At 46.3% G+C, this 144,179-nt stretch overlaps 1 protein-coding gene across 7 annotated transcripts; it reads right to left on the bottom strand.

Moving 5' to 3' along the window:
- Positions 1 to 33,301: 33,301 nt before the first annotated feature.
- Positions 33,302 to 132,348, bottom strand: atp2b3b (ATPase plasma membrane Ca2+ transporting 3b). Of its 7 annotated transcripts, none has more exons than XM_056273309.1 (27): positions 132,099 to 132,330; positions 109,558 to 109,755; positions 105,780 to 106,037; positions 104,733 to 104,858; positions 102,457 to 102,582; positions 97,548 to 97,559; positions 90,920 to 90,961; positions 90,538 to 90,702; positions 90,346 to 90,417; positions 89,495 to 89,637; positions 88,900 to 89,032; positions 87,812 to 87,921; positions 87,396 to 87,530; positions 87,050 to 87,156; positions 76,378 to 76,453; positions 76,003 to 76,161; positions 75,282 to 75,461; positions 73,497 to 73,584; positions 73,255 to 73,361; positions 72,582 to 72,773; positions 71,241 to 71,454; positions 68,749 to 68,960; positions 45,501 to 45,608; positions 45,013 to 45,195; positions 33,645 to 33,802; positions 33,426 to 33,548; positions 33,302 to 33,335 (listed from the first exon to the last, which is right to left on the bottom strand). In XM_056273309.1, the coding sequence occupies exons 1-27, from the start codon at positions 132,328 to 132,330 to the stop codon at positions 33,302 to 33,304; spliced, it is 3,693 nt and encodes a 1,230-aa protein (XP_056129284.1). The 7 variants fall into 7 exon arrangements, with proteins under 7 accessions (XP_056129284.1, XP_056129282.1, XP_056129283.1 ...); XM_056273307.1 differs by lacking the exon at positions 97,548 to 97,559 and adding an exon at positions 42,642 to 42,755 and having other exon boundaries at positions 33,426 to 33,557; XM_056273308.1 differs by lacking the exon at positions 97,548 to 97,559.
- Positions 132,349 to 144,179: the final 11,831 nt, after the last annotated feature.

The raw sequence follows: 144,179 nt of genomic DNA, 5'->3' as shown, positions 1-144,179 counted from the left end.
AAGGGGCCGTCATAAGGGGGTTGCAGAGGGGGGCGGTGTGCGTCGTGACGGATGAACACGTAGTCCGCTGACTGCAGACCTGGGGGCACCTGGGACACCGGAGCGCCATGTTGGGCGGTAGGGACGGGTGTGAAAGCTCTGACCCCGTCCAGCAAGGAGGCTCGTTGGTCCACAGCTGACCAGGGACGCGTTGCATTGGGCATGAAATCGCCTGGGACTCGCAGCGGCGTGCCGTACACCAGCTCCGCAGAGGAGGCTTGTAGGTCTTCCTTCGGGGCGGTCCGCAGGCCCAGCATGACCCATGGGAGCTTGTCGACCCAGTTGCAGTCCTTGAGAGTAGCCCGAAGCGCAGCCTTCATGGACCGGTGGAAGCGCTCACATAGGCCGTTCGCCCGAGGGTGGTAGGCGGTAGTGCGATGAAGCTTGACGCCCAGAGCCTCACCCACAGCATTCCATAGCTCTGAGGTAAACTGTGGCCCGCGGTCAGATGAAAGGTCGGAAGGCGTACCGAAACGTGAGACCCACGAACCAATAAAAGCCCGGGCCACATCAGCAGACGTCGTGGATGCCAGGGGAACAGCTTCAGGCCAGCGCGTAGTCCTGTCCACCACAGTGAAGAGGTAGGTGAACCCATGGGAGGGGGGTAGGGGACCAACCAGGTCGCCGTGGACATGGTCAAATCGTCTCTCCGGCACTGCGAAGCGTTCCAGGGGAGCCTTAATATGGCGGTGTATCTTAGCCCGCTGACAGGCAAAACACCAGTCGGCCCACGCTTTCACGTCTCTCTTAAGTCCCTCCCACACAAACTTAGCAGAGGTCAGGCGCACAGATGGCTTACCGCCTGGATGAGAGAGGCCGTGCACAGCTTCAAATACGGGGCGTCTCCAGCTGTGCGGGACGATGGGCCTGGGCTGTCCTGTGGAGACGTCACACAGGAGGGTGACACCTGTGTCGCTGAAAGGAACGTCCTACAGGCGGAGCCCCGTGTCGGAGGCCCGGAGACGGAGGATGCTCGGGTCCGTGGCCTGGTCAGCAGCCATCTGTGCATAGTCAAGGCCTAGGTGGACCGCTCCAATCACTGCCCTAGAGAGGCAGTCAGCTACCTGGTTAGACTTACCAGCGACTTGCTGGATGTCGGTAGTGAATTCCGAAATGTAGGAGAGTTGTCGCTGCTGGCGAGCGGACCATGGATCGGCCGTCTTGGACATGGCAAACGTGAGGGGCTTGTGGTCCACGTACGCAGTAAACTCGCGGCCCTCTAGCAGGAAACGGAAATGCCGGACGGCGAGCCAGAGACCGAGGAGTTCCCTGTCAAAAGTACTATACTTGCGCTCTCAGGGTGTAAGCTGGCGACTGAAAAAGGCCAAAGGCTGCCAAGCCCCCCCCACCCACTGTTCGTGAACCGCACCAACAGCATAGTCCGATGCATCCGTGGTTATGGAAATAGGCGCTGTAGGTGAAGGATGCGCTAGCAGGGTAGCCTGGGAGAGCGCAGCTTTAGTCTCGGTGAACGCACGGTCCCGCTCTGCTGTCCAGTCGACCGCCTGGTTGGGGGACATGCCTTTCAGCGCCTCGTACAGTGGCCGGATGATAAAGGCGGCTCGAGGAATGAAGCGGTGGTAGAATGTCACCATCCCGATGAACTCCCTGAGCGCATGAGCTGTTTGGGGGCGCGGAAAGGCCGCCACCGCTTCCACCTTTGAGGGCAGGGGGACTGCCCCGTCCCCAGTGATGCGGTGCCCGAGGAAATCAATGGCTGTCAGCCCGAACCGGCACTTCGCCGGGTTGACGATCAGCCCATGCTGGCTGAGGCGTGTGAAGAGAGCATGAAGATGGGACAGGTGTTCTTCCTCGGAGGCGCTGGCGATGAGTATGTCGTCCAAATAGACGAAGATGAAAGGAAGGCCACGGAGCACTGAATCCATCAGCCGCTGAAAGGACTGGACCGCGTTTTTGAGTCCAAATGGCATTCATAGGAATTCAAATAGGCCGAATGGGGTAGTCACCGCTGTCTTGGGGATGTCTGAGGGGTGCACGGGAACTTGATGATAACCACGGACCAGGTCGACTTTTGAGAAGACGCATTTGCCAGACAGGTTTGCAGAAAAGTCCTGGATATGCGGGACAGGATAGCGGTCGGGCGTGGTGGCGTCATTTAGTCGGCGGTAGTCCCCGCATGGGCGCCAACCTCCATCAGGCTTAGTGACGATGTGGAGTGGGGACGCCCACGGGCTGTCAGAGCGGCGGATGATCCCCATGCGTTCCAGGTGCTCGAACTCAGACTTGGCAATGGCGAGTTTGGCGGGGTCGAGACGCCTGGCTCTGGCGTAGACCGGGGGCCCCTTCGTAGCAATGTGATGCTCCAGCCCATGCTTAGCAGTGGGTGCAGAGAAGGTAGGCTGGGTGAGGTCAGGGAACTCAGCGAGGAGGCGGTTGAACTTGTCTGCCTCTGAGAGAGAGTTGGCTAGACCTGCATAGGCCGCTTCCCTCCGCGTACATGCGAAGGAGGAGAAGGTTAAGGCATCGACCAGACGGCTGTTCTGAATGTCCACTAACAAACCGTAAGCGCACAAAAAATCAGCTCCGAGGAGGGGAAGCGTTACATTGGCCATGACGAACTCCCACGTGAAACGTTGTCCACCAAAACACAGTTCTACAGACCGCACGCCGTAGGTGTGGATAGGGCTGCCGTCAGCCGTCGCCAACTGGGGGCCCCGCTCCCCGCCCATGATGTCGACGTCAGTAGCAGGGAGCACGCTTCTCTGTGCGCCCGTGTCACAAAGAAATCGCCGACCGGAGATGGTGTCGAGGATGAAGAGTAGCCTGCTCGTATCGCCAACACTCATGGCCACTACTGAGTGTTGGCCCTCTCGTTTCCCGTCGGCCTGTAGTTGCAGGGGGAACGGCACCGTTTAGCTTTCGCACCAAATCGAGCGTGGTACATACAGAGTCCAGAGGGCTTGTAGCGGTCTGATGCTGTGGCGCCACCGTCGGGCCACGCCCGCGATGTCGGCGGGGGGCCAGTGAAGGTAGGAGCCAGCACCCCGGCATGGGAGAAACGTTGTGTAGCGACGAAGAATCGGTCAGCCTCCTTTGCCAGCTCACGGGGATCAGTGATGGTGGAGTTAGCGAGCGCAGTCTGGACGTGGGGCGGCATGTTGCGCAGAAACAGCTCCATAAACAGGAAACATGGCTATTCTTGACCCAGTAGGTTTAACATCCTGCTCATTAGCTCCGATGGTTTGCCATCTCCCAAGCCCTGAATTGCGAAGAGGCGACGTGCTCTCTCCGTTGTTGACAGTTCAAAAGTTTCAAGGAGGAGATGTTTAAGTGCGGCGTATTTACCATCGGCCGGTGGGTTGGTTATGAAACCGCTTATCCTGGAAGCCGTAGCGCCCCCCAGCGCTGCCACTACGTAGTAGTACCTGGTCTCGTCTGAGCGCGAACTGTGCCTCAGCCTGCGCGAACCATGTAGCCGCGGAAGCCTCCCAAAACTCCGGCAGTTTAATTGCAACGGCGTTCGTAGCCATAATGTGTGTGGTTTCAGAAAACTTATCCGAAAACCGACGTCGGGGTCACCAGTGTAGAGCCGAAGGAACGGAGAAGACCGTAGGTTCACACTTTAGCCGTGTAGGCAACTTTCTTTAATCCACGGTAAATCAGAGAGACAACCAAACCACAGCTCGACTGAGCGGAGGTGGCAAGAATAACCAGAAAACTGGCTGGACAACCATAACTTAACCCTGCGTTAACCTGCCAGGGCAACCATGACTTAACCCTTAGTTCCTGGGTTGAATTCTGTCCCCAATACGTGTCCACCACACGTGGATAATAATCTGTCATCATTCAAGCAAGAGTGCGCAGGAGCTGAGCTAGCCGCAAAGCTAACTAGCTAGCTAGCAACAGGAGACGTCATGGCATCGCATCTACCGACGATGAATTGGTCAGACCCGGACCTGGGTGAGGCAATTTCACTGTAGAAACAGAAAATGACTCTGTATTTAGAAGATGAAGAAATAAATGGCGCAGCTAAACAAGGTAGGAAAATATGTCGTGGAATCGGAGATGAAGGATTAAAAAGACTGAACGCCAGTGGTCTCACCGATGATGAAAAGAAAAAGCCCGCCAAACTATGGGACTTCTTTGAAAAACAGCTAAATCTATACAGCAAACCAAAAGGATATTCCTTAGCAGAGGTTCTGGCCGAGGGACGAAAATATGAAGCCCTGACAGCAGGCAATGAACAGTTAGGCAAACTTGGCCTGTCACACAATGAGAGAATCCACGCTGTGGACAGGGACCGCATATGTCGTAACTGTGGGAGAAGCCACAAACCACGTCAATGTCCTGCATATGATGATGAATGCAATGCGTGTGGTGCAAAAGCTCACTGGGAGCGGTGCTGCAGGAAGGCCAAACGAGAGCGCCAGGAACACTCCAGCCAGAGCAGGAGCGGGGGAAGTAAGTCCCACACACCACATGACAAACAGCACAAGCGCAAACCCTATAAAGACAAAACGCAACAGAGCAGGACTCGCATACATGCTGTAGAGAGTAGCAGTGAAACGGACAGTGAGAACGAAAGTACTTACCAGACACAGTTCCACTCCATAACCATCAGTGAAAAGTGCATGCATAGCATAGACAGCAAGCCGGCCAGAGAGGAGGTGTACACAGTCCTGAAGGTGACACCACCTGACCTACCTGGTCGTGGACACGCACTACGTCTGAATATAGACACAGGTGTGTCAGGCAACACACTCCCATTACGTACCTTCAAGCAGATGTACGGTGAAAATGCATGCACCCAGAAACGACTGAAAAAAACCAACAGGAGGCTATCTGCATACAGTGGTCACGCCATCCCCTGCCTAGGCACCATTGACATTCCATGCCAGTACAAAGGATCCAAATGGATCAATGCAAAGTTCTACGTTGTAGACGTACCAGAGCCAGCCATAGTTGGGCTGTCAACATTTTAACTGTTAAACCTAGTGACTGTCAATGTAGATGCAGTGACCGAGAAAGGAAATGCAAACCAGGAAAAAATCAACACAAGACAGACAAAACCCAAAATGACCATATCTAACAGTGCAGACCTAAAGAGAGCATACCCAGACCAGTTTGACAAAATTGGCAACTTCAGTGGAAAGGCCAAGCTCTTCCTGAAAAAGAATGCTGAACCATTCATAGACCCACCACGTAAGTGCAGCATTCACATCAAAGACAAACTGAAAGATGAACTGAATAACCTAGTCGAACAAGATGTGTTAAGAAAAGTAGAACAGCACACAGACTGGTGCTCGAGTCTAGCATACAGCGCAAAGAAAGACGGTTCCCTTCGTATATGCTTAGACCCCCAAAAGCTTAATGCCAGCCTTAGGAGATGCCCACACAAGATTCCTACTGTGGAGGAACTGAACCCGAAGTTTGCAAATGAAAAAATATTCAGCAAACTTGACGCAAAAGCTGGATATTGGTCAATACACCTAGAGGAAGAGTCACAACGGCTAACCACATTCTGAACTCCATTTGGTAGATACTGCTGGAAACGTTTGCCATTTGGTCTCAGTGTCTCTCAAGATCTCTTCCAGGCAAAGATGGACCAAGTCCTGGAGGGGCTCGACGGTGTCGTCAGCATAGCCGATGATATCGCAGTCTACGGAGCGAGCAAAGAGGAGCATGACAGGAACCTGACCAACCTGATGGAGAGAGCAGCCAAGACAGGTATTGTGTTCAACAGTGACAAGTGCACAATCAAACAGACAAGCATCTCATTCTTTGGCAACCTGTACACAGACAAAGGTATCAAACCTGACCCAGCCAAAATCAGGGACATCCAGAAAATGCAGACACCCCAGAACAAAGATGAACTGAGCAGATTCTTGGGCATGCTGACCTACCTGTCGCCCTACATCCCAAAGTTCGCAGACAAAGCACACACACTGAGGGTGCTGCTGAAAAGTGACGTGCCTTGGACATGGGACACTGACCACCAAAAGAGCTTTGAGGATCTGAAATCAGTTATCACCAAACATGACTGCCTGAAGTACTATGATCCAAGCACACCTCTGACACTTGAGGTCGATGCATCACAGAAAGGACTGGGCGTAGCATTAGTGCAGAACAAAAGACCCATAGCTTTTGGCTCAAAGACACTGGACGACTGCCAATCCAGGCACAGCAACATAGAGCGAGAAATGCTGGCCATAGTCTATGGAATGCAGCGATACCATACCTACCTGTATGGGAAGTCATTCATTGTAGTTACAGACCACAAACCCCTCGTTACTATATGCACAAAGCCACTGCATGACGCCCTGCCACGGCTTCAGCGAATGCTGATAAAAACACAAGGATACAACTACGAGGTCACGTATCGACCAGGAAACCAGATGGTCCTGGCAGACACTCTCAGCCGACTACCCAACCCGAGAACAACAGCAACATCGAGCTGGACGAGCACATTGACGGAATAGAGGCAGAAGTCGAGGATCCAGAGATGCTCACTGTTGCTATGATAAACTTCTCTCCCGAGAAATAGGACGCACTCCGCACGGAAACCACCAGCGACCCCAGACTCAATGCACTGAAAGAGCTGATCCATCAGGGATGGCCAGACAACATCAAAGCTCTACCAAGACAACTAAGTGAGTACTGGTCATTCAGAGATGAGCTCGCAGTTGAAGCAGGAGTCATATTCAAAGGCAGACAGGTGCTCATCCCAGACTCGATGACTGATTCTATACTCGAACAGCTGCATGTAGGACACCGGGGCATCGAAAAGACATCAGTATTTACTGATTGTGGTCAGATATTCTAAGTTCCCTCTTGTGGATGAAATGCCCATGCCTGTGTCCAGCTGGGCAGTTGCACAAAAAATGGAAATGTACATGTCTCTTTTTGGAAGGCCTGACGAGATACTTACAGATAATGGACCCCAGTACACAGGGCACGCGTTCCAGAAATTCACGGCTGACTGGGGAATCAGGCACGTGACAAGCTCACCCCACTATCCAAAAAGCAATGGATTCATTAAGAGGCATGTGCGACACATCAAATCCATTGTGAAGAAACCCATGAGACAAGGAGGTAACATACAAGTGGCCTTACTACAGGTCAGAGCAACACCCATCGACAGTAAACTACCATCACCAGCAGAACTGATCTTCGGAAGGCCAGTCACCACCCTGCTGCCGAGTCGAGGGGACCCAGGTCAGGAGGAAAACCGACTCCTCCTCGAGCAGAGAACAGCAGACATGAAGGAACATCATGACCGCAGCAGCGGCAGAGAACTACCTCCACTCGGTCCCGGACAGCACGTATCTGTCCTAAACAAGGAAAAAGGGACTTGGTATCCAGCCACCGTCGTACAAAAGTGCGATGAGCCAAGGAGTTACATTGTGCAAACATCAAATGGGAAGAAACTCAAACGTGGCAGGAGCCACCTGCGGGAAATTCACCACCCCCATGCACTGAGGAGCGCAAGAACCCGCTTCACAGAACCTCAACGGGACACTCATGCAGCTGGAACTTCTTCCAGCCAAACCTGTGAAACACACAAGACAGTACGCACAAGATATGGAAGAGCTGTTTCCAAACCAGCTCACTACAAGGACTATGAGTAGAGACAATCACACACAAAAGGAGGGCTCTGAATATGTTTATTGTTTTGTGAGATGGACAATTCTGAGTTGTGTTGTCTAAAAAAAAAAAGAAAAAAGAGAGAAGGCAACCTCTGTAATGACTGTACAATGCTGATCAATCATTGTACCACATTGGAATTGTGCGATATGTTGGGTTATATAACCGAATGTTCTTCAGTATTTTGATACTGGAAAAATTGAGAAGTGTTGTTAAATGCACTAGTTGACAGCTACATAGTGATGTTTACACTGATTGATCAGACATTGCATTCTGCACAATTCTGAAAAGTGTTATTCGAATGTATGTTATTGCATGCAGTTCTATCAAGGATGTTTTATTTACATTGTTTGAAGCCAGCAGGACATTCCAGCTAAACAGGGGGGATGTAGTGATATAATGTTATGTATATCCACTGGAACTACACTAGGTGTTATGTACTACCCGGACTGTTATTATGGTTACGCCACGACCGTGTATCATTATTACGTCTGCCTACTGACCCACGATTAAACCTGAGTTCTATAACCTGGTGTAGTCATTGATCCTCTACCAATACTACCCCAAGTATTACTTCAGGCATTGTCTTGCTGAAATAAGCAGGGACGTGTTGTGGTTACACCGCCCCGAGCTGCCTCCCCGGCACGTTCAAGCCACTCCCCCAGCTCGGACGTGCCGGAAACATCCGAGCGCTCGGCTCGTGCTCTGAGGAGACGAGCGCTGCGCTGCACCAGGTGTTTGCCATCATCCATCAGGCACACCTGCGGCAATCAGGCAGCCCTCTACAAGAAGCCTGCCAGAACGTCTCTCCATGCTTCGACGTACTGAACCTTACGGTAAAGCTCTGATAAGCCCTCCAGCGTTCCTTGCCCTCTTGTTACTCCGGTTATTCCCAGTGTCTATATTCCAGTCTCTCTTTTTACCCCTCCCAGGACTCTCCCTTCGCGACTTCCACGGCTCCCCGCGTCTCCCTCGCTCCTCGCCCCCAGCGACCTTCACGCCCCCCCCCCCGGACCTCTCCAGCGATCTCCCTCCGTGTCTCTCTCCCTGGACCCCTCCTATTCGGACTTGACTTCCTGGATCTCGGACCCGGACTTCCTCGGACACCCCCTTGCTCTACGGACTCGGACTTTGGTAGCCAGGCGCACATCGTCTCAACAACGCCCACCTGAGACTCACCTGTCATTATCCCCTGTGGCAGTTTTGATTGTTTTCCTTCCCTGCATTAAATCGCCCTTCGGGTTATCCCGGTGCTCTGTTGTCTCTCTGTCCTTTTGGGTTTCACTACACTGGCCTCTGGTCTTCATTCGTGAAACGTAACAGGACGTCCCTGAAAAAGACGTCGCTTGGATGGCAGCACATGTTGCTCCAAAACCTGTATGTACCTTTCAGCATTAATGGTGACTTCACAGATGTGCAAGTTACCCATGATGCCATGGGCACTAACACACCCCCATACCATCACACATGCTGGCTTTTGGACTTTGCACTGATAATAATCTGGATGGTCCTTTTCCTCTTTAGCCTGGAGGACACGGCGTCCATGATTTCCAAAAACAATGTGAAATGTGGACTCGTCAGACCAGAGCACACTTTTCCACTTTGCGCCAGTCCATCTCAGATGAGCTCGGGCCCAGAGAAGCCGGCGGTGTTTCTGGGTGGTGTTGATATATGGCTTTGGCTTTGCATGGTAGAGTTTTAACTTGCACTTGTAGATGTAGCGACCAACTGTGTTAACTGACTGGTTTTCCCAAGTGTTCCTGAGCCCACGTGGTAATATCCTTTACAGAATGATGTCGGTTTTTAATGCAGTGCCACCTGAGGGGTCGAAGGTCACGGGCGTTCAATATTGGTTTCCGGCCTTGCCGCTTACGTGCAGAGATTTCTCCAGATTCTCTGAATCTTTTGATGATATTATGGACTGTAGATGATGACATCCCTAAATTCCTTGCAACTGTACGTTGAGAAATGTTGTTCTTAAACTGTTGGACTATTTGCTGACGCAGTTGTTCACAAAGTGGTGAACCTCGCCCCATCCTTGCTTGTGAACGACTGAGCCTTTCAGGGATGCTCCTTTTATACCCAATCAGGACACTCACCTGTTTCCAGTTAACCTGTTCACCTGTGGAATGTTCCAAACAGGTGTTTTTTGAGCATTCCTCAACTTTCCCAGTCTTTTGTTGCCCCTGTCCCAGCTTCTTTGGAACATGTTGCAGGCATTAAATTCAAAATGAGTGAATATTTGCAAAAAACAATAAAGTTTATCAGTTTGAACATTAAATATCTTGTCTTCGTAGTGTATTCTATTGAATATAGGTCAAAAAGGATTTGCAAATCATTGTATTCTGTTTTTATTCACGTTTTACACAACATCTCAACTTCATTGGAATTGAGGTTTGTAAATGCAAACGCCCTTGGGAGCTGTGGGAGAAGGGAGAAGCTCCGCTAACCAATGATCCCACATTCATGGGTGAGCTTGTTCCTTTTGGGCGAACGGGACATACAATGTGGGTATGGCCTGGCTGGTCACAGTAGAAACACAAATGTTCATTAGTACGGCGGATGTGTTTGTCAGCGGTTAGTTGTGCTCTGCCCAGTTGCATGGGTTCATCCGCGAGAGGTGTGACGGGTAGCCAACAAGCATGGTGGGGCTTGGTGGGGGGGTGGTCATGAGCTGGCTGGGGCTGGAGCTGGTCAGGTTGGTTTTGGCTAGTTAGTCGGCTAGAGGGGCCTGGGGCGCACAACCCCATCTCTTTTCTGCGCTCTCTGGAACAGTCATCGAGTCGAATAGCCAGAGCGATGAGTTGGTCAAGGAAGTGGTGTCATCTCTGACTAGTTCATCTTTTAGTGTCTCGGATAACCCCGTGTGGAAAGTGGTTTGCAAGGATATATCGTTCCAGCCACTTTCAGCCACCAATATTCTGAACTCGATGGAGTAGTCGGCTACACTCCAGCTGCCTTGCTGAATATGCATGAGGCGAGTGGCAGAGTTATGACCAAGGATGAGGTTAAAGAACACTTTCCTGAAATCCACACAGAACAGCTCATAAGACCCAAAACAGGCTGCTTTAGCCCTCCACGTGGCCTTGAACCGCTGAAGCGGAGGACCAGAGAGAAGATTGGAGATGAAGGCTATCCTTTCGTTGTCGTCAAAATACATACTTTGGTTGGTGAGTGAAAATGAAATCACACTGCATGAGAAAAGTTCCACAAGTAGCCAGGTCTCCATCATAGGGTTTGGGGTTGGGGATGCTAGGTTCTCGCCTGGGCTGTACAGGGGCGTGACTAAGTTCTGGGGCTCGGACTGGGGCCTGGGCAGGGGGCTGTGCTGGGTTTTGGGGTAGTAGCTGAGGTTAGCTGAGCCATGAAACTGCTGAATTGATGGGTTAAAGCCTGTAGGACTTGGTCTGTTAGGGCCACTTGAGTGGTGAAGGTTTCCACACCGGCAGAGAGGGCTTGCATAGAGGTGGCAGTGTCCTGGAGGGCAGTGTCGTGTCTCTCGACCAGGGTTCCTTGGCCGGCTATGGCAGCATGTGATGCCTCAACGTCCGCTGGGTCCATGTTGGCCAGATCGTTCTGTCAGTGCTACCAGGTGTAGGACGCAAAAGCAGAACGTAAGACAGAATGGGGGGGAAAGACAAAGGGGCACATTTATTGTCTTGCTGGGTTAGGCAGGGACAGCGCTCTCGGACAGGCGGTGGGCTTGACAGGTTCTCGTACAGGCGGTGGTCTTGGAAGGGTCGTGGTACTTGTACAGGCGGTGGGCTTGGCAGGTTCATGGTTCTTGTACAGGCAATAGTCTTAGCAGGGTCGCGGTACTCGTACAGGTGGTGGGCTTTGCGGGTTCGTGGCTCTCGTACAGGCAGTAGTCTTGGCAGGGTCGTTGTACTCATACAGGCGTGGTCCAGGCAATGGCAGGGAGGTCAAACTAGAGGCAGAGGGAACAGGGGTCAAGCTTGATCACAAAGGGTCAAAGCTAGAGCTAGAGTCGTCTTACGCACTTGTAGTGGTTAAATGATCTGACATCGTCTGAAGAGCAGACCAGCTTCTTATCCTGGCCGAGATGGGATGATTGGCCTGATTGGAGATGCCGGGCAGGTGTGAGCTCTGGAGAGCTCCAGGTGAGATCGATGAACCAGATGAGCTGGGTAAGGCAGTGGGAGCGACCTGACGAGGGCGGGGCTGACGAGGCAGGGACGTGATATCCAAACCCCTTATCGTTACTCAGGGTAGCGGGGATGCTGGAGCCTATCCCAGCAGTCATTGGGCGGCAGGCGGGGAGACACCCTTGTTGTGACTTATTTGGTCACATGATTGAGTTGAATAGTTGTTCAATAATTACTTAATGAAAACAAGTGAATTGTATTGTTTATTTGATTGATTATTCTATTGAATACATGATTAGAGATATGATTGATTACTATATGTGATACATGATTACAGAAATATTATTTGTGATGTTAAAAAGAATAGATTGAATGTTCAGATCGCACAGTTCATATTAGAAAAGCCTACTGTATTTCGTAATGTAGAACTCAAACTCCCAGCAGGCTTAGCGACAAGGAAACAGGAAGTTGATTCGGTTGACAGTCGAGACTCGTGCGAGAGCAGTGCGCTCAGAGATTAGCAAGAAAAACGTTACCATTAGCTTTGTCGAATGTATGTCTGTAACCATTTTCATGTAAAGAAGCTTCGTTTTATAATCCGGTTTTTGTGGTCTTTGCTGTTCGAGAAGGGAATATAATTCCTACATTTTTTGGTGCCGAAACCCGGGAGATATGGACATTGAGAACCCCGACGAGAACGCAGCTCAGGCTGCTGAAGTGGCGGACCAAGAACTCCGGAGCGATATGGAAAGAATGAAACGAAAGCGCGCTCCCATACGAGGTGGTGCTACAAAAATTCTGAACCAGATTGACATGGAAATGGTAAAAGAAGACCCAGACATTGATCACTTGACAACTTTATTGGATGTTATGGGCGTTAAAGAAGACAGTTTGTTCGAACTGGACAGAGGAATAGAACAGCTAACAGAGATGGACGATTTGGAGGCTGAGATTGAAACTGCGGAGCAGTACAGGGAGCGCGTGGTTATGACAAGAAGCCGCGCGCAACGAATGATAAAAAAAAATGAAGAACAGAACCAAGCAGCAAGACCACAGCGGGTGAGTAATGCTAACTCAAATGACTCAGCCAGATACTCGCAGAGACAATCAGTAAAACTACCGAGGCTGGTCATTGAAAGATACAATGGAGATGTTAGCATGTGGCAAGAGTTTTGGAGCCAGTATGAGACTGCTATTCACAACAATGATGCACTTTGCAAACAAGAGAAGTTTACCTACCTGAAAACTTACCTCACAGTACCGGCTGCAAAGGCAATAGCAGGACTGACTTTAACAAATGACAATTATGATGCTGCAGTCACCTTGCTACAAAGCAGATTTGGAAGAAGAGATCTAGTGATCAGCGCTCACATGTCAAAGCTCCTGAATCTAACTCCTGTGAAGAAATCCTCCGACGTGAATGCACTGAGGGAGCTATATGATGAATGTAACATTCAAATAAGGAGCTTGGAGTCACTGGGTGTAGTGTCAGAAACCTACGGAAGCCTGCTATGCCCAATCCTGCTACAGATGATTCCAGATGACGTAGCTCTTGAATATAGCCGTCAGAGGGGAGTGGACGATGAATGGAAGGTCTCTGAAATAGTGACATTCCTACAGAAGGAGGTTCAGAGCAGAGAACGAGCACTACAGATGACAAAGTCAACGACGCCCAGCCCACAGAAATCAAGAGAGCAAGCCATGGAAGCAAGCATGCTCATCCAGCGAGGCCAAAGTGAAGAGACCCAGCATGCAGTCCGCCGCTGCTCTGCACACAGCCAGTCAGAAGACACACAACTGTATATTCTGTGACAGTGCAGAACATAGATCAGAACAGTGCCCAAACCACAACGTTGTGGAAAGAAAAGAAAAGATCAAGAAAATGGGAAGATGCTTTGTATGCTTGGGTCAGAAACACATCGCTAAGAACTGTAAGGAGAAGGATGTGTCATGTGCAACGTGTGGGAGAAGACATCACATTGCTGCATGCCTGGGCAAGAAAGAAGATGTGGGGGCAGCGGTGCAGCCCACCGCTACCTCTGGAGGCACTCTAGCCTCTGCCTGCTCAGTCATTCCTCAGTCAGTGAAGATGAAACCAGATGGACAGAACACTGTGCTTCTGCAAACAGCTAAAGCATGGGTGGAAGGCCCAGGGGGCAAGAAGATAGCTCGTTGCTTACTAGACGGGGGCAGTCAGAGAAGCTTCATACATGAGACACTGGTGAAGAGCCTGAAGTTACCAGTAATCAGACAAGAGACACTAACCCTTCACACGTTTGGCTCCTCTGCCCCAACCGTGTCACAACGCAACGCAGTGAAAGTCATCTTGAGGAACGTCTGGGACAGCCAGCAGAAAATTGAAATTGAGGCCATTGAAACACCCCAGGTGTGTTCAGCAGTGATGAAGGTTCCGGGAGATCATATCCAACAGGAACTGGAGAGAAAGGGACTGAAACTAGCAGACTTCCCAGAAAATGAAGATGGTCCTGAGCTCTCCATCCTCATAGGAGCAGATTACTACTGGCAAATAGTATCGGGACGAGTGGAGAGACTGACGGAGACTTTGGTTGCTCTGGAGAGCACCTTTGGATGGTCTGTCCAGGGATCAGTGTCGATGTCGAGCATCTCCGAGGCAACATCCATGTTCATCCACACAGGTGAAGACACACTTGTCTCCACGCAGCTGAAGGCATTCTGGGAAATGGAGTATCTGGGTATCACAAGCGAGAAACAACAGAACCCAGAAGAAGAAGAGGCTCTACAGATGTTCGAGAGAACAACAACCTTCAAACAGGGGCGATACCAGGTGGAGTTGCCATGGAAACAAGAAAGCACAGAACTCCAGGACAACTACAGAATCGCCAAGAAAAGGTTTGAAGGCCTGAAGAAAAGACTAAAGAAGGACGTGACATTGTACAGCAGGTACAACGAAGTAGTGGAGGACTACTTACAACAGGACATGGCGGAGGACGTGCCAAAGGACGACACAACACACAATGTGAAATACTACTTACCTCACCATGCAGTACTCCGAGAGGACAAGGCGACGACGAAACTGCGAGTAGTGTTTGACGCTTCCGCCCATGAAGATGGCAGTCCGTCTCTAAATGACTGTCTACTCACCGGACCCAATCTGAACCCAGACATCCTCGACGTCCTGATTAAGTTCAGACAACATGGGATTGCCTACATGGCTGACATAAAGAAGGCTTTCCTACAGATCTCCATAGCAGAGAAGGACAGTAAAATCAAAGAACTCAAACCATTCCTGGATGATCACAAACTACTCAGCGTGGGAGGAAGGCTGCAGCAGTCCGAATTCACCTACAGAGAGCAGCACCCATGGATCCTGCCCAACAAACACAGATACTCAGAAATGTTGATACGTGACAGCCATGAGAAGGTAATGCATTCAGGAGTGAGGGATACTACAGTACAAGTGAGAGAGAGGTACTGGATCTTGCGCGCCCGACAGCTCGTCAAGAGAGTTGTGGCAAGATGCACAGTATGCAAGAGATGCAAGGCACAGGCCGGAAAGCAAGTCACAGCGCCTCTCCCAAGGGACCGAATAACCGAGTCCCCACCATTCGAAGTCACAGGTGTGGATTTTGCAGGACCGCTCTGTGTGAAAGTGGATGGTTCTGTGAAGAAATCATACATCGCTCTGTTTACCTGTGCTGTAACAAGAGCAGGGCACCTGGAACTGGTCTCAGATCAGTCAACAGAGACATTCCTGTTAGCTCTGAAGAGATTCATCTCAAGAAGAGGATTGTGTAAGGTGATCTACTCAGACAACGCGAAAACTTTCAAGAGAGCTAACCAGGATTTGAAGGAGCTGTGGAAGGCCATCAAGGACCCACAGCTGCTGGACTTCTTCTCAGAACGAGGTATCACCCGGAGGTTCATCGCCGAGCGAGCAGCTTGGTGGGGTGGATTCTGGGAGAGGCTCGTCAGATCAGTAAAAACATGTCTGAAGAAAGTTCTCGGGAGAGCTTCACTCAACTACGAGGAAATGTGCACCGCCCTGACAGAGGTTGAGGCTATCCTGAACTCTCTACCTTTGACCTTTGTGCACAACGAAGTGGATGAACCACAACCGCTGACCCCCGCCCACTTCCTGGTGGGTAAACGACTGACATCTCTACCCCCCAAACCATTCACCGCCGACACACAGCATCCTTATGCGAAGAGGGAGGAGATCACTCAAAGATGGAAGTACCGACAAAGACTCACTACCAGCTTCTGGAACAGCTGGCGAAGGGACTACCTACTAGATCTGAAGTCCGCACACCGCTGTGACACACCGCCGCCCACCCCTCTGACAGTGGGTGACGTTGTGCTGATTGGAGAAGACAACACCCCCAGACAAACCTGGAAACTGGGGAGAATCGAGGAACTTTTTCCAGGCCGTGATGGTCTGGTCAGGTCGTGCATGGTGTGCACTACTTCAGGGACTTTGTTGAGGAGACCTATCCAGTTACTGTATAGTCTGGAGATTTAGATGAACTTAGTAGTTCATCGGGGGGGAGAATGTTGTGACTTATTTGGTCACATGATTGAGTTGAATAGTAGTTCAATAATTAGTTCATGAAAACAAGTGAATTATATTGTTTATTTGATTGATTATTCTATTGAATACATGATTAGAGATATGATTGATTACTATATGTGATACATGATAACAGAAATATTATTTGTGATGTTAAAAAGAATAGATCGAATGTTCAGATCGCACAGTTCATATTAGAAAAGCCTACTGTATTTCGTAATGTAAAACTCAAACTCCCAGCAGGCTTAGCGACAAGGAAACAGGAAGTTGATTCGGTTGACAGTCGAGACTCGTGCGAGAGCAGTGCGCTCAGAGATTAGCAAGAAAAACGTTACCATTAGCTTTGTCGAATGTATGTCTGCAACCATTTTCATATAAAGAAGCTTCGTTTTATAATCCGGTTTTTGTGGTCTTTGCTGTTCGAGAAGGGAATATAATTCCTACAACCCTGGACAGGCCGCCAGGCCATCACAGGGCACACACACACACACACACACACACACACACACACACACACACACACACACACACACACACACACACACACACACACACACACACACACACATTTATCTATATAGGGACAATTTAGTATGGCCGATTCACCTGACCTACATGTGTTTGAACTGTGGGAGGAAACCAGTGAGATGCTAAAGTCGAATTTAAAGTATCTTTACAGTATTTCCTTTAACCTTACATGAGTTCGTAAACACTGTTTTGAATACGCTAATATACTTTTGAAGAAATCTTGTGTTCAGAACAATCTTTAGTGATGGCAACACTAAACACACTAGTCCAGAGACTAATAACAGTGATTTGGTGATCACCAGGTCTTTGTAATGCAAGGTAAACGAAAACGTATTCAGGGCTGACCATGTCATAATGATGCTGATACTTTGCATAGTCTGTCTTTGTTCATGTAATGATGAAGACACATTTCCATGTGGTGATATTGTTATACTCTATTGACAAATTTATTCAATTTTGAAACGTTATCATTTTGACGGTAATGGTGACTTTTGCAGGTGAAGTTTAGTGTTGTACTAAACAATTCCACTGTTCTAGGGACTGCACTTCACAGTTTTGAGAATGTTGACAGTTTCAGGAATTGGATTTAAGCAGCTGAGAAAAACTAATTGTATTTTCTCGTGTATTAATTGTGCTGTGTGTGCTCATCCTAGTCTAAATAAGAATATGGGGAGGGGAGGGGGGGGGGATAATGCCTGACAATTGCGACGCACTCACATATCTTGTTTTTCCTTCCCTCATTCTTCTACATCCCCAAACAATGACAAAAAGACAGAGTCAGTATTTGAAGGCATGATTTGGTTGACCAAAATTCGCACACTGTGGCACACAACAGTGCTCAGTGGAGCCTGATTCACAGCGTTGATACTTGAACGCCCCTTTTAATTAAATTTAATGAACATTTTTCTGGCACAAGATACAAATCCTCTACACCAGGCTCGACAAATCAAAACAAACAACCGTACAAAAAGAACCACAATATAGTTATTGAAATCACAACAATCTCAGAAATAATCACAAATCACATAAATATACAATAGTCATTCAAATACATTAGTCTCACTAATAATCATAGTCACACAATACTCACAATGATCGCGATTCAGCTTTATAATTGTATAAAAAGTCATTTGTTGACCAAAATTTATCTAATCTATTTTTAAAAGAGTTACGTGAAGGAGCTGCACCACATCCAGTGGAAGTTCGTTCCATGCTCTTACAACACGAACTGTACAGAAGATTTTTCTCTTTTCAGAGTGACACTTTAACGGGATAGTTTTAAGGAGTTCCCTCTTAACTCGTGCCTATTATTCCACAAAGAGACAACAGGCTCAGCTGTGAAATCATATATTTTGTGTACAAGCTTATAGACTTCCATCATGTCTTCTCTATGTGTCCTGTATACTAGAGTTGGTAGTTGTAAATTTCTTAACCTCTCTTCATATGACATCTCTTTCAGAGTTAATTATTTTTTTCTGTGTTACTGCCATTGTATGATATACAGAAGCCTGTTAAGGTATTTTATTAAGTCTTATTTGAAACAATGTAGCCACATGTTGTATGTGCACAGAGGGACAAGCGTTGTGTGGGTCCTAGTGCAGTGGTGCCCAACCCTGCTCCTGGAGAGCTACCATCCTGCCGTTTTTCACTCCAACCCTAATTTAACACACCTGATTCTGCTAATACCTACTGACCAAGACCTTGATTAATTGAATCAGATGCGCTAAATCAGGGTTGGAGTGAAAACCGGCAAGAGGGTAGCTCTCCAGGAGCAGGGTTGGACAACACTGGTGATCTGTGGAAGAAATGCTCTTCCTCAAACCAAAGAACGCAAAGAATGGACCTGTGTCCTAGGGGAGAACGTTCTTGCTAGTTGTTCTTGGAAGAAGGAAGTCGCAAGTTCACAAGCAGACAGAACGCTTCCTGGTATTGCGCAATACCCCAGCAAAGAGGCCACCAGAAATGCTCCAAATTATCAGCTGGGCTTTATGACCCAAAACAATTGATGTTGTACAACACACTAAGCTCAGCTGATTACTCCACAGCTGTACAATAACAATGCAATGTCTATTTATAATAATAAAGCAACGTCAGCCCCCTTTCATACTACTTCTGTTGTTTATTTTTTCCCAAAGTTTTTTAAAGTGAATTTTCTGTAGATCACGAGCCAATATTACTGTGAATAACACACAAATTGACAGACTGTTGATTATGATGTAGTTATTGTATGACAATGCAGAAATTGAGTAGGCGGTATTGCACTTTGGTGTGCATGGCAGTACATGCATGCAGGGAAGAGTTGAGTGACAGTTCTACAAATTAAAATGGTGTTGATAACTACGTCATAATTGTCACTTGTCCTTTCTTTTGCCTGTCACTAGTACTTAGCGCTGTTTGAAATCGCACTACAGCCCACTTTTAAGTCATGTCAGCTCACCAGATGGGCTGCTGAAGCCTCATGTGATGTAGGCCTAAAGGTACATTCCTGCATGCATGACAAACCCCGGTGGGCCCCTCCTCGCCGTATTGACCGGACTTCACCTATGGAGTTGCCGTAACCTGGGCAGCACTCAGCTGGCTAAAGCCTAATGGGACCGCAGACTGGCGGTTATAGAAATCCCACACATCCCTGGATCGGAAGTGCCTAACAAGTGGGCAGTCCAGACTCCCAATCCGACCATCACTTGGGTGCAACGTGTGGCGGATCCCATCGTCTTCACTCTTGTGTTGCCATGGAACTAGATCCTCCCAGGCCAAGCAGTGTGGACCAGTGTCGTGACCTGATCACCACTTTAATCAAGGCTTTAGTGAATGGCTCCAAGTTTTTAGGCACACACCTTGATCTCTTGGAAAGGATCCTCGGACACGAGAGACGCCAACAACGACGATTCACCAGATTACAATTTACACAACGTCTTTGATTCCTATCTTAATATTTGCTTTCTGGACTTCATAGTATATTTTTGTTTCTTTTTTGTTTGATTCATCAAACTTTTCTGAGAGACTGGCAAGTGAGAAACAACTAAACACACCAGTCGACCACCACCCCTGGCTAACAAACACAATAGGTATTCTCACTCCCATCCATTTTGGGGGGGCCTTCCTCCAACCGCTTGAAGGCCGAAAGGAACGCTGGGACGCGTGTTGACAAGTTCATACAAGTTACCAACCGATGTATCCTGGTAGAGGCTAGTTCCCATCGATGCAGAGAACGGAAATGGAGTAGAGAACGGTCAAGTGAGCATGCGCGAAATGCCTCTACCATGCCTCCACGCGCCCCGCGTAGCATCCAGGCGCTAGGATTCTAGGAAGACCCGCCCCTACTCTGCGTCTGATTAGCTAACTTTAACCCTAACCCCGCCCTAACCCTAACCTACTGTAAACTACTAATAAGACACGTTAGCCCCTAGCTAACGGGTCTGACCCTTTAGCCGAGCGGTTGGTGACGTCGCCTTGTGGCGCAGTACACGCCGTATCGAATCCCGCACCGGGCAAGAAAATAACCGCTTACATTGGTGGCAGCGGTGGGATCCGGAAGTGTGCAGATCCTCAGAAGTCTCTTCGGAGCGCGGGAATGACAACGCGCGAGGGCGCGCTTCCGGGGAGGGTGACGACTGTAAACTACTAATAAGACACGTTAGCCCCTAGTTAACGGGTCTAACCCTTTAGCCGAGCGGTTAGTGATGTCGCCTTGTGGTGCAGTACACCCCGTATCGAATCCCGCACCGGGCAAGAAAATAACCGGTTACACTACCTACCCAAACAACGGAGGCAACGAGTACTTGCGCATGCTCAGTTTACCGTTCTCTGCATCGATGGGAAAGGCCTCTACCGATGTATCCTCGGTAAAATGGGCGTGTCAAGAACACTTCCGGGAATTTTAACCGTTCTTGGCGTAATGCGAATTTGTGTAGGGTTGATGCTAGAGCCAACGGGGTGTAGGCAGGGATTAGACGTGATTGGTTGTTGGTTATGGTTAGGGTTTAAACTCTTTTTGAATTTCCATTGTTAGCGAGCGTTAACGTTAGCCATCGTTACGGTACGATCTGGCAATGTTAATGTCAGCTGTAAGCTAGCTAGCTAAGTGTTTCAATCGTTACAGTACGATCTGGCAATGTTAATGTCAGCTGTAAGCTAGCTAGCTAAGTGTTTCAATCGTTACAGTACGATCTGGCAATGTTAATGTCAGCTGTAAGCTAGCTAGCTAAATGTTTCAATCGTTACAGTACGATCTGGCAGTGTTGTAGTCAAGACCGTCTCAATCGAGACCAAGACAAGACAAAGACTCCTCCTAGCCGAGACCGAGTCAAGATCAAGACCAACGGTGGTCGAGACCAAGTTCAAGACCGGAACAAGTCGAGTCTTTTCCGAGACCGAGAATAGAATAGTTTGTATACCCTTTACAATAGCTATATTATTGTATTATAATGGCATTTATACATTTTCTACTCAGAATGAAGCCTTTGTACAAAACACTTACACAGTCAGAAGAGAAAATTATTTCATTGATCCTCATGCATAGTCTTTTAAAAAATACCAGTCAGTATAACATAGGATGGCTGATAACATAACTTTCTGAATAAACCAACTTTAAAAAAGGAATGATTCCCTCTGGTTAAAGGCAAGCAAAGATTTCACATTAATTTGGCCAGTGCAGCAACGCATTCAACAATACAGTACAACTAAACATCAGGTTATTTGTTAAAATGTAATGGAATTAGATACAGTTCATGCTTTCACTTAAACAATGAAAATACAGTAATCAGAAGAGAAGCGGATACATTTGCAAAAAAATAATATTTAATGTTTACAACATGTTTTATGTCTACAGACAGTCTGTTGGTCTACTCAGTATAAACCATTTTATATACCAGCCAACATGGGCATGGGCACCTTAGACTACTTAGACAGTAGTGCATGGTTACACTTAAGAAACATTAGATATGACAACATTTTTGTCCCCAATCGTGAATGGTGAGGCCTCATGATAAGGCCCCCCTCTGCCGAATACACGCTCAATAGGAGCTGAAGATGCAGGCACAGACAAGACTTTAAGTGCCAGGGAATGTAGGTTGGGGAACTTCTCTTCGTTCCTAGCCCAAAAACTGAGTGTGTCTTCATCATGGAAGTCTTTAATGGTCTCAAAGTACTTCCGTACTTGTGATGCTATGCTTGAGTCTCGGTCACCACTGTGACTTTTTCTATGTCATTGGTACCTTGCCAATAGTCTTGGACACTTGAGTGGAGGTAACTCCTCTTGAGATTTTTGTGCACTATGGGGATCCTTCGGAGGGGACCCTGTTCCTATGGCCCTTGCTTCTGTAATCAAGGTGTCTGAAAAAAATAAACAAAGAAAAAGATCATTAAGTCTTTTCTGAACAAAGACTTAAATTATACCATTTTGTCATTTATTATATTTACTACTGTTCCTAAACTACCATTGTATGTACACAGAGCCATCAGGCAGTGAAAGCAGTGTGTGTGTGTGTGTGTGTGTACTGACCTTTGAGTGACCTCTTGAGTTCATCTCTGACCTGAGGGGACATGACATTTTCAGTAGACTGAACATCCATATCCACCCAGCTGAGTCCAAAACGTGGGTCAAGCATGGCAGCTATGAAGTACACATCCTCATCAAACGGTTCATGGTGCTGCTTGCTTTCATCCATTTTTGTTCTAACAAATATGCCAAAAAACCTCCTGTGTAAGGATTCTTTAAGTGCTGACTAAAGGCCGGCAGAGACACCTCGTCTCTTCCATCCTCATGAGGTGGGTGTTAATGTCCAAAACTGTGGGGACAACTAGGCTGCTTGTCACCAGTTGCTCACCTTGTGTGAGGTCGGTAGCCTCTGCAAAAGGCTCAAGAATGGTGCAGAGTTCTTTGAGCTGAGCCCACTTGCATGGAGAGAAAACAACATTAGGAAAGTCAGAGCACATGTCTGTGAGAATGCTGTGATCCAATGCTTTGATAGCTTTCAATTGCTTAAAAGTGGAGTTCCAGCGGGTGTCATTTGCTGCTGGGATAGAGCGTCCATAGCCAAAAGTGACTTCAAACTTATCTTTAAATGAAGTGCTGAAATGTAACAAAGACGACAGTTTTGAAGCTTTGGCAATCACACCGGAAAGACACTTAGTTTCCTTTAAGCCATCTCCTACTACCAGTTGCAGAGAATGAGCAAAGCATGACAAACGCTGTCTGGAGGTACTCCTTGTGATATCTGCACTGCCATCCTCATCCTCCAGATCCTCCCATAAATCATCATCATCAAGGTCTCCCACCTCGTCTCCACTATCATGCGCATCATCTGATTGTTGTGGCATTTTAACTTTAAAAGCACATTTCATGTTGGAAGCGTTGTCTGTTATTATGTAGTCAATCTTTTCACTGATTGCAAATTCTTCCTTGATCTCATAAAATGCAGAGGCAATGTTCTCGCCACAATGTCGTCCAGTAAAACGCCTACAGTCCAAGAGATAAGACTTAAGCTCAAATACATCTTTGGTGCTGCTATACACATGTGCAATTAACCCTAAAAAAAGAACGCAAAGTTCGATCAGACCAAATGTCTGCTGTCACTGAGATGTAAGCCTGACACTGCAGGTCATATTTAATATGTGCCTTAACTACTAGATGAGGGATATGTTTGTCTGTCATGGTTCTCCTTGACATTGGGGGAGATCGATCATCCATAATTTTCAAAAAGTGTCTGAAGATGTCGTTTTCCAAAAGTGACAGAGGCAAACAGCATCCAACAATCAAGTCACATATTACTGCATTGTTGATGCCCTGTTATCTAGTCGAGGTTTGACTGTACACCTGCTGCACCCGGGGCTGTAAAAAGGATGACACACTTGGCTGAGAGGTCTGCTCAAATGAAGTAAATTTTCCAGCTTTATATTCACTGAACCTGTTAGGTGGAGATGGAAAAAAGAAAGAAAAGAAAGATTAAATGAAATTAAAAAAATAGCAAATAGCTATTAGCTAGCTACATACAGAAGTATTAGAATATTTACACATCGGTGTCGGTGACTATTTTAATATTTAAAATAGGTGACTATTTTAAACGTTATTATGCAATAAATGCAGGTTATGTACCGTATAACACCGAAGTCTGTCTGGTAACGATTTGGCTGGCTAGCTGCAAGCTAAGCTAATTTTAAAGGAAGAAAAGGCCAGCTACCTTAGCTCCATAGGAAACCATACATCGATAACGTTAGCTGTATCATACTGTAGCTATTAATACTAGCTCTTATAAGAATTAATGCTGGAAATTGCTTTAATTCACAGCTAACTACCTAATGTTAGCTAATTTAGAAAACTAAAAAATAAATAGCTGGGGCGCATTCCAGTTTCACACTGAATTTAAACATTCCAAGTGCGTGAGCTAGCTATATAACTAGCTATGCTAGCTCTAGTCTAGCATAATCACCGTAGTTGACTCGCCCAAAAGAGCGAACGTTACATGAGAAAAGACCCAAAATGGAACCGTTGGCTTGCTTAGCTAACAATATAAAAGCTATTGCACGAATGACTAACCTGTCTTTATGGCTCCATATGCCTATAGAAGCGTGATGTTGTCCCAACGGTCTCCGTGATCGATTTGTGGCACAACTTGCAGACGGCTTGATGCTTCTTTTTCATATTGGACACAAACTCTTTGTGATTAGTGTACCCGAAGCGAATTATTGACGACAACGCAGCCATTATTAATTAACTTAATTATTATTAGCTACTGTGCGCGTATTCAGCAGCGAGAATCACAACGAACTGAGCCGTGGCTCGCAATAGAAAGGAACAGTAACGTTAACGTACACAGTTGCCCATGGTAATGAGAAAGGAAGGAATGGCATCTTTACAACAGTTAGCTAGTTCCGACCAAGTACTTTGATTTGACGAGAGGCAGCCAATGAGTGCTGATATTCAGTACAACATCACTGGGACTTCACTTTAGTATCACTCCGCTTTCTGCTTTGTGTTGATTACGATCGTAATCTATCTTAACGAATGAGGAAATGGGACTGAGTTACATTTCACGCTAATGGTTAATACAAATATGTGTACATTGTGCTAAAATACACGTAGCCTGTTAGCGTAAATACACGGATTAGTCATAGTTTAGTAAAAAGCTATACTGTTCTGAAAAGTAGGCTACGATGCTTCATATGATCTGTTACAGTCAACTTTAAACATAATGTAGCCTATCTAAGAAAAAGGCCAAAGTAGTGACTCTACTTTTGGAGGTCGGTGATTAATTAGCCCCCCATTCCGATATTAAATAGCCATTTAGAAAACAGTAACGTTCGTTGAATGTAAAATGTGTTCTCGAGTTTGGTCAATTACGCATCTAGCTACAATCTGTGTTCAGTGCGTGGATGACTGTGTGTGTCTGCAGTGCAGCCTACCGGCTGATTCTCGCCAACCTATTATTTTTTAAATTGCCTCCACTTAATTTTCACTCGATACAAATTTGAGAAATTCAAGACCAATATCCGAGACCAAGACAAGACCGAGACAAATTATGTCCGAGACCAAGACCATGGGATCCTGGTCTCGAGACCGGTCTCGAGACCAAGACCGGTCTCGAGAGCTACAACACTGCGATCTGGCAATGTTAATGTCAGCTGTAAGCTAGCTAGCTAAATGTTTCAATCGTTACAGTACGATCTGGCAATGTTAAGGTCAGCTGTAAGCTAGCTAGCTAAATGTTTCAATCGTTACAGTACGATCTGGCAATGTTAAGGTCAGCTGTAAGCTAGCTAGCTAAATGTTTCAATCGTTACAGTACGATCTGGCAATGTTAATGTCAGCTGTAAGCTAGCTAGCTAAATGTTTCAATCGTTACAGTACGATCTGGCAATGTTAAGGTCAGCTGTAAGCTAGCTAGCTAGCTAAATGTTTCAGTGCGCATCGTTTGTTTCAAGTCAGTGCGCTTCGAGGTTCCGCGCTGTCTATTGGCCGACGCAACAGCCAATCACGTCTACTTCCGTGCCTACACCCCGTTGGAACTAGCGTCAACCCTTGTGTATACGGCCATTTCACGCCGCGGCCATCTTGGATTACAAAAAAAACCAAGCGGTGGGAACTTAGCCACGCCCCCTTCTTACTTAATTGAAAACACTGCTGGAAGCAACATGTCGTACTGCTGTGTACCATCCTAAATTCAACTGACACATTAAGATGCCATATGGCTAAATGTTTACTCCTCCTGCTATTATTGCAACAGACATTATGTACATGTAGGCCTACTGTATGCATTGAGCTGCAGAGGTTGTATGTACATTTAATGTTACTGTATGCATTGAGCTGCAGAGGTTGCACCATGCAGAGCCAGTTAAATAATATTGGGGTGACCAGTTTCACTGTGACTAAAACATTAGAAGGGAGACAGAAGTTTGACGTTTAAAAATGTTTGCTCCTGTTTGTAGTCGCATTGGTGACTTAATAGCAGAAGAAGATGAAGAGGAACATGAAGAGGAACATGAGGGAGATAGGTGAGTTGTTACTGTCAGTACAATACAATTTTTCAAACATGTAGATTACTGCATTGTATAATGTATATATATATATATATATATATATATATATATATATATATATATATTCACTAATCTTTCAATAGTGGATAGCTCTGTTCTGACACATCATCTTGATAACAGGAAAATGTGTGGATTTATATTGCTTCCCACATGTATGACATATCCTCATGTGTCCAGTGAGGTTTGGGCGACTCTACCTGATCATGACTACGACGTGAAGCCCCTTTCTGTGGAAGACCAGCTTGACGCAGTAAAGAAACGCATCGCTTACCTGGAGGATGAAAATAAAAGCTGAAAAGTGAGCGTTTTGGTCTAGAACGCTTCCAGTGTGCGCCCAACCTGATCAGGTTTTACACTGGAATTAAGGATTACAACACCCTCAAAGCACTCGTCCTAGCTTTACAGCCTACTGCAGAGTCCAGGTGCGATGTACTCAGATGCAAAGGAACAGCCATAACCTAGAACACATTTCTGTGTCTGGCTTCCATGCAGAGCATTTATCACTGATTGATCAGTTTTTCCTGTTCTTGTGCCATGTGAGGCAGGGCTTTTTTGCTCTGGATTTATCTGTACGATTCAATGTGTCATCGGCCACAGTCAGCAGGAACTGTACGACGTGGGCCAACTATTTGATCTTTATGTTAGGGACCCTCCCAATATGGCCTAGTAGAGCAGCAGTAGACGAGCTAATGCCACCAGTATTCAGGGAATTCTACCCAAACACAAGAGTGATACTAGACTGCACAGAGATCCGCATTGAGACAGCTAGTTCGAAGGTTTTGAACACCATGACATAACTCCCATTATAAAAGTAACACTACACTGAAATCCCTAATTGGGATCACTCCCTCAGGGTCAGTTAGCCTGGTAAGTAATCTATACACAGGATGTATTTCTGATAAGGAGATAACTAAGAGGTCAGGTGTTCTGGACCTCTTAGAGTGAGGTGATGAGGTCATGGCCGATAAGGGCTTCCTTATCAAAGACCTGCTCGATGAAATAGATGTAAAACTTGTCATCCCTGCATTTTTAGGCCCAAGTGGACAGTTTAGCTGTGATGAGCTCACAGACACACAGAGTATTGCTGGCTTGAGAATACACGTCGAACGGTCAATAAGATGCATAAAGGAGTACCACATTTTTGATGGCGTCATACCCCTTTCACTAAGTGGAACAGTCAACCAATTGTGGACTGTGTGCTCCCCTAACAAATTTTCAGGGACCACTGTTTTAAACCTTTGTTAAATTCAGCTGACAAGAAAATAGTGCACACAAACCTTAGATAGATTGAAACATATTTAACTTCATTTCAGTACAGTCCCATTTTTTAGCCCACACCTTGAGATGAGCAATCACTATCTTAGTTTAGTAAACAATTGATGATTTGAGTTGGTAGCGAGTTCCAGTTTATTGCTACAACAGAATGACAGTTGACCGAACATATTTTAGTTTAAAATGAACCAACAGTTTTGTTAAAGTTAAAGGACAAAGAATGAAAATATTGTAGATGGGACAATCTAATGTATAAATATTGAATGTACAGTATAAAAATGAAATGTATCTTATTTTTTATTTTATTGTGATTAAACAGCTTCTTTGAATACAGCCCTGTGTGTGTGTCTCTCCTCACTGGCACAGGAGATGCAGAAAGTACTCGAAAAAGAAAAGATCCAGCTTAGTTTTCATATTGTGGTAAATGACGGTAGGTGCTCGAGGTTGGTAGTCCAAACCATGTTTGCTGCTGGCCCCGGCTGCATTGATTTCCGATTGAGTAAGAAGGGGGCGTGGCTAAATTCCCACCACTTGGTTTTTAAAAATCCAAGATGGCCGGAGCGTGAAATGGGCGTATTGGGACAGTACTTGTGGGACAGTACTTGGGCTGCGACTGATGACGTTTTACAAGGACACAAGCACGCAAGCACAGACAGGAGGCAGATTGAGAAGGGCTGGTAGTTTGCCCCCCTGCCACCCCTCTTTCAGCCCAGGTACCCCAGCCTGCAACACGGCCCGCACAGAACAAACCACACGGAGTCACACCGACTTTGTCAAAGTTATTATTGTAGAATATTCTGATGTATTTTTTTTCTTTCATACAGACAAAAGGTGTTGGATTTATTCCCATTAAATTCTCTTAGATTTCCATACAGTTTTAGTCTACAGTATACAGATGTGTTCTTCCTCATATATAGATATTTATTCGCTTAAATAACAGGCAGGTAACTTTAATATATTCAATGGTCTTTATACTATTTTTTCTTCTTTTCTTGTTGGTCTTTTTTCATTTCAGCACAGTTAAGGCTGCATTGTCTGTCTGCAGAACAGTACTGCAGTGTGCAAGAAGGGGGGACCATTCCACAAAAATATTTACAACGGTATGTATAATGCATAACTTAAAACCGACGTTTCTTTCCGTTACGACGTGGCAGTTGGTACTTACAGCAGATCTAAAAGAGCAGCCTAAACAATGCACGCCAGGGATGCACTGCACTTCTGCAGTCTCCAGCTCTGCAGCACTCTCCAGCCCTCCATTCTCTCTGAGTCCCCTCGTCGTCTGGTCTCGTGGTTCGTGATGAGGTACGTCTGTATCTCCAGGTTGTCTGTGTTTAGAGAGTGGTGTCTCTGGTCTTAGAGACACTCAGCATGTCCATACCTCTGCAGACCACAGGGGCTGTTCAGTGGACAGAAAACGCAGCCCTTAGAATATGCTCAGAAGAATGTGCAACTGTCCTTCTTCCATCAGTGGGAGCACCGGTGGAGAAAATCAATAATGACAATAATAACAATAATAATCATAATCATAATAATACAAGTGCTTCCATTTTGTAATTCCTCTCTTTACAAAATCCAATAGAACTAAAGGAAAAATGAAATATATATATATATATATATATATTTAAAAAAAACAGGTGTAGCAGGTACAGAATACCTTGTTAAATCAAAGATGCATGTGTGCACATTTGGGCGATCTGTACAATAGTGGTGCAGTTGTACAATAATTTATAACTTTGATAGTAAATATTTTATAGTATATTCTTTTTCACATTGTGTTTTCCCCTCCCGTGAAGTCGTCTCACAACATCATGATGTACATGTGGCTAAGATGGGATGGTAGGAGATGGCTGGAGCTGGACATTTGACTTTACACCGTTGTAGATTATCTGTGTGTGTGTGTGTGTGTGTGTTTGTGTGTGCACGTGTGCAAGTATTTTGTAGACTGCAAAAAGCAATATAGAGCTTTGCTAAGAGGTGCTGAAATAGAATAGATTAAGTTAGACCCAGAGAGGATATGGGTTTATGTGTGTGTGTGTGTGTGTGTGTGCGTGAGAGAGAGAAAGAGAGAGAGAGCGGGAGAGAGAGAGGTCATAGCACACAGTAGTGATAGCCTAAATGATTTACCAACACATAAAGAGTGACATTAATGATACCAAAGTCATGCTTCAGAACAGACAGACCAACACAGTGTCACGACCCGCCTGCCCTCTTGCAGGCCAGTTCAGGGTCATGGTGATGATGATGAGCATTCTAGAAGACACAGTTCTATACAGGTAAAGAAGGTGTTCCCAGAGAGCCCTGCACGTGTGTGGACGCAGAGCTGGCAGGACAGACAGGGTGTCTTGCGGTGTTTGCACATGTAGATGTCTGTATTAGTTCTACTGTCTGGTACACCTGTGGAGATGGCAGTCTGTTGCATATCGTCTGCCTCTGCCATCTCTGGTGGTGATAGAACAGTTACACACGGAGGGGTCACTGGGCTCGTGAAGAGATACGGTGGGGGGTGGGGGTGGGGGGGCTCCAGGGGTTGCATTGCAGTCTCGCTCCGAGGCAACGTGACGGTCAGTGGTTCAGCCACGCCTTAAGTGCAACACAGGACACAGGAGGGCACTATCACACTGGAATGTGATGAGGTTGTTTGGAATGTGGTATGTTCCATGGAATGTTAGGGTGGAATAGCTAGCTATGACGATGGAATGTAGTGTTGTGAATGTTCTGGCAAATGTTGTATGGCATACTCCCAACAAATTGCGGTTATCTTGTCAGGTTTTGTTCACATGGCACATCATGCTGCCATATTTTGGCGGGAGCCGAGATAAGCTGGCATCTAAAGGGTCCCAGTGAACTGCCTATACATGGAGGTGACAGGGCATGGATGGGATATAAAATGAAGATATATGACACATGAGCTGTCATCAGTCAGATCAACTGACCTGAGAGGGTTTTGGAGCCAGGCGAACAGAGCAAATGTGGGCCAAAGAGAGGGATCGTAGACATTATCAGATGTGGATCTGATCGCTTAAGTTGTTGGTTGCTTCTCAGAGGAGTCAGTGGTGTACAGGGACTTCTTCTTGTCCTTTGCTCAAAATAGTCAGACTGCTTCTGTCACAGGGAACAGACTGTGTGTTGCCACGTCGCCACAGAGTGCCATTTCATACAAAGATGATCAGAGGACAGTTCTACATGATGGAGACAAGCCGGCGGCGGCGGCGGACACGGAGAAGGTAGACGTTGCAGTGAGTTAATGCTAGTCTTAAAGGGCGTCGCCTGTGCATTCAGTGACCGATGGCGTTTAAAGGGTTAATGCTTCACAAGCACTCAGCTTTAAAACCAAAAACCAATGACAAGAGACCAGGAGAAACACAGGAAAGAGAGAGAGAGAGAGAGAGAGAGAGAGAGAGAGAGAGAGAGAGAGAGAGAGAGAGAGAGAGAGAGAGAGAGAGAGAGAGAGAGAGAGAGAGAGAGAGAGAACTCAGAGAGAAAGATGAGGAATTAAAAGTGGCAAGGGAAAAGAGAAGAGCAGAAGTACTGGGCAGGTTTGACCCAGGTTACAGCCACACACGGTGACGTCACTCAGCTGACGGACAGGATGGGAGGCTGCAGAATAAGCAGGTGTGTAGGGAAGTGGTGCTGGAGTGCAGAAGGCATGTGTGCATCTGTAGACCACAGAAGTGACCCCATGTCAGCTCCTCTGCCTGCATCTCAGGGTTCTGAGTTAGCGGGTCATTTGGACATGTGCGGCTGCGTCTCATAGGGTTCTGAGTCAGCGGGTCGTGTGGACATGTGGAGCTGCGTCTCAGGGTTCTGAGTTAGCGGGTCATGTGGACATGTGCGGCTACATCTCATAGGGTTCTGAGTTAGCGGGTCATGTGGACATGTGCGGCTGCGTCTCAGGGTTCTGAGTTAGCGGGTCATGTGGACATGTGCGGCTGCGTCTCATAGGGTTCTGAGTTAGCGGGTCATGTGGACATGTGGGGCTGCGTCTCGTAGGGTTCTGAGTTAGCGGGTCATGTGGACATGTGGGGCTGCGTCTCATAGGGTTCTGAGTTAGCGGGTCATGTGGACAAGTGGGGCTGCATCTTCATAGGGTTCTGAGTTAGCGGGTCATGTGGACATGTGGGGCTGCGTCTCGTAGGGTTCTGAGTTAGCGGGTCATGTGGACATGTGGGGCTGCGTCTCATGGGGTTCTGAGTTAGTGGGTCACGTGGACAATTGGGGCTGCGTCTCAGGGTTCTGAGTTAGCAGGTCATGTGGACAAGTGGGGCTGCGTCTGCGTCTCATAGGGTTCTGAGTTAGCGGGTCATGTGGGGCTGCTTCTCCTAGGGTTCTGAGTTAGTGGGTCACGTGGACATGTGGGGCTGCGTCTCAGGGTTTTGAGTTAGCGGGTCATGTGGACATGTGGGGCTGCATCTCGTAGGGTTCTGAGTTAGCGGGTCACGTGGACATGTGGGGCTGCGTGTCATAGGGTTCTGAGTTAGCGGGTCATGTGGACATGTGGGGCTGCATCTCGTAGGGTTCTGAGTTAGCGGGTCATGTGGACATGTGGGGCTGCATGTCATAGGGTTCTGAGTTAGCGGGTCATGTGGGGATGCGTCCAGTCATGGTCAGGTTGGAATGAACACTGGACACCGTTAATAGTTCTGCATTTTCGGCGCTGCCCAGGCTTAAAAAAAGATCTTTTCTTCCCTCCTTTTTTTCCTTCCATTGTATAATTTAATTACTATGAGATTTAAATGAACAGTATCCTTATTTGCAATTTCAATTTTTGCAATGTCTTTTTGTCACTTTTTCCCCCCTGAAGAGACAAGACAACACACAAACATACACAGAGAGAAAGAGGGAGGAAGGAAACCTAAAAAAGAAAGTAATTTAAAAAAAAGACCAATTTAGAAATGTGTAATGAGCAGAGAGGAAAAGAAAATTACATGAACGATTGAGATGTGAAAGAAATTAATGAACGAGCACCAATAAATACAGAAATGATCAAAATCGATAAATAAATGGATAAAACTGTGGTCAAAGCTTTAGCAAAGTAACACTACTATCACAAGCAAAGCAGTGTTTTTTAAAATGGCTGCAGGTTGGAAATGATTGCCGTAGTAGTGTCATGGTAGGTAGGTAGGTCAGTAGAGAGCAACGAGATGATGAACACCAATAGAAACAGAGTGAGCGGGCCCCAGAGCCACGTGGCTCTGTTCCGCTGATGCTTGGTGGGAATTGTGTTGTTTTAATCCGACCAATCAGATCAAAACAATCCATTAACCCCCTCTGCTGTCAACTCAGCCAGAGAAACAGTGTATGTGTGTGTGCATGTGTGTGTGTAGTTAGAGGTGGGATGGGATATTGAGGAGGGTGATAGGGGTGGGCAGTTCGTGGAGGAGGAGAAGGAGGAGGGGGAGGTCGGGCAGGCCGAGGTGGGGGGCTTGGGGCAGAGAGCAAAGGGAGGGAAAGTTGCAGTGTTCCCAGGGAGTCGCAAGAAGAAGTCTTCAGCAATTGTCCACTCCCTCCTTTTAGCTCCCTCACTATTCACTCCCACCTTTTTTCCTTGTCACAAGGGGAGGGGGGGGTCCTCCCTCTGTCTCTATCCCTCCCTCCTTCTACTCTTGCCCCACTCCGCATAGACTCTGTTCCCCCTTTTCCCCGCCCCCACCCCCCATCAGTTAAGTCATAAGGAGGTCTCCACGCAGTAGAGGGGGGCAGCCAGGTAATGGGGGGAGGGTGAGGGTTTCCCCAGCCTGTCTCTGCTGTGATGGTAACGGTGGTGTTGGGTGTGATGCGGGTTTCGGTTGCCGGGGCTTCCTGCGTTGGTGTTGTTTTTGTTGCTATGGGCGACCGTTGAACTGCTGCTGCTGCTGTTGTTGTTGTTCCGGTTGCAGGGGGTCACCGGGAGGCTGTATTGTCGGTACGGTCGAGTGGGCCGGGTGCGGGTGGGAGGCTGAGCCTGGGTGGGTGGGGGAGGTGGCTTGCGGAGGGCCGGGTGCAGGTGCTGATATCTGCTGAGCTCTGATTCGTCATCCACGTCGGTGTCGTCGATCAGCGGGATGTTGTGGATGAGGTCGTTGATGAGGAACTCCGGATGGGCCATGAAGTTGTGGATGGAGTTCCTGGATTCTGGCTTCTCCCGGCCCTCGTACAGCGAACTACGGAACGCTTTCACCACTCGCATCTGCCAAAGAACGAGAGACGAGGGGAGAATACAAAAAAAAGAACAAGAAGAGAAAGTGAGACGGAGGAAATGGCAAGAAGAGAGAGAAAGGGAAACCCAGAGAAAGATGCGTCCTCCAGCAGACAAACAGACTGACAGACAGACAGTCGAACACTCAGGACCAGGTGGCTACAGTTAAGAGTTTATTCCAATAACTATTCCTCTCAAGGTATCCATTAATATTCCTGACTCTTTACAGGTCACACTGTCTCTGTTGGTTTCTGGAGTTTGGTGACAGAGAGGAGGACTTAAAGCTGATATGTCTAAAGCCTCCTACAGACCGTGTGGTTTGGGCCGTGTAAGGCGGTGGTCCTACGTCGCACTGTAAGACAGGTTCAAAGATGGCCGTTATTACGGTCTTGCGACCGAAGATAACCTGGGACAAAAGTCTGACGGTGTCAGAAATGTAGGATGACCATCTCACAATGTGACTGCTGCTACGACCTACGTCTACTGACCAACCAACAGAAATGCAGAACGAAGTGACGCACTGATCAATGCCATGCACAACCTTTGCTGTTGCTAAACACAAACACAATGCGATGGATTCAACAAAACGAGCTAAAACGAGCTAACAAACAAGCAACAAAACAAGCTAACAAAACGAGCTAACAAAACGAGCAACAAAACAAGCTAACAAAACCAGCAACAAAACAAACTAACAAAACCAGCAACAAAAAAAGCTAACAAAACCAGCAACAAAACAAGCTAACAAAACCAGCAACAAAACAAGCTAACAAAACCAGCAACACAATGAGCTGCGGCGACTACTGAAGGGACTCCATTCCTGCTTGGCGTCATGTTGCTCTACCAGCAGCGCCGACTGATGACGCGAGCCGGTGCTGATGACGTTTTCATGGACTTGCGTCGTAGCCCGCGAGTCAGTAGTGTTATCATCGTACAGTCTACATACATCACACTTGATGTCGTACCAAGTTCATTAGATCCATATCACAGTGTGGCTCGCAGTGAACTTATAGGACTGCTAGAATCGCAGTCTGTAGGAGGCTTCAGATAGATCACAAACATGAGAGAATACATAATCAAATATAATTTGTTATCTAGCAAGCGAACACGTGATCCTGTGTGTCACCACATGACAAAAGTGACAAATAAATAAATAAAGTTTCCACAATGAGTTGGCTAATGACACGTGTTGTTGTCAGTTCCCACATATCACCCAGATCAGACCAGACCAGACCAGACAAGACAAGACAAGAGCATGTAGGAGCCACCATCACAGAACCACAGAAGCTGCAGACCATCCACATCATACACACGGGGCGGGGCGTGTGTGTGTGTGTGTGTGTATTAGGGGTGAAAGTGACATGAGTGGGAAAAACACTGCTGTGAATAAGTTAGCATACAGGAACACACTCACACACACACACACACACACACACACATGAGGATGGTTCTTAGACAGATGGAGGAGAGAAGAAGCAGGGATGCATATGTTAATTTAACAAATAATGAAAAGTAAATCAACTAGAACTTTATAGCAGTGAACACACACACACACACACACACACACACACACACACACACACACACACACACACACACACACACACACTCACTGGAAAGTAGGAGTAAACTAATGGATCAGCTGGTGACTTGGAAGTTGACATCCATATGCTGTCAGTGTGTCAATCATGGCTGCTGATACATGAGAAAGCTAGTTATGCACACAGATTTTCAGCCAGCCAGGGAGTCACACACGCACGCACGCACGCACACACGCACACACACACACACACACACACACACAACGTAATAAGGCCATGCAGCAGTGAGACAGAGAGTGAAAAGATAGGATTGTAATAATGATGATGAAGTTGCTGCAGGATATAAAAGGAAAAAAAAAACTTTTTTTTTTGCCAAACACAAAAGTGACGTCACAGAGAAAGGGCTAGTTAGAAGTGTGTGTGGTTGGTTGGCTCGTTAGAAACGGAGCAGGTGACTGGCTGAGAGGTTAGGTTGCAGTGCAGGCGTCAGCCCTGTGACGGACAGAAAGGCAGCCGGGTCATGCTGAGTGAAGACCTTCCTCACCACATCCTCACACATCCACACACCAGAGTGAGGTTGAAGAATGCATCTCAGGTATGTTATGCAGTGTACGTTGTATGCATGTACAATAAACACATTCCTCTGTCATGGCAGTCGGTCCATGCACACTTCCCCAAGCCCAAACCAAGGAAAAGAAGCAGCATGAGCTCATATTAAATAAATAAAAAAAATGATCAAAATGCAAATCAACATTCTGACAGACGTTCGCTGGCAGAGCCCTACATAGAGACAGTTCGGCCAGGCACTACGTGGACCATGACTCCAACTGGAACCCAAATTGTGCTTGTGAATGGATGAATGGCACGGTCGGAAAGCAGGATGGAGCCCAATGATGCAGCTGGCCAAACAGGGGGTAAGGTCTCTATATATGACTCCAGAGCACATGATAGACCGAGTTACAGAACGACAGACAGACAGACAGACAGACAGACAAACAGACAGACAGACGGTCAAGCAGTAGGTTCAGTGCTTATCTGTTTTTCCAAAGAGCCTGTGAGACTGTAGAAAAACACCTCATGCAGATTGACAAGGTTTCAGAATGTTATTTGCTCACTTTGTTACTGCTGGATTTTATTTTTTTCCATTTTGTCTCCATGGAAAGAGTAAACTTTCGAGTATATAACGCCCACGGTGTGACCAGAGAGGCCTGTAGGCCAGGGCACTGCTGAGTTACTTAATTCTCTTTCTCGCTCTCTCTCACTCTCCTGCTCTCTCTCGCTCTCTCTCTCCCCCTCTCTCTCTCCCTGCTGGCTCTTTCAGCAGTGCTTGATGGAAAAACGTGATGGTTAAAGAATGAGAAGGAAAAGGGCTTTGGGAGGTAGACGCTGCTGTGTGCAAAACCAAAAGACGGATGAGAAGAAACAGCAACACAAACACACATGGGGGGAAGCTGTGAGGTAAATGACTGGTTAATGACTCCAATTTCCCACGGAGTAGCAGCCACCCCACCCTTCATAACCCTGGGTGAAGCTAGTAAGATGGCTGCAGCTCAATCCAAAGCAGCATCGCTTCAGCCTTTCCTCAATTTCATGCATGTCCTTCTCCCTTCATGCCCCCTCTTCTCATGGCTGACAAGGACTGAACACTGAAGGAAAGCTTAGGCTTCTCTCCAATATGGAAGATTGTGAGCAAAGAACTGAGGATGAATTTATTCAACTCATATAATGTGTTTCTTACTTAGCTCCAATCCCCCTGGCCAAACCAAACTCAATAGCCTTCTCTGTCCTGAATCTCTTTAAAACCTTCTGGAAAACTCCCAAGGAAATCAAGTGGGGTTGCCAATTCTTGAATAAAAGCAAACTGGTTTGTAGATCAAATTCAGTAACTGGGTGCAAATGACCCAGAATTTGCATCACAGTTCACCTAACATGAGGTGGACCAAAGCAAAGTTGCATCATAGTCCACCTAACATCAGGTGGACCAAAGCAACATTGGATGAGACAGAGGAACACAGCTACAGTTTCTAAAGCAACATTTGTATTTAATGCATACGTTATCTCTGGGCTCTTTTCTTACACCACAATGAGCGATTTCACTATGTCTTACCAGGGAGCTGATGGTGGACACATCAGAGTGACGCACACTATTCTGTGATGATGCACAACGCCCAGCCTGAGGACTGCATCTGCCTTGCAATTAACTGTGAGTGGTTAGGTTCTGCAGCGGCCCTGAGGTTCTGTAAGGCCAGGGAGCAGGCGAGAAGGAGACGTCACTCTGAGTTGGCAACACATATGCTCACTTCCTCAACTTACACCAAGGTCACACATCCTTTGCAAATGGTGTTTTAAATGTCCTTTATCTATTTCAAGTGCTGGATTACTGGCGTTTGCCACATGGGACAATATTGTTAGCACTAAAAGTAATCCAGATAATCGCAGGAAAATACTTAGCAGTCCATTCAGAATCCTCTTCTGTGACTGACATCTTTCCTGACACTTTCTGACCTTTCCTGATGCAAGTGAGTGTCACTCATCTGGTACTTGAGGGTTAAAGCCCAGAAACCAACACTTGTAATTATTTCTGAATGCTGTTTGACCCAAGGCTGCTTCTGACCATCATGCACACGTCAGTCTGACAAATGGGCCTGGGTGTATTTTATTCCAAGTTTACGCTTACTCCTTCATGAACCACAGGGAGGTAATTGCGAGCATGACACCCTAAATAACTTGACTTTGACCCAAGTCCTTCAAACTAAAGGGAAGTAATGTAAAAAAAGTGGTCAGTAAACATGAATCCAAAACCCCCCTCCCTTGTCAACTTTTGGTACCTCAGGGCACCCGGGTAGCGCAACAGTCGACTGCGTTGCCTACCACGGGGCTGCCGGTTCAAATCCCTGTGTTACCTCTGGCTTAGTCGGGGGTCCCTACAGACACAATTGGTCATGTCTGCGGGTGGGAAGCCGAATGTGAGTATGTTGCTGCAATAGCACCTCCTCTGGTCGGTCGGGGCGCCTGTTTGGGGGGGGGGGTAACTGGGAGGGAATAGTGTGATCCTTCCATGTGCTACATCCCCCTGGTGAAACTCCTCACTGTAAGGTGAAAAGAAGCGGCTGGGGACTCCACATGTATCGGAGGAGACATGTGGTAGTCTGCAGCCCTCTCCGGATCAGCAGAGGGGGTGGAACAGAGACTGGGACGGCTTGGAAGAGTGGGGCAATTGGCCAGGATACAACTGGGGGGAAAAGGAGAGAAAAATCCACCCCCCCTCAAAAAAAAAACTTTTGGCACCTCAACTCTTGCTTTACTGCGACTATGTTATTTGTCTTCCTCCGTTTCCTAAACCCAGCGGGGGTCATGTCAGAGCTAGCCGCCGCCTGAACAGTGTCTCGGTGTTACATGGTGTAAGGGAAGGAGAGAAGCATGCTTTTGCAAAGTATCTGAAGGAGCTGTCATGTCTACAGAGAATGAAAACAGCCAAAAAGGTGGTGTCAGCAGTGCCCGCGTGACCCTCTGCAGCTGCACCACTGGTGACAAAGCAAAGTGAGGGGTAACGGAGGGTGGAAGGGCAGGAAGGAGGAGAGAAGACAAGGAGATGCAACTGAGGAGGAGCCGTGAGTAGACTAATGAGACGAGCAAATGAAGCGACAGCACAAACATGTTCATGCACGCACGCACACACTCGCATACGCAGACGTACAAGCACCGGTGCCACCATACACCTACACTCACACACTTACAGAGAAGTAAAACACAAGGAAACCAGTGTCTATGTATACACACACACACACACACACACACACTTAAACACATTCACGCACACACAAAAAACAGACGCTCGCAAACAAAACATGATGGATGGATGGACACTACTCTACTGAGGAAATGGAAGGATGAGGATAAAATGAGGGATGAGGAAAAAGACAAAAAAAGGAAAAGAAAATGAAGAGAACGTCACTAAAGAAAGCTTATCAGTATGCCCAGCAGGAGCTGTATTTAGATCAGATAACGTCTAGAGACCTCTGAAACATCTACAGAAGAACAGCTCTTCCTATGAAGAGCATTACAACATATTCCCCACAGCGTGTTCGGCTGACTTCACGCCAACTGGGAACCTGCAATACTTCCCAAATATAGAAGAAAGAAGGGAGAGAGTGACAACTGTGATGGAGAGAAAGAAACGGAGGAGAGAGGGAGAAATCAGGACGTTTGGAGACATCAGGGAAGAGGGAGCCAAAGTTGTGACGTCAGAGCTGGAAATACTGTCACGGAAAAGAAAAAACAGTTGACAACAATGGCAGCACTAAACCAAAATGAGAGGAACAGAAAGAGGAAGAGTGAAGGCCAGAGTGACAGACAAACAAAGGAAACTGATAGATGTCAGTCTCGGAAACAGCAGTGCATCATGGGGCTTGTATACTCGAAGGTTTACAGCTTCACGGAGCATTGCAGAAGCCACGGACAAGCCGTTCAGAAACGTGAAGGCATTCTGTAGCATTGTAGAGATTAACTTTTACTACATTGGAGTTATAAAACTGTTAAAGCTAGACATTTTCCATAATGCCGTGATATGTATAAGTTAATAACGCAACTCTTCAACGGCTGTGAGTTAGTATTTGTAACAGCTGTGAGTTACAGTGTTTGTAACAGCTGTGAGTTAGTGTTTGTAACAGCTGTGAGTTACAGTGTTTGTTACAGCTGTGAGTTATAGTGTTTGTTACAGCTGTGAGTTACAGTGTTTGTTACAGCTGTGAGTTAGTGTTTGTAACAGCTGTGAGTTATAGTGTTTGTTACAGCTGTGAGTTACAGTGTTTGTAACAGCTGTGAGTTACAGTGTTTGTTACAGCTGTGAGTTAGTGTTTGTAACAGCTGTGAGTTATAGTGTTCGTAACAGTTGTGAGTTAGTGTTTGTTACAGCTGTAAGTTACAGTGTTTATTACAGCTGTGTTACAGTGTCTGTAACAGCTGTGATTTAGTGTTTGTTACAGCTGTGAGTTAGTGTTTGTTACAGCTGTGAGTCAGTGTTTGTAACAGCTGTGAGTTACAGTGTTGTTACAGCTGTGAGTTACAGTGTTTGTAACAGCTGTGAGTTACAGTGTTTGTAACAGCTGTGAGTTACAGTGTTTGTTACAGCTGTGAGTTACAGGTTCTGTAACAGCTGTGAGTTACAGTGTTGTAACAGCTGTGAGTTACAGTGTTTGTAACAGCTGTGAGTTACAGTGTTTGTTACAGCTGTGAGTTACAGGTTCTGTAACAGCTGTGAGTTACAGTGTTGTTACAGCTGTGAGTTACAGTGTTTGTAACAGCTGCTGACAAAGTAACCACGCTTGACCTCATCCACAAAGAACACGTCACAGTGCAGGGAGAGACGCTGTTTCCTCTCTCAACTTCAGGCTGTGTCCAGTTTACAACATCTTTCAAACAGAATAAGCTCTTTTTTCAACGCACTTTTACTTTTTACAGTGAAATCATCCATTTTCATTAACTTTGTAAACATAAGAAGTGACAGGATGTATCTGAGTGAAACATCTTCTCATCATGGCCGCTGTACGATGGCTGAGACACCAGCCTCTCACACAGAGAGAGAACACAGTCCCCTTCCCCCACACCTACTAACACACACCTAAACCACACTCTGGCCTGGCATCGGACCGGGACCGAACCAGACCAGAGGCAAACGGACCAGAACAGAGCCAGTGAGGACTGAGAGCTGTCTGGAAGGGAGTGTAGAGAAGAAGGGAGACAATGCACAAATACGAGCGATGAGTGTGCCATAGGGAACATAATCATAGAGAGTAATACTGCAGTCCACGTGCCGTGCAGAAGTGTGTATGTGTGTGTATCTCTGATGTAAGTGATTGTGTGTACCTTATGACTGAGTTAATTACTGCATGTGTATATGTGTGCATGTACACTCACTGGCCACTTTATTGGGTACACCTTGCTAGTACCGGGTTGGACCCCCTTTTGCCTTCAGAACTGCCTTAATACTTCGTGGCATAGATTCAACAAGGTACTGGAAACATTCCTCAGAGAGTTTGGTCCATATTGACATGATAGCATCACGCAGTTGCTGCAGATTTGTCGGCTGCACATCCATAATGCGAATCTCCCGGTCCACCACATCCCAAAGGTGCTCTATTGGATTGAGATCTGGTGACTGTGGAGGCCATTTGAGTACGGTAAACTCATTGTCATGTTCAAGAAACCAGTCTGAGATGATTCGAGCTTTATGACATGGCGCGTTATCCTGCTGGAAGTAGCCATCAGAAGATGGGAACACTGTGGTCATAAAGAGATGGACATGGTCAGCAACAATACTCAGGTAGGCTGTGGCGTTGACACGATGCTCAATTGGTACTAAGGGGCCCAAAGTGTGCCAAGAAAATATCCCCCACACCATTACACCACCACCACCAGCCTGAACCGTTGATACAAGGCAGGATGGATCCATGCTTTCATGTTGTTGACGCCAAATTCTGACCCTACCATCCGAATGTCGCAGCAGAAATCGAGACTCATCAGACCAGGCAACGTTTTTCCAATCTTCTATTGTTCAATTTTGGTGAGCCTGTGCGAATTGTAGCCTCAGTTTCCTGTTCTTAGCTGACAGGAATGGCACCCGGTGTGGTCTTCTGCTGCTGTAGCCCATCTGCCTTAAGGTTCAACGTGTTGTGTGTTCAGAGATGCTCTTCTGCATAACTCAGTTGTAATGAGTGGTTATTTGAGTTACTGTTGCCTTTCTATCAGCTCGAACCAGTCTGGCCATTCTCCTCTGACCTCTGGCATCAACAAGGCATTTTCGCCCACAGAACTGCCGCTCACTGGATATTTTCTCTTTTTCGGACCATTCTTTGTAAACCCTAGAGATGGTTGTGCGTGAAAATCCCAGTAGATCAGCAGTTTCTGAAATACTCAGACCAGCCCGTCTGGCACCAACAACCATGCCACGTTCAAAGTCACTTAAATTACCTTTCTCCCCCATTCTGATACTCGGTTTGAACTGCAGCAGATCGTCTTGACCATGTCTACATGCCTAAATGCATTGAGTTGCTGCCATGTGATTGGCTGATTAGAAATTTTCGTTAACGAGCAGTTGGACAGGTGTGCCTAATAAAGTGGCCGGTGAGTGTATATATGTGTGTGTATACGGCAGATCTGTGTGTGTGTGTGTGTGTGTGTGTGTGTGTGTGTCTGGATTTATGTTTGTATGCATGTATTTATGTGTACGTGCATTCGACAGACTCACTCCCAGGGGCTGGGCTGGTATTGGCTGTTGCGGTGGAGAGAGCTACGTGAGAGGGGGTAGAGATAGTGTTTACGTCGTGGAGCTGACTGAGCACGGAGGAGCGCCGTCTCACAGCTCCCTGAAACGAACCGCTTCGCTTGAATGTGCTCACTACCTCCATCTGTAGAACAGAGACAAAACAGCAACACTCAATGTGGGCAAAGAAGCCGGTCCGGCTGTGCCGGTGTGTATCAATATGTGTATCAATATGTGTTGATCTGTGTATTTGCCCATGTATGTGAATTATGTGCATTATGTGTGTTTGCATGAATTTGTCTTGCTATGGGTAGAACACACACTGGAACAGTGTGTAAATTGTGTGACTAAAAACACAAATACGCATCCACTGAAGTTGTTGTTTATCGTTTCTCCTTGGATATCATAAACCAGCCAAGGAATTGTGTAAATGACCTGATGAAGGAGATGGGTTTTTTTTGCCCCCCCCTTTTTTCTCCCCAATTGTATCTGGCCAATTACCCCACTCTTCCAAGCCGTCCTGGTCACTGCTCCACCCACTCTGCTGATCAGGGAGGGCTGCAGACTACCACATGCCTCCTCCGATACATGTGGAGTCACCACGCTATTCCCCCAAGTTCCCCCCACCCCCCGAACAGGCGCCCCGACAGACCAGAGGAGGAGGCGCTAGTGCAGCGACCAGGACACATACCCACATCCGGCTTCCCACCTGCAGACACGGCCAATTGTGTCTGTAGGGATGCCCAACCAAGCCGGAAGTAACATGGGGATTCAAACCAGTGATCCCCGTGTTGGGAGGCAACGGAATAGACCGCTACGCTACCCAGATGCCCCAAAGTAGATATGTTGTACATGTACAAAGTGCTGAGATGTGAGAGTATATGGAGCTGTATATGTTGTGTGTGTGTGTGTGTGTGTGTGTGTGTGTGTGTGTGTGTGTGTGTGTGTGTGTGTGTGTGTGTGTGTGTGTGTGTGTGTGTGTGTGTGTGTGCGCGTTGGTTTGCATGGTATGTGGGTGTGTACATGTTTGCCCATTCTGATTAGAACCTCCTATTAAAAAAAAAATCATCAATTCGACACAAAAAGAGGCACTTAAGCAGAGAGTCCAACACGCCTCTCACTCTAGCATGTTAGAAGTCGGCTAACATTGTTCATACTGGTGGGGTATTGGTGACTTAATGCCCATGACATAGAATCTTACATGTGTGATAATTGATCAATTAAAACAATTAAGCAAGTCAGAAATCATTCTACAGTACATAGCCTAGCTTATGCAGTGTGTGTGCAAGCACTGAGCAAGCACACATGACATCACACAATACATGTCTTGCTATGTTCATGAACGTCTTCAATACCAACTCAGCAACACGGACCCAAATAGCAGTTTCAACACAGTGAGAAGAACAGAATAATTAGCTGTGGAGAAGAGAAAAAAACTGAATCATTATGTCTGCTACATGTCAGAAAAGCAGGACAGAAAAAGCAGAAAGACTGGGAAGACACAAAATAATTATTCTTATGTAGTATAATCAATTGGTCAGAGAGGAATCACAACGACATGAAAACAGCAGTATTTCATGGTCGGCTTGCTGGACTACGGCATTGCAGCAGACTTCGAGAAGGATTGTACTCAGAACGCTTTCTCTCCAGAAAATGTCTCCCACTACCCCAGGTACTGATCTGAAAGGTCACAATACACTGGTGATTTGTCTGAGCAGTATTGCTTTGCAGTTTAGCTGCAACATGAAGCACTTGGTGACAAACTGAGCAATAAAAAGACTTCTTATTCTTACACTCATCCTTATCACCCCCCCCCCCGCTTTTTCTCCCCAGTTGTACCCGGCCAATTACCCCACTCTTCTGAGCCGTCCCGGTCGCTGCTCCACCCCCTCTGCTGACACGGGGAGGGCTGCAGACTACCACAGGCCTCCTCCGATACATGTGGAGTCGCCAGCTGCTTCTTTTCTCCTGACAGTGAGGAGTTTCACCAGGGGGATGTAGCGCATGGGAGGATCACGCTATTCCCCCTCCCCCCCAAACAAGCGCCTGACCGACCAGAGGAGGCACTAGTGCAGCGACCAGGACACATACCCACATCCGGCTTCCCACCCACAGACACAGCCAATTGTGTCTGTAGGGACGCCCGACCAAGCCGGAGGTAACACGGGGATTCGAACCGCCGAGACTTCTTATTCTTACATTCACCCTTATCCTTTACTTATCATTATTTTTACCCTCCCCTGCCACCGCATTAATCCTCGTCATTATCCATATCTTTACCCCATCCTTATTAGATCCTATTGGTTCTGAACTCCTGGTTAACAAAACTGTTAGATGAGCTGCTCTGGTACACATACACCCCAGAGTGCACCAGCCTAGTGCTGATGGTCCAATAACAGTACCTGGGTCTGAATACGGTTGAGACCCCTGAACCAGAGGATCTGTCCGCGGCGCAGCTCTCTCTCAGCACAGTCGATCTCCTCCTCGTCCTCTGCTAGCTCCTCCCCTTCCTCCTCCCCGGGCTCCAGCCCCAGCCCCGCCTCCTTCAGGCATGGCAACCGCTCAGTCGGCACTGTGGCAATCAGCTGTCCCCCGGGAAACAGATGTGAGATAACAAGAAGACAACATGGAGGGTGCTACACCATCCAAAGCTTTATTCACGCGGATGAAATCTGATAGCATTTTATAATTTTTACTGTTTTCTGATTATAACACAGAATAGAATAGAATAGAATAGAATAGAATAGAACAGAATGCAGTTGCTTTGGAAATAAAAACATATTTTCTTAGCCTCCCCTCTGGAGAAAAAAAATAATGTATGCATAAACTGGACCAGTCAGCCTACGCTAGCTCAGAGTGGTTTGACTCAGCAGCTTGAAGAGCTACTTACCTGCCCCCAGAGCAGCTCTCCAACTCCCACAAACAGACACCAGAGCCACTGCTCCACATTGAGAGGGGCACAGCTGAAGGGCTTCCCTCCCCACTGCACAATCACGATCTACAGCGGGAACGCAGGAAGTCAACAACATTACCATACCTAGAGAACAACGCCATCACAACAAGGCATCTGCACTGCTCTATCAATCCCAACCCATACACTGGTGTGAACATCAACCCCTGCTGTGTCTACCATGTGTGTGAGATGCACACACTTTCTATCTGTGTGTGTGTGTGTGTGTGTGTGTGTGTGTGTGTATATATATATATATTAAGATAGATGTAGGGGAAAAAACTTTAATTCACAGCAGTACAAGCGTGTTTTGTGCGTCACGCACTCATCAGCTGCCAAGTTGGCCATATATATATATATATATGGCACACACCACCATTTTTCAGGTGGTGTGTGTCTTCCTCAAGCTCGGGTCCTCTACCAGAGCCCTGGGAGGTTAAGGGCTCTGTGCAGTATCTTAGCTGTTCCTAGGACCGCACTCTTCTGGACAGAGACCTCAGATGTTGTTCCTGGAATCTGCTGGAGCCACTCCCCCAGTTTGGGGGTCTCAGCCCCTAGTGCTCCTATTACCACTGGGACTACTAGAGATTTCACCTTCCACATCTGATCTAGTTCTTCCTCCAGCCCTTGGTATTTCTCTAGCTTCTCATGCTCTTTCTTCCTGATGTTGCTGTTGCTTGGGATCGCTACATCGATCACTCCTGCAGTCTTCTGTTCCTTGTCGACCGCCACAATGTCTGGTTGGTTAGCCAGCACCTGCTTGTCAGTCTAGAAATTTAAGTCCCACAGGATCTCAACTCTGCTGTTCTCAGTCACCTTTAGCAGTGTCTCTCATTTGAACTTGGGGACTTCCAGTCTGTATTCAGTACAGATATTCCTGTACACTATCCCAGCCACTTGGTTATGTCTTTCAGTGTACGCTTTCCCAGCCAGCATTTTACACTCCGCTACTAAGTGCTCAACATCAGCTATGTCTTCTATATCTGTCAATGGTACATCCCATGATACCTCCTCTTCTTCTTCCTCTGCACTCTCCGTCTTCTGCTGCCTGAGGTACTAACTGAGCAGTTCATCCTAGGGGCACGCTTTCTGATGTAGTCATGTATGTTTCTTGTTTCATCCTGCATAGTGGCCCTGATACTCACTAACCCTCAGTCCCCATGTTTTTGCTTATTGTACAGTCTCAGGCTGCTGGACTTCAGTTGGAGCCCTCCATGCATTATGAGGAGTTTCTGTGTCCTTATATCTGTGGCCTTTATCTCCTCCTTTGGCCAGCTTATTATTCCAGCTGGGTATCTGATGACTGGTAGGGCATATGTGGTGATGGCTTAGATCTTATTCTCCCCATTGAGCTGGCTCTTCAGGACCTGCCTCACTATCTGGAGGTATTTGTCTGTAGCTGATGACCTTGCTGCCTCCTTTTGGTTTCCACTTGCCTGTGGGATACCCAGGTACTTGTAATTGTCCTGTATGTCTGTTATCTTGCCATCTGGTAATTCAACCCCTTCAGTCTCCACCACCTTTCCTGTTGTTGCCACCATTCAACCGCACTTGTCTAGTCCGAATGACACCCCAATGTCGTCGCTGTAGATCCTGGTGAGGTGGATCAGTGAGTCAATGTCTCACTCATTCCTGGCATACAGCTTGATGTTATCCATGTATAGGAGGTGGCTGATAACTTCACTTCTGAACCTGTATCCATATCCACTCTTTGTGATGTCTGACTGTGGAGGTTCAGGCCTATGCAAAACAGCAGTGAGGATTAGTGCATCACCTTGGTATATGCCACATTTGATGGTTACCTGGGTGATTGTCTTTGAGTTGGCCTGTAGTGTTGTTGTTGTAGTGTGGTGTTGTTGTAGTCACTGCTGCATTGAGTTCTTGATGAAGGCTATTGGTGTCGTGTTGGCTTTGTACAGTGCTAAGTACTCCAGTAACCAGGTATGGGGCATTGAATCATAGGCTTTCTTGTAGTCAATACAGGCTGTGCTCAGGTTGGTCTGGCTGGTCTTGGTCTTGGGTGACTGCTCTAACAACTAGGGGTGGCAGGGTGGCTCAGTGGTTAGCACTGTCTCCTAACAGCAAGAAGGTCCTGGGTTCGAACCCCAGGCTGTCCCAGGTCCTTTCTGTGTGGAGTTTGCATGTTCTCCCTGTGTCTGCGTGGGTTTCCTCCGGGTGCTCCAGTTTCCTCCCACCATCAAAAGACATGCATGTTAGGGTTAAGACTCCTGCCTGTACCCCTGACCAAGGCAATGCAAAGGAGAACTGGAGTTGGTCCCCAGGCGCTGCAGCTGCCCACTGCTCCTACAAAATAAGATGGGTTAAATGCAGAGAACAAATTCGGTGTAAGAATACAATGATAGAATAAAAGTGGCTTTCTTCTTAGTAGCTGATGCTTTGATCCTCTGGTGTTGTTTCCAATTCCTTTCTGAGTTACACTCCCCCCTGTGTTAGCCATCCATCCATCCATTTTCCGAACTGCTTATCCTGCTTTCAGGGTCGCGGGGATGCTGGAGCCTATCCCAACAGTCATTGGGCGGCAGGCGGGGAGACACCCTGGACAGGCCACCAGACTATCACACAGGGCCGACACACCCACACACATTTATACCTAGGGACAATTTAGTATGGTCGATTCACCTGACCTACATGTCTTTGGACTGTGGGAGGAAACCGGAGACCCCGCAAGAAACCGACGCAGACACAGGGAGAACATGCAAACTTCATACAGGACGACCCGGGATGACCCCCAAGATAGGACTACCCTGGGGCTCGAACCCAAGACCTTCTTGCTGTGAGGCGAGCACGCTAACCACTGTGCCACTGCGCCGCCCCTGTGTTAGCCAGTTAGGGCTAAAAAACCCTGATGTTAGGTGTATGTGTGTATGTGTGTGTGTGTGTGTGTGTGTGTGTGTGTGTGTGTGTGTGTGTGTGTCGCGCAGTGGTTAGCACGGTCGCCTCACAGCAAGAAAGTCCTGGGTTCGAACCCCAGGTAGTCCAACCTTGGTGGGTCATCCCAGGTCGTCTTCTGTGTGGAGTTTGCATGTTCTCCCCATGTCTGTGTGAGTTTCCTCTGGGGGCTCCGGTTTCCTCCCATAGTCCAAAGACATGTAGGTCAGGTGAACTGGCCATACTAAATTGTTCCTTGGTATGAATGTTTGTGTGTGTGTATGTGTCTCAGCCCTGTGATGGCCTGGCAGCCTGTCCAGGGTGTCTCCCCGCCTGCCGTCCAATGACTGCTGGAATAGGCTCCAGCATCCCTGCGACCCTGAGAGCATGATAAGCGGTTCAGCTAATGGATGGATGGATGGATATATACAGTGCATCCGGAAAGTATTCACTCCCCTTCACTTTCCCCACATTTTGTTATGTTACAGCCTTATTCCAAAATGGATTAAATTCCTTTTTTTTCCCTCATCAATCTACACACAATACACCATAATGACAAAGTGAAAAAGGTTTTGTAGAAATTTTTGCAAATTTATTAAAAATAAAAAACTGAAATATTGCACGTACATAAGTATTCACACCCTTTGCTATGACACTCAAAATTGAGCTCAGGTTCATCCTGTTTCCACTGATCATCCTTGAGATGTTTCTACATCTTGACTGGAGTCCACCTGTAGTAAATTCAACTGATCGGACATGATTTGGAAAGGCACACACCTGTCTATATAAGGTCCCACTGTTGACAGTGCATGTCAGAGCAGAAGCCAAGCCATGAGGTCAAAGGAATTGTCTGTGGACGTTGGAGACAGGATTGTATCGAGGTACAGATCTGAGGAAGCGTACAAAAAATTTTCTACAATTTTGACGGTCCCGAAGTGCACAGTGGTCTCCATCATTCGTAAATGGAAGAAGTTTGGATCCACCAGGACTCTTCCTAGAGCTGGCCGCACAGCCAAACTGAGCAATCGGGGGAGAAGGGCCTTGGTCAGGGAGGTGACCAAGAACCCGATGGTCACTCTGACAGAGCTCCAGCGTTCCTCTGTGGAGATGGGAAAACCTTCCAGAAGGACAACCATCTCTGCAGTACTCCACCAATCAGGCCTTTATGGTAAAGTGGCCAGACGGAAGCCTCTGCTCAGTAAAAGGCACATGACAGCCCGCTTGGAGTTTGCCAGAAAGCACCTAAAGGACTCTCAGACCATGAGAAACAAGATTCTCTGGTCTGATGAAACCAAGATTGAACTCTTTGGCCTGAATGCCAAACGTCACGTCTGGAGGAAACCAGGCACCTCTCATCACCTTGCTAATACCATCCCTACAGTGAAGCATGGTGGTGGCAGCATCATGCTGTGGGGATGTTTTTCAGTGGCAGGAACTGGGAGACTAGTCAGGATCGAGGGAAAGATGAATGGAGCAAAGTACAGAGAGATCCTTGATGAAAACCTGCTCCAGAGCGCTCAGGACCTCAGACTGGGGCGAAGGTTTACCTTTCAACTTCACAACGACCCTAAGCACACAGCCAAGACAAGGAAGGAATGGCTTCGGGACAAGTCTGTGAATGTCCTTGAGTGGCCCAGCCAGAGACCAGACTTGAACCCCATTGAACATCTCTGGAAAGACCTGAAATTAGCTGTGCAGTGACGCTCCTCATCTAACCTTACAGAGCTCGAGAGGATCTGCAGAGAAGAATGGGAGAAATACCCAAAATATAGGTGTGCCAAGCTTGTAGCTTCATACCCAAGAAGACTTGAGGCTGTAATCGCTGCCAAGGGTGCCTCAACCAAGTACTGAGTAAAGGGTGTGAATACTTATGTACATGCAATATTTCAGTTTTTTATTTTTAATAAATTTGCAAAAATTTCTACAAAACCTTTTTCGCTTTGTCATTATGGGGTATTGTGTGTAGATTGATGAGAAAAAAAGGAATTTAATCCATTTTGGAATAAGGCTGTAACATTACAAAATGTGGGGAAAGTGAAGGGGTGTGAATACTTTCCGGGTGCACTGTATATATATACAAACCCCAATTCCAATTAGTCCATGGGCCAGAGCCCAAAATTTCCTATTTCGGTACACTCAAGGTGGCAAAACTTACTTATAATTTTTGAAAGGATCCATGTCTGTAGATTATATTTTGGTATGATAACCATTCCTGAGTGGCAGCTGTATCACAGTTATCAGCTCATGAAGTTAACCACCCCCTAAAGTAAATTGCATTTTAGACGCTGGTGCATATCCTGGTTTAGCCTCATGGTCAGGACATTTTTCAATGTTCTATAATATTGTCTTTGGTATCATTTTAAAGGGGACCTTCTTAGCTTTCATTCAAGCCCTGTTGTGGATATTTCTCACAAATATAGAGGTCACTTGAGCTCTTCAACCCGTCAATAACACACATCTTTCTGCAATGTTCGCCTAAACTATATACTTTCTTTTAGCCCTGTGGCATCTAGGAATATCAGGGACACAAAACACAAAAACTGGAATACTCACAGGACTGTAAAGATTCAGGAAATGTATAATATACCCATACTATTTCATTGTGTGAGGTGATTGTGAACCTTAAATTAGAAGGGCATTATTACTAAGAAACTAACTAGACCAAAGCCAGTTAGTCCATGGGTCAGACCAGATATCGATATCACCCAAGGTGACACAACTTCACTGGTGCCATTTTATTTGGTACACTAACAGAAGTAAAATAATACATGATAACCTTTCCAAATGAGCAGCTATTTCATTTTTCTTTCAGGAAACCTGTTTCTGTGCCTCTCACGATTGTGTATTTGCCCAGATTTTTACAAATATAGCATTTCAACACCCTTGGTACTGATTAGCCTAGCTTAAACTCTGGGACAGTTCTTAGTTGGCCAACAACCAAGGATAACCAGTACTGTGTACTTCCATTCATTGTGCTAAGCTAGGCTAACGTGCAGCCAGATAGCTTTCTACTAAACACATATAGAGGAAACTGGTATCTATCTTCTTGTCTCACTCTGGAGAAGATTGTAAGCTAATTTCCCATAATGTTAGCATGTTCTTTTAATGTACATGTTAATATGATTAGTTAAAGTGGCTACGAGGAACTTTCATCTTGTGTTGATTTTAGCGGCCTCATGTGGACAAAATACAGCTGTTGCATAGCAACTAGGTAATGTATCTATTTGTGGCTATGTAAGATAAATAATGGTAATATGACGCTGGTGAAGCAAAGTAAACTTTGTTTTAGTACTGTTCATACACCTAAGTTACATGTATTTGTTTGTATGTGGCAGGTGAAAACTGACTGAATATGGCCACTGGTGAACAAGCAAGTTTTTACCCAATACCAAAGCGCCCACGGGTGGAGTGCATTATCCACTGTTCTGATGATACAGATAAGCTGGTTTCACTACAAAGTGTCGACTCATGGAGAACTCTGCTCAGGGCAGCTCAGATACGAAATCATGCACCAGTTTTGAAACTGGCAAAAGACATTCCTGAGGGACAGATTTCAGCAATCTACTACCACAGAAAGTGTCGCAGTATCTTCACTATGAAGCAAATTCTTGATGGCCTCCTTGCAAAAGAAAAGAAAAGGTGTGTCTCTGCTGAAGAGAAACAATCTAAGAGAGTAGCTCGACATGCTCCAAGTACATCTAGGACTTATGATGCAGAGTGCATATTTTGTCAGAAAAACAGCAAATATTCCAAGAGACAGAATACGAGAGAAGTACTGGTGCAGTGTCGAGAACTGCGAGCTGATGCAAAGATCAGGAGTGCAGCCACAAAGAAAAGGGACAGCAGAATCCTTGCCATTGTGAGTAGAGACCTTGTAGCAGCTGAAGGGCACTACCACAGGTCATGCTATAGACTTTACACCAAAGAAGAGGTTTCCAAAGGAGAGGTTGCCAGCAATGAAGATGATGATGCTGCAGCCCAGTATGAAGCTGCTGTGAATAAGGCATACAATGAGCTGTTCCTCTTCATCAGGATGGAGCTTTTTGGCAATCCTCAAGTGATGACAATGACTGATCTCTCTTCTAGACTGGTAGCTTCAATGAACTCCCAAGGCATTGCCCAAGTCAAGGAATCAACCAAGAAGCACATAAGGCGAAACCTGGAGAGTGAGTTTGCTGGAGCCTTGCAGATATTCCCTGATGAGAAAGGAAAATTCCTCCTCTATCCCGATAACTTGTTCATGAGGGAACTTGCAAAAGAAAATCAGTCTCTCAAAAGTGAGCTGCAGACCCTGAAAAGTGTCAGTGCACAAGATGTTATAGCCAAAGCAGCCATCAAATTGAGAGCAGACATTAAAAGTCAAGATGTTCCTCAAACCTGGCCGCCTGAAGTCAAACCAGAAGCAGAATGTCCTACCATTCCAGAGTCGCTCATTATCCTCCTGTACTCTCTACTCACAGGCTCAAATGATCCTGATCATGCATCCCAGAGAGTGCAGTGCCTCCTGCAGTCATTTGGCCATGACATAGTATATGCAGTGACATGTGGATATACCAAGCCTTCCAAGCACATTGTTCTGCCATTCAGTGTCAAATCGTTGACAGGAAATGTAGAGTTGATAAACATCCTCAACCGACTTGGTCACAGTGTGTCCTATTCACAGATGGAAGAGATCAACACTGCCCTGTGTCTCCAGAAACTCTCATCATCAGGGAGTGGCATTGCCCTTCCAGCTAACATCCATCCTGGCATATTCACAACTTTAGCCTGGGACAATATCGACCGTCTTGAAGAAACTGTCAGTGGTGAGGGAACATCTCACAGAGTCAATGGGATTGCTGTGCAAGCAAAGCCAGTCAACCCACTTCCTGTCCAACCCATGCCCACTGTTCCCAAAACAAAGAAGAGAAGCATTGATGGACCCCCACCAATGTTACCAACTTACAATGCTGGACAACGGGTAGGGCCACCACAAAGCAAAAAGTCAGATGCCGATACTGCAGCCAATACTAAGCTTGCCAGAGAGAAAAACCTTCTTTGGGTCCTAGCACGCATGTCACAACAAGAAGAACAGTCAGTCAGCAGCTGGACAGGCTTCAACATCCTGACTCGAGGAGAGATGACGGTCATCCCCGACAATATAGGCTATCTGCCTACCATCAATGCTCCAGCGACACAAATGTCTACTGTCAACGAGGTGCTTAACCAGTCACTGAGCATCATGCAGTGCTTAGGCCTGAGGAAGATTGTCTGTGTCTTTGACCAAGCCCTGTATGCGAAGGCTGTCGAGATCACATGGAAACACCATGACAAGTTACATGATATCATCGTTAGGCTTGGGGTATTCCACACCATCTGCACACTGCTGGCAATAATAGGAAAGCGTTTCCAAGATGCTGGACTCAAAGACCTCTGCATTGAGTCTGGCATGATTGCAGAAGGCTCAATTGCTGGTGTTATGGATGGCCGCAAGTACAACAGGGCAGTGCGACTACACATGCTCCTGTATGAGGCTCTCATACGACTGACCTTGAATGGTTTCCTGTCCAGGTTGGAAGAAACTCACAGGAATGACATGGTTCACCTGAATGAGACACTGAAGACCATTGACAGCCTTGGGAAAGAAGTCTCACAACATGCTTTGAAGGAGGTCCTCGAGAACAGCTCTTGTACACGCATCATGGATCTATTTGAAGTCTACCGTGAGTTCCTTAGAGGTGGAAACGGCAGCCTCTCGAACTTCTGGATGTCCTATTTGGACATGGTTGAAATCTTGTTGGGGCTCATCCGAGCATCCAGAGAGGGAGACTGGATGCTACACTTGGCTAGCATTCGAGCAATGATCCCATGGTGCTTTGCTTATGACAGGATGAATTATGCACGCTACCTCCCCTACTACTACGCCCAGATGTCTGAGCTGCCCATCACACACCCAGATGTGTACACAGAATTCATGGAAGGAGGCTTCTCAGTCCAACTGGGCTCCACCAATCCCTTTGGCCGAATCCCTGTTGACCAAGCTATAGAAGAAACGGTGAACAAAGACACCCAAACAGCTGGAGGGACAAAGGGATTCAGCTTGAAGCCAGGAGCTGTGACCAAATATTATCTCACAGCTGAGTATAGAAACATGTACCTCAGACAGCTGAGAGACCTGACAGGTCAAGGCAGGTGCAAATGGTCTCATCCAGATCTACAGAGTCCAAGGATCAAGAGAGATGAAGCAGATGTCCAGTCTCTCATGGACCTTATGGAGAATAACTGGCTCAATCCTATGTCCCCTGATGAGATTGATTTGGTTAGCCTCTCCACTGGCAACATGGCTCCACCTGATGTGACCACAGATCTCTTGAGAGCTCTTGAGAAAGGAGAAGAGGCCTACCAAGCATTCCAGCAAACAAGGTTAGATGCAGACCCACCACCTGTGAAATTCCACGACAAGATGACCAAGCAAAGTCTGAAAACATTCTCCAATGTCAGCACAAAACAAGCTCATGGAAAGAAAGCACAGGATGTGGTTCTGAAGGCAGATAGAAACCTTTTCAGTCACATGATCCTGGTGGCTGAAAGCAGGAAGGTGAATCTGAAGGATGTCCTTGCCTACCCATTGGGCCCACTACCATGGGCACTGGCAAATGCTGATGGGTCCTTACGAAAAACAAACAAGGCTGCACTTGCCAGAGAGCTTGAAAAGAATGTATCTCCTGCAGAAGACATCCCAATCCCATCTACTTCCATCATTGATGGGATGAGCCTGGTCCAAAAAATGAATGGCAACAACAAAACCTTTGCACAGGTGGCAGAGTCAGCCTTGACCCAGGTCCTCCATGAGGGAGCACAGAGTGGGAGGACTGATGTTGTTTTTGATGTCTATCACCAGACTTCGATCAAAGATGCTGAACGACTGAACCGGGGTGGAGACATCACTCTCCAGTACAAGAATCTTGCAGGGGGACACCACGTCCAGCAGTGGAGAAAATTTCTGTGCAGTTCCTCCAACAAGACCAGTCTCATCAAGTTTCTGGTGGAAGAGTGGAAACTCCCACGATACAGAGCTATGCTGCATGGCAAGGTGTTGTACATGACCTGTGAGGAAACCTGCTACAAGTTGACAGAAGATGGGTGTGAGGAAGCAGCAGAACTGCACTCCACACATGAAGAAGCTGACACCCGTCTGCTCCTGCATGCATTGCATGCAGCAAATGCGGGCTCAAAGTCAGTTATCATCACAGCTGAGGACACTGATGTCATGGTGCTTTGTCTTGGCTTCCAGAAGGACATCACCTGTCCCATCTACCAGAAGTGTGGGACTCAGAACCGCACACGGTTTGTCGACATCACCAAACTGGCAAGTTCACTTGGAGACAGCATCTGTGACAGCCTAATTGGCTTACATGCCTTCACAGGCTGCGACACTGTCAGTGCATTCGCTGGTCGAGGGAAGCTGAATGCCCTGAAGATAGTGAGAAAGCACACTTCCTGCCAAGAGACTTTTAGTCAACTGGGACAGACATGGAATGTGAGTGATGAGCTGTTCCAGAAAATTGAGCAGTTCACCTGTCGGATGTATGTTGCTAATAGCAGCACTGCTGAGGTGAACAAACTGCGTTACCAGCTCTTCTGCACCAAAAGGGGAGAGGTTGAGTCCAGCCAGCTGCCACCATGTAGAGACTGTCTCTTTATGCATGTTCAACGAGCCAACTATCAGGCAGCAATATGGAAGTGCTGTCTGCAGGCTAACCCTGTGGTGCCAAGCCCTACTGAGTATGGATGGACAGACGATGAAGGCAAGCTGGCCATTTACTGGATGGCTCCCCACCTGCACCAGATGTGGTCTTGGAAATGCTAACATGCAAGTATGTGCATTCATGCAAAATGCCAAGCTGCATGTGCCTGTCAAATGGACTTCCATGCACAGACATGTGCAGGTTACAGACCTGCAGTAACCAAAAACAGCAGGATGGTCCAGAACTGGACTTTGAACTTGGGGAGTCAGATGATGAGAGAAACGAGCAGTTTGATGAATGACAGTGTGATGATTCTGATGGTATTACTGTGGTAGTAGTCTATTGATGGACAGGATGTTGATTCTGGACTTGGTTACCCAGAGCTTGATAACAATAATGTAACCATATTCACATATACCCATTACCCTACCCATTACCATTACATATACCCACTAATGATATGGGATTACATGTATCATTGACTAAGTATATGTAAATGTCAATGTTGTTTAAAATATTAAAATAGTTCATTACCTCACTATGGTATTCCTTTTTATCATGTATTTTGATTGTGTATTTAAACAAATGTATAGAGACCAGTTTGTGACCTAACTGGCTTTGGTCTAGTTCTCATTTAAGGCTCACAATCACCTCACACAATGAAATAGTATGGGTATATTATACATTTCCTGAATCTTTACAGTCCTGTGAGTATTCCAGTTTTTGTGTTTTGTGTCCCTGATATTCCTAGATGCCACAGGGCTAAAAGAAAGTATATAGTTTAGGCAAAAATTGCAGAAAGATGTGTGTTATTGACGGGTTGAAGAGCTCAAGTGACCTCTATATTTGTGAGAAATATCCACAACAGGGCTTGAATGAAAGCTAAGAAAGTCCCCTTTAAAATGATACCAAAGACAATATTATAGAACATTGAAAAATGTCCTGACCATGAGGCTAAACCAGGATATGCACCAGCGTCTAAAATGCAATTTAGTTTAGCGGGTGGTTAACTTCATGAGCTGATAACTGTGATACAGCCGCCACTCAGGAATGGTTATCATACCAAAATATCATCTACAGACATGGATCCTTTCAAAAATTATAAGTAAGTTTTGCCACCTTGAGTGTACCGAAATATCGTCTGGCCCATGGACTAAATGAAGTTGGGACGTTGTGTAAAACGTGAATAAAAACAGAATACAATGATTTGCAAATCCTTTTCCACCTATATTCAATTGAATACACTACAAAGGCAAGATATTCAATGTTCAAATTGATAAACTTTGTTCTTAGCAAATATTCACTCATTTTGAGTTTGATGCCTGCAACACGTTCCAAAGAAGCTGGGACAGGGGCAACAAAAGACTGGGAAAGTTGAGGAATGCTCAAAAAACACCTGTTTGGAACATTCCACAGGTGAACCGGTTAACTGGAAACAGGTGAGTGTCATGATTGGGTATAAAAGGAGCATCCCTGAAAGGCTCAGTCGTTCACAAGCAATGATGGGCCAAGGTTCACCACTTTGTGAACAACTGCGTCAGCAAATAGTCCAACAGTTTAAGAACAACGTTTCTCAACGTACAGTTGCAAGGAATTTAGGGATTTCATCATCTCCAGTCCATAATATCATCAAAAGATTCAGAGAATCCGGAGAAATCTCTGCACGTAAGCGGCAAGGCCGAAAACCAACATTGAACGCCCGTGACCTTCAACCCCTCAGGCGGCACTGCATTAAAAACCGACATCATTCTGTAAAGGATATTACCATGTGGGCTCAGGAACACTTGGGAAAACCATCGTCAGTTAACACAGTTCGTCGCTACGTCTACAAGTGCAAGTTAAAACTCTACCATGCAAAGCGAAAGCCATATATCACCACCACCCAGAAACGCCGCCGGCTTCTCTGGGCCCGAGCTCATCTGAGATGGACTGACGCAAAGTGGACAAGTGTGCTGTGGTTTGATGAGTCCACATTTCACATTGTTTTTGGAAATCATGGACGTCGTGTCCTCCGGGCTAAAGAGGAAAAGGACCATCCAGATTGTTCTCAGTGCAAAGTTCAAAAGCCAGCATCTGTGATGGTATGGGGGTGTGTTAGTGCCCATGGCATCATGGGTAACTTGCAAATCTGTGAAGGCACCATTAATGCTGAAAGGTACATACAGGTTTTGGAGCAACATATGCTGCCATCCAAGCGACGTCTTTTTCAGGGACGTCCCTGCTTATTTCAGCAAGACAATGCCAAGCCACATTCTGCACGTGTTCCAACAGCGGGGCTTCGTAGTAAAAGAGTGCGGGTACTAGACTGGCCTGCCTGCAGTCCAGACCTGTCCCCCATTGAACATGTGTGGCGCATTAAGAAGCACAAAATACGACAACGGAGACCCCGGACTGTGGAGCAACTGAAGTCGTACATCAAGCAAGAATGGGAAAGAAGTCCACCTACAAAGCTTCAACAGTTAGTGTCCTCAGTTCCCAAACGCTTATTGAGTGTTGTTAAACGGAAAGGTAATGTAACACAGTGGTGAACATGCCCCTGTCCCAGCTTCTTTGGAATGTGTTGCAGGCATCAAATTCAAAATGAGTGAATATTTGCTAAAAAACAATAAAGTTTATCAACTTGAACATTAAATATCTTGTCTTTGTAGTGTATTCGGTTGAATATAGGTGGAAAAGGATTTGCAAATCATTGTATTCTGTTTTTATTTACGTTTTACACGTCCCAACTTCATTGGAATTTGTGTATATATATATATACACTACCGTTCAAAAGTTTGGGATCACCCAAACAATTTTGTGTTTTCCATGAAAAGTCACACTTATTCACCACCATATGTTGTGAAATGAATAGAAAATAGAGTCAAGACATTGACAAGGTTAGAAATAATGATTTGTATTTGAAATAAGATTTTTTTTACATCAAACTTTGCTTTCGTCAAAGAATCCTCCATTTGCAGCAATTACAGCATTGCAGACCTTTGGCATTCTAGCTGTTAATTTGTTGAGGTAATCTGGAGAAATTGCACCCCACGCTTCCAGAAGCAGCTCCCACAAGTTGGATTGGTTGGATGGGCACTTCTTTGAGCAGATTGAGTTTCTGGAGCATCACATTTGTGGGGTCAATTAAACGCTCAAAATGGCCAGAAAAAGAGAACTTTCATCTGAAACTCGACAGTCTATTCTTGTTCTTAGAAATGAAGGCTATTCCATGCGAGAAATTGCTAAGAAACTGAAGATTTCCTACACCGGTGTGTACTACTCCCTTCAGAGGACAGCACAAACAGGCTCTAACCAGAGTAGAAAAAGAAGTGGGAGGCCGCGTTGCACAACTGAGCAAGAAGATAAGTACATTAGAGTCTCTAGTTTGAGAAACAGACGCCTCACAGGTCCCCAACTGGCATCTTCATTAAATAGTACCTGTTAGAGCCTGTTTGTGCTGTCCTCTGAAGGGAGTAGTACACACCGGTGTAGGAAATCTTCAATTTCTTAGCAATTTCTCGCATGGAATAGCCTTCATTTCTAAGAACAAGAATAGACTGTCGAGTTTCAGATGAAAGTTCTCTTTTTCTGGCCATTTTGAGCGTTTAATTGACCCCACAAATGTGATGCTCCAGAAACTCAATCTGCTCAAAGAAGTGCCCATCCAACCAATCCAACTTGTGGGAGCTGCTTCTGGAAGCGTGGGGTGCAATTTCTCCAGATTACCTCAACAAATTAACAGCTAGAATGCCAAAGGTCTGCAATGCTGTAATTGCTGCAAATGGAGGATTCTTTGACGAAAGCAAAGTTTGATGTAAAAAAAATCTTATTTCAAATACAAATCATTATTTCTAACCTTGTCAATGTCTTGACTCTATTTTCTATTCATTTCACAACATATGGTGGTGAATAAGTGTGACTTTTCATGGAAAACACGAAATTGTTTGGGTGATCCCAAACTTTTGAACGGTAGTGTATATATATATTCCACTCCTCATTCGTCATTTGTTGAGCACTTTTATCAACACCATTCATGGTTTCCAGAAGAAAAACCCCCCACTATATATATCCATCCATCCATTACCCAAACCGCTTATCCTTAACTCAGGGTCATGGGGATGCTGGAGCCTACCCCAAGCCGTCATTGGGCGGCAGGTGGGGAGACACCCTGGGCAGGCTACCAGTCCGCAAAAAGATTGGGGCCAAGGGTTAGTGAGTGTCAGGGCCACTACCCAGGATAAAACAAGGAACATCCATGAGTACATCAGAAAGAGGGCCCCCAGGATGAACTGCTGAGTGAGTAACTCAGGCAGCAGAAGACAGAGAGTGGGGAGGAAGAAGAGGAGATATCATGGAAGATCAAGCCCCTCTATGGGATGTACCATCGACAGATAAAAGACGTAGTGTGGAGGATGAAAGAAAGGAGATGAGACCACTTCTCCTTTTGACCACACAACCGTGGGGTCGTTTATTTCCTCCAACTAACTAAGTCCACAGTTCATTATACTCAAAACCTCAGCCTCGTGTCTACCCACAATACCCCTTGCTAACCCCCGCCCACTGTCTTAAAAGGACCGTCTCTGGCCCGCATGGTGAATACGTAACCTGCAAGTAGGTCACTACACACGCCCCCCCCCCCCAGAATTCCCCATGACAAAAAGAGAAAAAAAAAATCAACGTGGCAGGGGACGAATAATGCGGCCAAAACGGCTCCTCTTGATGGGTATAGGGGCAGGGGGTCGTACAAGCCAAGGGGGCTGGGCCAGTTGAACCGGCCTGTCCAAGTCCAGGTGAGCTGGCTTGAGGCAGTCCACCGAAACCCACTCCTGCTTACCACGACATCCACAACAAAGTTCTTAGCCCGTGCTGCCAGTACACGGAAGGGGCTATCATAGGGGGGCCGCAGGGGGGTACGGTGGGCGTCATGCTGGATGAAGACGTACCCAGCCGACTGCAGGTCCTTGGGGATGTAAGACTGAGGGAGGCCGTGCTGCGAAGTTGGGACTGGAGTGAAAACGCTGGCAGCGTCCCGGAACACAGCCCGTTGGCAGGCAGCAGACCAGGGTGCCGCACCGTCTGGGAGAAATTCCCCCGGGACCCGCAGTGGCTGGCCGTAAACCAGCTCGGCTGACGAGGACTGGAGGTCTTCCTTAGGGGTGGTCCGCAGGCCAAGCATGACCCATAGGAGCTGGTCGACCCAGCTACTGTCTGTGAGGCTGGCCCGAAGAGCGGCCTCCATAGAACGATGAAACCGCTCACATAAACCGTTGCCCTGCGGGTTGTACGCCGTGGTGCAGTGCAGCTTCACCCATAGGCTTTCAGCGACTGCAGTCCAGAGCTCGGATGTGAACTGCGGGCCTCGGTCAGAAGTGAGGTCAGATGGCATGCCAAACCGGGCTACCCAGCACCCGATGAACGCCCGGGCCGCCTCAGCAGATGTGGTGGTTGACAACGGAATAGCCTCTGGCCACCTAGTGCTCTTGTCCACCGCGGTAAGGAGATGAGTGAAACCACGGGAGGAGGGAAGGGGTCCTACTAGGTCCACATTGACATGGTCGAAACGCCTCCCAAGCACTGGGAACAGCGCCAGGGATGCCTTGGTGTGGCGGTGAACCTTGGAGCGCAGACACACCACGCAGGTGCCTGCCCAGTCCTTGACGTCCTTCCTGAGGCCATGCCACACGAACTTGGCCCCCACCAACTTCGTTGACGCCTTCATGCCTGGGTGTGAAAGGCGATGGATGGCGTTGAAAACCCGTCGCCGCCAGCCTGTGGGCACCATTGACCGGAGCTGACCAGTGGAGTTGTCACAGAGAAGTGTGGCCCCGGCGTTGTCGAACACCACATCCTTCAAGTGCAGCCCGGTGTCAGCAGTCCGGTAGGCCTGCACTTCTGTGTCAGCAGCCTGGTCTACAGCCATGGCCGCATAGTCGAGTCCCAAGTGGACAGCCCCCAACATCGCCCAGGAGAGGCAGTCGGCGACGAAGTTGTCCTTGCCGGCAACATGCCGGATGTCAGTGGTGAACTCAGATGTAAGAGTGCTGACGCTGCTGGCGCCCAGACCACAGCTCGGTGGCTTTGGCCATGGCGAATGTCAGCGGCATGTGGTCCACAAACACGGAGAACCGGTGGCCTTCCAGCAGCAACCAGAAGCAGTGGATGGCGAGAAACAGGCCAAGAAGCTCCCGGTCGAAGGTACTGTATTTCCTCTCACTGCTGCGCAGCTGGCGGTTGAAAAAAGCAAGCGGCTGCCAGGCTCCCCCCCACCCACTGCTCATACACTGCCTCCTCGGCGTAATCTGAGGCATCCGTGGTGAGTGCTACTGGGGCAGTTGGTGATGGGTGCGCCAACAAGGCGGCATCAGCCAGCGCAGCCTTAGCGTCCTCAAACGCCCGGTTCCTCTCTTCTGACCAGTCCACTGGGCCCTTGGGGTCCTTACCTTTCAGAGCCTCATACAGGGGGCGCATGAGATGAGCTGCCCGGGGAATGAACCGATTGTAAAATTTCACCATGCCCAGGAACTCCTGCAGGGACTTCACCGTGTTCGGGCGTGGGAGCCTGGCGACGGCGTCCACCTTGTCGGGGAGGGGGGTTGCTCTGTCCTTTGTAACCCGATGCCCGAGGAAATCAATGGCTGGCAGGCCCAACTTGCACTTTGCCGGATTGACGATGAGCCCATGCGTTGAGCCGTTCGAACAGCTGCTGGAGGTGGACAAGGTGCTCTGCTGCGGACATACTGGCCACGAGAATGTCGTCCTGATAAACAAACAGGAACGGCATATCTCGCAGCACAGAGTCCATGAGCCGCTGAAAGGTCTGTGCAGCCCCCTTGAGCCCAAACAGCATCCTCAGGAACTTGAACAGGCCGAACAGCGTGATTACTGCCGTCTTAGGCACATCCTGCGGGCGGACCAGCACCTGGTGGTATCCACGCATGAGGTCCACCTTGGAGAAGATGACCGCCCCTGCCAAGTGCATGGAGAAGTCCTGGATGTGCGGGACAGGGTAACGGTCTGGCGTCGTGGCATTGTTGAGGCGGAGATAATCACCACATGGGCGCCAGCCACTGTTAGCCTTCGTGACCATATGCAGAGGGGAGGCCCATGGACTGTTGGAGCGGCGCATGATGCCGAGGTGCTCCATGTTGGCAAACACCTCATTGGCGATGGCGAGCTTGGCTGGGTCGAGGCGCCGTGCATGGGGCGTAGACTGGGGGGCCCGTTGTGGTGATGTAGTGTTCCACTCCATGCTTGGCAACTGCTGATGAGAAGATGGGCGTTGTGAGGTCCGGAAACTCACCGTGCAGACGCTGAAATTCATCCCAGGTGGCAATCATGTTGGACAAGCCAATGGGACCCGCCTCCCCCAGCGTACATGGGTAGGAGCAGAAGGAGATGGCATCAAGTAAGCGGTGGTTTTTAACGTCTACCAACAGCCCATAAGCGCACAGGAAATCTGCACCCAGGAGGGCAATGGACACCTTCGCCATTACAAAGTCCCAGCCGAACCGCCGACCTCCAAAAAACACCTCCACATACCTCATGCCATAGGTGCGTACGGGGGTGCCGTTAGCAGCATCCATAGGGGGTCCAAATCGGCTGGTCATCACGTCCACTGGTGTCGCAGACAGGATGCTCCGCTGCGCGCCCGAATCAACTAGCAACCACCGGCCGGAGATAGTGTCCTGAATAAACAGCAGCCTGCCTTCCTAGCCAACACTCAGGGCTACTACTGAGCACCAGCCCTGGCTTTTCCCGCCCTGCTGAAAGTGCATAGTGCACGGCATTGCTTGGCTTTGGTTCCAAACCTAGCATGGTAGAAGCACAGTCCCCCTGAGTCCTGCTTCCGATGAGAAACTGCTGGCGACACCTGCAGCCTCAACCAGCGGTGGTGGAAGAGCGTGGGCAGGCAGCAGAGCTGCCACACACTGCTGTCGGCTGGCGAGAAAAATCCTGTCAGCCGCCGCGGCCAACTCCCGGAAGCTGCTGGTGGTGGACAACTTGGAGCTGGCCAAGGCAGCACCAACGTTCGAGGGGAGCTGACGGAGGAACAGCTGGCCGAAAATGAAGAAAGGGTCGCACGAACCCAGCATACTCAGCATGTTGTCCATTAGCTTTGATGGCTTGCAGTCTCCCAAGCCTTGCAGCGAAAACAACCAGTTCGCCCGTTCCACCTCTGCTAGCTCAAAAGCCTGCAGCAAGTGTCTCTTAATCATACCGTACTTATCCGCGGGCGGCGGGGCTTGCAGCAGGCCCAATATCCGTGATGCCGTAGATGTTTTGAGTGCCGCCACGACATAATGGTACTTGGTCTCATCCACGGTGATGTTCCGAATCACGAACTGGGCTTCGATGTGAGCGAACCATGCTGCCGCAGCCGTATTACCAGAAGTCGGGCAGTTTGAGCGAGACGGCGTTAGTCACTGACGCTGCACTTGTAGCTGCGTTCTCCATGGCTCACGTCGGGGTCACCAATGTGGAGGATGAAAGAAAGGAGACGAGACCACTTCTCCTTTTGACCACACAGCCGTGGGGTCGTTTATTTCCTCCAACTAACTCTAAGTCCACAGTTCATTATACTCAAAACCTCAGCCTCGTGTCTACCCACAATACCCTTTGCTAACTCTCGCCCACTGTCTTAAAGGGACCGTCTCTGGCCCACATGGTGAATGTGTAACCTGCAAGTAGGTCACTACAGTAGCTTGATTTTGAGAAATCTTACCAGTGGCTAGAAAAGGCTGGATTGAAGGACAGCACAGAGGCTCTGATCATGGCAGCACAAGAAAAGGCACTCAGGACCAGATCAGTTGAGGCAGGAGTCTACCACACCAGACAAGACCCAAGATGCAGGCTGTGTAAAGACGCCCCTGAGACAGGCCAGCAGGTAGTAGCAGGGTATAAAATGCTGGCTGGGAAAGCTTACACTGAAAGACATAACCAAGTGGCTGAGATAGTGTACAGGAACATCTGTACTGAATACAGACTGGAAGTCCCTAAGTCCAAATGGGAGACACCACCAAAGGTGGTTGAGAATGGCAGAACTAAGATCGTGTGGGACTTAAAGTTCCAGACTGATAAGCAGGTGCTGGCAAACCAACCAGGCATTGTGGTGGTGGAAAAGGACCAGAAGACAGCAGTAGTGATTGATGTAGCAATCCCGAACGACAGCAGCATCAGGGAAAAACGGCATGAGAAGCTAGAGGAAAAGCCCAGGGCTGAAGGAAGAACTAGATCAAATGTGGAAGGTCAAATCCACAGTAGTCCCAGTGGCAATAGGCGCACTAGGGGCTGTGACCCCCAAACAGGGAGAGGGGCTCCAGCAGATTCCAGGAACAACATCTGAGGTCTGTGTCCAAAAGAGTGCAGGCCTAGGAACAGTGAAGATACTGCACAGAACCGTCAAACTCCCAGACCTCTGGTAGAGGACCTGAGCTTGAGGAAGAAACACACCACCCAAAAAAGGGTGAGAGGGAGATTTATATATTTAAATATATATATAAATGATTTAATGATACTGTATCTATGGGGTATATCTGCTGTAAACTTTTACTAATGCCATTAGTCTTGATGCATTCCCAGCTGTATGAATTCATATAATCTTTTTAATCAGAATATCATTATATGCATTACACTTTGTCCTACGGAATTTAAAAGCTCCACTGCAGAGCGGAGCAGTGAAATGTGACAAGCTGTCACAAGTTGGTGTTACAATGCTTATTTACAGGGAACATGCATGAGGAATTAAATTACACAAATTCTAAGTGAGGAACATGGCATACATGATTAAACATCAACCACTTAATCGCTGCAACACTCTTAAACAATCGGAACTCTCTAATGATGGATTTATTGACTGAATTTACTGAGGAATTTTAAGTATGATAATTAAAAACCAATGCAGTGAAGCTGTTCTCTTGTGACCGTCTGAGTGTGAACCACAATAAGACCATACTCTAGAATACACAAGGCCTATTTACCAAAGTGGTTACAGGAACAACATTTTGAATGGTAGCACAAAATGTACCCCCGGACGGGGGTGATGGTAACAGCATCAACACTCAGCAGTAGAGTTGAATCTCCGTCTGGACAAATGATATACAGTGCATCCGGAAAGTATTCACTCCCCTTCACTTTCCCCACATTTTGTTATGTTACAGCCTTATTCCAAAATGGATTAAATTCCTTTTTTTTCCCTCATCAATCTACACACAATACACCATAATGACAAAGTGAAAAAGGTTTTGTAGAAATTTTTGCAAATTTATTAAAAATAAAAAACTGAAATATTGCACGTACATAAGTATTCACACCCTTTGCTATGACACTCAAAATTGAGCTCAGGTTCATCCTGTTTCCACTGATCATCCTTGAGATGTTTCTACATCTTGACTGGAGTCCACCTGTAGTAAATTCAACTGATCGGACATGATTTGGAAAGGCACACACCTGTCTATATAAGGTCCCACTGTTGACAGTGCATGTCAGAGCAGAAGCCAAGCCATGAGGTCAAAGGAATTGTCTGTGGACGTTGGAGACAGGATTGTATCGAGGTACAGATCTGAGGAAGCGTACAAAAAAATTTCTACAATTTTGACGGTCCCGAAGTGCACAGTGGTCTCCATCATTCGTAAATGGAAGAAGTTTGGATCCACCAGGACTCTTCCTAGAGCTGGCCGCACAGCCAAACTGAGCAATCGGGGGAGAAGGGCCTTGGTCAGGGAGGTGACCAAGAACCCGATGGTCACTCTGACAGAGCTCCAGCGTTCCTCTGTGGAGATGGGAAAACCTTCCAGAAGGACAACCATCTCTGCAGTACTCCACCAATCAGGCCTTTATGGTAAAGTGGCCAGACGGAAGCCTCTGCTCAGTAAAAGGCACATGACAGCCCGCTTGGAGTTTGCCAGAAAGCACCTAAAGGACTCTCAGACCATGAGAAACAAGATTCTCTGGTCTGATGAAACCAAGATTGAACTCTTTGGCCTGAATGCCAAACGTCACGTCTGGAGGAAACCAGGCACCTCTCATCACCTTTGCTAATACCATCCCTACAGTGAAGCATGATGGTGGCAGCATCATGCTGTGGGGATGTTTTTAAGCGGCAGGAACTGGGAGACTAGTCAGGATCGAGGGAAAGATGAATGGAGCAAAGTACAGAGAGATCCTTGATGAAAACCTGCTCAGGAGCGCTCAGGACCTCAGACTGGGGCGAAGGTTTACCTTTCAACACGACAACGACCCTAAGCACACAGCCAAGACAAGGAAGGAGTGGCTTCGGGACAAGTCTGTGAATGTCCTTGAGTGGCCCAGGCAGAGCCCAGACTTGAACCCCATTGAACATCTCTGGAAAGACCTGAACATAGCTGTGCAGCGACGCTCCCCATCTAACCTTACAGAGCTCGAGAGGATCTGCAGAGAAGAATGGGAGAAATACCCCGAACATAGGTGTGCCAAGCTTGTAGCTTCATACCCAAGAAGACTTGAGGCTGTAATCGCTGCCAAGGGTGCCTCAACCAAGTACTGAGTAAAGAGTGTGAATACTTATGTACATGCAATATTTCAGTTTTCAATTTTTAATAAATTTGCAAAAAATTCTACAAAACCTTTTTCGCTTTGTCATTATGGGGTATTTTATGTAGATTGATGAGAGAAAAAAAGGAATTTAATCCATTTTGGAATAAGGCTGTAACATAACAAAATGTGGGGAAAGTTAAGGGGTGTGAATACTTTCCGGATGCACTGTAATACTGTATTTATATCAATCTACAGGGAGAAGGGGTTCATCCTTCTCTTGCTTTCTTCTCTACTTGTCTGAGTCTGTCTGCCATCATTTCTTCCATTACATCTCCAAACCCCTTTAAATTGTCTCTTCAATCTCCATCCCTTCTCTCTGTCTCTCTCTTTCTTAAAGTCATTCTTCACCTCTCTCTCCTTGTCTTTCCTTGCCGTGCTTCTCCTCCTGCTGCCTGCACTGCACAGGCCTGCAGCACCACATGGCCATTCTGTTCAGACCATGGTGGAACAACAGGATGCTGCTGTTTATTTGCTTGTCTCTGTTTTTGTTTGCCACCAGTTCCCTGTTTTGTGGACTTCTTGTGCATTTACTGAGTGAACTCTACAAACTCAGCAACATGTGGTCAGTATGGTTTGGAATTTCGAACCTTGAATCCTCCCTTTAATGCACTAGTAACACAAAGAGGAAGAAGTTTTAGAACGATGTTTGCTGACAGTGACACGGTGATATGGATACAGCTGCCTATAAATGATTCTTTGCAACACCAAATATCATGATATGTGAAATGGCAGTAGGTTCTACAGCAACACAAAACATGTATGTGTAGTGCACGAAGTCTGAACAAGATTTTCGTATGCTCTATAATACAATCTTGTTTTTTTTCCACTCTTTTTTAGATTTTCCAGACCTTTGGAGGAACTCTGTATTCAGAAGACTGTGAAGACAGCCACAAAGGCCATCCACAGATAGTATTCTCACAAATCCAGTGCCATCTACACTTCCCACTACAGTGGAAAGAAAATCACAACCACTTTTCTCTTTTCTTCCAAGTTTCAACTTCATCTTTCACCTTTCATCTCACCTGCACAGCAAAGGTCCCCAGGACAATGGAGCAGAAAATGGGGTTCCCAAATATGCCATCAAAGACGTTCCGCTCTCCGTGGATCTTGCGCGCGTTGATCTCGTTGAACAGCTGCATGAGGACGAAAGTATTGAAGATGATAGTGTAGTGCTCGGACGGAGGGGAGTGGAGTGGTGCATTGCGGCCGCTGTCGATGTTGAAGATGTGCTCGCCTGGAGAGATGGAACAAGGTGGAGAGAGCAGGGACATTACATTACAATCCAGTCATTTAGCCGACGCTTTTATCCAAAGCGACTTACAATAAGTGCATTTATCGTAGGAAATCAGGAGAACTACTAGTCACCAGAGGTCATAAGTGCATCTAAACAAGCATCTAAGAGCAAAACCAGGGCTGAAGTAAAAGTGCAAGAAAGAGGTTTTTTTTTTTAAATGAGTAAATACAATAAGTGCTAAGAACAAGTAACGGTAGTACTTCTTAAAGAGGTGAGTTTTCAACCTGCATCAAAAGATGGGCAGCGACTCCGCTGTCCTGACATCAGTGGGGAGTTCATTCCACCACTGTGGGGCCAGGACAGAACAGAGCCGTGACCAGGTCGATCGGCAGCAAGGGCCTCTGAGCGACGGGGAAACCAGGCATCCCGAGGCAGCAGAGCGAAGTGGTCGGGCGGGGGTGTAGGGCTTGACCATGGCCTGGAGATAGGAAGGAGCTGTTCCTTTCACTGCCCTGTAGGCTAGCACCAGAGTCTTAAACTGGATGCCAGCAGCTACTGGGAGCCAGTGTAGGGACATGAGAAAGGGAGTTGTGTGGGAGAACTTAGGGCGGTTGAACACCAGACAAGCTGCAGCTTTCTGAACAAGCTCCAGAGGTCTGATGGCCGACGCCGGGGCACCAGCACGGAGGGAGTTGTCGTAGTCCAGCCAGGAGATGACCAGAGCCTGGATGAGCACCTGTGCCATCTTGTCGATAAGGAATGGACGAATCCTCCTGATGTTATAGAGGAGAAATCTGCAGGAGCGAGCAACTGATGCAACGATTTCAGCAAACGACGGTTGGTCATCCAGGATCACACCCAAATTCCTCACAGTCCGAGTTGGCGTCACCACGGTGTTGTCAATGGTGATGGCCAGGTCTCGGTGCGGGCAACCTTTCCCCGGGAGGAACATCAGCTCTGTCTTGTCCAGATTGAGCTTCAGGTGGTGTGTCACCATCCACTCCCGAGATGTCAGTCAAGCACGCAGCAATGCGTGTCTCTACTTGTGTGTCAGAGGGAGGAAAGGACAAGATCAGCTGGGTGTCATCGGCATAACAATGGTAAGAGATGTCATGCGAGCGAATAACAGAACCAAGGGATGTCGTGTACAGGGAGAAAAGGAGAGGACCCAGAACCGAACCCTGTGGAATGCCTGTAGTCAGTCTGCGAGGCTCCGACACAGATCCCCTCCATGTCACCTGGTAAGAGCGACCCGTCAGGTAGGTTGCAAACATTGAGAGTGCATTGAGGGACAGTGTATAAACAGCTGCTGAGTGGACTTCAATGGGACCAAGAAGTCTCTGGAACAATGGTTTTATTCTGCTGTCAAGTGTATTCAGGTTCCTGTAAGATACCAGTGAAATGTTTTCTGAGTAGGGTAAACAGCATCTAAACCAGGGCTAGGCAACCTTATCTAGAAAGGACCAGTGTGGGTGAAGGTTTTTGTTCCAACCAAGCAGTTACACACCCATGTCTCCTAATCAAGTTCCTCAGCAAAGACTCTACTGGTTGATTTGTGGGATCAGGTGCGTAACTGCTTGGCTGGAACAAAAACCTGCACCCCCACTGGCCCTTTCTGGATAAGATTGCCCACCCTAAACCAATAAAAGTATAACGGAAGCCCCCCCCCTTTTTTTTCTCCTCAATTGTACTTGGTCAATTACCCCACCCTTCCAAGTCGTCCCGGTCACTGCTAAACCCCCTCTACTGATCCGGGGAGGGCTGCAGACTACCACATACCTCCTCCGATACATATGGAGTCACCAGCCACTTCTTTTCACCTGACAGGGAGGGATGTTGTCAGGAGGGATGTTGCCAGGGGAACGTAGCGCATGGAAGGATCACGCTATTCCCCCCAGTTCCCCCTCCCCCCCAAAAAGGCGCCCCAACCGACCAGAGGAGGTGCTAGTGCAGCGACCAGGACACATACCCACATTTGACTTCCCACCTGCAGACACGGCCAACTGTGTCTATAGGGATGCCCAACCAAGCCGGAGGTAACTCGGGGATTCGAACCGACAATCCTCGTGTTGGTAGGCAACGGCATAGAGCGCTTCACTACCCGGATGCCCGAAAGGTTTTGTTTTTTAAACCACAATACCAGAGATACAAATGCTATTTTGAGTGATTTAAGAGGTAGGTGGAAATGTTTTCTGCACATGTGCATGCATTCGTGTGTGTGTGTATGTGTGTGTGTCTGAGAGAGAGAGAGTGAGAGAGCGAGCGCGAGCATGAGCTTACCTATAAAGAGTAAAGTGAAGATGATGATCAGCTGGTAGACTCCGTGGCCCAAAATATTCTTCATCATGGTCAGAGAGATCAGCGGGTTGTTGCGGCCATAGGGTTTTCGTAGTAACAGGGCCTCGGTGGGGGGTTCTGTGGCCAGAGCCAGGGAAGCAAATGTGTCCATGATCAGATTCACCCATAACATCTGGACTGCCTTCAACGGGGAATCCTGGAAAGTGCGCGAGAGAGAGACAGAGAGAGACAGACAGAGAGGGAGAGAGAGACAGACAGACAGGGAGAGAGAGACAGAGAGAGAAAGAGAGAGAAAGAGAGACAGAGACAGAGAGACAGCAAAAAAGAAAGAGAGACAGAGAGAGAGAGAGAGAGCAAAAAAGAAAGAGAGACAGAGAGAGTATTAGTGTCTATAAAACAGTTAAATCCAAGTTTATCCAAAGGAGTCGAATCAAGTGCAACTGGACTTGGTATATAGTCCAGTTAACTTGATTCAACTCCTTTGGATTACCATGACCCGGATGAATGAGAACATTCACAGACAGTTAAATCCATGGTAGATGAGGACTGGGGACATTTGCAATAGCTACAGATGTAGATTTCACAGTGGCCCTATTAATTTATCCACATTACATTTACACATGATATTTCAAATGTGTCTCCTGTGCCCAGGCGGACATCTGTCTACCCCCCCCCCCCCAGTGATTTACTACATGATCTGACAAACTTCCTCCTAATTTTCACCCAACTGGGAAGAAAAGAGATGACCTGTGATGCTCCGAGAAACATTTCCATTCACTTGTAGCCAATTTTGGTTTACAGTCGGATTACAACTAGGGCTGTAAGAAAGTATCGATACACTCGAGTATCACGATATGATCTTTTGTGATACTGTATTGATTCTCAAAATCACTATATCGATTTTTAATTGTTTGCATGTAAAGATTGATGACAAACATGTTGTGTTATGTGTAACCCCACGACCGCTAGATAACAGTGTTGTAATCTATCTTCAGCCATTTGACTCTTCCACTCCAACCCAACAACGTGAACTGAGACAGGAAGTAGCATAAGCACAAAGAACACAGGCCTATGAAATCGCAGTATATCACCTTTCTTACAGTATCGCAATATATCATGATATACTGAATTGTCACCCCTGTATTGTGATACGTATCATATCGCCAGTCTCACCAATACACAACTCTACTTACAATCCATCCCCACTGCGTATGGCGGCCTTCACACCTGCATCTTTACTCAAATGAGCATGACTGGAGTGTAATTGCAGTATACGGTATGCCAGCATGCATGTGTGCCAGTTTGTTCTTACTCTCCATGTACCTGAGTGATGCAGGCCCCAGTGAAGGCCACGATGACGGCCACCACGTTGACGGTCAGCTGGAACTGCAGGAACTTGGAGATGCTGTCGTAGACATTTCGTCCCCACATCACCGCCTTGACAATGCTGCTGAAGTTGTCATCCGTCAGAATGATGTCAGACGCCTCCTTGGCCACGTCGGTCCCGGCAATGCCCTGAGGTTAGTAGAGAGAGGAAGAGCCGGGATATGAATCACTGACATGTTCAGCCATTAAATTCGTTTGAGCACAGTGGTCTTCGCATCTTTTTGGGCCTTGTGCCAAGTCTTAGTTTTTAGACACAGAGGGAGTGAGAGCTGGGCTCAGAACCTTCAGACAAGCTACTCAAAGATGAATTTCAGTCTAAAAAGACAACCAATATGAAAGAAAATGGAACACTTTTAAATGTGTACCTTGGCAAGATCTCATGGAATATAATTCAGTGTATTAGCTACTTCAACGTCCTTATTTGAAAACAATTTAGGGGATGTAATCATCTGTCTTTTCAGAAATGGTGAGCAAGGAACATCAGGAGTGTTTCTGAATGAAAGCCAGGGATCAGTTCTAGCAAATACTGCAAAACATGAATCAATAAGACTACAGTTTTTAAGCAGCAAAACGCTTTCGTAGTCCATAAGTAGTTAAAACAGGAAGTTACCATGGCGAACCCCACATCAGCCTTCTTCAGCGCTGGCCCGTCATTGGTTCCATCTCCCGTCACCGCGACGACCTGCCTCTGCTCGATGACAGTGCTGTCGATGATGCCTGGACAGTAAAGCAGAAGGGAGGCGGTGGTAACTGAGGCTGGATACTTGAGTTATGAACCATTTGGGTGTCTGTGCGTATTTGCGTGCATGCACAAGCAAATTTGTGCGTGAGTTAGTAAAAGCCACAATTTACCTTTGACCAGCGTGTGTTTGTCGGTTGGTGAGGAGCGAGCCAACACACGGAGTTTTGGCCAGATCCTGTCAATACGTTCCTGCTCAATCTGCCAATCAGAGGTTATGGCAGATTATTGAGATATGATGGTGTTTATAGAACACGTGCTTTCACTAGATGTCACTCTGTACAAGGCTCTTTCACGTATGTAAAAGTACACAGGTGTGTGTTGAAGAGGAAAGGATCAAAAATAGGGGATAAAAAAGAACCTCCCACACACTACCACATGGGCCACACCACCCTCTGGCATAGTGCTGCCTAAATAATAATAATAATAATAATAATTATGATGACGATAATAAAAATAATATAATAATCATAATCATAATGATTATAATAAATGATAATAATGATAATAATAATAATAATCCATCCATCCATCTATTATCCAAACCGCTTATCCTGCTCTCAGGGTTGCGGGGATGCTGGAGCCTATCCCAGCAGTCACTGGGCGGCAGGCGGGGAGACACCCTGGACAGGCCGCCAGGCCATCACAGGGCCAACACACACACACACACACACACACACACACACACACACACACACACACACACACACACACACACACACACACACACACATTCATACCTAGGGACAATTTAGTACAGCCGATTCTCCTGACCGACATGTCTTTGGACTGTGGGAGGAAACCGGAGCCCCCGGCGGAAACCCACGCAGACACGGGGAGAACATGCAAACTCCACACAGAGGATGACCCGGGATGACCCCCAAGGTTGGAGTACCCCGGGGCTCGAATCCAGAACCTTCTTGCTGTGAGGCAACTGCGCTAACCACTGCGCCACCGTGCCGCCTAATAATAATAATAATAATAATAATAATAAACACATCCATCCATCATGCCAGCACTCTGGTGGATTCAAATGATAATGCAGATGGGTTCAGTAGCAGCAACCACAATATTTCACAATGTGTTCCACTCAAATTGGGCAGATGTGTCTATATACTGATTAAAGTCCATAATCTTTTTTTGTTTTTTTGTTAAACTGTTTCATTGAACTCACAATCCACAGTCGACATACACAGCGACTGTGTACACTTCTGCCATTGTTTTGGTCAGACTCAAAAGCGCTGTGTACTTTATGACTTGTGAAGGAGAAGAAACAGCCGGTACCATATCACTACCAACTCGTTCGGAAGTTTCACTTATCTCCATTTCTCAGACAAATAGTGTATGTTGAGCCGATGGTGAGATATGTCATGTTTCCTGCTGTCAGTAAGCAGCTTGTTGTTGCAGTGCTACACATGGTCATGCTGGCATGTGTGTTACAGATCTTACCCTTGGGGTGTTATGGATTTAACAGGGTTTTATTGTACACAGCAACACAGACAGAAGTACTGAGCAGAATAAAGGGTAGCAAATTTGGGGGGCAGCCGGGAACCGCCGCAGCCGGGATGCGAACCCGGGTCTCCTGCACCACAGGCGACTACGTTAAACAGTTGACTAAAGGGTCCGAGCCTTGCATAAGACAGCAGCTGATCTCAGTCTTCTTTGTGCTAGTTCAGGCGAGTGCTTACACAGAAACCCGACTTCGATGGCAGAGGAGATATGGGCTGGGCATGTCATTGGTTTTGCAAGGGAGCACCTCCAATTACAGTAATTTGTGTAGTATATATTATATAGTATATTTCACTCCTTCTAGCAACATGAATTTCATCCGCATACAGTATGTAAAAAACAGTTTTTGGAATGGTATGAGGATCTGCAGGTTTCTGTTCCCAACTTACCTCTCCTTTCTCGTTCCTGATCCGTCGGTTGAAGTCTTTGCCCTCTAGACAGATGAAGTCATCTCCAGGATGGATGATTCCACATTTAGCAGCAATGGCCCTGGCTGTGTTAATGTTGTCACCAGTCACCATCCTCACTGTGATGCCTGCACGCTGGCACTTGCGGATGGCTTCGGGCACCTTGGAAGGAATAAGTTATTAAAACACAATAAAACACTGACACACACACAGACACGCACACACAGAGAGTCACTTTTTTTTTGGTGGATTATTTTCCCTTTTTCTTCCCAATTGTACCCGGCCAATTACCCCACTCTTCCGAGCCGTCCCGGTCGCTGCTCCACCCCCTCTGCCAACCCAGGGAGGCTACCACATGTCTCCTCCAATACATGTCGAGTAGCCAACCGCTTGTTTTCCCCTGACAGTGAGGAGTTTCACCAGGGGCACATAGCGCATGGAAGGATCACGCTAGTCCCCCCTCCCCTCCCCTTCCCGAACAGGCACCCTGACAGACCAGAGGAGGAGCTAGTGGAGCAACCAGGACACATACCCAAATCCGGCTTCCCACCCGCCGACACGGCCAATTGTGTCTGTAGGGATGCCCGACCAAGCCAGAGTTAACACAGGGATTCGAATCAGCAATCCCCCTGTTGGTAGGCAACAGAATAGACTGCTCTGCCACCCGGACCACCCCAGACAGTCACTTTTTATCACACCTTACCTCAGGTCTCACAGGGTCCTCAATCCCCACCACTGTGATACAGGTCAGTTCAGTCACGATCTCTACCTCGCTGTCCCACTCTGGCTCTGGATTGCCTGGCAGGTCCCGGAATGCGATGCAGATGGTCCTCAAGCCCTCACACGCCATTGGCTCGATCACCTGACAGTCATAAGCAAGTCTTTGGTCAGGGAGTTGTCTTCATATCTCAGCAGCAAATTTACATATTGTACGACAGACTACTCAAACAATCTTCTTTCCTCTTTACAGTGGTGCTGTAGATAAAAATGTTCTCACAATTAAAGGTTTAGAAGTACTGGAGCCAGATAATGACAAAAAAAAAAAAAGAATTTAGGAATATAATGGTGTGCAGTTCACCTGTTTGACCATCTCATCTCTGTCACGTGGCCGGAAACTCCGAGATTCACCGTTGGCATCCAGGATGTAGGAGCACCTGGAGAAATGGGGTGGGAGGTGCACACAAAGAGGATATCCTTATGTTCAGAAGATCCTATTCTACGCCTATAACCAATCCCTTGTTCCACACTTATCTCAAAACTTAAACCCACCTTATCAACCTCTCCAACAACCAGCGTTCATCTGTTTAGTTTCAACTCACTATTTATTTGTCCTCTTGTTGTAAATGTTTATTTTTCCTTTATTGTTTTTTTCCCCCTTTTTTCTCCCCAGTTGTATCCGGGCAACTACCCCGCTCTTTCGAGCCATCCTGGTCGCTGCTCCACCCCCTCTGCTGATGGCTGATTTTTCCTTTATTGTTTAATCTAATTCCGTATTCTTATTCTATCTTTGTTTAATATTTCCTATTGTAACCTGCACGACAGGGGAATGGGCCTATGCTTGCGCAGGGACAGTTTACAGTCTAATGTCTAAGTTCAGTGGAGATTGGTGTAGGTTTTTTTCTAGACCGGATTCTAGTACTCACCCCAAAGACAACACACACACTCGTGGGTATAGTTTACAATAAAAAAACCAATTTATTTCAACAGTTCAAAGTAAAGTTATTTCAATATCAATACTAAATTAGATGTGTTATATATATATATATATTTTACTCTATTATACTTTTTAAAAGTTCTTCCTAATATTCTATTTATTGTCTATATCTATCTATATTCTATTTTATACCCTTCTAATATATTACTCATGCAGCCATATTCTACACTAACAAATTAAAGAAAATAATCCAAAATAAAGTATGAGTGCACTCAAAGAAAATAATAAAGAAAAGAAAAGGGGGAATGATTCAGTCTTCCAATCTGTGCAAGGTGCAATGTCCAGATCCTACCACAATCACAGGGGCAAGTTAATGTAGAGGCGATGATGATGAATCCAAATCCAGGGCGATGATGGGGGCAATCCAAAGGGGGTATCCAAGGGTTCCAAAAGGGTGTAGCAAGGGGGGTTGTTCGGGGTACTAAAAAACCAGTCAGGATTCCAGCAGCGTACAAAACACAAGAGAAAAGAGTCTTCCTTCTTCCTTCAACGGGAGATCATCTGTCAAGGAAGCTTCGTGGGAGGGATCTTTTTTGTCGTAGTTCAAATGTCCTGTAGCTCAAATATCCGTAGTTCAAATATCAATAATTCAGGTATCCATAGTCAAAGTTGTCCGTATTTCTAAATATCCGTATTTCTCTTCTCTATTGTCGACGGTTGTTTGCATGGTTTAAACTCTGTAGCTCGTGTGCCTCCTCGAGGCTACTCGTGGAACTTACATACGTCACAGGGTACATGTAATCATGTGGGTTACATTCTCCCCCTCTAAACCGCATCAGTCTCTGCATGCGTCTAAACACTGTATGGTCTTGCAGAGGGCACTCTAGAAGAATCAGGGACATTTCTGCCCAAACTTTCGAAAAATGAGGCCATGGCTAGGACTAAAGGTCTTCCTAGTTCACCATAACAGAGTCTCTCAGGGGGATGTCTTTCTCTGATAGATCTTCTGATCGGTTCGCTCTCAGACGGGTTTCCGTCAGACAGGTCAGCCTGGCCTGTCACACCAGTGGGCGGTGCACTCTCGGGTTCAAGTGGGTTGTTTTCAGGTGAACGTCCTTCAATAGGTCCAAATTGAGGTACAACAGTAGTGGATGATGCGGGGTCTCCCTCAGGTAAGTGTCTTCGAACAGGTTGAGAGAATTCATCTGTGACTACTTCTGTCTCACGCCCAATTGGTTTCTTTTCAAGTAACTGATTGTGAACAGACTCAGGGGTATGGGGTACTTCACTAAGGAGTGGACTATCAGATTGGGAGAACTCCGACGGACTTGAATTCAACCCGACTGGGTTCAACAGTTCCGTGGCACGTGCTAGAGGGGTGGCCTGTGTGGTTGTCCTAATGCTTTGGGGAAACCTTGTGGAGATCTGTGGATAGCAATCCTCATCCTCGTCACTGCTGGGCATATCTGGGTCAACAATATTGTCGTGCCTGGTCTGCTGCGAGACTGTTTCCCTGCGTCTCAGCCTCCTTGTTGGTAAGTTTGTGTCAGGTTCTGAGACTTTATATGTAACAGGTAGAAAGCCGCAGGGCAGAAGAAGGTCTCTGTGAAGGGTACGGTGTGGACCTTCACCCTGTTCTTGCTTGACGACATACACTGGGCCATCTCCCATCCTCTTCACCACAGTATGGACTTCCTTTTCCCATCTGTCCGCAAGTTTATGTTTTCCTCTTAAATTGACATTCTTCACCAGGACTCTATCTCCGATAACAAGTTCTGCGGCTCTGATCTTTTTATCAAACCTGGCTTTATTCTTCTCTCCCATCTTCTTAGAGCTTTCAGAAGCAAGTGCATAGCTGTCTTGGAGGCGCTGTCGAAGATGTTTAACATACTCTGAATGCGACTTGAATCCAATTTGGTCTGGTGTAAGGCCTAGAACCAGATCAATGGGTAGTCTTGGCTGTCTACCAAACAACAATTCATATGGAGAGTAGCCTGTGGTGTCATTTTTCGTGCAATTGTATGCATGGACTAGCGGTTTGACAAAGTCCCTCCAATGATATTTATCCTTGTCTTCTAGTGTCCCGAGCATGCTGAGAAGGGTCCTGTTAAATCTCTCGACAGGGTTTCCACGTGGATGGTATGGCGTGGTTCTGATCTTTTCGGTTCCAATCAGACAGCACAACTCCTTGATGGTGTGGGATTCAAAATCTCTCCCCTGGTCACTGAGAAGGCGACTTGGAAAACCATACTGTACAATGAAGTTTTCCCACAGTGTTTTGGCAACCGTATTCGCCTTTTGGTCTTTCGTGGGGATGGCAACGGCAAACTTGGTGAAGTGATCCGTGATGACGAGGATGTTTCTAGTGTCCTTACTATCAGGCTCAATACAGAGGTAATCCATACACACCAGTTCAAGGGGATAACTGGTCTGTATATTCTCCATATGAGCAGCATGCTGGGAATTGGCTTTCCGCCTCACGCATCTTTCACAAGTCCTACACTTCTGTTCAACAGACTGAAACATCTTTGGCCAGAAAAATCTGGAACGAACAAGATGAAGGACACGCTGAGCGCCAAGATGACCGACTTCATCATGAAGGCCTTGCAATGCTCTTTCTCTGTGGCTACTAGGCAGCACCAGCTGATAGATCTGATTCCCACGATCAAGACATTTCCTGAACAGTACTCCATCTATAAGCTCTAGTCTATTCCATTCTCTAAGGAGCAGCTTGACTTCTGACAGTTCAGAGGACATCTCTTGAAAAGTGGGTTTTCGGTTTCCTTGAATGAAACTGATCACACGTCTGATAGATGGATCCTGTCTTTGAGACTGATACCAGTCATTGTGAGTCATTCCAGGGAGGGTGCCTTGTCCAGAGAACACAAAGTCATCAGGGATGGCAGAAGCATCTAAAGCTAAGGATTCAGCAAGAATGGGGAGTTCTGGCTGCAAATAGTCAGCCAAAGTGGTCACAGAGTGGCGTTGACATAAAGCAGACAGCATGTCACCAGAAACAGTTTTGCTTTCTCCATCCAAAACCCTTTGCTTCAGCTCTTCTATCTTCGCTTTCTCCTGCTTGAACTCCTCATCTTCTTCTGACGGACTCTGGGGTCTTCTGGACAACCCATCGGCATCTTGATTGCTGATCCCAGCCCTATACTTTATGGTGAATCTGTAGGTTGACAGAGCGGCTAACCAGCGATGTCCTGCTGCATCAAGCTTTGCTGTGGTCAACACATAAGTTAGGGGGTTATTGTCTGTTAAAACCTGAAATTCTGTTCCATAGAGGTAATCATGGAATTTCTCACAGATGGCCCATTTCAAGGCGAGGTACTCTTGCTTGTGGGCAGGATAGTTTTGTTCACTTCTGGATAGTCCTCTGCTGGCATAAGCTACAACCCTCAGCTTCCCATCGTGTTCCTGATAGAGCGCAGCACCGAGACCATCGCGGCTGGCATCAGTATGCAGGACGTAAGGAAGATTGGGATTGGCGAAGGCAAGAACAGGGGCCGAAGTCAGTTTATCTATGAGAGTTCTAAAAGCAACGTCACACTCTTCAGTCCACTCATTTCCAAAAGGTAAGGTGGGATTGATGGAAGTCTTGACCCTGTCCTTCTTGTAAATCTTCCCTCTTTTCCTTGGAGCAACATAGCCAGCAGTTAGAGCATTCAATGGCTTTGCTATTTTAGAGTACCCTTCCACAAAACGTCGGTAATATCCAGCAAATCCTAGGAAGCATTTGAGCTCTTTTCTGTTGGTGGGTTGAGGCCATTCTCTCAAAGCAGAGACTTTGCTTGGATCTGTGTGGACTCCATTGGCATCTACAACATGGCCAAGGTATTTAACAGAAGTCTGGAAAAAATGGCATTTTTCAGGGGACAACTTTAGGCCATAGTCTTTGAGCCGGTTCAACACTTTCATCAATCTGGCCTCGTGCTCTTCTAGTGTGTCAGAGAAGACAATCAGGTCATCCAGAAATACTAGTACTTCATTGAGATGCAGGTCTCCAACACATTTCTCCATCAGTCTCTGAAAGGTGCTTGGTGCATTTGTCACACCTTGGGGCATACGATTAAACTCATAGAAGCCTAGAGGGCAGACAAAAGCGGTCTTGTGCTTATCTTCCTCTGCAACTTCTACTTGATAGTAGCCTGACTTCAGATCCATGACAGAAAACCATTTGGCTCCACTAAGAGCAGAGAAGGTGTCTTCGATGTTGGGGAGAGCATAGGCATCTTTGATCGTTCTCATGTTCAGCTTCCTGAAATCTATGCAGAGTCTTATTGCACCATTCTTCTTCTTGACAACTACAATGGGGGAAGCAAATGGAGACTCTGACTCGCGAATAATTCCAGCATCTAGCAGCTCTCTTAGGTGTTGTTTGACAGCTTCTCTTTCAGAGGGATGAATGGGTCTGGGTCGCTCTCTAAAAGGGGCCTCATCCTGGAGTCGGATGCGATGTTTTACTGCAGTCGTATGACCATGAGACAAGTCATCAACAGCAAACACCTCTGGCATGCTGTTCAGCTGGTGTGTGATCCGTTTTTTCCACTCTTCTGGAATGGGGGAATCTTCCAAATCAAAGTTGGTGGTGTAACTCTGAGACAGGGATGTCAGGCACAGTCATATTTTGGGATTCAGACGGCATCACATACTGTGCTACCATCATTTCAGCTATCACCTGCCTTGGATGCAGTGTGACACTACGATCAGTCACATTTCTGAGAATGACAGGAATCTTGTTTAAAGATCGAAGTGGAGTTTCTATCAAGGAATTTTCAACGAACACTCCACCAGGTAAGGAAACGGTTTCAGGGGATTCGACCACGAAAAGGGAACGTGGGAAATATTTCTTCACTCTGACATCTCCAAAGACAGACACTTTTCTTCCTGGTGGAATGGTGACAGGATGGCGTCCATGCAACTTAACATGATTGGCTGAAATCTCTTCCTGATGACTTAGGGCAACATGCTGGAACAGCAAGATACAGTCACTATTGATATTGGGCCTTTGTAAGAATTCTCTTCCATGCTTTTCTATGCCACCTTCATATAATCTGTCAAGGACATTGGTTCCAATCAATAGGGGAATCTGAGTGTTAAAATGGCAATTTGGCACAATGAGAACTAATGAAGAGACCTGTTCAGCTACGCCAGTGATGCTGCTGGGGAAGGAGATGAGGGCTTGGATATAACCCTGGTAAGGAACATGTTGGCCACCTGCACCTTCTATCTGGAAAAGAGTCTGAATGGGCTGGATGGGGAGGAACGATAAGTGGTTCAAGTAGAATGTCTCTGAAATGGTTGTTACTTGGGAACCGGTGTCAAGGATTGATTCACATTCTATTCCTTCAATGGAGACAGATGCAGTGCAGCGTGGCCCTACAAGTTCACAGGGAAGGGATAGGCTATTTTGGTATCTTTGTCTGTATCTATTTTTTCTTGTCTGGGTTCTATTCATAATATCATTAATGGGTTTGGGACTGTTATGCTGGTACTTAGCTCCTGAACGTCCCGAAACAGGAGCTGCTACTAGTTTAAAGGCATGGAGGTGAGGGTATGCGTATTCCTGTGAGCTTCACGTTTTTGTCTCAGCTTGGTGTTCTTTTGATGGACAAGAGCGGGGTTGGGGGCACTCACACAGTGGGCAGCAATGTGACCATCTCCACCACATTTAAAGCAGAACCATGGCTTGGGAAAACGACGCGTGTAAATTCGAGGTGTGGAGGCATTCATGACCATGCAGCTGGTTTCAATCTGAGTTCTGTTTGGCTGTGGTTCTTCCTTGATGGACAGGGTTGCAATTTGTTTCTTTAACTCAGCTACCTCATCGCGGAGTTTCTGTGTGTCTTCATTTTTGTTTTCGGCTGGGGCTTCGATTCCATAAACAGTGTGGGCATGCACTGAAGCTTTTGAGCTCCCTAGATGTTTCTTCATCCTATCTAGTTTAGCTGAACGACGGCCTTCTTCTGTCCTAAGCTGATGAAGCAATTCAGGTAATGAGGGTGGGCTATTTTTTTCTGTTCAAGCTGAAGACCTAAAATCAACGAGTGGTCCCAGCATCCTCTGCAGAACTGTCTTATTAAGTGTTTTTCTGAATCTACAAGTGAAGCTCCCCCTCTAGAGATGACTTTAGTGAGGAGGGTCTGAAGTCTGAATAAATAATCAGATGGCTTCTCCCCAGAATTCTGGTTTGCACTCAAGAATGCAGCAAAAAGCTCTTCTCCATCTTCTACGACTCCAAAGGCTGATTCGATGTGGTTTACGTACGCAACAGGGTTTGCATTGACACCAAGCGGTTTCACCATGTCAGAAGCTGGACCAACCAAACTCTCTAGAACCTTTCTGATTTTTTGTGAATCGGTGACATAGGTGTCACTTAGAAGCAGCTCAACTTGAGTTCTCCAAGCTTCATAATCTACTTCCCCATTTGGCTTTGGAAGCCTACCTGAGAAGGTTCGAATTTTACTTGGGCTACTGTATGGTTGTGTTGACTCATTCTTAATAACATGTTCTACTACTACGTTCTGGATGCTCGGGGGATTAATGATGTCTTCTTCAAGGCTCATTGAATTACGCATGGATGAGTGTGTGGTTGGAGCACGGTGAATGTCAGATATAGATGGCCGTCTGTTACATTCTTGGGTCATGCTAGGCGTGTGCTCAACATCAATGCTAGGCTTAGTGTCTTGCATAGGGCTGTGTTCCGGTAAAGACGTGTTGTCAGTTTTCTGTGATGCTGTAGACCGAATGCGCCTCAGTTCATTTTTTAAGATGGAGGCATAGCCTGACATGGCACTACCACCAATAGCGCTGAGTTCTTCGAGATATTGCTGGGCTAAGTCTTTGCCTATTTCCTCTTGACATATTTGTCTAATTGTTCTGACATTCCATAGAGTAGTTGGATCAACAGGGCTAGGTATAAGGCCAAGGGTATCTGGGGTTATCCTGGTGATTGACTTTTCACACTCAAATTCTATTATTACCCTACCATTAGGTTGGTTGGGCTCATCCACAACTCTGATGCAGGATGAGATCTTCCCATGTTGTTCGAAGAAGCTTATTATCGTTTCGGCAGAGCTCATTTCATTGACACCTTCAACTAATAAGCAGTTTTGTCCATGGACTTTATACTGATTGCAAAGATCCATATTGACTGTGTTATTTTCAAAATAAAAATATATATAATCAAGTATTTTATAGAGAGGTGTGGTCAGTGGGGTAGTATATGGCCTGAAACGCTAATTAACCAATCTCCTGGCTGGCTCGCCAACTTTCTGTAACCTGCACGACAGGGGAATGGGCCTATGCTTGCGCAGGGACAGTTTACAGTCTAATGTCTAAGTTCAGTGGAGATTGGTGTAGGTTTTTTTCTAGACCGGATTCTAGTACTCACCCCAAAGACAACACACACACTCGTGGGTATAGTTTACAATAAAAAAACCAATTTATTTCAACAGTTCAAAGTAAAGTTATTTCAATATCAATACTAAATTAGATGTGTTATATATACACTACCGTTCAAAAGTTTGGGATCACCCAAACAATTTCGTGTTTTCCATGAAAAGTCACACTTATTCACCACCATATGTTGTGAAATGAATAGAAAATAGAGTCAAGACATTGACAAGGTTAGAAATAATGATTTGTATTTGAAATAAGATTTTTTTTACATCAAACTTTGCTTTCGTCAAAGAATCCTCCATTTGCAGCAATTACAGCATTGCAGACCTTTGGCATTCTAGCTGTTAATTTGTTGAGGTAATCTGGAGAAATTGCACCCCACGCTTCCAGAAGCAGCTCCCACAAGTTGGATTGGTTGGATGGGCACTTCTTTGAGCAGATTGAGTTTCTGGAGCATCACATTTGTGGGGTCAATTAAACGCTCAAAATGGCCAGAAAAAGAGAACTTTCATCTGAAACTCGACAGTCTATTCTTGTTCTTAGAAATGAAGGCTATTCCATGCGAGAAATTGCTAAGAAATTGAAGATTTCCTACACCGGTGTGTACTACTCCCTTCAGAGGACAGCACAAACAGGCTCTAACCAGAGTAGAAAAAGAAGTGGGAGGCCGCGTTGCACAACTGAGCAAGAAGATAAGTACATTAGAGTCTCTAGTTTGAGAAACAGACGCCTCACAGGTCCCCAACTGGCATCTTCATTAAATAGTACCTGTTAGAGCCTGTTTGTGCTGTCCTCTGAAGGGAGTAGTACACACCGGTGTAGGAAATCTTCAATTTCTTAGCAATTTCTCGCATGGAATAGCCTTCATTTCTAAGAACAAGAATAGACTGTCGAGTTTCAGATGAAAGTTCTCTTTTTCTGGCCATTTTGAGCGTTTAATTGACCCCACAAATGTGATGCTCCAGAAACTCAATCTGCTCAAAGAAGTGCCCATCCAACCAATCCAACTTGTGGGAGCTGCTTCTGGAAGCGTGGGGTGCAATTTCTCCAGATTACCTCAACAAATTAACAGCTAGAATGCCAAAGGTCTGCAATGCTGTAATTGCTGCAAATGGAGGATTCTTTGACGAAAGCAAAGTTTGATGTAAAAAAAATCTTATTTCAAATACAAATCATTATTTCTAACCTTGTCAATGTCTTGACTCTATTTTCTATTCATTTCACAACATATGGTGGTGAATAAGTGTGACTTTTCATGGAAAACACAAAATTGTTTGGGTGATCCCAAACTTTTGAACGGTAGTGTATATATATATTTTACTCTATTATACTTTTTAAAAGTTCTTCCTAATATTCTATTTATTGTCTATATCTATCTATATTCTATTTTATACCCTTCTAATATATTACTCATGCAGCCATATTCTACACTAACAAATTAAAGAAAATAATCCAAAATAAAGTATGAGTGCACTCAAAGAAAATAATAAAGAAAAGAAAAGGGGGAATGATTCAGTCTTCCAATCTGTGCAAGGTGCAATGTCCAGATCCTACCACAATCACAGGGGCAAGTTAATGTAGAGGCGATGATGATGAATCCAAATCCAGGGCGATGATGGGGGCAATCCAAAGGGGGTATCCAAGGGTTCCAAAAGGGTGTAGCAAGGGGGGTTGTTCGGGGTACTAAAAAACCAGTCAGGATTCCAGCAGCGTACAAAACACAAGAGAAAAGAGTCTTCCTTCTTCCTTCAACGGGAGATCATCTGTCAAGGAAGCTTCGTGGGAGGGATCTTTTTTGTCGTAGTTCAAATGTCCTGTAGCTCAAATATCCGTAGTTCAAATATCAATAATTCAGGTATCCATAGTCAAAGTTGTCCGTATTTCTAAATATCCGTATTTCTCTTCTCTATTGTCGACGGTTGTTTGCATGGTTTAAACTCTGTAGCTCGTGTGCCTCCTCGAGGCTACTCGTGGAACTTACATACGTCACAGGGTACATGTAATCATGTGGGTTACACTATTGTTGATTTTTCTTTTTAATTTTCTTTCACTGGTATCTATTCTGCTCCGTTAGTTGGTTAAGCATCCTTGCACTCTGGAAAGAGGCTTTATACATAAAATGCATTATTTCATTATTAACTCATCTAATCTTATCTTATCTCATCTCATCTAATCAATCTAATCTTGTCTCATCTCATCTCATTTAATCTAATCTCACCTCGTTTTATTTAACCTCATCTCATTTTACTCATCTCATCACGTCTCATCTCTTCGCTCTCATCTCATCACGTCTCATCTCTTCTCATCATGTCTCATCTCTTCTCATCTATCTCATCACGTCTCATCTCTTATCTCATCATGTCTCATCTCTTCTTATCTATCTCATCTCGTCTCATCATCTCAAAACATCTAATCTCTTCTTATCTATCTCATCTCATCATGTCTCATCTCGTCTCATCAATCCCATCACGTCTCATCTCTTATCTATCTCATCTCATCACGTCTCATCTCTTATCTATCTCATCTCATCATGTCTCCTCTTCTCATCATGTCTCATCTCTTCTTATCTATCTCATCTCATCACGTCTCATCGCTTCTCATCGCCCTCATCTCATCGCATTCATTCGTTTCACTGACCCTCTCCCTCTCCCCTCTCTCCCTCCATTCCTCTATCCCGCGTAACACTCACTTCTTCAGCAAGATCTCAGAGGCTCCTTTGCTGTAAAGCCGGAAGGAACCATCGGGCAGCTTGATCACTGTGCTCATGGACTTTCGCACTGAGTTGAATGTATACACCTGAGAGAGGAGTAAAGACGGGGAGCAAGAGGGAGCGAGATTATTTACACTGATAAAGCAAAGACATGTTTAGCTTTCTTTGTAAGTTGGCAAAGAAAATACATGTAGTAATCTACAATAGAATGAAATGGTTTATTTAAGATAATTATCTTTATTTCTAACTTTCTGGGTCATAAGTGACAGCATATATGTGATTGTGTTGTGACTTGTAAAGGTGAAGGGTAGTTATGGGTCTGTACCTTGTAGAGTTTTTCCTCAGGGATCTGCTCTCTGACCGGGGAATAGTCCTGCTGCAGGTCCAACACAAAACCCAGCAGGCCACACTCTGTCTTGTTGCCAACCTGCTTAGCCAGACCCCCCTCCACATCAGGCGGCTAATGGAGTGAGAGAGAGAGCGAGAGAAGCGGGAGAATGAAAGAAAGATAGGAAGGAAAAGAGAAAGAGATGGAAGATGAGAAAAGGAGGCGGTAGTGCAAGGGGAACAAAAAATAAAATGCCAAAATGAAAGCTGAAATTATTCAAGAATTTCTGAGAATTCCCCAAGACAGAAGGGCTGCTATCAGCAAGATAGATATGACATCTTGAGGCAGGATTGGGTTTCTACAAAAAAAAAAACAAAAAAAAACTACTCTGCCTTTTCTGATGTGTCACTCACCATGATCTTGGAGGTGTAGGCACTGTTGATAGCAATGGCATTGACCAATAGTTCCAAGGTCTTGGGGTTAATCTGTCCTGAGTCTGGGATCATCCGGTGATGCACGTCACCTGAATAACAACAAGTACAACTCAGTAATGCCTACATAGCTAAAGTAACATTTAGACTGTTAATCTAAGCTAGTGTGGTTCACCAACCCTACGTCAGTGATTTAGTTTAGAGTGCTCTCTAAAAAATGTAGTCAAACTCTTTCTATGTCCTGACAAGCTATCAAGTAAGTAGATGCACTGAGAAAACAATCCAGTCTTGGTGGCCGCCCTGGATGCTGTAAACAGATGGGATATTTTCTTTGTTCCTGCTCCTCATTAGCCAATCAGGAGAGTTCTTTACAAGCCAGTGTCTCCATTGGCCCCTACTGGTTGTCAGTCAAGGGCCCTGAAACACCAGGCTGACGGTCGGCTGTTGACCAATGTCGGGCTATCGGTGAGCGTCTGTGATCCTAGTTTTTGTAGTCAGACCCCTGTCGGCAGCTTTTCGGCCGATTCAGCATGTTGAATGGGCGGAGCCCGTCAGTGAGATAGATCACTCTGATTGGCTGTTCTGCTTAGTGAATCAGTACAGAACATACATGCTAGTTGGCTGTAATCTTTGAGGTGTGTTCAAGTGCTACTTTTTGGCCCAGCCAGCAGGCGATGTGAGGCGATGCAACAGTCGGCCTTCATCGCTGCTATTCAGTTTAGTGTGTCTGGGCCCTTAGACAGAAGTGGGGGGCGGATTCTTTACCAGGATGTTTTCAAAATATAGCTAGCTAACTTCGCTTACTTCCCCCCAGGATCACTTACCCCTATTTTAACTGTCACCCAATTTGAAAAGGAACATAGTTACAAGTTACAAAAGCAGCAGAGGACCAAATATAAATCTCTGGGTTGAAAAATATTGTATTCCACACGCAGAAGCAGACTCAAAATGCTACGCCTCAACTTACCACCTTTTATGGCCCCTTGAAAAGACAAGACACTGTACAGTATGTAGGCCATAAAGTGGAACTAGATTATACCTTTCCTGTAATGTCAATGATTTCCACTAACCTATATACGTTTGCACCACAGTCATGCGGTTGGTGGTGAGGGTGCCAGTCTTATCGGAGCAGATGGCTGTGGCATTGCCCATGGTCTCACACGCATCCAGGTGACGCACAAGGTTGTTGTCCTTCATCATTTTCTAAATGTGACAAAAAGAAAAGAAGCAGGGGATGAAAGAATGAGGGGTTGGGATGATGTGACAGAGTGAAAGAGTAAGATGAAAGGCAGAGAGGCAGGAAAAAAACATTTTTACTGTTCACTGTTATTCAAATACATTTGACATGCAAAAAATTAGACAAACAGGAGAAACAAAAGAAAGGAAGAGAAACATCGGTCGGGATGGTGGGTTCTCTTTCTTTTTCTCTGTTACACACATACAACAGACCGAGGTCAAATCATATTTCAAAGCATTTCTTGTCAATTTTTTTTTTAGTTAATTGTCATACTGGGTGGGAAGGCTTGGCAACGTCAGGATTAATCACTTACCATTAAATGTAAGAAAAAGCCACTAAACTGACATTCCTAAATGTCTTTGCACTGACTTTTAAACACTACTAGATTCTTACCTAAAGTATACACATGCATAATAAGAGAGGAATACCTTGACAGAATAAGCCAAAGAGATGGTGACGGCGAGAGGCAGGCCCTCAGGGACGGCCACCACCAACACAGTGACTCCGATGATGAAGAACTTGACAAAGTACTGGATGTAGACTGGGGTGCACTCTGCCAACCACACATGATCTGGAATAAACACCACCCTGTGTTATTTCCAAATATTCGACCTTAAAGAGCAGGTATGTGTAGCAGCCAAAACTGTAACCAAAACTGTATCCAAAACTGTAACAAAACTGTAACCAAAATTGTAACAAAACTAACAAAACTGTAACTAAAACTGTAATCAAAACTGTAACAAAACTGTAACCAAATCTGTAACAAAACTGTAACCAACTGTAACAAAAAAAACTAAAACTGTAACCAAAACTGTAACAAAACCATATCCAAAACTGTAACTAAAACTGTAATAAAACTGTAATCAAAACTGTAACCAAAACTGTAACCAAAACTGTAATCAAAACTGTAACCAAAACTGTAATAAAACCGTAACCAAATCTGTAACAAAACTGTAACAAAACAGTAACCAAAACTGTAATCAAAACTGTAACCAAAACTATAACCAAACTGTAACCAAAACTATAAAAAAAAACTGTAACAAAACTAACAAAACTGTAACAAAACTGCAACCAAAACTGTAAGCTTCCAACATGGCAGGCAAATCTTGAAAGTAATAAGATTTGGGATCTAGGACGACTTGAAGTGCGAGAGATTCTTTCTGTTTGTGTGAGCCTGTGTGCAGGCCCGCCTTAGTGTATACATACATTTGTGTAATCTAGGATAGAGTGTGCATTTGCAATTTTTAGTTTTACGTGTTTAAAGTCCAAAAAGACTAACCTTCAACAACAAACGTCTCGATGACAAAGTAGAGTACCAAGATGATCACGGTGATAGCTGACATCACTAAGCCTGTTGGAGGATCCGGAAAGCAGCCTGGTCAGTCAATGTGCCACTCACTGATTCGCTCTTGTAACTTGTGGACATCTCTGTCCGTCATTGAGCCATACATTATGTGTAAAAGTGCTTTACCTGCTTTGCCAATCTGAACGGCCAATTTGGTGAGTTTGCCCTGCAGGACACTCTTCTCTTTCTTTGGAACATTGGTCTTCTTCTTCTCTCTGTCTTCCACCTCTCCTCCTTCTGCACTCTTTAGAGGTTGCATTTCCATGGCAACGCCCCCATCCTGCTTCTTAGCTGAAGCAAGCATGAACAAATGCGCACGTGCACACAAAGACCCATGTCTGCTTTAACATCACAACTGTGAGTCAGGTAACATCCCAACCAAACCCTTTCTTTGATATCTATGTACACAAGCATGCACAGACACAGCCACATGCACAAGAATATAATTACACACTTACACTTACACACACACACACACACACACACACACACAGTTATAACTTCTTACCTTTGTTCTGATTGTTCTCCACAGCTCCATCAGGTTGCTTTCCTGATAGAGACAGAGAGAGAGAGAGAGCGAGAGCGAGGAAGGGAGAGAGAGCATGAGGAAGGGAGACAAAGAGAGAGAGCGAAGAAGGGAGAGAGAGAGGAAGGGAGAGAGAAAGAGAAAGGGAGAGAGAGAGTGAAGAAGGGAGAGAGAGTGAGGAAGGGAGAGATAGTGATGGAGAGAGAGAGATAGCATGAGTGTGAGGAAGGGAGAGAGCGCGTGAGCATGAGGAAGGGAGAGAGTGAGGGAGAGACAGTGAGTGAGGGAGAGACAGTGAGGAAGGGAGAGAGTGAGGGAGAAAGAGAGAGTGAGGGAGAGAGTGAGGAAGGGAGAGAGAGAGTGTGAGCGTGAGGAAGGGAGAGTGAGTGAGTGAGGGAGAGAGAGAGTGAGGAAGGGAGAGAGAGGGTGAGGGAGGGAGAGAGAGGAAGGGAGAGAGAGAGTGAGGCAGGGAGAGAGCAAGACAAACTACGGAACGAGTGTTCACATGTGTAAATAACTGTAAGTAATCAGCTTCTATATGTGATGTCACGACAGGCAAAAACCTCACTGCCAGAAAAACAAACAACCACAACCAAACAGCACCACAGCACCTATCTTCACACACTGGGTAATGAGAGACATGTTTTATACACGGGACTCTAGAGATCCCTGTCACGCTCACTCCACCACCAACTAGGCTCCATTCATGGGCTCAGGAGAGGGGCAGGGCGGGACGTACAGCTTCATGGTCACATACCATTGGTGAGTGTAGTGTAACTGGCGTCTGTTGCGCTGAGGAAGTGAGTACTGTCCTCTGTTTGGAGAGGCAATGGAGGATGTGTGAGACAGGGAGGTTTGGGGGTATGTGAAAGGATTTGGTAAAAAGGGAAAATAAAAGAGAAAGACAAAAGAATGATACATTCAAATTAACACGGAATATGGAAACATGCATGCACGTGTCTGTATGACCAGTCATGTTTTTGTAATAGACGGTATAAAAGTCAGCATTCTGATCGAACAAGGCCTGTATTATAAAATAAGAGGCACATCAAAAAATAGAGAGGAAAAAAACAAAACAAAAAACAACCCTGCAGCAAACCTCCGTTGCATGAGGAAAAACTAACAAGTTATGGCCTTTGTAGATCTCTAATGAATTATGTATCGACTCCAGTAAATGGCTGCCTGAATGATCCAGCCCACGGCGGCTGATGCACTGACTGCAACCTATTGCAGTGCACAGCTCGCACTTCTGATGAAGGAGGAGGAAAAGCTTCAAGGCTTAACACACACACACACACACACACACACACACACACACACACACACACACGCGTGCGCGCAAACAGAGGAACAAGTTAAGGTAATTTTTGCAATCGTAAGTGTTCTTTTGATTGTCACTGACCTTTCCCCTGTTTCACCGTAATGCACATTCCTACACATGTGAGTGCATACCATTGTGGTATTGGAATGAATGAGTGCACCAGTAATAATGATATTGGCCTTAAGTGCCTCTCAAACTATATGTAGCCTTTGTTATTGTTGTCTGCAGCTCTTCTCGGGCTGAAATGACTTCCACAGCAAATTTTCAGCAGAGACTAATGCTTCATCCGTTGACTAACCAACACCCTCTTCCCTGAACCTCTCCCGAGCCATGTCTCCTGCTCTTTCAATAATTGATTCAATCTGCAGCCGCTCTCTCAGATTTAAAGGGGGGGGGGAGTATTGTAATACCGATGGAGATAGGAAAGAAAGAGAGGGCAGGGGAGAGAGAAAGCAAGACAGGGCAGGTAAGTGAGGTATGCAAGAGATGAAATGAGACAAACAGACGGGGGAAAAGAGTGAGAGGGAGGGAGGGAGAGAGAATGCCAGACTTCCGAACATCCTTACCAAGTACAATGTCTTGAGCAAGAGCCAAATTGGATTTATACCAAAATACCGCACAACCGATTATATTTACACCCTACATACCCTAATGGATTAGCATATAAACCAAAATAAAACCAAAATTTATGCCTGTTTTATTGACTTCCGAAAAGCTTTTGATTCTAGTTGGCATGCAGGACTGTTCTACAAATTTATTGAGAGTGGTGTAGGGGGTAAAACATATGATACTATTAAATCAATGAATTCTGGCAATATGTGCAGCATAAAAATTAGCAAAAAAAGAACAGAATTCTTTACCCAAGGGCAAGGCATTCATCAGGGCTGTACCCTCAGCCCTGCACACTTCAATATCTACATTAATCAGACTCATGTTTATTGACCATGTAGGTTTGCACAAACATTGACTTTGACCCCGGTTTTGTGGCTCTCTGTGTACTTAACATAGAATAACAACGCTACAACACAACAATCTTCACATATACACACAAGGATTGACTTATACAGGTGAAATAAGAGGTGATAAAGTGCAGGTGCAGAGAATATATCAGAGATGCTGAAATAGATGTTAGCAGGATACCTGCCTGAGGTAGATGGACGTGACAGAGTGTACCAGTATACGTACAATGTACAGTACAGTATGTACAACATAGCTGGATTTATTGACAGTGTTAAGCATTCATTTGAATTAAAGAAACCTTTTATATCTGGTTGTTTTGGGGTACAGTGCTCTGTAGCACCGACCACAGGGGAGGAGTTGGAACAGACCAGAGTGTAATGGGTCTGCAGTGATGTTGCCTGCCCATTTTCTGAGTCTGGAGGTGTGTAAGGCCTGAATGGGGGACAGGTTGGCACCAATGATTTTCTCTGTAGACCTAACGGTCAGTTGTAGTCTGTCCCTGTCCTGTTGATGACAATTTATTTGTTTTGTTTAATGAACTGCCTATTATACTAGAAAAGTCCTCTGTCCCCAGTATAAGTCTCCACCATCAGGAGGTGAAATGCCTACTGTTTGCAGATGACCTGGTTCTGCTGTCCCCCACAGCACAGCCGAGATCTACTAGAAAATTACTGTCAGAACTGGACCCTGACAGTAAACCCCAAAAAGACCAAAATAATGTTATTCCAAAAAAGACCTAAAACTCAGGATGTTCTACCAAAGTTCCCAATTGGTACAGAACATGTAGAGTGCAACACACACTACACATAGCTAGGATTAAAACTAAGCTCAAATTGACATTTTACTGAAGCAGTTCATGAGATGAGAGGGAAGGAATACTGGGCTTTCTATACCATAAAAATGTACACACAGAAATACCAATTCATGTTTGGTTAAAATTAATTGGGTATGTCGTCGAACCAATTGCACTCTATGGCAGGTAGGTATGGGGTCCACTTACAAAACAAGATTTAAGTCAATGGGATAAACACCCCACTGAGACCCTGGATGCAGAGTTCTGTCAGATTCTCATACACGTCCAGAGGAGAGCTACAAACAATGCATGCAGGGCAGAATTAGGCCAATACCCACTAACACTAAAAATACAAAAAAGAGCAATTATCTTTTGGACACATCTAAAACTAAGTGACCCCCTCTCGTATCAATAACAAGCCCTGTAACCCCCTTACTCAACTGGTCCTGAGGCTAAGACCACAAATCTGCCCCATAAACACTCCTCAGGAACAGAACACATCATCAATAAGACCCAATCACATTAAGAAACAGTTAAAACAAAACTGCATCACCTATTGACAAACATAAACACAGAGCAACATGCAATGCTGTCTGTCTCTAAACTGACACTCCACCATAGCACATGATGTGAGCACGGTGACTGATCACCAGCTAAAGAGAACCTTGACTGTGTGCAGACTGAGTGAGCACAGGCTTGCTATAGAAAAGGAGACAGAGGAAGACCTGCAGAGCAAAGGCTATGCTGTCAGAGAGCCTGAAACACAGCTACACCCCCTCACCACACACCAAAAGTATAAACATCCTAGAGAAGCACATTTTAAACAATTACAATTAATAACAAACGTTTTTCTTAATCTATTAGATGAAGACAAACTACAAGTCCTACTAGGGGAAGACCCAAAGAGCTGTAAGTTAGAGGCAGTCTATGTTGCTCCCTGCCATAAAATGAGAGGTAGTCACCTGACACAAGTTGTTGCTGTTATATATGATGACAGTTTATTTGTTTTGTTTTGTACCATATTCCTTTGCTGTACTATGTTTCTTTCCTATACTATGTGTCTTTGCTGTAGTATGTTTATTTGCTTTAGTATGTTTCTTTGCTGTAGTATGTTTCTTTGCTGTACTATGTTTCTTTGCTGTAGTATGTTTCTTTGCTGTACTGTTTCTTTGCTGTACTGCTATTTTGCTGTATTGTTTCTTTGCTCTGTACTAAGTTTCTTTGCTGTAGTACGCTTCTTTGCTGTACTGTTTCTTTGCTGTAGTAAGTTTCTTTGCCGTACTATGTTTCTTTGCTGTACTGTTTCTTTGCTGTATTATGTTTCTTTGCTGTACTATGTTTCTTTGCTGTACTGTGTTTCTTTGCTGTGTACTATGTTTCTTTGCTGTACTATGTTTCTTTGCCCTGTAGTTTTTTTTTTGCTGTAGTATGTTTCTTTGCTTTGTACTATGTTTCTTTGCTGTAGTAAGTTTATTTGCTGTACTATGTTTCTTTGCTGTACTGTTTATTTGCTCTGTACAATGTTTCTTTGCTGTACTGTTTCTTTGCTGTAGTATATTTATTTGCTGTACTATGTTTCTTTGCTGTACTGTTTATTTGCTCTGTACTATGTTTCTTTGCTCTGTACTGTGTTTCTTTGCTTACTATGTTTCTTTGCTGTAGCATTTTTATTTGCTGTACTATGTTTCTTTGCTGTTGTATGTTTCTTTGTTGTACTGTTTCTTTGCTCTGTGCTGTTTCTTTGCTTACTATGTTTCTTTGCTGTAGCATGTTTATTTGCTGTACTATATGTCTTTGCTGTACTGTTTCTTTGCTGTACTATGTTTCTTTGCACTGTACTATGTTTCTATGCTGTACTATGTTTCTTTGGTGTAGTATGTTTCTTTGCTGTAGCATGTTTATTTGCTGTACTATATGTCTTTGCCGTACTGTTTCTTTGCTGTACTATGTTTCTTTGCACTGTACTATGTTTCTATGCTGTACTATGTTTCTTTGGTGTAGTATGTTTCTTTGCTGTACTACGTGTCTTTGCTGTAGTATGTTTATTTGCTGTACTATGTTTCTTTGCTGTAGTATGTTTATTTGCTGTACTATGTTTCTTTGCTTACTATGTTTCTTTGCTGTAGTATGTTTCTTTGTTGTACTGTGTTGTACTATGTTTCTTTACTGTACTGTTTCTTTGCTTTACTGTTTCTTTGCTGTAGTATGTTTATTTGCTGCACTATGCTTCTTTGCTGTACTATGTTTATTTGCTGTACTATGTTTCTTCGCTTACTATGTTTCTTTACTGTAGTATGTTTCTTTGTTGTACTGTGTTGTACTATGTTTCTTTACTGTACTGTTTCTTTGCTTTACTGTTTCTTTGCTGTAGTATGTTTATTTGCTGTACTATGCTTCTTTGCTGTACTATGTTTATTTGCTGTACTGTTTCTTTGCTGTACTACGTTTCTTTGCTGTAGTTTGTTTATTTGCTCTTCTGTTTTTATTTGCTGTACTGTGTCTTTTCTCGGTACTATGTTTCTTTGCTGTACTATGTTTCTTTGCTGTAGCATGTTCCTTTGCTGTACTATGTTTATTTGCTGTACTGTGTTTCTTTACTGTAGTATGTTTATTTGCTGTACTGTTTCTTTTCTCTGTACTATGTTTCTTTGCTGTAGTATGTTTCTTTGCTGTACTGTTTGTTGCTCTGTACTATGTTTCTTTGCTGAGTTATGTTTCTTTACTCTGTACTATGTTTCTTTGTTGTACTATGTTTCTTTTCTCTGTACTATGTTTCTTTGCTGTAGTATGTTTCTTTGCTGTACTGTTTCTTTGCTCTGTACTATGTTTCTTTGCTTTACTATGTTTCTCTGCAGTAGTATGTGTATTTGCTGTATTATGTTTCTTTGCTGTAGTATGATTCTTTGCTGTTCTGTTTTTTACTGTACCGTTTCTTTGCTGTACTATGTTTCTTTGCTGTAGTATGTTTCTTTGCTGTACTATGTTTCTTTGCTCTGTACTTTCTTTGCTGTAGTATGTTTCTTTGCTCTGTACTATGTTTCCTTGCTGAAGTATGTTTCTTTGCTCTGTACTATGTTTCTTTGCTGTAGTATGTTTCTTTGCTGTACTGTTTCTTTGCTGTAGTATGTTTCTTTAATGTACTGTTTCTTTGCTCTGTACTATGTTTCTTCGCTGTAGTATGTTTCTTTGCTGTAGTATGTTTCTTTAATGTACTGTTTCTTTGCACTGTACTATGTTTCTTTGCTGTAGTATGTTTATTTGCTGTATTATGTTTCTTTGCTGTAGTATGTTTCTTTGCTGTTCTATGTTTTTTACTGTACCGTTTCTTTGCTGTACTATGTTTCTTTGCTGTAGTATGTTTCTTTGCTGTACTATGTTTCTTTGCTCTGTACTGTTTCTTTGCTGTGGTATGTTTCTTTGCTGTATTGTGTTTCTTTGCTCTGTACTATGTTTCCTTGCTGTAGCATGTTCCTTTGCTGTACTATGTTTATTTGCTGTACTGTGTTTCTTTACTGTAGTATGTTTATTTGCTGTACTGTTTCTTTTCTCTGTACTATGTTTCTTTGCTGTAGTATGTTTCTTTGCTTACTATGTTTCTTTGCTGTAGTATGTTTCTTTGCTGTACTGTTTGTTTGCTCTGTACTATGTTTCTTTGCTGAGTTATGTTTCTTTACTCTGTACTATGTTTCTTTGTTGTAGTATGTTTCTTTTCTCTGTACCATGTTTCTTTGCTGTAGTATGTTTCTTTGCTGTACTGTTTCTTTGCTCTGTACTATGTTTCTTTGCTTTACTATGTTTCTCTGCTGTAGTATGTTTATTTGCTGTATTATGTTTCTCTGCTGTAGTATGTTTATTTGCTGTATTATGTTTCTTTGCTGTAGTATGTTTCTTTGCTGTTCTGTTTTTTACTGTACCGTTTCTTTGCTGTACTATGTTTCTTTGCTGTAGTATGTTTCTTTGCTGTACTATGTTTCTTTGCTCTGTACTTTCTTTGCTGTAGTATGTTTCTTTGCTCTGTACTATGTTTCCTTGCTGAAGTATGTTTCTTTGCTCTGTACTATGTTTCTTTGCTGTAGTATGTTTCTTTGCTGTACTGTTTCTTTGCTGTAGTATGTTTCTTTAATGTACTGTTTCTTTGCTCTGTACTATGTTTCTTTGCTGTAGTATGTTTCTTTGCTGTAGTATGTTTCTTTAATGTACTGTTTCTTTGCACTGTACTATGTTTCTTTGCTGTATTATGTTTATTTGCTGTATTATGTTTCTTTGCTGTACTATGTTTCTTTGCTGTTCTATGTTTTTTACTGTACCGTTTCTTTGCTGTACTATGTTTCTTTGCTGTAGTATGTTTCTTTGCTGTACTATGTTTCTTTGCTCTGTACTGTTTCTTTGCTGTAGTATGTTTCTTTGCTGTAGTGTGTTTCTTTGCTCTGTACTATGTTTCCTTGCTGAAGTATGTTTCTTTGCTGTACCATGTTTCTTTGCTGTAGTATGATTCTTTGCTGTAGTGTGTTGATTTGCTTTAAGATGTTTTCTAATAAATGTTTAGCTTTTCTATGTTTAAACACTTACTTTGGCAATATGTACAGTCTTACGTCATGCCAATAAAGCCATTTGAATTGAATTGAGAGAGAGAGAAAGCAAGAGAGAGAGGGAATGAAAAAGAATAGCGAAAAGGAAGAGGCTGAATTATCCATGAGGTTCAACTGGTGTTTCCTGTTAAAGCTCTTATCTCGAATCATTTAGGCAGACCTTCACCTCTACATGAACATGAACACACACACACACACACACACACACACACACACACACCAATGTATGCACCACAGTGGGCTCGGACTGGCAATCTGACAACTCTGGCAGATGCCAGATGGGCCAGCCCACTAGTGGGCCACAAGGCCAGAAATGTGGGAAACTAACTCGACCTGCCGGCTGCGGCCCACTTGATGTTGGAACAGCCCGTCTGACTGGGGGATGAATACACAGGCCCAATTATCAATAGGCCACCTATATTGTAAGTCAGGTGCAGGGAGTGCTACCCTTATCCTCCCCCCACCCCTTCAAGTGGATGCATCCACCCATGTTCCTCAGAGGTCAAGCGGGAAATAATCAAATCAAGAGATAACAATAAAGCTAGTCTGAAATGGATGAAGTTCCTGAAAAGCAAAAAGTTGGAGCGGAAAAAGGTCAGAGAGAAAAAGAAAAAACCTCGAGGCTGATGCCACAGAATGTTTTAACACATTTATTCAAAAGTACCAATGCCACTGATGAGACATCAGGTCAGACACGGTGTTCTGTTCTATTCGCTGCTTCAGGCCGCTGTGCTGTTTTTTAAATAATGTCACGGCAACAGTGTTATTACGGCTCAGCTGATTAGTCACTCTGAGTCCGCTCCACTAGGGTGCAGGCATGCTGCCTGTCACAGCCAGACAATAGCAGTGAATGAACCCGTTTAAATAGTGTCGATAGCATGAAATCCCCACTGTTAAGCCTGACGTGTGAATTGCCTCCGGATCAGCTGCGAACACAATGTCGGATGATTGACTATAAATGAAGCGCTGTTAATTAATGTCCAATTTCAGACACACTTCCAGATCATCATTAGGCAAGGCCTACATTCAGGAAAGCTCTTGTTTAGGGTGAAAACTGAGTTTGGCTATTTTATTTCATGATGACAGCATGGCATTTTGTCATAGACTACATTCATGACGTATGATTATGTCAGATGTGTTTTACTTCTTTTTTTGGGGGGGGGGGGATTTTTCCTCCTTTTTCTCCCCAATTGTATCCGGCCAATTACCCCACTCTTTCGAGCAGTTCGTCGCTGCTCCACCCCCTCTGCCAACCCAGGGAGGGCTGCAGACTACCACATGCCTCCTCTGACACATGTGGAGTCACCAGCCGCTTATTTTCACCTGACAGTGAGGCGTTTTGCCAGGGGGACGTAGCACATGGGAAGATTATGCTATTCCCTCCAGTTCCCCTTCCTGCCTGAACAGGCGCCCTGACCTACCAGAAGAGGCGCTAGTTTAGCGAACAGGACACATACCAACACCCGGCTTCCCACCCACAGACACGGCCAATTGTGTCTGTAGGGATGCCCAACCAAGCTGGAAGTAACACGGGGATTCAAACCGGCGATCCCCATGCTGGCAGGCAACGGAATAGACCGCTACACTACCTGGATGCCCAATATGTGTTTTATTTACGTTACGGACTGTAGCATAAGTGCACTGAGAGTTGGGTTGCCCATTGTCAATGATTAAAATCCAAAGTGCGCCTCTTGGGGTGCCGACTTTTCCTCTAGGCTGTTTCTTGAGTATTTATTTATTTATTACATCATTTTATGAAACCCTGTAGGTACACCTGTGGTTGAGGTGCCAACTTGATATCTATTGTTTAGCTTATATGTTATAAATAGCCTGATATTGCTTTATACAACTCATAAGTGCATATATTGGGGAAAAAAGGGGCAGGTCCAGACAAAAATTGCCAGGACCAAATTTTGTTCCCAGTCCAACCAAGCATCACATTTAAGGTACATTTTAATGGACTGGATTTCAGTGACCAGTTTAAAGTATTCATCTGGAGGCAAGATTAGTGAAATCAGTGTAGCTGAGTGTCAATTTTCTGCACGCACATATATCATTTGTAAGATGGTGTCTATTCTATAGCCATCCATACTTCAAGAATGTCCCTGGGTCAGGCGATATAGTAGAGAAATATAAAGCCTACTCAGCTCACCACACTTACCTCCCCAGTACAAACTTTACGGCTCAAAACAACAACAAGATTTATTTATAGAGCATACTTCATACAGGATTGCAAAAAAATTTGTTTAACACAAGATGAAAAGAAAAGATGAAAAAATGACAAGAAATAAAAGTGCTGAACAAAACCAGAACACTAAAAATTAAGACATTAAAATAGATGAAATTACCTCAACAGGTTGGATACACCAAAGAACAAGAGAGATTCTTCAAGGAAAAGCAATGCTGAGAAGCTAAGTCTTGACATTATTCTTATAAATATCTAGCGATGAGGAGTTTTTCAGACCCTCTGGCAGGATGTTTCAAAGAATGGGACCACAATACCTAAATGCCCTCTAACTCCTCTTAGACCTGATCCTTGAAACAGTTAAGAAGCCAGTAAAGGAGGATGTAAGGGGTCTACAGGAGACACACCTTAAAATAATCTTAACTAGATAGGGAGCGACAGCATCACTGATTGGTTCAAAAATTAATGATTGAATCTTTTTTTGATGGACTCTTGCAGTTGATGTTTGCTAATTTTTTTCATGGGTTGCACTGGTAAAAGGTCATTGAAGTGATCAAGTCCAATTAAGGTAAATAAAAGGATGAACCAGTTTCTCTGCATCCTGCTGTGTTACAAAAAGCTCTCACCTTGACTATGTTTCTGAGGTGGAAAGAGGCAGCTTTTTTTCACCATGTTGATATGCAAGTTAAAATTTAGATCAGGGGGTCTACACCACACCTAGATTTCTTACTTCTGGCTTTGTCTTAGAAGCCACGGCACCTAGCTTTTGACAAACTAAGTCCTTTCTGGGACAAATAAGTAACATTTCAATCTCACTAATTTTTTCTTTTAATTTTTCTCCCCAATTGTACATAGCCAATTGCCCCACTCTTACCCACATCCAGCTTCCCACCCGTAGACACGGCCGACCAAACCGGAGGTAACACGGGGATTCGAACCGGCGATCCCTATGTTGATAGGCAATGAAATAGACTGCTGCGCTACCCGGGCAACCCCAATCTTACTCATTTAATTAAAAATTAGTTCTGTCATATCATATATTTATATTTAAAGATATCAGTGAAGCAGTAAGTTAACACAGAAATGCTGCCATTTGACTCCACAGATAGATAGAGCTAACAGCAGCAACATGCAAAAGATAGTTCACCCCATGTTCACAAATGATATTTCCTAAGGGCAGCGCATACAGGTAGATCAGGAGGGGGCCTGGTCTGCTGCTCTGAGGGATACCACAGTCTGTACTGATATACTTTGGCGAAGTGGTCATCAAATTTCATGGCAAACTGCCTTCCAGTGATATACGAAGCCAGTTAAGAAAGCTGCCTAGGAGGCCAATCCAATTTCCCAATCTTTTAATTAAAATGATATGTTATATTGTGTTGGATGTGGTGCTAACATCCAAAAGAGTAAAATGGATACAGAGTTGTAATCAATGCCGAGTCTTAGATCATGGATAACCTTAACCAGCGCTCTCTTTCCTTTGTTCAACTCTGAAGTCTGACTGGATGTTATTTCCAGTGAAATAAGGATCTATTTACTTAAAACCCACTTCTCAAATGCTTTACTCAAAATGTGACATTGGACAGAAATTGCTAAAATCAGAGCTGTTAAGGAAAAGCCTTGCATATATTTCCATGATAATGTCACAAAATCTTTTTACAGTCGTCGTACCTTTCTTCTCCTTTCCCTCCTCCTCCACATCTCCAGCACCCAGCAGAGTGAAGATGATGCCAGTCTGAGAGTTAATGCCCACAGCTGTCACCAGCATTCTCCCCGAGCCCTCCATCACATGGGTACCTACAACAAAGACTCATATTTACTTATAGCTGAGGTTAGGTTATAACAATCATAATAACAACAATAATACATTTTATTTGTATAGCACCTTTCATCATCAGAGACAACCTCAAAGTGCTTGACAGTTCATTAAAACAATAAAACAGAAAATAGATATACTATTCAGTTAAATTAAAATCTTTTCTGAATAAAAACTTCTTAAGGCCCATTTTAAAGTAGGCTTGTGTCTGAGGAGCCCTTAGGTGGTCTGGGAAGGCATTCCAGAGATGGGAGGCAACATGAGCTTGCCCCATCTTACATGGGCTTGTCCCATCTTACCTGTCTGATCTCCTTAACTTGTACATTCCATCTCGAGCTCATCACTCTCGAAATACAGGGCTCCTGTGTGTACCCAGAGTTAAAACGAAGTCAGCTGGTGGCAGGGCCTTTTCCTATCAGGCCGCGTTCTTGTGGAATAACCTGCCTGCTGCCATCAGACAATCAGAGTCTGTTGAGTCCTTTAAATCCAAACTTAAAACTCATCTTTTTGCCTTCGCTTACAATTAGTTGCCTTTAAGTTGAGTGCTTCACAACCTGTACTGCATGGCGGGTCGGTTTCTGTCTCAGTGAATTTACCAACCACTGTTCTGCCCACGAGATTATAGCGTATAGAGTATAGATTACTGACTATTGCAAACTGTTCTCTTCTCTCACGTCCTTTCTCTCTCTCTGAATGATGTCTTCTCTTTTCTCTTCTTCTGTGAGTGTGAATGGTGTGATGTGAGTCTCCCGTGTGCACGTGTAGTCTGTCCTCCTCCGAAGTCTCCATGGCGATGGTGGTCACCACCTGGATGCTGCTTGGCATCCTCCTCATTACATTCTTTATATATTCTATAATCCATATAATTTTGTTATCCTGTTTCAGTGTTGTATCTTTCTCTTTCTCTGATGTGACTAATGTCTTTTCTTGTCTCTCCTCCTTTGTATGTGAATGGTGTCATGTGAGTCTCCATTGTATGCATTTTTAGTCTGTCTTCCTGCCAGGTCTACATGGTGATGGTGCCCATGTGGCTCAGGTCCTGGGCTGCTCCAGTGGCATCTGGACACTGCTTGGTGTCCTCTTCATCATAGTCTTCATATATCTTATAATTCCATTATAATTCTGTTATCCTCTTTCAATGTTGTATTCTGTAAATGTTGTTTTATTCTGTGTACACAACATCGACTGCACGTCTGTCTTTCTTGGGTGAGAGATCCCTTCTCTGTTGCTCTCCCTGAGGTTTCTTCCTATTTTTTCTCCTTGTTATTTTTTTTTTTTTTAGCGGTTGTTTCTTATCCGATGCGAGGGTCTAAGGACAGGATGTTGTATTAATGTAAAGTCCCCTAGGGCAAATTTGTAATTTGTGATATTGGGATATACAAATGAAATTGAAAATTGACTTAACAGAGGAAAATGCTCAGTCTCCCATTGAACGGAGCTTCATCCTGGGAGTGTGGAGGAGAAAGCTGCTGCCAGACAGGTGAGTGGAAGAGGGATTGTGGGGGGTGAGCAGAACTTTGAGGTATGGAGGTGTGTTGCCGTCGATGCGTTTGAAGGTTAATAGCATGGTTTTGAAGTTGATACTGTGGGAGATGGGAAGCCAGTGCAGGGAAGCCAGGTTGAATGTGGTAGTGTTTCCACTCTCTCATCATGATCCTGGCAGCGCCGTTCTGGATGTACTGGAGATTCTGAAGGCTCCTGCCAGGAATCCTGATCAAGAGTGTGTTGCTGTAGTCCAGCCAGTAGCCCAGAAACAAAGGTGTGGACGAGCTTCTCTGCATCAGCGAGGGTGAGGGTAGGACAGTTTGGCGATGTTTTTAAGGTGGTAGAATGAGGTCTTGCAGAGATATTTAACCTTGGTGTCAAAGGTTAGGGAGGGGTCAAACTTGATACTGAGGTTGGTGATTGAGGAGGAGAGGGAGATGATTAGGCCAGCAATGATGAGAGGGGTTGTAGGAGAAAGTTTAACCTGGTGTGAGGGGTGCCAATGAGAAGGGCCTCAGTTTTGCTGCTGTTTAGCTGAAGGAAGTTATGCCCATTACCCCTAGTCCTACCACAATCCATTGTAATCACCAGGTGTAGGGGTAAAACCAAAAAAATAAAACCTACTATTTAGAAATGTAAAACAAACCTGAGAGCAGCATGGGGTCTTTGTCCACAGACTTGCGCACATGGTCAGACTCTCCCGTGAGAGAACTCTCATCTATCTTTAGATCATTGCCCTGAATCAGAATACCATCAGTTGGCAGCAGGTCCCCTGGAAACATGGACAGAAATCTGTGTAAGCTTTTAATAACATTGCTAGTGTTTTTGGTTAGTGACACAACAGGGTTTCTATTTGGACTCATAACAAATACATCAGGTGTTTGTTAGGTGTAGGCCTCACAAGATGATTACACAGAAGAGAACACAAGAGAGGCAAAAAATAATAATCTGGGGGCAGATCTGTAGAAGCCTGTTCAAAACACCTTCAGGTATGGATGCCAGTTGGGGATACACTGTATTGAAAGAATCGTTTCTCCAATTTTGCCATTTTTGTTTCCACTTTGACAGATAAAATTATTTCACATAAAAAAATACAAGTCAAACTATCACCAAACCACGTGACTAAAGATATATATTAAAAAATGTCAGCAAAGGAAAATTTAACTGACTGGTCTCCTGAAACAGTGAATTTTTGGATGAGGCAACATTTCATTTGGAGACTATCAACTCAGTTGTTAGTCTCCAATCTCCAACCTAACCTCCAAATCCCGTTGCAGGTTAGGTTAAATTAGAATTGGTATAGTAAAACAAAGTAAGCTGTGGCAAAATATGGTAAGGTAATGAAGATTGAGTAGAGTTAGGTTAGGTGAGTTAAGGTCATTAAAGTTAAGGTATAGTAATGTAGTCTGTTTGGCTAGGTGGGTTGTCTGTATGCACACATAGTGCATTTTTTGATATTTGGCTAGTTTAAGTGTAGCTGAGTTACATCAAAAGTATGATTAAGTAAGAGACAGACCAGAGACAGAGAGAGAGAGCGAGAGAGAGAGAGAGCAAGAGACCAAATGAATGAATAAGTCTGAGTGAGCAAAAGAGTGTGTGTGCCAATAAATTAATGTGAGAGTGAGTGATTAAAGCATACACTTAGCATGTGTATATGTGCAGTACTACAGAATTTGTTTTCATTATGTCTCACCGTATTTGACTTGGGCTATGTCTCCCACTACCATATCAGCCACAGGAATCTGGATGACATTTCCTTTCCGCACCACAGTAAACTTCTGCTCCTGCTCGATCCGGCTCTGAAGACCCCGAAACTGCTTCTCCTTGGACCAGTCATTAAATGCCGTTACCAAGACGACGCACACCACAGATAGCAAGATGGCTGCCCCCTCGATCCAGCCAGCCTCCGCCTCACCTTCATCCTCCGCACCCCCTGACACATTCCCACATGCTGTGGAAAGAAAGACAGGGATGGATGGATGAGTAAATTGAGGTCTAGACATATGTTTTCACTATTTTAACTTAATTGTAATAATCACGAGGTGTACCAGATGTACACCAGTGCAACACAAAGACAAAAACACACCCAAAAAACTACAAGAACATCCATCCATTATCCAAACTGCTTATCTCAACTGGGGTCACAGGGATGCTGGAGCCTATACCAGCAGTCATTGGGCGGCAGGCGGGGAGACACCCTGGACAGGCTGCCAGTCCATCACAGGGCCATCTATCTATCTATCTATCTATCTATCTATCTATCTATCTATCTATCTATCTATCTATCTATCTCTAAATGAAGAAGAAAAAAATCACTGTCCAGGAGAACGAACGCTAGCCAGGATGACTGTCAGAACTGCCGGTCTACATGGGCTAGCAGTTAGTTTAGCCTGCCCCGCGTCCGCGTCCTGTCAGAGAGCCCTCGGTGTTTCCTCTTCGGGCACAGCTCCGGTCAGGGCCGTGGTCCTTGGGCCCACAGGATGCAGCAGACCAACCTCCCCCAGCCAGACATCTTCGACACACCTCCCCGCACTCCACACGACGACACTAAAAACACAGTCAAGGCTAGGCGAGGCTGCCGCCAGACGGCCCTCGGTGTTATCGGAACTGCCGGTCTGCATGGGCTAGCAGTTAGCTTAGCCTGCCCCGCTTCCGCGTCCTGTCAGACCGCCCACGGCGTTACCTCTTTGGGCACAGTTCCAGGCAAGGCCGTGGTCCCTGCGCCCACAGGATGCAGCAGACCAAGCTCTCCCAGCCGATCCAGCGCCAGCTGTCTCAGCCATCTGACGACGACAAACTAATGCCCCTTTTCCACTTACACGGTACCAGCTCAACTCGACTCGACCCGACTAGCTTCTGTGTCGTTTTCCATTACCGTAACAGTACCCCTTCAGTGTAGCTGGTCGTCATAGCGACGCCTGGTTTTCCAAAATATACTTTTACGATAACTCCGCTTCGACCGCTTCGGTATTTCAAAATGGCTGCCGCTAGATCCAACGCAGAGCCCTAGAAAGAGAGAGTTGCGTCAATGTGAGGGGTCAGAACGCGAGAGGGTCACGTGGTTCATGTAGCCGCCGAATAGTTCCAAACGAAGCTTGGCGGGTCATTTAAATGAACTGCTTAGCCGCGATTTCTGATAACTACTAACCAATATTTTCAGACTTTTACATTCATATATAGATATAGACACATCCCAACGTGACACATATTCTATGCGCGCTGTTTGGAACTATCCGGGGCTCCCATGATCCGCCATTGCTGTTGGCCCATTGACGTCTACGGAGTTGACGTAAAGCTCTCTTTCTAGGGCTCTGATCCAACGGGATGTAGGCACGGAAGTAGCCGTGATTGGCTGTTGTAACCGTGAATGGCTGTTGCGTCGGCCAATAGACAGCGCGGAACCTCGAAGCGCGCCGACTTGAGACCAGAGCCCTGGAAAGAGAGAGTTGCGTCAATGAGGGGTCAGAACGCGAGAGGGTCACGTGGTTCATGTAGCCGCCGAATAGTTCCAAACAAAGCTTGGCGGGTCATTTAAATGAACTGCTTAGCCGCGATTTCTGGTAACTACTAACCAATATTTTCAGATATATATAGATATAGATATATTCCAACGTGACACATATTCTATGCGCACTGTTTGGAACTATCCGTGGCTCCCATGATCCGCCATTGCTGTTAAATAATTGGCCCATTGACGTCTACGGAGTTGACGTAACTCTCTCTTTCTAGGGCTCTGCTTGAGACGGATGATGCGCACTGAAACATTTAGCTAGCTGGCGTACAACTGGCCTTAACATTGCCAGATTGTACTGTAACCCTAACCCTACCACTACTGCTATCGCTAGCTAACTAACGTTAACTTAATTCGCCCCAACTATTGCTCTGTCTGTCGGTCTGGCAGTCAGTGCGCTTCGAGGTTCCGTGCCGTCTATTGGCCGACGCAACAACCAATCACGTCTACTTCCGTGCCTACACCCTGTTGGGTCTGGCAGCAACCCTTTCAAAATGCCTTGTTTTTTTTCCGACCCGCATTCCGGGAACTCTGCCTCTGATTAGCTAGTACTCGTTGCCTCCATTGATTAGGTTGGTTAAGGTTAGGGTTAGGGTGGGGTTAGGGATAGGATTAGCCAATCAGAGATAGAGTAGGGGCGGGTCTTCCCGGAATCCAGGAGGGAAAAATAATAACGCTTTCAAAATGCAGGGCGATATCCCATGTGCGCTTTGATGACGCAGTGACGCAAACGACGCATGACGCGTTTCTCTGACCAATCAGATGTCTGCATTGATTTTGGTACCAACTCCAGTATTTTTTTGGAACTTTGACAAAGATGGTACCAGAAAAGTGTAACAGTTACCAAAATGCCGGTACTTTCCAGTAATGGAAAGCGAAAAAAAGGCGAGTCGAGTCGAGTGAAGTTGAGCCGGTACCATGTAGTAGACACAGACTTGGACATGGACGGTATACTGGGTGAGGCCACCGCAAACGTGAATTCGCGCCGCCATCTTCCCACACCGGAAGCAGAAAGTGATAGTTTAATATAACTAAAATACAGCAGGTGGTTAGCTCAGAAGGTAAGTAAGAATGCTGGTTTTCCCACCGGAGATCGGGGGTTGAGGGACGAGTCTCCAGTAAGAATCCCTGGCTTACACTCCTAATTCTATTCAAGCCAACCACCTCTTAAATGTAAAGCGCTTTGGATAAAAGCATCTGCTAAATGAAAACGTGTAATACTTGGGAAATTATCAGTGGAGGAACAAACATTACTTTATTAAAGATATTGGTGTTATGGTATGTATTGGGATGAATGATTGTATAGTTCCTGTGTATTTCTGCTTTAAGTATTATGATGTAAAACAACTTTCAGACTGTTTCGTCTGTTATCATTGATGTGACCAGCACTGTAGCACGAGCTCTCCAAGCACTTTGAGAAGAGAAAGTAAAATAATGCGTTAGCTGAACTTTTCACCTAAAGTAAACACTGCATCCCAGGAGTCCAGTTAGTCAGCTGAATCATTTACTTGTGCAAAACTCAACCCCAGTGCTAGTCTCACTCTTGCAAACTTGTGGTCTCTATTCCCTTTCTCCATCCATCTCCCTCTCCTACTGCACCACTCAAATGAATGGCTGTGAATGCTTTCTCCTACCCCTGAACTCTGCCACAGGCTCCTTTTCATCTCTCCTCCTGCCTTACCACCCCAGAAAAGAGGCTGGCAGAAGAAGAGGTCCAAGAGAATGATGGATTCTGCAGCTTCTCTATCTCTCCCACTACTTCTCCCCCCCATGTAACCCCGTCTCCCCAATCTTGTCTCTTCATTCAACCTTCATTCATTCAACCCCAGAAAATATTGATTGCTGGGGGTGCGGGGGGAATCCAGCAAACCCCCCACTACTTTTTTTCTCCAACTCCTCTCCAACTTCCCCTCTCCAGCTTTATTTATGCTCTCTTCTGCCGCTAACCACCTATCCTCACCCTCGCTCTCCTCCCCGGGAGGTTGGTAGAAGGAGAGGCCCAGAGAGATGATGGCGGCGATCTCCAGAATGATGAGCGTGACATCCTGCAGGGCCTCCCACACCAGCTCCAGGAAGGTCTTGGGCTTCTTCGGGGGAATGAAGTTTTGGCCGAACGCCTGGTGCCTACGCTCAAGGTCTACTGGGTCTCCAGTCAGACCTGAAAGAGAGAGAGAGCGTGAGATGGATAGAGAGAGATGAAGAGAAAGATAGAGATGAAGAGAGAGAGTGAGAGATGGAGAGAATAAGAGAGACAGACAGGCAGGGACAGATAGATAATAAATAAGAAAGAGAACTAGAGAGTAAGAATAGTGATGTTAGCATATTTGTATGGCTACATAGACAGAAACTGGCACTCCCATACATTAGAATTATAAATAAAATAAACCACAATCACACATGTTTGCATATGTAGACTAGTCACTTTTTGGAACTTTCCAGTGTTGCTTGTCTACATCAGTGTAGTGTTGTGATACCAGACAGTCAGAGATCTCCACCTACCCTCCAGTTGAGCAAAGCATTTAAAGACTGAGTTGTGTGTCTAACATCAGTGAAGTTTTTCGTTATAGGGAATTTTATGAAAACTTCATCTTAAGCACCAAATAGTAAGCATTGTTTATGAGATGGACACACAAAAAACTCATGTAATACACACATACTCAGACTCGCAACAACATCATTCAGATCACACTCTATCTTGCCCATTAGCTAAACCAGTTTACCAAACACAAACACCCCCGTAATCTCAACATATCAAAGTTAACTGCCGTTCAGACCCTTTTCTCCTCGCTGCAGGACTCCCTGCTTACTCCTTCTCTTCCATGACCGCTCACCAACATTTCTCTACCTTCTGCCTCACACGGATGAGTTTGTTTCCATGGAGATGAGAAAATCGGGCCCAGGGCTTCCTGTCTCTAGCAGATTCTGCCCAGCAACAGGTGATCTCATTCCACCACAGCACCGGTTAGGAGGGGAAACTATTTTAGGATTGGCTGTTGGTGAGGGGAAAGGTAATTTGTTGGCCGTGGTTGGCCACGCTTGGTGGCAATCTTAGCATTTTTTTTGGGAGGGGAGGGTGTTTGCACGTGTTTGTGTCCTAAAACGTACGCTAGTCCAGCGGGCTTGCTGCAGGGACTCAGCCACTGCTCCCAGCATAGCGGCGCTGTTGTGAATAGCACTATGATGGCTCAACAGGATTTAGACATTGGGGAGGTAAAAAGAGAGTGGAAGAGAGAACAAAACCGAGAGAAAACAAGTGACCTTATTGTTCTGCAATCTTAGCTAGCTGTATTCTCCATTTGTTGGTGTAGTCCTCCCTCCATCTCTCTCTTTCTCGCTCTCTCGCCCATTCTACCATTCGACCCCCATTCTCCTCTTCCCCTGACTTCCACTTTAGCTTCTTCCCTCTCTGCCCATCTCTTTCGCTTTCTCTCTCAATCTCCCCTTGATGTGTCCTTGACAATGCGGCAGGCTGTTCTAGCTTTTCCTCATCAACCCCCACCCCCCTCCACACACTCACTCATTTCTCCTCCTCCTCCTTTCTCTCTCTTCAATGTGTATATAATGCTCTTATGCTGCAATGCCGGGGTATCCATATCGATGTGCTGTTGCACGTGTGTGTGTGTGTGTGTGTGTGTGTGTGTGTGTGTGTGTGTGTGTGTGTGTGTGTGTGTATCTTTGATCCTGTTCCATACTGGTTTAACAGTTCGATTCCCCCACTCTGCCATGTGTATCACGTTACAAATGGTGTTGTCCGGGATCAATCATATCATGATGTATATCATGATGTATATTATGATATATATCATGAAGTATATTATGATGTATGTATATCATAATGTATATTATGATGTGTGTATGTAATTATGTATATCATGATGTGTATATCATGACATATGTACATCATGATGTATATTATGATGTATATTATTATCTATATCATTATGTATATTATGATGTATGTATATTATGATGTATATCATGATGTGTATATCATTATATATGTACATCATGATGTATATTATGATGTTTATATATTGTGTATATTATGATCTATATTATGATGGCTATTATGATCTGTATCATGAAGTATAGTATGATGTATGTATATCATGATGTATATTATTATATATATCATGATGTATATTATGATGTGTATCATGATGTATATTATGATGTATGTACATCATGATGTATATTATGATGTATGTATATCATGATGTTTATTATGATGCATACTATGATCTATATCATGATGTATAATATGATCTATATCATGATGTATATTATGATGTATGTACAAACCCCAACTCCAATGAAGTTGGGACGTTGTGTAAAACGTAAATAAAAACAGAATACAATAATTTGCAAATCCTTTTCGGCCTATATTCAATTGAATACACTACAAAGACAAGATATTTAATGTCCAAACTGATAAACTTTATTGTTTTTTTTGCAAATATTCACTCATTTTGAATTTTATGTCTGCAACACATTCCAAAGAAGCTGGGACAGTGGCATGTTTACCACTGTGTTACACCACCTTTCCTTTTAACAACACTCAATAAGTGTTTGGGAACTGAGGACACTAACTGTTGAAGCTTTGTAGGTGGAATTCTTTCCCATTCTTGCTTGATGTACGACTTCAGTTGCTCAGCAGTCCGGGGTCTCCGTTGTCATATTTTGCACTTCATAATGCGCCACACATGTTCAATGGGGGACAGGTCTGGACAACAGGCAGGCCAGTCCAGTACCCGCACTCTTTTACTACGAAGCCCCGCTGGTGTAACACGTGAAGAATGTGGCTTGGCATTGTCTTGCTGAAATAAGCAGGGACGTCCCTGAAAAAGACGTCGCTTGGATGGCAGCGTATGTTGCTCCAAAACCTGTATGTACCTTTCAGCATTAATGGTGCCTTCACAGATGTGCAAGTTACCCATGATGCCATGGGCACTAACACACCCCCATACCATCACAGATGCTGGCTTTTTTAACTTTGGGCTGATAACAATCTGGATGGTCCTTTTCCTCTTTAGCCCGGAGGACACGGCGTCCATGATTTCCAAAAACAATGTGAAATGTGGACTCGTCAGACCACAGCACACTTGTCCACTTTGCGTCAGTCGATCTCAGATGAGCTCGGGCCCAGAGAAGCCGGTGGCGTTTCTGGGTGGTGTTGATATCTGGCTTTCGCTTTGCATGGTAGAGTTTTAACTTGCACTTGTAGATGTAGCGACGAACTGTGTTAACTGACGATGGTTTTCCGAAGTGTTCCTGAGCCCACGTGGTAATATCCTTTACAGAATGATGTCGGTTTTTAATGCAGTGCCGCCTGAGGGGTCGAAGGTCACCGGCATTCAATGTTGGTTTTCGGCCTTGCCACTTACGTGCATAGATTTCTCCGGATTCTCTGAATCTTTTGATGATATTATGGACTGGAGATGATGAAATCCCTAAATTCCTTGCAACTGTATGTTGAGAAATGTTGTTCTTAAACTGTTGCACTATTTGCTCACGCAGTTGTTCACAAAGTGGTGACCCTCGCCCCATCCTTGCTTGTGAACGACTGAGCCTTTCGGGGATGCTCCTTTTATACCCAATCATGACACTCACCTGTTTCCAGTTAACCTGTTCACCTGTGGAATGTTCCAAACAGGTGTTTTTTGAGCATTCCTCAACTTTCCCAGTCTTTTGTTGCCCCTGTCCCAGCTTCTTTAGAACGTGTTGCAGGGATCAAATTCAAAATGAGTGAATATTTGCTAAAAACAATAAAGTTTATCAGTTTGAACATTAAATATCTTGTCTTTGTAGTGTATTCAATTGAATATAGGTGGAAATGTCACGCATCGGGAAAGAACCCAAAAGCAGACGTGACAACCAGGTAAGGGAAGAATCCAGTCTTTATTGAAGTGACCGATCTCGGGGGTAGAGCAGGAGGTGGCTCTGTGGCAGGTAGGCAGGCAGGCAGAAGTCCATGAATGGCGACGTTCCAGCGAAGACTGGTCCATAGTGGAGGCCTTTTAAGGGTGAGGGCGATTGCCGGGGTGAAGGGGGGGTCAGCAGGTGTCAGCTGGTGTAGCAGGTGTCAGCTGGCGTAGCAGGTGTCAGCTGGTGTAGCAGGTGTCAAGGGCGATCGCTTTGATGTCAAGGGCGAGAGGCTGTGACAGTACCCCCCCTCCGAGGGGCGCCACCGGGCGACCTACCAGGCCCGTCAGGGTGCATCCTGTGGAAGTCCCGGATGAGGTTCGCGTCCAGGACAAGGTGACGAGGGACCCAACACCTCTGCTCCGGGCCATATCCCTCCCAGTCCACGAGATACTTGCAGGCCGCGACCGCGGCGACGAGAGTCCAGGAGATGACGAACGGTGTAAGCCGGATGATCGTTGATCATATGAGGAGGTGGGGGCGGGGGGGGCGGAGGAACTAGAGGGCTGGTAGAGACAGGTTTGAGGCAGGACACATGGAAGGAAGGGTGAATCCGGAGAGTGCGGGGCAGCTTCAGATGGACCACAGAGGGGTTAATGACTTTGACAATGGAAAAGGGACCAATATACCTGGGGGACAGTTTTTTAGCATCCGATCTCAAGGGTAGATCCTTGGTAGAGAGCCATACCTGGTCACCAGGGGAGTAGTCCAGAGCATGGGTGCGATGACGATCCGCCAAGCGCTGGTAACGGCCGGAGGCCCTGAGCAGTGCAGCACGGGCTCGCCGCCATGTCCGACGGCACCGACGGACATGGGCCTGGACAGACGGAACCGGAATGTCTACCTCTTGGGAAGGAAAAAGGGCGGGCTGATAGCCGTAAAGGCATTGAAAAGGGGACAACCCAGTAGCAGACGATGGCAAGGTGTTATGGGCATATTCTACCCAGGGAAGTTGTGAGGACCAAGAGGATGGGTTGGCAGACACCAGACAGCGGAGGACAGTCTCCAATGCCTGGTTGGCCCTCTCGGCCTGGCCGTTGGTCTGAGGATGGAACCCCGATGACAGGCTGACGGTGGCACCAATGGCAGAGCAGAAAGCCTTCCAGACAGCAGAAGTGAACTGGGGGCCACGGTCAGACACTATATCACGGGGAAGACCGTGGACCCGGAAAACCTCCCTGACCAGCAGATCTGCAGTCTCTCGGGCCGAAGGCAGTTTAGACAAGGGCAAAAAGTGAGCAAATTTACTGAAGCGATCAACAACAGTCAGTACAACGGTGTTACCGTCGGAGGCGGGCAGACCAGAGACGAAATCCAAGGACAGATGCAACCAGGGACGGTGTGGAACAGACAGGGGGCGCAGCAGACCGACACTGGCCCGAGTGGAGGGCTTATTCTGGGCACAAACAGGACAGGGCAGACAGAAACAAAAGACCCAGTATCCTCCGTCATGGAAGGCCACCAGAACCGCCTGCGGAGGAAGGCTAGGGTACGGGTTACTCCAGGATGGCAGGTAAGTTTGGAAGTGAGCCCACTGCAACACGCTCGATCTAACAGCGTCTGGAACAAACAAGTGCCCGGGGGGACCGTTACCTGGGTAAGGCTGAGTCTGTTGTGCTGCCATGACCTCCCTTTCAATGTTCCAGGTGACAGCCGCAGCCGCAACCACACAGGTAGAGGGAACGATGGTGTCAGGTTGGAGCTTGGGCTCAGACTCCTCCCCATGCACACGAGACAGAGCATCGGGCTTGGCATTCCTGGAGCCAGGTCTGTACGTCAAGGAAAAATTAAAACGACCAAAAAAGAGCACCCACCTGGCTTGGCGCGCGGTGAGTCGCTTTGCTGACTGGATGTATTCCAGGTTCTTATGGTCAGTCCACACTATAAAAGGAAGCTCCGACCCCTCCAGAAAATGTCACCATTCCTCCAGTGCCAATTTCACCGCCAGGAGCTCACAATTCCCCACATCATAGTTCCTTTCAGCTGGGGAGAGACGGCGAGACAGGAAGGCACAGGGGTGTGTCTTGCCATCCTCACTGGAGCGCTGAGAAAGGACCGCCCCCACCCCAATCTCAGAGGCGTCCACTTCTACAACGAACTGCTTGGTTGGGTCTGGCTGGATGAGGATAGGAGCTGTGGTGAAGCGGTGCTTGAGGGCTTGGAAAGCTGCCTCTGCTACAGGGGTCCACAGGAACGGTCTGGAGGTGGAGGTAAGAGCGGTTAGTGGGGCTGCAACGTGGCTGTAGTTGCGGATGAACCGTCTGTAGAAGTTGGCAAACCCGAGGAACCTCTGAAGCTGCTTACGGCTGTTCGGGCTTGGCCACTCAAGAACCGCTCTGACCTTGGCGGGGTCCATTCTCACCTGCCCATCGGCCACGATGTAGCCCAGGAAAGTGACTGAAGGGGCATGGAATTCGTACTTCTCTGCTTTTACGAAAAGGCGGTTCTCCAGAAGCCGTTGAAGGACTTGGTGGACGTGCATGACATGCTCTGACAGGTCTCTGGAAAAAATCAGGATATCATCCAGGTAAACAAAAACGAAACGATCCAACATGTCACGTAGGACGTCATTGACCAGACTCTGGAAGACAGCTGGGGCATTAGTGAGACCAAACGGCATCACCAGATATTCAAAATGCCCCAGGGGGGTGTTGAAGGCAGTCTTCCATTCATCTCCGTCTCGAACCCGGACAAGGTGGTAAGCATTGCGGAGGTCTAGTTTAGTGAACACTGTGGCTCCCTGGAGAGAATCAAAAGCGGAAGTCATGAGGGGCAGAGGGTACTTATTCTTGACTGTGATGTTATTGAGGCCTCTATAGTCAATACACGGCCGGAGGGTCTTGTCCTTCTTGGCCACAAAAAAGAACTCTGCACCAAGGGGTGACGATGACGGGCGAATAAGACCAGCAGCCAAGGAGTCCTTGATGTACCTCTCCATGGACTCCCGGCCGATGACCAATCAATATGGGGACTATGCTTAACCAGCCAGGGATGACCAAGTATAATGGGAACAAAGGGAGAATTGATAACGAAAAAACTTAACTTCTCTTGATGGTTTCCCGACAACAGGAGGCGCACAGGCTCGGTCTTAGAGGTTATCCGGGCCAGGAGACGTCCATCCAGGGCATTAGCTTCAAGAGGCTGGTCCAGACTCACAGTGGCAAGACCTAGCTGCTTCACAACACTTGCATCCAAAAAGCTTTCATCAGCTCCAGAGTCAATTAAAGCCAGAAGTTTAGTGGACTGACCTTTAAAACTGATGGTAGCTTGCAACTGGGTACGTGGACGAAGAGACAGAGGGCAGACAGTTCGGCTCACGAGGATCCTCTCCCTCCCTCGTGAGCCTGCTAGTTTGATGGAACGGTGAGGGCAGGAGGCGAGAAAGTGACCAGGCTGACCACAATACAAGCAGCTGTTCTCGGTGATGCGGCGTTGACGCTCCTCCAGGTTGAGCCGAAAGCGGCAGAATGGCATCGGCTCCGAAGCTGGGGAAGAGTCACGCCTTTGGCTTTCTCGGAGGACGGCAACCTCAGAGCTCGACCCCCAGAGTTTGGAGGTGTGGCCCGTGGTAAGTTGTTGTGACCAGGAAAGCGGCGCGTCCTCTCTCGCCTCCGCTCCCGGAGACGGTTGTCCACACGAATGGCCAGGGTAACCAATTCCTCCAACCCTCCAGGCTCGGGGTAGGAAACCAATTCGTCCTTTATGGATTCGCTTACCCCGTTGGAAAAGCCGGCCTGGAGGGACTCGTTGTTCCATCCACTCTCCGCTGATAGCGTACGGAACTCAACTGAGTAGTCAGCGACGCTGCGGGAACCCTGGCGGAGAGAGATCAGTCTTTTTGACGCATCCTTTCCCCGCACGGGGTGATCAAAAACCTGGCGAAAAGCAGTGGTGAACTCAGCGTAGGATGAGGAAGTGGAGGCCCGCATCTCCCACACCGCTGTAGCCCAATCCAGGGCGCTTCCCCGGAGAAGACCCATGATGTAAGCGACTTTGGCTCCATCCGTGGAATATGACTGGGGCTGCTGGTTAAACACAATCTCACACTGCATCAAAAAAGGGCGAAAAAATCCAAAATCTCCATCATACTTATCGGGCGGGGCAACCCATGGTTCCTTAGCCGAAGTTGATGGCGCTGGGGGTGGCGGAGCTGGAGGGGCGTATCCCGGGCTAGCGGAGGCATTAAGTTGGGTCTGGATTCCGGAGATCTTTGAGCTGAGCCCACGGAGGGCGTCAGCCATCCCCTGTAGCACCTGGCTGTGCTGGCCGAGGACCGATTCCTGGTTGGCTACAGCCTGGCAGACCGTGGCCAGGTCTGTGGTGGAATGGTCTGCTGGGTCCATAGTGGCTGGAACGTACTGTCACGTATCGGGAAAGAACCCAAAAGCAGACGGGACAACCAGGTAAGGGAAGAATCCAGTCTTTATTGAAGTGACCGATCTTGGGGGTAGAGCAGGAGGTGGCTCTGTGGCAGGTAGGCAGGCAGGCAGAAGTCCATGAATGGCGACGTTCCAGCGAAGACTGGTCCATAGTGGAGGCCTTTTAAGGGTGAGGGCGATTGCTGGGGTGAAGGGGGGGGTCAGCAGGTGTCAGCTGGCGTAGCAGGTGTCAGCTGGCGTAGCAGGTGTCAGCTGGTGTAGCAGGTGTCAAGGGCGATCGCTTTGATGTCAAGGGCGAGAGGCTGTGACAGGAAAAGGATTTGCAAATCACTGTACTCTGTTTTTATTCACGTTTTACACAACGTCCCAACTTCATTGGAATTTGGGTTTGTATATTATGATCTATATCATGATGTATATTATGATGTATGTACATCATGATGTATATTATGATGTGTGTATATTATAATGTATATTGTGATATCTGTACATCATGATGTATATTATCCCACTTCTGAAACAAATGTGGCGAATTCGGGGGGCAACCACAGGAACTGCCGCAGCCGGGACGCGGACCCGTATCGCCCGCACCGCGGGAGACATCGCTAACCGCTCTACTAAAGGGTCGCCGCTCGACTCGAGCGGTTAGCGATGTCTCCGCGATGCGGGAGCCCCAGGTTCTTGTCCTGGCTGTGGCGAATCCCGAAGGAAGGGTGCAATGTAACGATCACGAATGAATAGGCTCGGTAGCCCTTGACTAAAAGGGTCGGACCCTTTAGTCGAGAAGTTAGCGACGTCTCCCGCAGCGCGGGAGATAAGGATTCGCTGCGGCAGTTCCTGTGGTTGCCCCCCGAATTCGCTACAATATTATGATGTATGTATATTATGAACTATATAATGATGCAGATTATGATGTATGGATATCATGATGTATATTATGAACTATATCGTGATGTATATTATGATGTGTGTTTATCATGATGTAGTATGTATATCATGATTTACATTATGATGTATATTATTATGTAGATGTATGAGGTTACGTATTCACCATGCGGGCCAGAGACGGTCCCTTTAAGACAGTTGGCTGGGGTTAGCAAAAGGTATTGTGGGTAGACGCGAGGCTAAGGTTTAGCAGAATGAATTACTGACTTAGTTTTAGTTGGAGGAAATAAACAGCCCCACGGCTGTGTGGTCAAAAGGAGAAGTGATCTCGTCTCCTTTCTTTCATCCTCCACATTGGTGACCCCGACGTGAGTCATTAGTCCATGGGCCAGAGCCCAAAATTTCCTATTTCGGTACACTCAAGGTGGCAAAACTTACTTATAATTTTTGAAAGGATCCATGTCTGTAGATGATATTTTGGTATGATAACCATTCCTGAGTGGCAGCTGTATCACAGTTATCAGCTCATGAAGTTAACCACCCCCTAAAGTAAATTGCATTTTAGACGCTGGTGCATATCCTGGTTTAGCCTCATGGTCAGGACATTTTTCAATGTTCTATAATATTGTCTTTGGTATCATTTTAAAGGGGACTTTCTTAGCTTTCATTCAAGCCCTGTTGTGGATATTTCTCACAAATATAGAGGTCACTTGAGCTCTTCAACCCGTCAATAACACACATCTTTCTGCAATGTTCGCCTAAACTATATACTTTCTTTTAGCCCTGTGGCATCTAGGAATATCAGGGACACAAAACACAAAAACTGGAATACTCACAGGACTGTAAAGATTCAGGAAATGTATAATATACCCATACTATTTCATTGTGTGAGGTGATTGTGAACCTTAAATTAGAAGGGCATTATTACTAAGAAACTAACTAGACCAAAGCCAGTTAGTCCATGGGTCAGACCAGATATCGATATCACCCAAGGTGACACAACTTCACTGGTGCCATTTTATTTGGTACACTAACAGAAGTAAAATAATAAATGATAACCTTTCCAAATGAGCCGCTATTTCATTTTTCTTTCAGGAAACCTGTTTCTGTGCCTCTCACGATTGTGTATTTGCCCAGATTTTTACAAATATAGCATTTCAACACCCCTGGTACTGATTAGCCTAGCTTAAACTCTGGGACAGTTCTTAGTTGGCCAACAACCAAGGATAACCAGTACTGTGTACTTCCATTCATTGTGCTAAGCTAGGCTAACGTGCAGCCAGATAGCTTTCTACTAAACACATATAGAGGAAACTGGTATCTATCTTCTTGTCTCACTCTGGAGAAGATTGTAAGCTAATTTCCCATAATGTTAGCATGTTCTTTTAATGTATATGTTAATATGATTAGTTAAAGTGGCTACGAGGAACTTTCATCTTGTGTTGATTTTAGCGGCCTCATGTGGACAAAATACAGCTGTTGCATAGCAACTAGGTAATGTATCTATTTGTGGCTATGTAAGATAAATAATGGTAATATGACGCTGGTGAAGCAAAGTAAACTTTGTTTTAGTAGTGTTCATACACCTAAGTTACATGTATTTGTTTGTATGTGGCAGGTGAAAACTGACTGAATATGGCCACTGGTGAACAAGCAAGTTTTTACCCAATACCAAAGCGCCCACGGGTGGAGTGCATTATCCACTGTTCTGATGATACAGATAAGCTGGTTTCACTACAAAGTGTCGACTCATTGAGAACTCTGCTCAGGGCAGCTCAGATACGAAATCATGCACCAGTTTTGAAACTGGCAAAAGACAGTCCTGAGGGACAGATTTCAGCAATCTACTACCACAGAAAGTGTCGCAGTATCTTCACTATGAAGCAAATTCTTGATGGCCTCCTTGCAAAAGAAAAGAAAAGGTGTGTCTCTGCTGAAGAGAAACAATCTAAGAGAGTAGCTCGACATGCTCCAAGTACATCTAGGACTTATGATGCAGAGTGCATATTTTGTCAGAAAAACAGCAAATATTCCAAGAGACAGAATACGAGAGAAGTACTGGTGCAGTGTCGAGAACTGCGAGCTGATGCAAAGATCAGGAGTGCAGCCACAAAGAAAAGGGACAGCAGAATCCTTGCCATTGTGAGTAGAGACCTTGTAGCAGCTGAAGGGCACTACCACAGGTCATGCTATAGACTTTACACCAAAGAAGAGGTTTCCAAAGGAGAGGTTGCCAGCAATGAAGATGATGATGCTGCAGCCCAGTATGAAGCTGCTGTGAATAAGGCATACAATGAGCTGTTCCTCTTCATCAGGATGGAGCTTTTTGGCAATCCTCAAGTGATGACAATGACTGATCTCTCTTCTAGACTGGTAGCTTCAATGAACTCCCAAGGCATTGCCCAAGTCAAGGAATCAACCAAGAAGCACATAAGGCGAAACCTGGAGAGTGAGTTTGCTGGAGCCTTGCAGATATTCCCTGATGAGAAAGGAAAATTCCTCCTCTATCCCGATAACTTGTCCATGAGGGAACTTGCCAAAGAAAATCAGTCTCTCAAAAGGGAGCTGCAGACCCTGAAAAGTGTCAGTGCACAAGATGTTATAGCCAAAGCAGCCATCAAATTGAGAGCAGACATTAAAAGTCAAGATGTTCCTCAAACCTGGCCGCCTGAAGTCAAACCAGAAGCAGAATGTCCTACCATTCCAGAGTCGCTCATTATCTTCCTGTACTCTCTACTCACAGGCTCAAATGATCCTGATCATGCATCCCAGAGAGTGCAGTGCCTTCTGCAGTCATTTGGCCATGACATAGTATATGCAGTGACATGTGGAAATACCAAGCCTTCCAAGCATATTGTTCTGCCATTCAGTGTCAAATCGTTGACAGGAAATGTAGAGTTGATAAACATCCTCAACCGACTTGGTCACAGTGTGTCCTATTCACAGATGGAAGAGATCAACACTGCCCTGTGTCTCCAGAAACTCTCATCATCAGGGAGTGGCATTGCCCTTCCAGCTAACATCCATCCTGGCATATTCACAACTTTAGCCTGGGACAATATCGACCGTCTTGAAGAAACTGTCAGTGGCGAGGGAACATCTCATAGAGTCAATGGGATTGCTGTGCAAGCAAAGCCAACCCACTTCCTGTCCAACCCATGCCCACTGTTCCCAAAACAAAGAAGAGAAGCATTGATGGACCCCCACCAATGTTACCAACTTACAATGCTGGACAACGGGTAGGGCCACCACAAAGCAAAAAGTCAGATGCCGATACTGCAGCCAATACTAAGCTTGCCAAAGAGAAAAACCTTCTTTGGGTCCTAGCACGCATGTCACAACAAGAAGAACAGTCAGTCAGCAGCTGGACAGGCTTCAACATCCTGACTCGAGGAGAGATGACGGTCATGCCCGACAATATAGGCTATCTGCCTACCATCAATGCTCCAGCGACACAAATGTCTACTGTCAACGAGGTGCTTAACCAGTCACTGAGCATCATGCAGTGCTTAGGCCTGAGGAAGATTGTCTGTGTCTTTGACCAAGCCCTGTATGCGAAGGCTGTCGAGATCACATGGAAACACCATGACAAGTTACATGATATCATCGTTAGGCTTGGGGTATTCCACACCATCTGCACACTGCTGGCAATAATAGGAAAGCGTTTCCAAGATGCTGGACTCAAAGACCTCTGCATTGAGTCTGGCATGATTGCAGAAGGCTCAATTGCTGGTGTTATGGATGGCCGCAAGTACAACAGGGCAGTGCGACTACACAAGCTCCTGTATGAGGCTCTCATGCGACTGACCTTGAATGGTTTCCTGTCCTGGTTGGAAGAAACTCACAGGAATGACATGGTTCACCTGAATGAGACACTGAAGACCATTGACAGCCTTGGGAAAGAAGTCTCACAACATGCTTTGAAGGAGGTCCTCGAGAACAGCTCTTGTACACGCATCATGGATCTATTTGAAGTCTACCGTGAGTTCCTTAGAGGTGGAAACGGCAGCCTCTCGAACTTCTGGATGTCCTATTTGGACATGGTTGAAATCTTGTTGGGGCTCATCCGAGCATCCAGAGAGGGAGACTGGATGCTACACTTGGCTAGCATTCGAGCAATGATCCCATGGTGCTTTGCTTATGACAGGATGAATTATGCACGCTACCTCCCCTACTACTACGCCCAGATGTCTGAGCTGCCCATCACACACCCAGATGTGTACACAGAATTCATGGAAGGAGGCTTCTCAGTCCAACTGGGCTCCACCAATCCCTTTGGCCGAATCCCTGTTGACCAAGCTATAGAAGAAACGGTGAACAAAGTCCCCCCAAACAGCTGGAGGGACAAAGGGATTCAGCTTGAAGCCAGGAGCTGTGACCAAATATTATCTCACAGCTGAGTATAGAAGCATGTACCTCAGACAGCTGAGAGACCTGACAGGTCAAGGCAGGTGCAAATGGTCTCATCCAGATCTACAGAGTCCAAGGATCAAGAGAGATGAAGCAGATGTCCAGTCTCTCATCGACCTTATGGAGAATAACTGGCTCAATCCTATGTCCCCTGATGAGATTGATTTGGTTAGCCTCTCCACTGGCAACATGGCTCCACCTGATGTGACCATAGATCTCTTGAGAGCTCTTGAGAAAGGAGAAGAGGCCTACCAAGCATTCCAGCAAACAAGGTTAGATGCAGACCCACCACCTGTGAAATTCCACGACAAGATGACCAAGCAAAGTCTGAAAACATTCTCCAATGTCAGCACAAAACAAGCTCATAGAAAGAAAGCACAGGATGTGGTTCTGAAGGCAGATAGAAACCTTTTCAGTCACATGATCCTGGTGGCTGAAAGCAGGAAGGTGAATCTGAAGGATGTCCTTGCCTACCCATTGGGCCCACTACCATGGGCACTGGCAAATGCTGATGGGTCCTTACGAAAAACAAACAAGGCTGCACTTGCCAGAGAGCTTGAAAAGAATGTATCTCCTGCAGAAGACATCCCAATCCCATCTACTTCCATCATTGATGGGATGAGCCTGGTCCAAAAAATGAATGGCAACAACAAAACCTTTGCACAGGTGGCAGAGTCAGCCTTGACCCAGGTCCTCCATGAGGGAGCACAGAGTGGGAGGATTGATGTTGTTTTTGATGTCTATCACCAGACTTCGATCAAAGATGCTGAACGACTGAACCGGGGTGGAGACATCACTCTCCAGTACAAGAATCTTGCAGGGGGACACCACGTCCAGCAGTGGAGAAAATTTCTGTGCAGTTCCTCCAACAAGACCAGTCTCATCAAGTTTCTGGTGGAAGAGTGGAAACTCCCACGATACAGAGCTATGCTGCATGGCAAGGTGTTGTACATGACCTGTGAGGAAACCTGCTACAAGTTGACAGAAGATGGGTGTGAGGAAGCAGCAGAACTGCACTCCACACATGAAGAAGCTGACACCCGTCTGCTCCTGCATGCATTGCATGCAGCAAATGCGGGCTCAAAGTCAGTCATCATCACAGCTGAGGACATTGATGTCATGGTGCTTTGTCTTGGCTTCCAGAAGGACATCACCTGTCCCATCTACCAGAAGTGTGGGACTCAGAACCGCACACGGTTTGTCGACATCACCAAACTGGCAAGTTCACTTGGAGACAGCATCTGTGACAGCCTAATTGGCTTACATGCCTTCACAGGCTGCGACACTGTCAGTGCATTCGCTGGTCGAGGGAAGCTGAATGCCCTGAAGATAGTGAGAAAGCACACTTCCTGCCAAGAGACTTTTAGTCAACTGGGACAGACATGGAATGTGAGTGATGAGCTGTTCCAGAAAATTGAGCAGTTCACCTGTCGGATGTATGTTGCTAATAGCAGCACTGCTGAGGTGAACAAACTGCGTTACCAGCTCTTCTGCACCAAAAGGGGAGAGGTTGAGTCCAGCCAGCTGCCACCATGTAGAGACTGTCTCTTTATGCATGTTCAACGAGCCAACTATCAGGCAGCAATATGGAAGTGCTGTCTGCAGGCTAACCCTGTGGTGCCAAGCCCTACTGAGGATGGATGGACAGACGATGAAGGCAAGCTGGCCATTTACTGGATGCGCTCCCCACCTACACCAGATGTGGTCTTGGAAATGCTAACATGCAAGTGTGTGCATTCATGCAAAATGCCAAGCTGCATGTGCCTGTCAAATGGACTTCCATGCACAGACATGTGCAGGTTACAGACCTGCAGTAACCAAAAACAGCAGGATGGTCCAGAACTGGACTTTGAACTTGGGGAGTCAGATGATGAGAGAAACGAGCATTTTGATGAATGACAGTGTGATGATTCTGATGGTATTACTGTGGTAGTAGTCTATTGATGCACAGGATGTTGATTCTGGACTTGGTTACCCAGAGCTTGATAACAATAATGTAACCATATTCACATATACCCATTACCCTACCCATTACCATTACATATACCCACTAATGATATGGGATTACATGTATCATTGACTAAGTATATGTAAATGTCAATGTTGTTTAAAATATTAAAATAGTTCATTACCTCACTATGGTATTCCTTTTTATCATGTATTTTGATTGTGTATTTAAACAAATGTATAGAGACCAGTTTGTGACCTAACTGGCTTTGGTCTAGTTCTCATTTAAGGCTCACAATCACCTCACACAATGAAATAGTATGGGTATATTATACATTTTCTGAATCTTTACAGTCCTGTGAGTATTCCAGTTTTTGTGTTTTGTGTCCCTGATATTCCTAGATGCCACAGGGCTAAAAGAAAGTATATAGTTTAGGCGAACATTGCAGAAAGATGTGTGTTATTGACGGGTTGAAGAGCTCAAGTGACCTCTATATTTGTGAGAAATATCCACAACAGGGCTTGAATGAAAGCTAAGAAGGTCCCCTTTAAAATGATACCAAAGACAATGTTATAGAACATTGAAAAATGTCCTGACCATGAGGCTAAACCAGGATATGCACCAGCGTCTAAAATGCAATTTAGTTTAGCGGGTGGTTAACTTCATGAGCTGATAACTGTGATACAGCTGCCACTCAGGAATGGTTATCATACCAAAATATCATCTACAGACATGGATCCTTTCAAAAATTATAAGTAAGTTTTGCCACCTTGAGTGTACCAAAATATCGTCTGGCCCATGGACTACATGAACGAACCTACAAGTGCAGCGGCAGTGACTAACACCGTCACGCTCTTCCCGACTTCTGGGAGACGGCTGCGGCAGCATGGTTCGCTCACATCGAAGCCCAGTTCGTGATTCGCAACATTACCGTGGATGAGACCAAGTACCATTATGTCGTGGCGGCACTCGGAACATCTACGGCGTCACGGATATTGGGCCTGCTGCAAGCCCTGCCACCCGTGGATAAGTACGGTACGATTAAAAGACACTTGCTGCAGGGTTTTGAGCTAGCAGAGGTGGAGCGGGCGGACTGGTTGTGTTCGCTGCAAGGCTGGGGAGACGGCAAGCCATCGGAGCTAATGGACAAGATGCTGAGTATGCTGGGTTCGTGCGACCCCGCCTTCCTCTTCCTCCGTCAGCTCCCCTCGCATGTCCGTGCTGCCTTGGCCAGCTCCAAGTTGTCCACCACCAACAACTTTCGGCAGTTGGCCGCGGAGACTGACGGGATTTTTCTCACAAGCCGACAGCAGTGCGGCCGCTCTGCTGCCTGCCCACGCTCTTCCACCACCGACGGTTGAGGCTGCGGGCGTCGCCGCTGCAGCAGTTTCTCGTTGGCAGCAGGACTCAGGGGGACTGCGCTTCTACCATGCTGGGTTTGGAACCAAAGCCAAGCAATGCCGTGCACCACGCACTTTCAGCAGGCCGGCGCTCAGTAGTAGCCCTGAGCGTTGGCCAGGAAGGCAGGCTGCTGTTTATTCGGTTGCTAGTTGATTCGGGCGCACAGCGGAGCATCCTGCCTGCGACACCAGTGGACGCGATGGCCGACGGATTCGGCCCCCCTATGGATGCTGCTAACGGCACCCCCGTACGCACCCATGGCACGAGGTATGTGGAGGTGGTTTTTGGAGGTCGGCGGTTCCGCTGGGACTTTGTAATGGCGAACGTGTCCATTGCCCTCCTGGGTGCGGATTTCCTGCGCGCTTATGGGCTGTTGGTGGACGTTAAAAACCGCCGCTTGATTAACGCCGTCTCCTTCTGCTCCTACCCATGTACGCTGGGGCCATCGGCTTGTCCAACATGATTGCCATCAGGGATGAATTTCAGCGTCTGCTCGCTGTGTTTCCGGACCTCACAACGCCCATCTTCTCATCAGCAGTTGCCAAGCATGGAGTGGAACACTACATCACCACGACGGGCCCCCCCAGTCTACGCCCGTGCACGGCGCCTCGACCCAGCCAAGCTCGCCATCGCCAAGGAGGAGTTAGCCAACATGGAGTGCTTCGGCATCGTGCGCCGCTCCGACAGTCCATGGGCCTCCCCCCACTGCATATGGTCACGAAGGCTAATGGTGGCTGGCGCCCATGTGGTGATTACCGCCGCCTCAACAATGCCACGACGCCAGACCGCTACCCTCTCTCGAAAATCCAGGACTTCTCTGTGCACTTGGCGGGGGCGGTCATCTTCTCCAAGGTGGACCTCGTGCGCGGATACCACCAGGTGCTGGTCCACCCACAGGATGTGCCGAAGATGGCAGTAATCACGCCGTTCGGCCTGTTCGAGTTCCTGAGGATGCTGTTTGGGCTCAAAGGGGCTACACAGACCTTTCAGCAGCTCATGGACTCTGTGCTGCGAGATATGCCGTTCCTGTTTGTTTACCTGGACGACATTCTCGTGGCCAGTACGTCTGTAACGGAGCACCTGGTCCACCTCAGCCAGCATGGGCTCATCGTCAACCCGGCAAAGTGCCAGTTGGGCCTGCCAGCCATTGATTTCCTCGGGCACCGGGTTATAAAGGACGGGGCAACCCCCCTCCCCGACAAGGTGGACGCCGTCGCCAGGTTCCCACGCCCGAACACGGTGAAGTCCCTGCAGGAGTTCCTGGGCATGGTGAACTTTTACAATCGGTTCATTCCCCGGGCGGCTCATCTCATGCGCCCCCTGTATGAGGCTTTGAAGGGTAAGGATCCCAAGGGCCCAGTGGACTGGTCGGAAGGCCGTTTGAGGACGCTAAGGCTGCGCTGGCTGACGCTGCCTTGTTGGCGCACCCATCACCAACTGCCCCAGTAGCACTCACCATGGATGCCTCAGATTACACCGTGGGGGCAGTGTATGAGCAGTGGGTGGGTGGAGCCTGGCAGTCACTTGCTTTTTTCAGCCGCCAGCTGTGCAGCAGTGAGAGGAAATACAGTACCTTCGACCAGGAACTTCTTGGCCTGTTTCTCGCCATCCGCCGCTTCCAGTTCCTGCTGGAAGGCCATCAGTTCTCTGTGTTTGTGGACCACAAGAAGCTGACATTCGCCATGGCCAAAGCCACCGAGCTGTGATTTGGGCGCCAACAGCGCCAGCTCTCTTACATCTCCGAGTTCACCGCTGACATCCGGCACGTCGCCGACAAGGACAACTTTGTCGCCAATTGCCTCTCCCGGGCGATGTTGGGGGCCGTCCACTTGGGACTCGACTACTCAGCCATGGCTGCAGACCAGGCTGTTGACACAGAAGTGCAGGCCTACCGGGCTGCAGTTGAAGGATGTGGTGTTCGACGATACTGGGGCCATGCTTCTCTGTGACATCTCCACGGGTCAGCCCCGGTCCATGGTGCCCACGGGCTGGCGGCGACGGGTTTTCAACGCCATCTATGGCCTTTCACACCCAGGTGTGAAGGCGTCAACGAAGTTGGTGGGGGCCAAGTTCGTGTGGCATGGCCTCAGGAAGGACGTCAAGGACTGGGCGGGCACCTGTGTGGCGTGTCAGCGCTCCAAGGTTCACCGCCACACCAAGGCACCCCTGGCGCTGTTCTCAGTGCCTGGGAGGCGTTTCGACCATGTCAATTTTGACCTAGTAGGTTACCTTTCCTCCTCTCGTGGTTTCACTCATCTCTTAGCATGGTGGACAGGACCACTAGGTGGCCAGAGCCTATTCTGTCATCAACCACCACGTCTGCTCAGGTGGCCCGGGCATTCATCGGGTCCTGGGTAGCCCGGTTTGGCACGCCATCTGACCTCACTTCTGACCGGGCCCGCAGTTCACGTCCGAGCTCTGGACTGCAGTCGCTGAAAGCCTAGGAGTGAAGCTGCACTGCACCACATCATGATGTATATTATGGTGTATGTATATCATGGTGTATATTATGAACTATATCATGATGTATATTATGATGTGTACACATCATGATGTATATTATGATGTATATTTTGACATATGTATATCATGATGTACATTATGATGTATACTATGATGTATGTATATCATGATGTATATTATGGTGTATGTATATCATGTATATTATGAACTACATCATGATGTATATTATGATCTTATCATGATGTATATTATGAACTATATCATGATGGATATTATGATATATATCATGATGTGTATTATGATCTATGTCATGATGTATATTATGATGTATGTATATTATTATGTATATTATGATGCATATTACGAAGTATGTATATTATGATGCATGTGGTGCATTGTTTACTTCAGTGCGTTCATCATATGGCACACTGTCATAGAATACACATTATGTCAATTTTTTTACCTTTAACATCTTGATAATTTGCATGTATTTTATTCATTAATTTGGTAATTTTGACACAACAAATAGGACAGAATGAAAATTTGTAAAAATAAACTCCCTAAAATGAAGCTGGCTCTTAAGTGTAAAGGCACGTTTGTATGGTGTCACTGTGTGTCATTTGACAGTTACTCATAAGGGAAACTTCAAGTACATTGCTTGTTGTATTTGTGTGTATTTGTGTGTGTGTATATGTGTGTGTGTGTGTGTGTGTGTGTGTGTGTGTGTGTGTGTGTGTGTGTGTGTGTGTGTGTGTGAAGGGCTTCGGAACTAGGGGAGATGGAGGGGACAAGTCCCCCTCCGTGTTGGGGGGGGGCGAAAAAGCCCCCCCCCCCAATAAACAAGAACATCCACTACTAGATATATGGATAAATATATATAATATTGGACATCTATTTCCTGTATATGCCAGCATTCATGTCTTTCCCATCCCACAATATGTAAAAGTACTACTACTATTGGCTGCTCCCGTTAGGGGGCGCCACAGCGGATCATCCGTTTCCATTTCTTCCTGTCTTCTGCGTCTTCCTCTGTCACATCAGCCACCTGCATGTCCTCCCTCACCACATCCATAAACCTCCTCTTTGGCCTTCCTCTTCTCCTCTTCCCTGGCAGCTCCATATTCAGCATCCTTCTCCCAATATACCCAGCATCTCTCCTCCACACATGTCCAAACCATCTCAATCTTGCCTCTCTTGCTTTGTCTCCAAACCGTCCAACCTGAGCTGTCCTTCTAATATAATCGTTCCGAATCCTGTCCTTCTTCATCACTCCCAGTGAAAATCTTATCATCTTCATCTCTGCCACCTCCAGCTCCACCTCCTGTCTTTTCGTCAGTGCCACTGTCTCCAAATCATATAACATAGCTGGTCTCACTACCATCTTGTAAACCTTCCGTTTCACTCTTGCTAGTACCCTTCTGTCGCATATCACTTATGACACTCTTCTCCACCCACTCCACCCTGCCTGCACTCTCTTCTTCACCTCTCTACTGCACTCCCCGTTACTTTTGGACAGTTGACCCCAAGTGTTTAAGCTCATACACCTTCATCACCTCTACTTCTTGCATCCTGACCATTCCACTGTCCTCCCTCTCATTCACGCATAGGTATTCCGTCTTGCTCCTACTGACTTTCATTCCTCTTCTCTCCAGTGCATACCTCCACCTCTCCAGGCTCTCACCAACCTGCACCCTACTCTTGCTACAGATCACAATGTCACCCGCGAACATCATCGTCCATGGAGACTCCTGCCTGATCTTGTCCGTCAACCTGTCCATCACCACTGCAAACAAGAAAAGGCCCAGAGCCGATCCTTGATGTAATCCCACCTCCACCTTGAACCCATCTGTCATTCCAACCACACACCTCACCATTGTCACAAGTATTAGTTACTAACAACAACAACAGCCCCCCCCCACATTCTTTGTACTGGCGGCGGCCCGCTGACACGTGACTGCCGTGACGTGGTAGTGGCGCTCACAACTTTTCAAGGCAGCAACAATGAATCCTCCTCTGTTCATCATCACTCACAGGTTTGTAATTTCCCTCCCAAACAAAGTGTACTTACCCATTTTTAAAAGATAAACATGTAATAATGAAACCTGAGGTTGAAACACATGTATTTAATTAAGTAAATGTATTTTTGCTAACTCCTGTCAATGCTAGTCAATGAGCGGGAAGGCTAACTTAAGCTAGCAGAGACGTTGTGATGGTCACACGCAAATAAATTCTAAAGGTTATAACGTTAATACGACACGGCTTACATGAACCTTATTGTGAATACAATGTTTTATATAGCATCTACATTCATTTCACAGAACTGTGTTTTGGTAGTTTGGTAGCTTCATAATGTGTTAACCAACTACCATGATTTGCCTCAACGTTGTATAGATGTCTAGACTTTACATTTTTGTCTCAAATAGCTTAAAAATGTTTGATTTAGCTACTGAAATTAAAAATAATAATAACAATACATTTTCCAGGGGAGGCCTTATCATATGGCCATGAAACATGCTTTTCTTTGCTGAAAACTGTTGTAAAATGGCAGTTTAAACCCGTTTTATAAAAAAATTTGCTGGAGGGCATGCCCCTAGACCCCCCTACAAAGTTTTGCCCCCCCTTCCAATATAAAACTCTCCTATGCCCTTGGAGTGTGTGTGTGTGTGTGTGTGTGTGTGTGTGTGGTAGGGTACAGCTAAAATTGTACAGTATAAAAACATGTCAGTCTATGTGAAACAACTTTGGGAAAGAACACCTCTACACAAATGTAGGCCCATTCAAATCCACCCACTTATCGATCTGTTCATCCATCCATCCATCATCCACGTATCTATCCACTTTTCCATCACTGACACATTCTGACATTCATCTATCCAGTCATCACATATCCATCTACTCATCCATGCTATGAGCTATTCAGCCAGTTATCAGTACTAATACATCAATTATCAATACTAATATATCAAGTATGAATACTAACATATACATTATCAATACTAATATATAAATTATCAATACTAATACATCCATTATCAGAACTAATATATCAATTATCAATACTAGTATATCCATTCACCCAGCCATCCTACTCACCGTCAGTAGGGTGGGACTGTATTCTCTGACACAACCCAACTGTGTCTCCATAACTTTCCTGGATCTTCTGCAGGGCCTCGGCTCCACGGAGCTCCATCAGCTCCCTAAGATCCTGTACTGTCACCCCGAAATCTCCCCCTGTGTGGTTCCCATCCGCCCTCACTCCTCCTCCAACCCCACCTCGAGTCCCTTTGGGGTAAAACTCCACCGCACTGTTTGCCATCTCCCCCATGGTGGCCGTCGTGGACATTTTGGTGAGATCTTTTTCTTTCTTCTTTTTTTGGTACTCCTTACTCTTGCCTGTCCTTAAGTCAGTTCCTTTATAGTTTGGTAGATGGGGCGTTGGTCATGAGCTCATTTGTCAACCACTCTATGTTTATTTTCTTCTCTAAAATGGTAATGCTAGTGATATGGCTACTGTAGGGGTGATTGACGACTTTTGCTTTTGTGTTTTCTTGTTTGTTTTCTTCTTCTCTTTGTCTCCCACTTCTCCTCTATAACCCCATAGGAGGAGGAGGAGGAGGAGGAGGGTGAGTGCGATGAGTATGATGATGAGCAGGGTACTTCAGCAGCACAGCGTCTGGCTGAACCAGGTTTCTTCCCCTTTGTCTCCTTGGTGACTCCACGCTTTCCTTGTTTCTGTCCCCCTCCCTCCAGGGTCACAGCCTGTCCATGGACCAGCAAATGGATGGACAGAGACAGAGGGGTGATGGAGGGGTGGAGAGAGGGGCGAGCGATGGAGAGGCAGCTGATCAACCAGAGATAGGAAGGAAGTGCACCGAGTTCAGAGGTCACCACTGCTGTGCCACTGGGACCTGCGGAGAGAGAGAGAGAGAGGATTTTTTTCTTTCATACTCTGAGTCCAGGACAAAATACTGAGTATGTTGAAGATTCAGTGTTTCATGGCCAGCTTCATACGAAAAGCCTAGTTTAGTTAGAAGTACTGATTCAAACATATGGACTTGTAGAAGATTTGGATATGTTCAGAAACACACCAAAACCCCATCTCCACTGGGTAAAAACATGTATCTGATCATTTTAATCAGAGTAACATCAGACCCATTTTCAGCGGAACTGACCAACACACATTCCTGCTTAATCTTAACTCATTTGGTCATGTAAAGGTCACACATCCGTGAATGCAGATGAATGACCATCGCCTGCCGAGCAGAAATTCGTGTCTCATCGTGCTGAATGTGGGCAGTGCAGAATGTGACGCACACGGAAATCAGTTTGCTGGTTTGTAGGCCGTTTGCATGGTTATGGTTGCCGGTCAGGCATGAGCGGTTGTTGGTTTTGCAACAAAAAAAAATACACTGAAGTCCAGAGAAAGATGAATAAATGTTGTCATTTAATTGTCTCACTTGTAGTTATACATAGTTTAATGGGCAAATATGGCGGTAGAACATTGGTGTACAAGTTATATTTGTGTACCATGAAATATGAATTGATGTTATTAATAAATTTTCCATTTTCACCCAGACTGGGGATGTGCAAGCCAGTGCGTTCCTAGCGCCGGTGGTTCCAAGCCTGGATAAATGGGGAGAGTTGCGTCAGAGGGGCATCAGACGTAAAACCTTTGCCAAATCAAATATGCGGATCATAAAACAGATATCCATACCAAATTGTTCGAGGCCTGGGTTACCAACGACCACCACCAGTACTGTTGACCAGCAGGGTGCCCGTGGAAACTATGCTACTGTTGGTCGAAGGAGAGGGAGAGGGGGAAGGCATGTCCAGAGGCAGTGGGAGAGAAGGAAGGGTAGGAGTGTGGAGGTGACAGTCGGAACTTTGAATGTTGGCACTATGACTGGTAAAGAGAGAGAGCTGGTTGATATGATGGAAAGAAGAAAGGTAGGCATACTGTGTGTGCAAGAGACCAGGTTGAGGGATGCCAGGTGCATCAGAGGTGGGTTCAAACTCTCCTACCATGGTGTGGAGGGGAGGAGAAATGGGGTAGGGGTAATTCTGAAGGAAGAGTATGTCAAGAGTGTGCTGGAGGTGAAGAGAGTGTCAGACAGAGTGATGAGTATGAAGCTGGAAATCGAAGGTGTGACGATGAACGTTATCAGCACATATGCCCCAAAAGTTGGGTGTGAGATGGAAGAGAAAGAAGAATTCTGGAGTGAGTTGGGTGAAGTGGTGGAGAGGGTACCCAAGTAGGAGAGAGTGGTGATTGGAGCGGACGTCAGTGGACATGTTGGTGAAGGGAACAGAGGTGATGAGGAGGTGATGGGTAGGTATGGTGTCAAGGAGAGAAATGTGGAAGGACAGATGGTGGTGGATTTTGCAAAAAGGATGGAAATGGCTGTGGTGAATACATATTTCAAGAAGAGGGAGGTACACAGGGTGACATACAAGAGTGGAGGCAAATGCACACAGGTGGACTATATCTTATGGAGGAGGCGCGATCCAAAAGGGATTGGAGACTGCAAGGTGGTGACGGGAGAACGCAGCTAGGCAGTATCGGATGGTGGTCTGTAGGATGACATTGGAGAAGAAGAAGAGGAAGAGAGTGAAGGCAGAGGCAAGAATCAAATGGAGAAGGAAGACTGTTGTGTGGAGTTCAGTGGGTGGTAGTGAAGAGTTGCCGGATGACTGGGCAACCACTGCAGAAACAGTGAGGGAGACAGCTAGGAAGGTACTTGGTGTGTCATCAGGACAGAGGAAGGAAGACAAAGAGACTTGATGATGGAATGAGGAAGTACAGCAAATTATACAAAGGACGAGGTTGGCAAAGATGAAGTGGGATAGTCAGAGAGATGAAGAAAGTAAACAAGAATACAAGGAGATGCAGCGTAAATTGAAGAGAAGTGGCAAACGAAAGGGAAAAGGCGTATGATGAGTTGTATGACAGGTTAGACACTAAGGAAGGAGAAAAGGACTTGTACCAATTGGCTAGACAGCGGGACCGAGCTGGGAAGGATGTGCAGCAAGTTAGGGTGATGAAGGACAGAGATGGAAATGTGCTGACAAGCGAGGAGAGTGTGCTGAGAAGGTGGAAGGAGTACTTTGAGGGGCTGATGAATGAAGAAAATTAGAGAAGGTTGGATGATGTGGGGATAGTGAATCAGGAAGTGCGGTGGCTTAGCAAGGAGGAAGTGAGGGCAGCTATGAAGAGGATGAAGAGTGGAAAGGCAGTTGGTCCAGATGACATACCTGTGGAGGCATGGAGATGTTTAGGAGAGATGGCAGTGGAGTTTTTAACTAGATTGTTTAACACGATCTTGGAAAGTGAGAGGATGCCTGAGGAGTGGAGAAGAAGCATACTGGTACCGATTTTCAAGAACAAGGGTGATGTGCAGAACTGTAGCAACTACAGAGGTATAAAGTTGATCAGCCACAGCATGAAGATATGGGAAAGAGTAATAGAAGCTAGGTTAAGAGGAGGAGAGGTGATGATCAGCAGTAGCAGTATGGTTTCATGCCAGGAAAGAGCACCACAGATGCGATGTTTGCTTTGAGAATGTTGATGGAGAAGTATAGAGGAGGTCAGAAGGAGTTAAATTGTTTCTTTGTAGATTTAGAGAACGCATACGACAGGATGCCGAGAGAGGAGGTGTGGTATTGCATGAGGAAGTTGGGAGTGGCAGAGTAGTATGTAGGAGTGGTGCAGGATATGTATGAGGGAAGTGTGACAGTGGTGAGGTGTGTGGTTGGAATGACAGATGGGTTCAAGGTGGAGGTGGGATAACATCAAGGATCGGCTCTGAGCCCTTTCTTGTTCGCAGTGGTGATGGACAGGTTGACGAAAGAGATCAGGTAGGAGTCTCCATGGACAATCATGTTCGTGGATGACATTGTGATCTGTAGCAAGAATAGGGTGCAGGTTGGATAGAGCCTGGAGAGGTGGAGATATGCACTGGAGAGAAGAGGAATTAAAGTAAAGGGTGAAATGTGTACAAATAAGACAAAAAGAAACCGTGTAATTCTCAAATCACCCGCAAAGGGTGAAATTCAACCCTAACTGCACTACCAAGCAAATAGCGTCTCGGTGCTCCAGTGCTATTTTCACGGATTTACATTAGGTAATGTGCATACATTTGGCGCAAAATTGGCCCCTTTCTATGCAAATTCGCCTCATTGCATACAAAAACAGTCCCAATTCATGAACATCAGCGCAGACGTGCAGAGTGAAACTTATTAGCGTCTTCAGAGGGTTGGTGGTAGGTGATGCCCAGACTTTCCAATGATCATGGCAGCAGTGATTGTAGCCAGGAGAAGGCGTCGTCATCACAGGCGTGCTCATGAGCGGAGTTCTCGCAGGAGAATATCACTTTTTGATTTAGCCAAGACCAAAATCATTTGCAGATACAGGTTGCCAGGTCTAAAAATTCCTGCTCTACTTGATGACATCAAGGATGACATTTAGCCTGCCCACTGTGTTCTTGTTGCAAAGCCACCATTTATACTTTGCCACATGGATAATTGCAATCAGATGCAAAACAAGGGCAAATTGCACTCAGCTGCAAAACTTTATGGGCATATCTGCGCTGTAATATCATTAGCACGATATCTTTTGTGAATCGGACCTTGAGATGGGCCAGGTAGTGGTTGCAAGTGATGCACAATTCAAGATGCTATCGGTGACCACCATCCATCCTTTGTGAATTCGCCTGTCAATATCGAGCAAGTCTTAGGAAAATGAGAGACATTTACAGATAGAAACAGATGAAGTACGGGGGGGGGAAACAGATAATTAAAATAGATATACTTAAGTAAGTTCTCTTTCGATTCTAATCAATTAATGAATTAATTTAATTAATTCATTAATTAATGCCCAGACTTTCCAGTGATCATGGTAGCAGTGATTGTAGCCAGGAGAAGGCATCATCATGCCAGGCATGCTCGTGAGCGGAGTTCTCGCAGGAGAATATCACTTTTTGATTTACCCGTGACCAAAATCATCTGCAGATACAGGTTGCAAGGTCCAACAGTACCTCACTCGAATGAATTAATTTCTATTTCTAATTCAGTTCTCTTTCAAATCAAGCATCCCAAGACATGAGTGGAAAGTATTGTTCCAGAACAATTTCCTGGACTTAAAGACAACAAAAGAGATGACAATCGACTATAAAAGGAACAAAACTGCACTGCCTGTTACACAAGTCAAAGGGGAAACGGTGGGAATGGTTATCTCGGTGTTGAACTAGAGAATAAACATGCGTCAGGGACTGTGCCACTTCAAAAATCAGAAAACTGCAGCAGAGAATGTAGTTTTTACGTCAAGTTGACCATTTTAATGTAAACTCGGATTTTAAAAATATTTTACACACCGGTGTTCTGTGTTTTGGTCTCATCTGTGTGCTTGGTAACATGCACAAACAGGACCGAGCCAGGCTGCAACGACCTATCAGGACAGCTGAACAAACCACAGGCATAGACCCAGAAACAGCCTGGTCACCAAACTCATCCTACAAAAAGTAAAACAAAAATTACAGGATAGCACCCACCCCCTTCACCCCCCCCCCCCACACACACACACCCAGTCACAGCAGCAACCTGAGCCAGGGGAAGAGACTTCTACAAAAACAAACAAAACAACAAAAAAAACGGACTCAGTCCGGTCTACACGTGTCCTACAGTTCCCAGGGTTTGACACAGTCTGGTCTACATGTGTCCTATAGTTCCCAGGGTCTGACTCAGTCTGGTCTACACGTGTCCTACAGTTCCCAGGGTTTGACACAGTCTGGTCTACATGTGTCCTATCGTTCCCAGGGTGTGACTCAGTCTGGTCTACATGTGTCGTCCAGTTCCCAGGGTTTGACACAGTCTGGTCTACATGTGTCCTATAGTTCCCAGGGTCTGACTCAGTCTGGTCTACATGTGTCGTCCAGTCCCCAGGGTTTGACACAGTTTGGTCTAAATGTGTCCTATAGTTCCCACGGTCTGACTCAGTCTGGTCTACATGTGTGTCCTACAGTTCCCAGGGTTACTCTGCACTGGATGCAGATGCAGGGTGATTTGTTTGCCATCCCTCCCATAGCCCTTACTGCGCACCTTCATCCAGGACCCCCAGTGGTCTGTGCCCACATGAAGGCTTGTTTCACAATATGATGACAGAGGACACGTCCAGCATGAGCACATCATTACATCTTCATCTCAGCTAGCTAACCCTACCAGTACCTGCAGAAGCACCTGTGTCAAGAAAGCCGCTCTGCAACCACACCCAGGCCGGCTGCAGAGAACACCAAAAAGGTGTGAGAAAATTCTTTACATTTTTTATCCAATAGCAAGACGGCTACTTGACTTGTAAATAATTATTAAAATCAAATGTATTTGGAAGACGTTGTGTAAAGGTTTGAATAAAGATAAAACAAACTGTCACGTTAATCTGATCACAGTAGCAATATTGCACAGAAACAAGCCCACATTGTTTGAGTCTCTGTTGGGCCTTGCACTTTAAATCCTAACCTGAACCAGTGCAGAACGTTACTCCAATGTGCTCACTGACATAAGGTCTGATGTCATTTCATTCATGTTGAGATGGTTTATCTTAAGAAATAGACCAGAAAACAGGGAATCACTTGAGATGAGGTACTGTTATCTACTGAAAACGAGAAAAAAAATCTTACTTTGGTACCATCTTGTGGAACATCTGCAAAATAACTCGTTCCTTCAGTACAATTATTATCTCACATGAGCAATTACTGCTGACTCCTCCAGATACTGTGAGTCCCAATGACGTTTTATATGGAGATTCACGTAAAAAAGAAAAAAGAAAACTCATCTGTCGTTCCTTTCTCCTTCCCTCCCTCCCTCCCTCCCTCCCTCCTCCCTCGCTCCCTCCCTCTCTCCCTCCTTCCCTCCCTCTCTCCTTCACTCCCTCCCTCTCTCCCGCTCTCTCTCCTTCCCTCCCTCCCCACCCCTCCATCGTGGCATTCCTCCGTCCTAACAGTTAGTTTATGAGAGTCACCCTGCTCTGCCTTTAAAGCTCCCCATCTCTCTACCTCACTCCTCAGTTCTCTCTCTCTTCCCTACTTTTTTGCTTTCCTGTCTGTCTGCCTGTTTATCTGCTGTAGGTATAAACCTCATCCTCTCACATCTGCATGTTTTAATTTCTCCTCTGTCCTCCCACCATCTCTCCCACATCTCCCACTTACACTCTCTCCCGTCTGTCTGCTTCCTGGTACTGCAATCATTTATTTACCCAACCAGTCTCTCTCTCTCTCTCTCTCTCTCTCTCTCTCTCTCTCTCTCTCTCTCTCTCTCTCTCTCTCTCTCTCTCTCTCTCTCTCTCTCTCTCTCTCGCTCTCTCTCTCTCTCTCTCTCTCCCTCCCCTCTCTGATTCTGTCTCATTTACAACACTCCACACGGAGCACACTCTCCAGCTCACCTCATCCCCCCATCCCTCTCCATCCTCTCCTCCATGACAGCTTTCTCTGACCAGGTCTCTCTCTCGCTTTCTATTTTTCTTTTTAGCATATATTCTGTTTCAGCATATATTCTGTTTCAGCATATGTTGTTTTGCATTTATTCTTTTTTTAGCATATATTCTTTTAAGTATATATTCTTTTTAGGATATATTCTTTTTTAGCATATATTCTTTTTTTAGAATTTATTGTTTTACATTCATTTTTTTTAGCTTATATTCTTTTTAGTATATATTCTGTTTCAGCATATGTTCTGTTTTACATTTATTCTTTTTTTAGCATATATTCTTTTTAGCATATATTCTTTTTTTAGCATATATTCTTTTTTTAGCATATATTCTTTTTTAGAATTTATTGTTTTACATTCATTCTTTTTTAGCTTATATTCTTTTTTAGCATATATTCTTTTTAGCGTATATTTTTAGCATGTTTTTTTTAGCATAATGTGGGAGCGCAGGAATGAGGAGACGGAGAGATCGAGTCGAGTCAATTCCGTTTACTCGCCACACAAAACGACACCGATACAGCACAATCTCTCCTGGTAACCAGCTAACCGCTAGGCTGCTGCAAACATGGCTCCACTTCCTGGAAAAACCCTAAGCAGTGCCTACGTCAGCACTCTGAACGTCTGCCTTAAAGGAGCAGCAGCCCCTGGTGATTCTATCGTCAATTGTGTATCACCACACAGGCCCCCCCGTAGAATTCACCATCACGAAAAAATGCAAAACAGTAATGTAACACATCAGTACTCAGTGAAACACAAACAGCCAACAGGCGAACAGTCCCAGTGAAACAGTCAACGTCTCGGGGGGGTGGACCAGGCAGCCAAAACGGCTGCGCTGAATGGGTAGAGGGGCACGGGCAGGGGCAGGGGAGAGTGCTGGAGCCCGGGCAGGGGCCGAGGCTGGGCCGGGGGCTCGAGAAGGGGGGCGTCCACGCCGCGAGGGCAGGGCCAGTTCGACCAGCCCACCCAGGTCCAAATGGGCAGGCTTGAGACGGTCCACCGAGACCCGCTCCGGCTTGCCCCCCATGTCCACCACAAAGTTCTTAGGCCCCACTTCCAGGACGCGGAAGGGCCCGTCGTAGGGGGGCTGCAGGGGGGTACAGCGGCTGTCGTGGCAGATGAAGACGTACCTGGCCGACAGCAGATCCTTGGGGACATAGGACTGAGGGAGGCAGTGGTGAGATGTAGGGATTGGAGCGAAAGCGTTGGCACCATCTCGGGCCACAGCCCGATGAGAAGCTGCTGACCAGGGGGCCACAGCGTCCGGGAGAAACTCACCCGGGACACGCAGCGGCTGGCCGTAAACCAGCTCGGCAGATGGGGACTGGAGGTCTTCCTTGGGGGCGGAGCGAAGGCCGAGCATGAACCCATGGGAGGCGATCGACCCAGTTGCTGTCCATGAGGCTGGCACGAACAGCGGCCTTCGTAGACCAATGAAACCGCTCACAAAGTCCATTGCCCTGCGGGTTGCATGCTGTGGTGCGGTGGAGCTTCACCCCCAGCCCCTCCGCGACTGCAGTTCAGAGGTCCGACGTAAACTGCGGGCCCCTGTCGGAGGCGAGGTCAGCCGGCGTGCCAAAACGGGCCACCCAGGACCCGATGAACACCCAGGCCACCTCAGTAGACATGGCCGATGATAGGGGAACAGCTTCCGGCCACCTGGTGGTCCTGTCCACCATGGTGAGAAGGTGATTGAACCCATGGGAGGGGAGCAGGGGGCCCACCAGGTCCACATTCACAGGGTCAAAACGCCTCTAAGGCACCAGGAATGGCGCCAAGGGGGCTATGGTATGACGGTGTACTTTGGAACGCTGGCACGCCATGCAGGAGTCAGCCCAGGCCTTGACATCCTTCCTGAGGCCGGGCCAGACGAACTTGGCCCCCACCAGCTTAGTGGACGCCTTCACACCCGGGTGGGAAAGGCCATGGATAATGTCAAAAAGACGGCGCCGCCAGCCGGTGGGCACCATGGGGCGGGGCTGGCCCGTGGAAACGTCACAGAGGAGCGTGGCGTTGGTGCTGTCAAACACCACATCCTCCAACCACAACCCCATAGCGGCCGTCCGAAAGGCCTGGATGTCCGCGTCAGTGGCTTGGTCTGCAGCCATGGCAGCGGAATCGAGCCCCAAGTGAACGGACCCTACCACCGCCCGCGAGAGGCAGTCAGCGACCAAGTTGTCCTTGCCAGCCACGTGCCGGATGTCCTTGGTAAACTCCGAGATGGCAGAGAACTGACGCTGTTGGCACCCGGACCATGGCTCGGAGGTCTTGGCCATGGCAAATGTCAGCGGCTTGTGGCAGTGAAATGGCGGCCTTCCAACAGGAACCTGAAGTGTCGGGTGGCAAGGAAGAGACCCAGGAGCTTCCGGTCGAAAGTGCTGTACTTCCGCTCGTTGTCCTTAAGCTGTTTGCTAAAGAAGACAAGGGGCTGCCAGGCGCCGCCCACCCACTGCTCGCACACCGCCTCGACCGCATAGTCAGAGGCGTCGGTCGTGAGGGCAATCGGGGCAGTGGGGGATGGGAAGCTTCGTCCATCCCCGGGGACCAGCCTACCTCACCCTTGGCTTCCTTGCCCTGCAGGGCCTCATACAAGGGCCGCATGCAGTGAGCTGCGCAGGGAATGAACCTGTTATAAAAGTTACCCATGCCCCGGAACTCCTGCAGGGACTTCACAGTGCGGGGGCGTGGAAAACTGGCGACAGCGTTCACTCTGGCAGGAAGAGGAACGGCTCCCTGCGGGGAGATGCGGTGGCCGAGGAAGTTGATGGACGACAGGCCAAACTGGCACTTGGCTGGGTTCACTATGAGTCCATGCGCACTGAGCCACTCGAACAACTGCCGGAGCTGCGTCAGGTGCTCCTCTGCGGATGCGCTGGCCACGAGAATGTCATCCAAGTTAACAAACAAGAACGGCATATCCCGTAGCACAGCCGCTGGAACGTCTGCGCTGCCCCCTTGAGACCGAAGGGCATCCTCAGGAACTCGAAGAGTCCAAATGGCGTGATGACCGCTGTCTTGGGCACGTCCCGAGGGTGGACCGGTACCTGGTGGTACCCCCGCACCAAATCTACTTTGGAAAAGAGGGTGGCTTCCGCCAGGTGGGCGGAGAAGTCCCGTATGTGCGGGACGGGGTACCGGTCAGGGGTTGTGGCGTTGTTCAGGCGACGAAAATGGCCGCAGGGGCGCCAACAGCCGTCAGCCTAAGGCCGTGTTCACACCGAAAGACACAAAATAGATTCGCGCGACGAGATCACATACAAAGTCAATGCAGACGCGCGACGAGGGGCAACAAGTCGCTCTGTCGCTCCGGGCAACGCGATGACGCGGGGCGACAATGGCTCGAGGCGATTTTGAAATTTTGCAACCACAGCGACATTTTTGCGCTGACGCGGCGCGCGAAAGCCAATCGGTGTCGAGAGTCAAAGGACGTCACGATCCCCGCGTGTTCATTCGAAAGAACCGAGAGAAACGAGGCGGTGAAATTCCCCGAGCTCTCGGCGTCTCCTGGTAGTCTCATGAACCCGCACATGACGGCGTTTGGTTCTCCTGAGGAGGGACCTTCTCAAAAACACATACAGAGCAGCATCGCAGTACACCGGCCATGGTTGATGACGGACACAAATGGCGGAAAGACGTTGTGGGTATATATAACATTAGCCCCTCCCCCTTTTCCCCTTCTGTGGCGCGAGTGTTTTTGTGGCGCGACAAAATAAAAGTCTGTGCGACGTCTCGCGCGAGTAGAGCGACGCGAATTATTTTGTGTCTTTCGGTGTGAACCACTGATCTCCAAAAAAAGACTGGATCCAGCAACTCGCGATATGAAGTGAAGCCGGCATGGGCGACTTGGCGGCCATCTTAGGTAGACCGAGAAGCCATCAAGTTGCATTAGAATTGCCAGCTAAAATGTTGAGTTGCGGCGCATACCAGTGCTCTAACCGCACAGGGTCGAAAAAATGTGGCAATTCGGATAATATAACATTTCACAAGTAAGTACCCTTTTTTATTTGACTCTAGCATTCAAGATGCCATAGCAACTGCTGTTTTAAGATGCCTTGATTTGTCAACATGTTTTCCCGAGCTGACTCCTCAGACGAGGGCGTGACAGAAGGACACAAGAGCGTGCCGCTCGCGAGGGAGAGAGCGGTGCGTCCTGGCCTCATCAGGCCGTGGCTCGCCATCGCTGCAACACGCTAGCTCGCTACCTGAGACAATGACAGTATACTAGGCTACTTTACGATCACCTATATGTGCAAGCACGACTATTAAACTTTCCAATGAGTCTGTTGTTCGTAAACAACAGAGTCTCATATTCTCATGTTCTGCATCATGATCTTACATTTACATGTAGAAGTTGTGTCAGCTGTTTTCGCAGCTTCTCGCCAGCTAGCTTTGCAGTGCATTCTTTGCCAAGATGATGCAGTCGTATCTTGCAATAATTACAAGATTCCTTTCATAAGTTTAAACTACTAATAAGACACGTTAGCCCCTAGCTAACGGGTCTGACCCTTTAGCCGAGCGGTTAGTGATGTCGCCTTGTGGTGCAGTACACCCCGTATCGAATCCCGCACCGGGCAAGAAAATAACCGGTTACATTGGTGGCAGCGGTGGAATCCGGAAGTGTGCAGATCCTCAGAAGTCTCTTCGGAGCGCGGGAATAACAAAGCGCGAGGGCGCACTTCCGGGAGAGGGGGACGACTGTAAACT

The sequence above is a fragment of the Lampris incognitus genome, chromosome 2, assembly GCF_029633865.1.
Source record: "Lampris incognitus isolate fLamInc1 chromosome 2, fLamInc1.hap2, whole genome shotgun sequence".
Classification (NCBI taxonomy): domain Eukaryota; kingdom Metazoa; phylum Chordata; class Actinopteri; order Lampriformes; family Lampridae; genus Lampris; species Lampris incognitus.
The sequence above is the reverse complement of the archived record's forward strand: the minus strand, read 5'-3'. Positions and strand labels throughout refer to the sequence as shown.

Coding starts and splice junctions, on each gene's coding strand:
- atp2b3b (XM_056273306.1), bottom strand. CDS start 132,348: ATGTCCACGACGGCCACCATGGGGGAGATGGCAAACAGTGCGGTGGAG. Junction 87,531..87,811: donor CCTACACCTCCAAGATCATG/GTGAGTGACACA, acceptor TCACTCCATTAG/CCGCCTGATGTGGAGGGGGG. Junction 73,585..75,281: donor TCAGGAACGAGAAAGGAGAG/GTAAGTTGGGAA, acceptor TCTGATTGGCAG/ATTGAGCAGGAACGTATTGA.